The following is a 144179-nucleotide window of genomic DNA, read 5'->3' as shown; positions in this document are numbered from 1 at the left end:
AGGTTTCAGAGGTGTTAACATTGATAGATTGGCAGAGGTTGCACTGGATCATCTTGAAGAACTTGCATGCAAAAATAAGTTGGTCACACTGACATATGATGGTGTGGCTGTCATAAAGGTACATTCAAATGGTGTGCAAACAGTTATTCCACATGTCATATTTGTGCACCGTTATGCCCACAAGTTGAATTTGGTTTTATCAGAGGTAGCATCATGTATTAGTGCACGTAGAATTTTTTGTTTCTTAGCTACAATAGTGAGTGAGAGATTTACAAAACTTCCACCAACAAGATGGACTTATTCAGGTCACTTGTTACAAACTGTGGTGGCTCATTGGGTTAAATTTGAAGATTTGTATGAGTACATTTTGGTAAATCCACAAAATGGGAATACAACTGCTATTGATAAAGCACATGGATTTCTTATGATGTTACAAGATTTTCAGTTTGACTTCCTCTTCTGCCTGTCTGAAGCTGTTTTCACTGAGATCACTATATTTAACATGGTGCAGCCAAAACCCTTAGACATTGCATTTTGCAGTGGAGAAGTGGAAGACATGAAAGAAAAGGTGCATACTAACAGATACAATGGCACTGAGAACACTGCAAGAGAGAAAAGAAAGGAAAACTACAAAGGAACATCTGTAAAGGATGACTGCCCGCCCGATTAGCTGTGCAGTCTAACACAATAACCCTAGGTTCGGTGTGGGGCAGTGGTTGAGAGAGTGGACTGCTGTAGCCTGTTGTGGGGTTGTGTACCACTGAGGGTTATGACGGGGATGAAGCCTCTCTGTCATTTCTAGGTCCCCAGTTACATACAATACAATACAAAGGATGACTATAGGAGAATGGATGTACCTTGAGACATTATGTACTGTAATTATGCACTTAAAAATCAAATTTGATTTGATGCCTCATTTAAAGAGTATTGCAATGGTTAGATCAGGGAAGTTCTCAACCTTTGCACATTTTTCCAGAAGAAGTGTTTGAAAAATTAAGGATAGTATATTGGAAGTTTTTTGATATTATTAGCTTAAAATATGAAAAAATGTGTGCTATGGTTAAGTCATATCATCTTGAAGCCAACTCTGTGAAGGAAATACAAAGTTTCCTGTATCAAAATGAACTTTAATTTACCCATGTTATACAGAACGTTCTAAGGACTGTGACTGTGTTGTACATTTATGAAATAATTTCTACTGCTTCAGTTAATTTTTAGTGATGTTTAAGTAGCACTTGCTTATTAAATATTAGTAAAAAGTGACTGAAACAGTAGAAACTGTGTCATAAAAATGAACTCCACACTGGACTTCCAGAACTCTATAAACTCCGAGAACTGATATTAACCATGTTGACTACATCAGTGGTAGTCAGCCTGAGCCCTATCACCCACTAGTGGCTGTTCCAGCTTTCATGATTGGTGGCTCGTGGTAGTGACTTTAAAAAAAATCATAAGGTTTGCAAAAAATTTTGACATAAAGTATTTGGTAATTAATTATTATTGTATACTTTAACTTGTAACACAGCTTTATAAATTTTATACAGTAAAGTTAATTCCCTACTTTATAAATCATCATTACTATAGAACCAGTGAGCAGCTAGAAAATTTTGTTACAAACAGAGATACAAAGATGAGCAGCAGATAAAAAAGGTTGACTACCTCTGGGCTGTGTTGTCATCAGTAGAAGGATTGTTTTGCACACTGAAATCAATAAAGACCTTCATTATGGATACACAAGCACAACTTTGTCCGTACACACTCTCCATCTTGCCCATAAAAAATGATTTGATGGCAAAGGTGAAATTCAAAACCCATTTTTCGACCCTGTTTATGAGAAGTTCTGCAAGCAGAACCACTACAGATAGAACCATGTTGAGTAAGCAACATCACCAGTAGCTATCACTGGTGACATGCCTCACCAACATTTTCAGGATATGCTATAGCTCAAGGTAGTAATCTAAACACCTTAGAGTATAAACTGAAACATTTATTAATAGAGAAAAGGTGCTTTCAATAGAAGATTTCAATTGGTAATGTCACTTTATAAAATGGTGAAGCAGTCATAAGCTTGTTTTTGAAACAAAAAACTGAAAATTTTTGATCTTCACTCTTTACATCAATATATGCCTATATATTTCAAATTATAATATCTCTTTGTAAAACAGTGTATATAGCTGTAAGTTCTTTTCTGCAACATTCTGATCTTCACTCATTATATCAATGTATGCATTTATAAATACTAAAGCATTGTATATGTTAACTAAATCTATGGCAGTGTCTGAAAAAAAAAAAAAAAAATTATGTGGTGGTCAATGATCTGAAAGCATGACCGTTTCTGCTGGAACTATTTTCTGGGAACTCAATATCACTTGTATATCTAGTTATGTTTGTTTCATGTTGAATAATATTTCAAACAGTTTTCCTCATTTTTCCTGGACTATTTTGCTTTCTTAATGGCAGAATGGAGGATCTGACAGTACTGGTGGCAGTGGAGTTACAAATTTTGACTACTGCTCCCTTGCAGAAGGTACTTTATTCCTAGGAGCTATGTACCCCTTATCATTGCTTCTGGACTATTTTGTCATTATTTGTTTTACAGCAAAACAAAACTCAAAGTGCTGCGGAATATGTTTAAGAAAGAGATAAATTTTCTGTCAATGCCATCTGGTCTATAAATCTCTCCCCAGTGTTCTTCCTGTAATATCCCTCAAAAAACTGTGGTTATGTTGTTATTTATTATTTATTTAGTTAATGAGTTACTAGTCTCATAGATCAAATTCACAATAAACTTTATGATGTGGAACATGTCAAGAGAAGAAACAGAACACTTGTATAAAACTAAAAAAAGTAATATTTATGTGGCTATATGCTGAGCATTAAAAGGTTCTTTTTTCTTTAAAAGTAACTAATTAGTAAGCATGTGACAGTGGGCACACCTGATACATTCCAAAACACTGTGCATAAAAACCAGGTTTTCTGGTGCTCATAACTTGGGTTCTGTTGGTGATAAAAAGGTGGGGTCAAGTGTCTCGAATAGCCCTTGCCCTAGGGGTCATTAGTATACCTAAAAGAAGGATTGTCTTAGTGTCACTATCCTAGGGTCAGGGGGCCAAATTATGAATATTACACTCTTCCCCTAATACACAATTCCTTCTGCTTAGCAGGAGTAAATTGGTTGGTTCTTTTTGCATCTGATGTGGTGTATCATGAGCTTGATGGGACTTATGGAGGCACAATTAGTTCATGGGCAGTTTCTCAGAAAATCCCACAAAAAGGATTTTTTTTTACTATATTTTCACTGTCACTGGCAGACCAAAACAAAGCTGAGGATTACAAGATGGCTATAAACAGCAAATGGCTGAAATTTTTGCATTATGTTCCTAAGATCCTGATCTGGAACAATCTTGAAAATTTTCTTGATGTCTTTATCTATTTCCAAGATGGAGATTCAAAGTTACCATTCTTTTACACCTAAAATTTGGTATGAGGTAAAATGTAAACAATAAATAGCTGCAGCAAATTGCTCAGATTTTAAAGGTATTTTCCTTAGTCTCTTAGTTAGAAGAGACATTTCTGTATTTTTGGGCACCAAATCTCAGCTTCGGATTCTGAAACGCTATGCACAGCAAATGGCTGTAATTTTTGCCCTATATTCTTAAGGTCTTGATCTTGAATCTTGAGAATTTCTTTCATATCTTTATTCATTTCCAAGATACAAAGATTCAAAATTACTCTACTTGTATATGTATATTATGCACATAAAATCTGGTGTGAGTCAAAAACATAGTTTATAAAGTGACAGCATGAGAAATTTGTTGTAAAGTGTCTCCATTATCATCTGGGAACACCATGTTGTAGTACTGAAGAACATACAAAATTTTTCGTATGTAAAATCTGGTATCAGGAGTAACATTAATCTTGTGTTATTTCAATTTCATATATACAAACAACCTAAATTTTACTGAATAATACTTTTCTTTTCATGTAAGTTACATGCCCTGTTGCAGCAGGAAAATACTCCTATCAAAGCACAAAAAATGTGAATATGTTCCAGTTTATTTAAAAGACTCTGACTGAAAAGTGGGGTACCAGCTGCCTCATCTACATTCCTTAGCACCATTAAAAATTTTGGTAGGTGAACATATTCACACTTTTTTATGCTGAGAGAGAACACAGTGGCAGTGGCAAAGACACAGAAAAGTAATAAATGCTGGAAAGACAGTAGACAGTGGCTGTATTCTAGAAACAGGGAAGGAGACAATGGCAGTGTGAGAGAAAGAGAAGGGCACAGTGGCAGTGGAGCATAGTTGACAGAGACAGAACAGTGCTAGGAGAAGAGTGAAGGAGACGGTGCCAAGGGGGAGAGGGGGAAATAAAGATGAGAATAAAGTGAAAGTGGACGTGGGTGAGAGCCACTGATAATGAGAGACAGAATATGTGACAGTGACAATGATGACAATGAGGAAGATAGAGAGATAGTGACAGTGAGAAGAGACAGCAGCAGTAGGAAGAAAGGAATAACATATTAGCAATAAGAGAGAGAGAGAGAGAGAGAGAGAGAGAGAGAGAGAGAGAGAGAGAGGGAGAGGGAGAGGGAGAGAGAGGGAGGAGACAGTAGTCGTAGTACAGAATGAAGGAGATTTTGGCTGCCAACATACAAGACAATGGCAATCAGTTGTGCTAAATGAGTGAGTGAGAAAGGGCAACTGGGAGATGATGGCTATGAGTGACTTACAACAATGCACAAGTGGGTGTGAGTGACTTACAGTTAGAAGAGCTTGTGGGAGTCTGAGGTGAGTTGCATGTTAAAAAAAGCTCAAATATGTTCCCATGCTAAACTTTTTGGAAAGTTTTAAAGGTTCTCAGGAAGGCAGAATGAGGCAGCTGATTTGTCACTTTTCAGTAACAAAGGAATAAACACCATCCAAACAGGCGTTGAACACCCACAGTACTGACTGGCTGCTGTGTCATCCTCAGCCCTTTGGTGTCACTGGATGTGGATAAAGGGGGGCATGTGGTCAGCACACTGCTCGCCCAGCTGTTGTCAGTTTTCGTGACCGGTGTTGCTACTTCTCAATCACGTAGCTCCTCAAGCTGAGTGCACCCTGCTGCCACGCGGGATAGCCGCGTGGTCTAAGACGCCTAGCCATGATTCGCACGGCTCGCCCCGTTGGAGGTTCGAGTCCTCCCTCGGACATGGGTGTGTGTCTGTTGTCCTTAGTGTAAGTTGGTTTAAGTTAGATTAAGTAGTGTGCAAGCCTAGGGACTGATGACCTCATCAAATTGGTCCCATAGGGACTCACCACAAATTTCCAGATTTCAAAAAATTTGCACCCCACTTGCCAGCAGCACTCAGCAGGCTTGGACGGTGACCCATCCAAGTGCTATCCAAGCCCAACAGTACTTAACTTTCGTGATCTTGCAGGAACCATTGTTAACACTGTAGCAAGGTTGTTGGCCCACTTTTCAGTCAGTCTTTTAAATAAACAGGAACATGATTCATTTTTTGTACTCTGGTAGCAGCTTTTTTCTTTGCTCAAGAGTTCCTCTGTGGTCTAGAAGAAGTTGTTAGGGAGAAACATCTTTAAACCACATTTGTCACATACTTTAATTCCATGGGTACATTCTCAAAGACATTTGTAGTTGTATATTTCACTCCTTTCTGTGCCAGAGGTACACTTATTAAATGGTACTGAAGATCATTTTTCATTCTAGTGTTGTAAATGTGAATATCTCTGCTACTCTAAAACTTGGATGGATTATTGATGGCAAATTTTGTAAGAGGATAAATGTACTGTGAGGCTGTAGTTAATATTTCCAGCTGCCTAAAGAGATACATGCAAGATGTACATGTGAACACAAATAATTCTAATTTCTTTATTTTGTGCAATGAATACTTTTGCCTAAGCAAGGTGTTACTTTAGAATATTATCCTGTGAGGCACCAATCAATGGACATATGATAACTGACTGACTTCTGTATCTCCAAAGTTGGCACTTATTCTTAAGGCGAAAGTAGCCGAACCAAAACATTTTAGCAAGTCATTTATATGGCTTAGCCAGTTTAAGTTTTCAACAATACGGTAATATAAGTACTTATAACTTTCTACCCTGCTTATTATTTCTTGTAAGTATACTAGATTAATGTTAGGTGGAGTATTTGTGAAAGCACAAAACTGAGCAAACTGCATTTTTCCCCAAAGTTTAAATCTAGTTCATTTATGCAAAACCACTCAGTTATTTTCACAAAAAAACATAATTTACTGTTTTCTATGTTGATATGTCTTTGCTTTACTTCACGACAATACTTGTATCATCTGCAAACAGGACTTATTCTACCTCCTGATTAAAATAAAATGGCAGATCATTAACACAAAGGTGGCAGTGGGCCAGTGATCAAACCATAGACCCTAGGGCACCTTTCTGCATTATGTTTCTTCAATAAGACCTAAGCCAGCTGTTTGCTGAACTACATACTCTATAAAAACTTAACTTTCATAATAAAATATTATGATTGACACAGTCAATTGCTTTTAGTAAGTGACAGAAGATTCCAGTTCATGACATTTTATCATTTAAAGAGTTAATTGTGTGATCAGGAAATGTATAAATAGCTGACAAAATAGATTGGCTTTTTTAAAATCCAAACTGTGATTGTCTAAGTATCCCATTACTACAATGGTGATTGACAACCTGGAGTACATTAACTTCTCAAAAACTTTAGAAAATGATAGAAGCAGTGACACTAGGTTGTAGTTATTGATATCTGTGGACTAACCCCTTTTATAGAGGTCTAACAATGGCATATTCATTCTCTCTGGAAAAATGCCTTGAGTTAATGATGCATTGCCTAAGTGACTAAGAGCATTACATATTGTAAGGCCAAAAATTTTTTGTAGCTTACTGAAAATAATATGCACAACAAATGAACTTTTAGTTTTTAGAGTCAAAATGATCTTCCTTAGTTGAGAGGGTTGTGTGAGGTTAATTTTTAACTCACTTAATGTTCTCTGTATTACTTCTTCAGTTTTGATTTATTTCCTGAATTATTGGCACCAGTTTTCTCACCTATTTTTAAAACATAATTTTTAAAATTTTCCCATTCTATTCAACATAAATAATATCATCCTCTATGACTCCTTTCCCTGACTCTCTTTTAACAATATTCCATAGTTGTGGTATGTGTGTGCAAAATCCTTGGCACTCAGTTGCCGATAGTATCCACCCTGTGTATGTCTCTGTCCTGTTGCTGGGAAACTGGAGGATTTCAGCTCGCAAGAGGATGTGTGAACAGTGGCAGGTGGGGATGTGGGGATATAGGGGTATACACTGCAAGCAGAAGGAAAGGGACCTATGGCAGCAGTGTGGAGAGTTGGAGGTCCAGTTTTACCTAGGAAGGGTGAGCACTCTGTTGGTTCAAACATAGTTGGAAGGCAGCAGCCTAGTTTGTGGAGTGTTACTGGTAACATCACATCAGTTGGAGCTTCAGCTACTTGACTGTTGGGGGAAGCAAGCCTGCTTGGGGAACCATTGCATGCCTATATTGTGGACTTCATGGTGAGCCCTTTTCTGTAACAGGCAGTAATTTTGTTATTAACTGACATGTGATGCACTACGTCATCATTCCCTTTGGATCTAGCTGGTATTTGTGGTTATTCCTCTGATAGTCTGTTGTGAGCAAAGGCACAGTAATTCACCAAAACTGTTTATGAAAATTTCCCACTCACCCATTGGAAATCTATATGCTGTAACAATCACAAATATTACATTTTCCAATAGCAACTCACAAGCACATGCAGCTATATCCTGATCTATACAAAATTTACTTACTTCTACATTTTTGTTTTTATTTTTATTTATTTATTTTTATCTTAATTTTGTATAAATATCCCCCCTTTTTTGTTAATGTTACAACTCCTACCTTACCCATATTGGATCTACATGAATATGGAGCTAACTTATAACCACTTACATTAAGTTTTGCTAGCCCTGTGGTTATAAGATGTTCAGACAGACAACTGAGATCAGTGCCTTGCAAACAAATTTGCAACTTGTTTACTATATTTTTGACCTTCTAATATTCTGATGAAGCAATCTGATTTCCCCTTTTACCTCTATTATTATAAGACAAACTGGAAATCTGTCAGTTTAATTTCTTTTAATGCTGTCTGTATGAATTCTGAATTTGACCTAATGTCAGTGTCTCACCTGATCTCAATAACCACTGAGATTTGCCTCTGTGTGCTGGTGGCCCACTTATGTTGTCTGCTAATAGAGCTGCTAACTTATCCTTACATCCCCCCTTTCCTCCCCCCTCCCCAAACAGGTATAGCCCACAATAATTATATTGCCATCTTTGTATAGCAATTGCATCATGTTCTTCAATCCATGTAAGGAATTGTACCTTGGAAAATAATCAAAAGCTGGACATCAACAACTCGGTCAGTACTATATGACAGAAAATTGGTGTTCAAGTCTTCACAGACAATGATTTTCCAGTTAAGTCTTCATAACTGAATTAAAACTATTTCTAGATGCTTCATGCTTCCTGCCAATTGTCTGTAAACTGTCAGTACTATAAGATTGTGTGTTTCCTGATTCACTACTGTAGTGCAGCCTTCAAAAAGATTTCAACACAATGTGACCTCTCAGGTTTGCTCTGCATGGTTGGATAAGCTCCGACAGACTCCTCAGCACACCGACCTCTTTAGGAAAAAAGGAGGGAGGGAAGGAAGGAAGGAAGGATTATTAGGTTTAATGTCCTGTTGACAGTGAGGTCTTTAGAGACAAAGCACGAGCTCGGACTGTGTCAAGGATGCTGAAGGAAATTGGCTGTGCCCTTTCAAAGGAACCATCCCAGCATTTGCCTGGAGTGATTTAGGGAAATTACAGAAAACCTAAATCTGGATAGCTGGATGCAGCTTTGAACCATCATCTTCCTGAATGTGAGTCCAGTGTGCTAACCATCGAGCCACCTCACTCGGGCTGATATTCCTAAATAGTTCACACTCTGGTTGGAGTCCAGGCAGTGTAAACACATCACAGCAACAGTTGCAGTACCTAAAGAAGACAGCTGGGATGGCTGTGGAAATAATGTGCATAAAATGGAAACAACAACTTCACAGAACACCCAGAAGCACACCTTAATTCATTATAATATTTGTTAACCTGAAGAGCCTGGGATTTAATTCCATGTTTTGCATATATAACCACCCCTTTTATTCTTATTAGTTCTGCAGTAACATAATATTAGCTTGTATCCATCAAGACGGATTGTTGCATTTCAGTTAATTCCTTGTGATGTGATAGACACAAGTTTGCTGAAATTCCATCTACCTTTTCATTTTCCTGAATTCAGTGATTTGTTAGCTCTACTCCTGATTTATGTATAATCAGTATACCATATTAGCTTTAAATTATCACTATATTCTTTAATGTATCTGTGCTTATACAGGCTAAATTTAATAAAGTGAATCAAAAAGAAAGCTGCTGTCTCATTAGATAAGTAAAAGAAAGTTGTATGGCATGAATGGCTGGGATATGCCGAAGGGCAGATTTACTCTACTCTATTGCTAGTTCAACTATTAACTTGATTGCAATGGTATTATTAAAAGAAAATAGTTACTTGTTTATGTAAATACTGAGTATAATTTAGAGTACATTGCTACTTGCACGCAGATTTACAATTAATACTGATATTTGCCATGCTGTTAACAGACCTTTCCAACCCCATAAATCTAGAGATTTAGATAATTTGTAGAAGGTGTGCCTAATGAGTTATGTCCTTAATTCTTCTTTAAACTGGTAGAGATTCCTAATTTATTGCATTATGTTTGAGGAGAGCCTGTTGAGTATCCTTGCACCAGAATACACAACTTCGCTCTGGATCCCAGACAAGAAGGCAAAGCTAAATGGAAACTGTTTTTGTATCTTCTATTGCAATTGTGCATATAGTAGTTCAGCTGAAATTTTACCATCAGCAACAATAACCTTTAAGTTGTAAATGTAAGATTTCCAAGAATCATTCAAAGATTGATGTTAGCCGCATTTGGCCATTGAAATGTATAAATGGTAACAGGCGAAAATTTGTGCCAGACTGGGACTTGAAATCAGATTTCCTGCTTTACATGAGCATTCAGCTTAACTGCCTCAGCCAACACAGTGTGCTTCCTTTCTGACGCAAATTCCCAGCCCGTTACTCACTAGTGATGTAGTGACACCTACCCATGAACCACTTACTTGCAGTTTCATTAGCTGTGAATCAACTGCAAGCACATTCAGCTATCATCCAAGCTTTGCTTGCTAAGGCTGACATTGAGTCATTGCTTAGTATGATTATGTCATCAGCAAACATTATAGTTTTTGAACTGTGTTTTAGTCATTGGGAAATAATTAGTACATGTTCGGCGTGTCGGAGTGTCATACTTAATGGCCTGGGTCCGATTACCAGCTGGTTCAGAGATTTTCTCCACAGAGACTGGGTGTTGTGTTATCCTTATCATCTTTGTTTCATCCCCATTGACATGCAAGTTGCCGAAGTGGCGTCAACTTGAAAGACTTGCGGCAGGTGAATGGTCTACCTGACAGGAGGCCCTAGCCACAACACATTTCCATTTCCATTAACATAGGTTAAGACTGAAAGTGGGCTGAGTACTGATCCTTGCAGAACTCCATTTTTTTTATATTACCTGCATTCTGAAGCTATATTTTAAAAATGGACACAAACAATCTCGACGGCAAAAACATTTATTTTTATAGTAACCAGGTTTGGTCAGCTTCGGCCATCCTCAGAGCCTCATATTGAAATAAGAACACAGAATGGATTTAGAGGGAATTCCAATAATATAATAACATATAAAATACATCAGGTATAACAAATATTAGAAAAAGAAATTATGCCCATCTTGTTAGGCAGGGGCAGCGAATGGAGCAGGTATTGTAACTCTATGAAAGCCAACTGCTAAGGAGAACAATGCTGCTGTTGCTTAAATATGTGATGCTCCACCCACTGCATACTGAATTATATCAGCAATAGCCAATCGGGCACACAGGATGTAAAACAGTTGTTACAATAAGCTATATACAGAATAATTACACAAAAGCTCCCACAGGAACCATTGGAAGCACTTAACCACTATTTTGGTGGCATACAATGTGCGAGTTTGTTATAAATCCCCATAGATGGCCATCAGTGTCCTCGCAACAAATTATGATTGGTTATGTATTTTATACATATTTTATCATCTATTGATGAAATGCTGTTTATAGCAGTTATTTTGTATAATGTAACATACCTATTTCTTCATTTGTTGTTAGCTTTCGTGTAACTATTCTGTATATAGCTTATTGTAACAACTGTTTTAAGTCCTGTATGCCTGACTGCCTATCGCTGACATAATTTGGTATGTAGTAGGTGGAGCACTGTGTATTTAAGCAACAACTGCATTGCTCTCCTTAGCAGTTGATGTTCATGGAGTTACAACACCTGCTTCATTCACTGCCACCAGCTACTATCATTGTTGTATATGATGTACTTTATATGTTACTACTATTATTAGACAACCTCTAAATCCATTCTGTGTTCATGTTTCAATACAAGGGTCTGAGGATGGTCAAAAACTGACTGAAACCAGTTACCGTCAAAATAAATGTTTTTGGAGTCAAGACTCTTTGTGTCCATTTTTAAAGTTCTTTCTACCTGACAACTGTTTCTCCATGAGAAATGCTCTAAAAAATTACACATTCTGAGTCTAGTTTCGTGTCTGTAACATGGTCTGTCAGTGGGACTCTTGCTTTCTATTAAGGATGTGAGACCCCCAACCATATAAGAGGGATGCCATTACTGTTGCAGCACTTAACTTTACCAAGCAGAATTTTATGATTCACACAATTGAAGGCTTTGTCAGTGTTACAGAACACGCAAAAACAATAATTTTTGTGCTTCATATCAGCCAGCACTTCATTTGTGAAGCTTGGTATACCATTCCCAATTGCTAATTGTTTATGAAAGCCAAATTGACAGGCAGTTAACAAGTCTTGCTCTGTTAAATGAGCCAGTGTGCTACCATAGGCTACTGTCTCAGTTACTTTTTAAAGAACTGGTTGGAGTGAAATAGGTCTATAATTAGAGGTGGTTTGTGTATCTCCAGTCTTGTGGATAAGTACAGCACATTCAAGTCTGTCAGGGGATATGCCCTGACTTTTTGGCTTATTATGAAGATAGCCTAAAGGTAATTTAAGTCAGTTCAAGGTGATAATATTCTGCTAGAAACACCATCATAGCAAGCAGAATTACTACTTCTTAATGACATGGTGAAGTTTTTGATCTTCTTAGAGATTGTAGTTTCGAAAATAATGTCTTTTGGTGATATTTACTAGTAGGTTCATCATTTTCTGTCACTGAATTTGATGCCACAGCTATTTTCTGAGGGCCCAATTTCATATGGGTTTCTATTTTTATTTGTTTCTTCTTTAATAATATTTCAAATGGTTTGTGGTTTATTATTAGAGTGTTTTATTTCTTTTGGCATAGTGAATTGCTCAAATCATCATATGATATCCAGTAAATACATATTTTCATTTCCTTGAGAGAATGAATCTGCAGTACAGATAGTTTCCTCATGATGAGATTAAACACAATACCAGTTGCAAAAACATTAAATAAAGTGCAAACATTGTGGAATAAAAATATCTCTTATTTCAGTAAATACTGCAAAACCAATGTACAGAAATCATTCTGAACAGTGACAGATTGGACTGAATTTATGATTTTTTGGGCAATAAATAGTGAAGCCATCAGTGGCTATGCTTAATATAGTGGGGCATGGCCTATTAAAATTCATAAAATTTTGTATGTGGATTTAAATAATAATGGAAGTTCATGGATGGAACAAAATATTAAGTAAATGGAAAGACATCACCTTTAGCAGATTGATGTGTGACATATAGAAGTGGACAGCAGAACACAATGTTGACTAGCTTTCAACACCTGGCTCTTCTTCTGGCAGAAAGCACACACATTCAGGCACACTGACACCCAAATGCATACTACCATGGCTTATGTAGGAGTAACTGAGCAACAATGATTTTCCTTCAATGTGTCATACAATTTCTTCCACATCTGAAACATTCTGATGCATTTTTTTACGTATTCTGTAATAAGGGTTCACATGTGGTATGTACGGATATATAAACATTTATGATGATTTTTAAGTAAAGCTGACAGTCAAAATAGAGAATGTTGTCATTGAAAAATATTACTTGACTCTGGACCCAGCACAAGAAGAAATAGTATTTCACTGGCTATTAGAGGAGGAAATATGAAAAGGCAGCAAATGAAGCAGGAAAAATGGAATACTGACCTCTAAAAATTGAGCATGACAGAAAGGCAAAATGGCTAAGAAGGTACAGCTGGATGAAAAATGTAAGGTTGTAGAAGCATGTATGATTAGGGGAAAGATAGATGTAACCTATGGGAAAAGCAGAGAGATATTTGGAGAAAAGAGAAGTAGCACTTCGAAAATCTAGAGTTCAGATGGCGAGTCAGTACTAAGCAAAGAAGGGAAAATTGAATGGAGGATGGAATATATAGAAGGGCTATAATTTATAACGGAAATGAACTTGAAGAAAATAGTATAAAAACAGAAGAGAAAGTAAATATAGGCGACACAGAAGATGTGATTCTGTGAGAAGAATTCAACAAAGCTCTGAAAGACCTAAGTCAAAATGAGGCCCCTGGAGTAGATGACATACCCTCAGATTTATTGAGATCCATGGGGGAACCAGCTATGACAAAACTCTTCCACCTCATGTGCATTCTGTGAGACAGGTGAAACGCTCTCCAACATCATGAAGAATGTAATAGTTCTAATTCCAAAGAACCCAGATGCTGTCAGGTGTGAATATTACTGAATTATAAGTTTAATAGGTCATGCTCACAAAATACTGACACAAATTATTTACAAAAGAATGAAAACACTGGTAGAGGTTGATCTCATAGATAATCAGTTTGGATTCTGTCAAAATGTAAGAACAAGTGGGGCATACTGATACTTTGACTTATATTAGAAGAATCTTCTGAAACTGCTGACCTTGAAATTCAGAAGATAGCTGGAATAAAACACCAGGAGGAAAAGGTTAGTCACAACTTCTACAGAAAGCAAATTGCATTTATTAGAGTAGAAGGACATGACAGGGAATTAGTGATTGACAAGAGGGTGGGAAAGGATTATAACCTGTCACCAATGTCATTCAAATTGTACACAGAGGAAGCTGTGAAACAAACTAAGGAGAAATCTGGAAACGAAATTGAAGTTTGAAGAGAAGAAATAAAAATTTTTGAGGATTGATGATTACATTGCAATTTTATGAGATGACAAGGGACTTGAAGGAGCAGTTTAACAGAATGGTTATAAGACGAACACCAATAAATGAGCCACTTCAGACAGATGACATTGTTCATTGTGGCTCTAGGACTTTGTTATTTTGAATGGGATGAACTGATGCTTGTGTTAATCCTTGGAAAACTATTATAGAATACGTCACAAATCTAGCTAAATAAAACAAACAGCCATGCATTTTGAAATCTGTGTACATATATAAGCTGACTTCCAGCATTTCCTTTGTGTGAGACTTCATGTAAAGAAAGGTCCCACTCTAAATACTATATGCTAATATTTTACTGTTTGTGTCCTTTTCTGCAATTTTTCACTGATTGTGTGTGGTGCATGACAATATATTGTTTATTTCTGAATATGTGTGAATGCTGTACAAAATTCATACTGTATTGTCAATTGTAAGCCACATTTGCACTTCTTAGACATTTTGGAAGTAGTATCCTTAATGTACCCATCATTTAGGGGTAGCATCTTTGATTAGTAATGAAAACATCCTTAGTCCCAGGTTCAAACACTGCCACTGCTTAAATTTTGAATAAATACATCAGCAATGGTGGCCAAAGACTTCGATCATAAGAAGTTACCCTCATTCTGCCAACAGCCTTGTCAAAGAGGGCAGAAGAGCAGACAGATGTTCAGAGCACTTTCTTGTCCTTGGGGTGGGAAAATGCCCCTAAAAGGCAGAAGAATCAGTAATGATCAATTGCCTGAAGATGAAGAAGGCAATGTAAGCCACTGCACTAAAAACATACAACAAGTATCCACAGGACATGTGGCCAATAATTGAAAAAGCGTCATGATCTCTCCACTGGCAAAAGACCCCGAATTAGTAGCCCATTCAGATCTCTGGGAGGGAACTGCTAAGGAGGAGGTGACCATGAGAAAAAGATTGAATAAGTGATGAAAGGATAATGTTCTATGAGTCAGAGTGTGGAATGTCGGAAGTTTGAAAGTGGCAGGGGAGTTACAACATTTGAATAGGGAAAAGCTAAGTTTCATTCTATATTTAGCGGATGTCAGTGAAGTGTAATGGAAAGAAGACAAGTATTTCTGGTCAGATGAGTACAGGATACTATCCACAACAGCAGAAAATGTTATAATGAGAGCAGGATTCATTATGAATAGGTAAGTAGGACAGAGAGTAAGTTACTGTGAACAGTTCAGAGGAAGGGTTATTCTCATCAGAACTGACAGCAAGCCAACATTGACAATAATAGTTCAGGTATACAAGCTGATGTCACAAGCAGAAAATCAAGAGATAGAGGAAGTATGTGAGGATATTGAACGTGAAACTCATTACACAAAGGGAGATGAAAATCTAAGTCATAGGGGATTTGAATGTGGTTATAGGGGAAGAAGTAGAAGAAAGAGTTATCGGAGAGTATTGATTATGTGAGAGTATTGAATTGGTATTAGTAATGAGAGAGGAGAAAGACTATTTCAGATGGTGAGAGTGAATACTTTGTTCACGAATCACAAGAGGAGGAGATACACTCGGGAAAGGCCAGAGATGCAGGAAGATTTCAGTTAGAAATGTTATAACCAGGCAGAGATTCTGAAATCAAATATTGGATTGTAAGGCATACACAGGGGCAGATATTGACTCAAACCACAGTTTGGCAATACTGAAGAGTAGGTTAAAGTTTAAGAGACTAGTCAGTAAGAATAAATGCACAAAGAAGTGGGATACGGAAGTACTAAGGAATGAAAAAATGTGCTTGAAGTTCTCTAAGGTTATAGATACTGATATAAAGAATAGCTCAGCAGGCAGTTCAGCTGAAGAGAAATGGTCATCTCTAAAAAGAGCAATTATAGAAGTTGGAGAGAAAAAAATAGGTACAAGGAAGGTGACTGCAAAGAAACCATGTCTGACAGAAGAAATACTTCAACTGATTGATGAAAGAAGGAAGCACCAAAATGTGAATAGCGAATAGTGAATTTCTAATCATATGATTAGTGTACAGGAGACACATCAAAAAATGGATAACACAACATAGGTCCAATTGGTACAATGAATTTTAACATTAATATAAACTTTTATTTTTCTTTCCTCCCTTTTGTGAAGGACAGCTACATTTACACACACGACTATATGTAAATTTATCCTGCTCAAATGTTCAGTTCATCCTTCATGAACTCCTCAACACTGTAGTGGCAGCGTTTGACAAGTATATCATACAACTTTGTTTTCAGTGTCTCTAGGTTCATACTCAAAACGTTCTTTCCTTTTAGCTTGTTATGAATTTTCATTGCCATATACTGAGGAGACTGCGCATATAGGTATAAGCGATGAGTGGGAAGCATAAAATTGTCTTTGTTTCTTGTGTTATAAGTGTGATTGAAACAGTTTTTCTCGAATAACTCTAAATTGCTATGTAGAAAGATGATAATATCATAGATGTATAAGGAGGGAACTGTTCAGAGAAGTTCAGGAATACAGAAACACAAGTCATTTAGGAATTAAATAAATAGAAAGTGCAATGAAGCTTAGGTGAAATTGCTACATAAAAAATGAAGAAACTGAAAAAGAAATGATTGTCAGAAGGACATTATGAATGCAGTCGGAATTCCACTGTCAATTGCAGAGGAGAGAGAGGACATGTGGAAAGAGTACATTGAGGGCCTCTATGAGGGGGAGGACTTATCTCATGACATGACAGAAAAAGAAACAGGAGTTAATAGGGAAGAGTGAGGAGATCTTGCATTAGACTTTAGAAGAGCTTTGGAAGACTTAAAAACAAGTAAGGCAGATGGGACAGAGAAAATTTCATAAGAATTTTCAAAATGATTGGGAGATATGGCAAAAAACGATTATTTATAATGGTGTGCAGAATGTATGAGTCTGGTGATATACCATCAGACTTTTCGAAAAACATCAACCAAGCAATTCCCAAGATAGCGAGAGCTGAGATGTGCAAGAATTATTACACAATCAGCTAAACAATTCATACACCGAAGTTGCTGACAAGAAAAATATACAGAAGAATAGAAAAGAAAATCAAGGTTTTGTTAGATGACAATCAGTTTGACTATAGGAAAGGTAAAAGTACCAGAGAGGCAGTCCTGACATTACGATCGATAATGGAAGCAAGATTTGAGAAAATCGAGACATGTTCATAGGATTTGTTGACTTTGGAAAAGGGCTTAATTATGCAAAATGGTACAAGATGAATGACATACTGAGAAAAACAGGGGTAAGCTATAGGGAAAGATGGGTAATATGCAATATGTACAAGAACCAAGAGGAAACAATAAGAATGGAAGACCAAGAACAAAGCGCATGGTTTAAAAAGGATGTAAGGCTGGGATGTAGTCTTTCATCCCTGCTGTTCAATCTATATGTCAAAGAAACAAGGGCAGAAATAAAAGAAAGATTTAAGAGTGGGATTAAAATTCATGTTGAAATGAGATCAGTGTTAAGATTCATTGATGACATTGCTATCCTCAGTGAAAGTGAAGAAGAATAAAAGGACCTGTTGAATAGAATGACCAATCTAATGAGTACAACATATGGTTTGAGAGTAAACTGAAGATATGTGAAAGTAATGAGAAGTAGCAGAAATGAGAACAGCGAGAAACTTAATATCACAGTTGGTGATCATGAAGTAGATGAAGTTTAGGAATTGTGCTACCTAGGTAGCAATAGCATCCATGACAGATGGAGCAAGCAGGACATGAAAAGCAGACTAGCACTGACAAAAAGGGCATTCCTAGCCAAGAGAAGTCTACTGATACCAAATATGGTTTTAATTTGAGGAAGAAATTTCTGAAAATGCATGTTTGCAGCACAGTATTGTATGACAATGAGACATGGACTGTAGGAAAATCTGAATAGAAGAGAAGAGAAGCCAAAGTACACATCATCACTGCATTTCATTGTATATCAACGAAAATAAAACTGCATTTTTGAGAATTTTCGGAAGCTACCATTGTCCTTTGTACAATCTACAAGCAATTTGTAACAAATCAGTGTTTGTTATTTAGCTACTGTAGCAAGTTTTTCTAACTAACTTTTGTGTTACATCTAGTTTTCCCTTAAGAGGAGTAGTCTTATATATTATCTGCATTTATCACAAATTACCTTGGCTTTCGAGTATGCTAACAACTATAATCAACATAGGAAACTAGTAATTTTTACCACAGGTTTTTGTGTTGCCTTAACAGAAATCTTGTTCTGTGTATCTGCTTCAATTCTTATAGAGAATTAGCAACTTTTTAGCTCTACTGATTAAAAGATAAGCAGCAGGTTTAATTTAAAGTCCTTTGTTCACTGACTTGTAATACATTGCACCAGCCAAAATGCAGACCCACTGAGAATGCTGTTCTCAAAAACAGGATCAGTTGGTTGATGTTTGCAAGCAGCTGGAAATTGTCCAGACTACTGTCAAACAGCTGACCACTGCTGCAAACTGGTGTGTTGGTAGAGCTGCCTAGAGTAATGTGCCTGTGATATGTGTACCAGAGGTACCTCAAGTACTATGCTCTCCTGTGGATCCTGTCTCCTCTGCAGAAAGTACAGGATCTTTCATTACTCGTCCACTTGACTGTGAGTGGCGTGTGAATGGTAGATCTAGATGTCCTGTACATGGTGGATGGGGACCAGGGAATGTGTCACCAATCCACCTAACCAACAAGTTTGACATGCTGTGTTTCACTGAAAGTGACCCAGTGGGACTCACTTCACCTTTTGTGGGAAAACCTGTTTTGTCTAGTGTCAGGAGGCAAATGCAAAAGGGAAGGGGTATATTAATCTTCGACAGTTCAAACATAAGGTGAATGATGGTACGCCTTAGGGAAATGGCAGCAAGGGACAACAAAGGACACCAGGTGCACTCACTGAGTATGCCTGGGGGCCTCATTTGACATGTTGAAGAGGCTATTCCAGCAACCACTGAGGTAACAGGGTGTAGCTAACTGCAGATTGTGGCGCATGTTGGAACGAATGATGCCTGTCATCTGGGCTTGGAAATTATTCTTGGGTCATTCCAGCAACTGGTAGAGAAGGTTGAGAAGACCAGCCTTGTGTGTGAAGTTTCAACAAATTTGCTGCATTGTCCCCAGAAATGATTGTGGCCCTTTGGTTCTGAGTTGATGGAAGGACTGAACCAGAGACTCTGAAAGTTCTGTGACAAACTAGGCTGTGACTTCCTGGACTTGTGAGAGCTGTAGGGTCCCCCTACATAGGTCACATGTGCTCTACACCTCAGAGGCTGCTACTCCAGTAGCTGACTGACTCTGGGATGCACACAAGAGTTTTTAGATTAGGCAACTCCCCATCCAATCCAGATAATAGCTGTAGGAAACCTGGAAGTACCAGTGTAAGATCAAAAGAAATGCCTCCCATAGGTGAGAGCATTAAAATCCTACTGGTAAACTGCCAAAGACTTCGCAATAAAGTGCCAGAATTTGAAGCACTCGTGGAAAACAGTGAGGTCCACTTAATATTAGGCACAGAAAACTGGTTGAAACCTGAAATTGATAGCAGTGAGATTTTTGAGGAAAATTTAAGTGTATATCAAAAGGATAGGTAAATGGGAAATGGAGGAGATGTATTTGTTGCAATAGACAAAAAGCTCAAACGCACTGAGATAGAAATTGAAGCCGCATGTGAGATGTTTGGGCAAGACTCGGTATCAGGGGTGTGCATAAAGTGTAAAGTGGATCCTTCTATTGTGCACCAGACTCATCTCCCGGTATAACTGAAAACTTCAGAGAAAACCTCAGTTCACATGTGCATAAGTTCCCTAATCATACTGTAATAATTGGTGAAGACTTTAGTCATCCAACAATTAACTGAGAAAATTACAGTTTTGGTAATGGTGGGCTGATAACACATCATGTGAAACTCTACTAAATGCCTTCTCTGAAAACTACCTGGAACAGATAGTTAAGAACCGTACTCATGATTGGAATAAATTGGATCTAATGACAACAAACAGACCTGACCTCTTTGAGGATGTCCACATCCTCACTGGTATCAGTGAACATGATGTTGTTGTGGCAACAATGATTACCAAAGTACAAAGGGCAACTAAGAGAAGCAGAAAGATATATATGTTCAGTAAACTTGATAAAAAATGAGTAATGTCATATCTCAGTAAGGAACTTGAAGCTTTCAGCACACGGCAGGAGCAGATACAGGAACTATGGCTCATGTTTAAAATAATGATCGACCATGCAGTGGATAGACGTGTCACCAGTAGAACAGTTCATAATGGGAGGGAACCTCCATGGTGTCACTGTAAAGAAACTTCTAGAGAAGCAGAGATTACTGCATAATAGATGTAAAACAAATCATAGTGCTATATATATGGATTCCGGAAACAGCGATCGTGTGAGACCCAACTGACTTTATTTGTTCATGAGACCCAAAAAATATTAGATACAGGCTCCCAGGTAGATGCTATTTTTCTTAACTTCCGGAAGGCGTTCGATACAGTTCCGCACTGTCGCCTGATAAACAAAGTAAGAGCCTACGGAATATCAGACCAGCTGTGTGGCTGGATTGAAGAGTTTTTAGCAAACAGAACACAGCATGTTGTTATCAATGGAGAGACGTCTACAGACATTAAAGTAACCTCTGGCGTGCCACAGGGGAGTGTTATGGGACCATTGCTTTTCACAATATATATAAATGACCTAGTAGATAGTGTCGGAAGTCCCATGCGGCTTTTCGCGGATGATGCTGTAGTATACAGAGAAGTTGCAGCATTAGAAAATTGTAGCAAAATGCAGGAAGATCTGCAGCGGATAGGCACTTGGTGCAGGGAGTGGCAACTGACCCTCAACATAGGCATATGTAATGTATTGCGAATACATAGAAAGAAGGATCCTTTATTGTATGATTATATGATAGCAGAACAAACACTGGTAGCAGTTACTTCTGTAAAATATCTGGGAGTATGCGTGCGGAACGATTTGAAGTGGAACAATCATATAAAATTAATTGTTGGTAAGGCAGGTACAAGGTTGAGATTCATTGGGAGAGTCCTTAGAAAATGTAGTCCATCAACAAAGGAGGTGGCTTACAAAACACTCATTCGACCTATACTTGAGTATTGCTCATCAGTGTGGGATCCGTACCAGATCGGGTTGACGGAGGAGATAAAGAAGATCCAAAGAAGAGCGGCGCATTTCGTCACAGGGTTATTTGGTAAGTGTGATAGCATTACGGAGATGTTTAACAAACTCAAGTGGCAGACTCTGCAAGAGAGGCGCTCTGCATCGCGGTGTAGCTGTTCGCCAGGTTTCGAGAGGGTGCGTTTCTGGATGAGGTATCGAATATATTGCTTCCCCCTACTTATACCTCCCGAGGAGATCACGAATGTAAAATTAGAGAGATTAGAGCGCGCACGGAGGCTTTCAGACAGTCGTTCTTCCCGTGAACCATACGCGACTGGAACAGGAAAGGGAGGTAATGACAGTGGCACGTAAAGTGCCCTCCGCCACACACCGTTGGGTGGCTTGCAGAGTATAAATGTAGATGTAGATGTAGATATAGAGAAATGCCGAATGAAACACATTTGGCTGTCAAGAGAGCGATGCGTGATCCCTTCAATGAGTACCGTAGCAGAATATTGTCAAGTGATCTTTCACAGAACACAAAGAAATTCTGGTCATATGTAAAGGCTGTTAATGGCACCAAAGTTAGTGTCCAGTCCCCAGCAAATGAGGCAGGAACTGTAACTGAGGGTAGCAAAGCAAAAGCTGAAATTCTTAACTCCATTTTCAAATGTTCCTTTACAAAGGAAAACCCAGGGGAACTGCGCCAATTTAATCCTTATATCACTGAAAAAAATCAATGAAGTAAGTATTAGTGTCATTGGTGTTGAGAAACAGATAAAATTGTTAAAATTGAACAAATCTCCAGGGCCCAATACAGAATTTGTGGCTGAGTTAGCCTCAGTTACCTCTATAATCTATCATATATCCCTCAAACAAAAAATTGTGTCTAGTTATTGGGCAAAGGCACAGGTCACACCCATCTACAAGAAGGGTAGTAGAAGTGATCCACAAAACTACAGTCCAATATCTTTCATTTAAATTTTTTTTTAAATTTGTAGTAAGGTCTTATAGGACCAAACTGCTGAGGTCATCGGTCCCTAAGCCTACACACCACTTAATCTAACTTAAACTAACTTACGCTATGGACAACACACACACCCATGCCCGAGGGAGGACTCAGACCTATGCTTATTGTCAAAAGTACAATCATATGGGGTATCAAGTGAAATTTGTGACTGGATTGAGGATTGTTTGGTAGGGAGGACAGAGCATGTTATCTTGGATGGAGAGTCATTGTTGGATGTAGAAGTACTTCAGGTGTGGCCCAGGGAAGTGTGTTGGGACCCTTGCTGTTCAAATTGTATATTCATGACCTTGATGACAATATTAATAGTAAAATCAGGCTTTCTGCAGATGATGCAGTTACCTATAATGAAGTAATATCTGAGAGAAGCTGCATAAATATTCAGTCAGATCTTGATAAGATTTCAACATGGTGCAGAGAATGGCAACTTGCTCTAAATGTTCAGAATGTAAAAGTTTGCACTTCACAAAATGAAAACAAAAAATAAGTAGTATCCTACGACTATTATATCAATGAGTCACTGTCAGAATTTGCCATTTCATACAAATACCTGGGAGTAACACCCTGTAGGGATATGAAATGAAATGATGACATAGATTCAATCGTGGGTAAAGCAGGTGGTAAACTTTGGTTTATTGGTAGAATACTGGGGAAGTGCAATCAGTCTACAAAAGAGATGCTAACAAATCACTCGTGCAACCCATATTGCTCAAGTGGGTGGGACCCACAGCAGATATGACTAACAATGGATACTGAATGTATACAGAGAAGAGCAGCACAATGGACACAGGTCTGTTTAATCCACAGAAGAATGTCACAGAGATACTGAAAGAGCTGAAATGGCACACTCTTGAAGAAAATCGTAAACTATCCTGGGAAAGAAGATTACAAGAATTACAGCACACACAGATGCATTCAAACACTCATTCTTCCCGTGCTCCATACATGAATGAAATGGTACAATGGGACATGCTATGCATGTTACAGTGCTTCGCATAGTATAGATGCAGATATAGATTTGAGATGTGGTGCTACAGAAGAATGTTGAAAATTAGGTGGACTGATAAGATAAGGCATGAGGAGGTTCTTTGCAGAATCAGTGAGGAAAGGAATATAAGGAAAACACTGACAAGAAGAAGGGACAGGCTGATAGGACATCTGTTAAGGCATCAGGGAATAACTTTCACGGTACCAGAGGGAGCTTCAGGGGGTAAAAACTGTAGGGGAAGGCAGATATTGGAATACATAGAGCATACAATTGAGGACGTAGGTTGTAAGTGGTACTCTGAGATGAAAAGGTTGGCACAGGAGAGTCATGTGTGGCAGGAGAGCTTCTGTAAAGTTTGGAAGGTAGGAGACGAGATACTGGCAGAAGTAAAGCTGTGAGACTGGGCGTGAGTCTTGCTTCGGTAGCTCAGATGGTAGAGCACTTGCCCGCGAAAGGCAAAGGTCCCGAGTTCGAGTCTCAGTCGGGCACACAGCTTTAGTCTGCCAGGAAGTTTCAAGCAAGGCATTGTCATTTTCAAGTTCCGTGATGAACTGGATGTTATTGCTAATGATATTGAAATGTTTCAGGAACTCGTAAAGTTTTTGATGTCTGTGGGGCCAGATTCAAATGTGTTGTCAAATATCAAAAGAGACATTTAGGCTTCAATTGGACTGTGTCCAAGGCAGGCCCAGCCGTCAGCTGATACACCTCTCCTTAGTGACACGTTACATGTTTAACTTTTCTTGCATTTTACTAGCAGCATATTTCCTAAATTTTGTGCATGTTTTTCTTTTCAAGAGGTCAGTCTCATGTTTTGTAAGTTCAAATTCAGGCAGTCCGTCGCACAGTTTTCGTTTACTCTGAACAGCCAGCTACAAAGCTCATTAAGGCATCAGTGTCCATTGGTGATGCATCAGGAGGGTAGCATGTTGTGTACCTAGGTTTTTGTCTGCTTTTATAGTTTACTTCTTCAGTCAGTCTTACTTGCATGGGTAGGATGCATGCATGCTGTGTGGAGACACAGGAGAAGCTGGCTGTAGTTTGAGAATGGCTGAATGCCCTTCGTGCTAAGTTCAGCAACATTCAGGCTACTGCCTTGGAGTGTAGTGGTGGCAGAGAATCTGGGGTGTAAATGGGATGTGGAGGCTGCCTGTCTGGCATCACTATTTGACCTGTGAGTGAACAGGTGGTCGTTCGTTCAACAAGGTCCAAGCAGGCACACATGGTGGGGGGAAGGGGACTTTCTAGTTATCGAGAGCTCCAATATTATGTGCAATATGGAGTCCCATAAGAAGATAGCAGCATTCAGGGCTGGAAACAAAGCCAATAGGTGCTTGGTATGTCTGCTGAGGGGCCTCTTCTGAGATGGGGAGATGGTCTTGCTTGCTGCAGTTGTGTGGAAGTTGTGGCTCACTTCAGCACAAATGATGCCTGTGACATGCATTCTGAGACTGTCCTCAATTCGTACAGGCAACTGGCTAAGATGGTGAAAAATGCTGGCTTTGTACGTGAGATGCAAGCAGAGCTCGAAATTTGCAGTATTGTTCCCAGAATTGATTGGGGTCCTTTTGTTTGTAGCCAAGTGAAACTCTCAACCAAATGCTTTGCTGGCTCTGTGATTGTCTGGGATGCATATTTCTACACCTGCAGCATTGGCGGCAATTTGTAGGACTCTCGTTGATAGGTCAAGAGTGCACTACACAAAGAAAGCAGCTACTCAGGTAGCAGAGTACTTGGGGAGGGCACATTGTGGTTTCTTAGGCAAGATGGTAGTTTGATGTACTCTGACATACACTCACCAGATGTTATGCAGAAAGGGAAGTCAGACTGTGTTCAAAGTAACGAAACTTGGACTGCCGGCCGTGGTGGTCTAGCGGTTCTAGGCGCTCAGTCCGGAACTGCGCGACCGCTATGGTCGTAGGTTTGAATCCTGCTTCGGGCATGGATGTGTGTGATGTCCTTAGGTTAGTTAGGTTTAAGTAGTTCTAAGTTCTAGGGGACTGATGAGCACAGATGTTAAGTCCCATAGTACTCAGAGCCATTTGAACCATTTTTTTGAAACTTGGACTGTCAGAATTACATCAGTAAATTGGCAAAGTATTTGTAACAAATTTCCCTAATGTACTGCCCTCAAGGAAAGTTCTTCAGCTCCAGTTGTTCTCGAGACTGGGAGCTGGCTGAAATCCAAAGTAGAAAGATCGAAGATATTTAACAAGTCATGAATGTTTATTGCAGTTGACAAAAATATTGTCCCTGTTGAGGTGAAGTTGAGTGTGATAGTTGAAGTTATTTGATTGTATGTAACAAGTCAAAGTGAAACGAAATTAATTTCTGGCTATTTTTACCAGCCACTCGATTCCTCTGTAACAGTTCTAGAGTCATTTCAAAAAAGTCAACAGTCAGTAGAGTATAAATACCCTGATCTACCAGCACTGGTTGGGGGCGACTATAACCTACCGAGTTTAGACTGGGATGTCTATGGATTCACTGCAGGTGGTATGGACAGACAGTTTTGTGATGTACTTCTGAACAGTTTTCCAAAAACTGCTTTGAAAAACTAGTTAGACAACCCACACACATTGGAAATATTTGAGACTTTGTAGGCACAGACAGCTCAGACCTCATAGTAACAGTATAGAGAATTGTATTGGTGATCTTGGTGTCACTATAGTGACAATGGTTACTAAAGTTAACATATCCATCAAGAAGGGCAGGAGAGCGTTTATGCTAGAAAAAGCAGATAAGCAGTTGTTAGCATCCCACTTAGACAATAAATGGACAGCATTTAGGTGCAGGATGACTTGTAAAAGGATTATGGGCAGAGCTTGAACGGATTGTAAATTACTTACTGAAGATCTATGCGCCCAGTAAGTGCATTAAGGATGGAAATAAACTTCTCTGGTTTAATAATCGAATTTGAAAAATACTGAGGTAACAGAGATTGTTGCACTATCAGTTCAAAGAAGAGCACACAAATTTCTTACAGGTGAAAGTTAGTAGAAATGCGTGCGTACATAAGAAGGGCAGTGCACGAACCGTACAACAACTTCCAACATCATACCAGAGCAAAAGACCTTGCCAAGAATCTGAGAAAATTCTGGTCCTATGTAAAATTGATAAGAGAGTCTAAGGCTTCCATCCACTCACAGATATGTGAGTGACTCAAAAACTTCTTAAGTAAAAGAACCCAGTATGTTGCCCTTGATGGTGAGTGTTCATCAGAGACAAGGATATCGGCAAGAGCGCGCCCTGGACAGTGTGACAGGACAGCTATTATTTTCTGTATGCATAAATGATCTGGTGGACAGGGTGGGCAGCAATCTGTGGTTATTTGCTAATGATGTTGTACTGTGTGGGTGCATATCAAAGTTGAGTGACTGTTGGAGGGCACAACACTTCTAATTGGTGTGATGAATGGCAGGTAGCCTAAATGAGAAAAATGTAAGTTAATGCTGATGAGTAGTTAAAACAACCCATAATGTTTGGGTGCAGCATTAGTAGTGTCCTGATTCACAGTCACACTGTTTAAATATCTGGGCATAACGTTGCAAAGCGATATGAAAGAAATAGAGTCAGCATGTAAGTATTGTAGTAGGGAAGTCAAACAGTCAACTTTGGTTTATTGGAAGAGCTTTAGGAAAGTGTGGTTCATTTGTGAAGAAGTCCAAATATAGGACACTAGTGCATCGTATATTTAAGTATTGCTCGAGTGTTTGGGATTCATACCAAGTGTCTTGTTCCATATGTTTCAACCACTCTGCCATTCAGTTTGGTAGGCGAGAGCAGTGACTTGCCTGATTATTGAAGGAGAGGCCTCACGTTATTCTGTAAGCATTTTGGAAACAATGCCACACGGCTCTAGAGAACTGAGGTGCTGTGGTTGGTTCTCCTCGTGCCAGTCAATCGAAAGCGAGCGGCTGCAGATTCGTGCATACGCAATGCAGTGTACAGAGTGCCATGAACCCAAAGCACCTAGCAACCAACACAGGCACACTATTCTTCAGAGTACCAAAAAATGTGTTTTAGAATACATACTATTGCTCAAATACCAGCGGAAATGTTGGAAGGTTCACATCCCAATGACACTGAAATGACGTTGAGGATTGATATTGTGTTTGTTGTTTATGGCTGCTTTATTTGAAGGAAAAAACCAGCAACTCAGGATGTGGTAAGTCACTTTATTCTTGATCAGTTTCAACCAGTATTTGTAGCCTTTGCTAAAAATTGTAGCCATTATGTCACAGCTGAGAGCTATAATTCGAGAATGGAATAGTAGAGAAATGATCAGAAAGTGATTTGGTTTCTTCCTTCGTTCAGTCTTTTATTTTAGTTTGATTAGCCTGAAGCTATGACATCAGTTAAACTCGTTCCTGATAAAGCATGCTATTAGATGCAAATGTAAGCCAGATATACTGTTAAAATCCTGACAATAATAAAATGACTTACTGCATAGTTGCTGGTGTTGTTTCAAATGTACCACACGCAAAGAACAGAACTGTTAAGACAACATGAATAAAGTTTATATGTGTATGTGTGGTTTTGTAGGTAAGGTCCAAAAAATATCATAGTATGTGTATCTCCACGGAGCAGCGGACAGTGATGCTAGATTTCATGATGAAACATGCAGCACTAGCGACTGGGAGATACACAGAACCAGATGGAGTCAGACACAAGCAGAAACTTTTGGACCAACTAGCAACAGAGCTCAACAGCCTGCCAAATGGAACATCAAAACCAGCAGATAAATGGATGAAGGTATCATATGAATACTGTTATGCATTACTGATTACAGACTGTTTTCACTAACCTATGTTGCAGCCCATTTATTTATCTCTATTTTTGTCTCTTTTTGTATCAGTCCTGGCAAGACTAGAGAAGTGATGTAAAGGCCAAAGCTTCTCTAGTATAGAAGGAACTGCAGAAAACAGGAGGAGAACTAAGTACAAAAGCTAAGCCCCTGACCCCTGCTGAGGAGCGGCTTCTTAACTTCTTGGGTCCATGCACTGTTTATGGACATGAAGAAGTACCAGATTCCCTAAACATAGCACATCAGGTATCAGTGTACTGTCTTTTCCTCATGCAAGATATGTGTATGTCATTGTCTCTGAGTCTTACTTCATAACTGTACAGTTACTACCTTCACTCATGTAAAGATCAGCGAGCCTAGAAAAGATTTCCTAAATTCAACTGATGCAACTCTGTATTGCAGGATTCAGGTCAAGTCACCCAGAATGACTCAGATAACAAAGATACAATGGAAATGGATGAATATGTTGTCCTTCCTGTGGAAGCACTGACCATAATGTCTGCATCGGATATTTCATCAGACAATGTATTGCCTGCTCTGACTACAGCCCCATTGGCTTCACCCGAAGAAAGTACCCCGTCCTCTACATCAGGGTTCATACCTGCTTCACACTTAATTGAATCTTCATGTGGTACAACAACTGCGAAGAAGGGCAAATGCAGTTTTGGTAAGTATCATTACCATCTGAGGTTAACCTGCATCGGATATTCCATCAGACAATATATCACCTGCTCTGACTACAGCATTGTTGGCTTCACCAGAAGAAAGTGTACCCTCTACATCAGGATTGGTTGGTTGGTTGTTTTGGGGAAGGAGACCAGACAGCGTGGTCATCGGTCTTATCGGATTAGGGAAGGATGGGGAAGGAAGTCGGCCGTGCCCTTTCAGAGGAACCATCCCGGCATTTGCCTGGAGTGATTTAGGGAAATCACGGAAAACCTAAATCAGGATGGCCGGACGCGGGATTGAACCGTCGTCCTACATCAGGATTCATACCTGCTTCACACATAACTAAATCTTCACGTGCTACAACAACTGCGAGGAAGCGCAAACGTAATTCTGGTAAGTATCATTACTGCCTGAAGTTAACCTGCAGAAGTTAATAACATCTTAATATTTTGATCCTGAAATTTACATTGTTTTGGTACATCTCGGTGGTACATTAACAAAAGATGATGATCCTCTGGTGGATATCACTGATATGGATGATATGGATGTACTCAATGGGACGAAAATGTTCCAACCACACACAATTGACCTGCTGTGAGGAAAAAACGAGTTAGTACATTTCAAACATGAAAAGGGTCATTTTAAAATTAACATGAAAAACCAAGATTCCAAAAGTATAAAACACAAAAAATGATTACCAAAGAAAGAAAATGTATCGAGCTCCGCAACCTCCTCCCGCCATGTGGTGCAACAGATGTCCCTTTCTCCAAAAATGTACTCAATGGGAGCGTAATATTGCAACCACACACAAGTTGCCTGCTGTGAGGAAAAAAGGAGTTATTACATTTCAAACATGAAAAAGGTCTTTTTAAAATCAACACGAATAACAAAAATTCCAAAAGTATACAACACAAAAAATGCTTACGAAAGAAAGAAAATGTATCGAGCTCTGCAACCTCCTCCCGCCATGTGGTGCAACAGATGTCCCTTTCTCCAAAAATGTAATCAATGGCATCGTAATGTTGCAACCACACCCAAGTTGACCTGCTGAGAGGAAAAAACGAGTTAGTACGTTTCAAACATGAAAAACGTCATTTTAAAATCAACATGAAATACTAAAATTCCATAAGTATAAAACAACAAAGAAATGCTTACCAAAGAAAGAAAATGTATCGTGCTCCGCACCTTCCTCCAGCCCTGTGGTGCAACAGATGTCCCTTTCTCCAAAAATGTACTTAATGGGATCGTAATGTTGCAACCACCCACAAGTTGACCTGCTGTGAGGAAAAAACGACTTAGTACATTTCAAACATGAAAAAGGTCATTTTAAAATCAACATGAAAAACCAAAATTCCAAAAGTATAAAACACAAAAAAATGCTTACCAAAGAAAGAAAATGTATCGAGCTCCGCACCCTCCTCCCTGCCCTGTGTGACACAGATGTCCCACTCTCCAAAAGTGTACTCAATGGGAGCGTAATATTGCAAAAACACACAAGTTGACCTGCTCTGAGGAAAAAAGGAGTTAATACATTTCAAACATGAAAAAGGACATTTTAAAATCAACACGAATAACTAAAATTCCAAAAGTGTACAAACAAAAAATGCTTACGAAAGAAAGAAAGTGTATCATGCACCGCACCCTCCTCCCTGCCCTGTGGTGCAACAGATGTCCCTTTCTCCAAAAATGTACTCAATGGGATCGTAATGTTGCAACCGCACACAAGTTGACCTGCTGTGAGGAAGAAACGAGTTAGTACACTTCAAACATGAAAAAGGTAATTTTAAAATCAACATGAAATACCAAAATTCCAAAAGTATAAGACACAAAAAAAATGCTTACCAACGAAAGAAAATGTATCGTGCTCCGCACCCTCCTCCCGCCCTGTGGTGCAACAGATGTCCCTTTCTAAAAAAATGTACTCAATGTAATCATAATGTTGCAGCCACACATAAGATGACCTGCTGTGGGGTAAAAACGAGTTAGTATATTTCAAACATGAAGAAGCCATTTTAAAATCAACATGAAAAACCATAATTCCAAAAGTATACAACATTAAAAAATGCTTACCAAAGGAAGAAAGTATTTCGTACTCCGCTGTCTCTTCCCGCCCTGTGGTGCAACAGATGTCCCTTTCTCCAAAAATGTACATAACGGGATCGTAATGTTGCAACCACCCACAAGTTGACCTGCTGTGAGGAAAAAACGAGTAAGTACATTTCAAACATGAAAAAGGCCATTTTAAAATCAACATGAAAAACGAAAATTCCAAAAGTATACAACACAAAAAAATTATTACCAAAGAAAGAAAGTGTATTGTTCTCCGCACCCTCCTCCCGCCATGAGGTGCAACAGATGTCCCTTTCTCCAAAAACGTACTCAATGGGATCGTAATGTTGCAACCACACACTAGTTGACCGGCTGTGAGGAAAAAACGAGATAGTACATTTCAAACATGAAAAAGGCCAGTTTAAAATCAACATGAAAAACCACAAATTACAAAAGTATTAAAAAAAAAAAAAATGCTTACCAAAGAAAGAAAATGTGTCGTGCTCCACACCCTCCTCCAGCCCTGTGGTGCAACAGATGTCCCTTTCTCCAAAAATGTACTCAATGGGATCTTAATGTTGCAACCACACACAAGTTGACCTGCTGAGAGGAAAAAACGAGTTAGTACAATTCAAACATAAAGAAGGACATTTTACAATCGTCATGAAAAACCAAAATTCCAAAAGTATAAAACACAAAAAAATGCTTACTAAAGAAAGAAAATGTATCGTGCTCCGCACCTCCCTCCCGCCCTGTGGTGCAACTGATGTCCCTTCCTCCAATAATGTACTCAATGGGATTGTAGTGTTGCACCCACACCCAAGTTGACCGGCTGAGAGGAAAAAAAGAGTTAGTACAGTTCAAATATGAAAAACGGCAGTTTAAAATCAACATGAAATACCAAAATTCCATAAGTATAAAACACAAAGAAATGCTTACCAAAGAAAGAAAGTGTATCGTATTCCGCACCCACCTCCCACCCTGTGGTGCAACAGATGTCCCTTTCTCCAAAAACGTACTCAATGGGATCGTAATATTGCAACCACACACAAGTTGACCTGCTGAGAGGAAAAAACGAGTTAGTACATTTCAAACATGAAAAAGGCAATTTTAAAATCAACATGAAAAACCAAAATTCCAAAAGTATACAACACAAAAAAATGCGTACCAAAGAAAGAAAATGTATCGTGCTCCGCACTCTCGTCCCGCCCTGTGGTGCAACAGATGCCCCTTTCTCCAAACATGTACTCAATGGGATCGTAATGTTGCAACCACACACAAGTTGACCTGCTGTGAGGAAGAAACGAGTTAGTACATTTCAAACATGAAAAAGGCAATTTTAAAATCAACATGAAAAACCAAAATTCCAAAAGAATACAACACAAAAAAATGAATACTAAAGAAAGAAAATGTATCGTGCTCCGTACCCTCCTCCCGCCCTGTGGTGCAACAGATGTCCCTTTCTCAAAAAATGTACTCAATGGGATTGTACTGTTGCAACCACACACAAGTTGACCTGCTGTGAGGGAAAAACGAGTTACTAAATTTCAATCAAGAAAAAATTCATTTTAAAATCAACATGAAAAACCAAAATTCCGAAATTATGAAAAAACAAAAAAATGCTTACCAAAGAAAGAAAATGTATCGTGCTCCGCACCCCCCTTCCTCCCTGTGGTGCAACTGATGTCCCTTTCTCCAAAAATGAACTCAATGGGATTGTAGTGTTGCAACCACACCCTAGTTGACCCGCTGAGAGGAAAAACGAGTTAGTACATTTCAAATAAGAAAAACGTCATTTTAAAATCAACATGAAACACCAAAATTCCATAAGTACAAAACACAAAGAAATGCTTACCAAAGAAAGAAAATGTATCGTGCCCCGCACCCTCCCCCGCCCTGTGGTGCAACAGATGTCCATTTCTCCAAAAAACGTACTCAATGGGATCGGATTGTTGCAACCACACACAAGTTGACCTGCTGTGAGGAAAAAACGAGTTAGTACATTTCAAACATTAAAATGGCCATTTTAAAATCAACATTAAAAACGAAAAATCCAAAAGTATACAACACAAAAAAATTCTTACCAAAGACAGATAGTGTATTGTTCTCTGCACCCTCCTCCAGACCTGAGGTGCAACAGATGTCCCTTTCTCCAAAAATGAACTCAATGGTATCGTAATGTTGCAACCACACACAAGTTGACCTATTGAGAGGAAAAAACGAGTTAGTACATTTCAAACATGAAGAAATCCATTTCAAAATCAACATGTAAAACCAAAATCCCAAAGGTATAAAACACAAAAAAATGCTTACTAAAGACAGAAAATGTAATGTGCTCTGCACCCTCCTCCCGCCCTGTGGTGCAACTGATGTCCCTTTCTCCAAAAATGTACTCAATGGGATTGGAGTGTTGCAACCACAAGCAAGTTGACCTGCTGAGAGGAAAAAAAAGGTTAGTACATTCCAAATAAGAAAAGCGTCATTTTAAAATCATCATGAAATACCAAAATTCCATAAGTATAAAACACAAAGAAATGCTTACCAAAGAAACAAAATGTATCGTGCTCCACACCCCCCTCCCGCCCTGTGGTGCAACAGATGTCCCTTTCTCCAAAAATATACTCAATGGGATCGGATTGTTGCAACCACACCTGCTGTGGGAAAAAACGAGTTAGTACATTTCAAACATGAAAAAGGCCATTTTAAAATCAACATGAAACATCAAAATTCCATAAGTATAAAACACAAAGAAATGCTTACCAAAGACAGAAAATGTATCGTGCTCCGCACCCTCATCCCGCCCTGTGGTGCAACAGATGTCCCTTTCTCCAAAAATGTACTCAGTGGGATCGTAATGTTGCAACCACACATAAGTTGTCCTGCTGTGAGGAAAAAACGAGTAAGTACATTTCAAACATGACAAAAGGCCATTTTAAAATCAACGTGAAAAACAAAATTCCAAAAGTATACAACACAAAAAAAGTCTTACCAAAGAAAGATAGTGTATTGTTCTCCGCACCCTACTCCAGCCCTATGGGGCAACAGATGTCCCTTTCTCCAAAAATGAACTCAATGGTATCGTAATGTTGCAACCACACACAAGTTGACCTGCTGAGAGGAAAAAACGAGTTAGTACATTTCAAACATGAAGAAATCCATTTTAAAATCAACATGTAAAACCAAAATCCCAAAAGCATAAAACACAAAAAAATGCTTACTAAAGAAACAAAATGTATTGTGCTCTGGACCCTCCTCCCGCCCTGTGGTGCAACAGATGTCCATTTCTCCAAAAATGTACTCAATGGGATTGGATTGTTGCAACCACACACAAGTTGACCTGCTGTGAGGAAAAACGAGTAAGTACATTTCAAACAAGAAAAAGGCCATTTTAAATTCAACATGAAAAACAACAATTACAAAAAGTATACAACACAAAAAAACGCTTACCAAAGAAAGAAAATGGGTTGTGCTCCACACCCTCCTCCAGCCCTGTGGTGCAACAGATGTCCATTTCTCCAAAAATGTACTCAATGGGATCGGATTGTTGCAACCACACCTGCTGTGGGAAAAAATGAGTTAGTGCATTTCAAACATGAAAATGGCCATTTTAAAATCAAAATAAAAAACCAACATTCCAAGAGTACACAACACAAGAAAATGCTTACCAAAGAAAGATAATCTATCATGCTCCACACCCTACTCCAGCCCTGTTGTGCAACAGATGTTCCTTTCTAAAAAATGTACTCAATGGGATCGAAATGTTGCAACCGCACACAAGTTGACCTGCTGTGAGGAAGAAACGAGTTAGTACACTTCAAACATGAAAAAGGTAATTTTAAAATCAACATGAAATACCAAAATTCCAAAAGTATAAGACACAAAAAAAATGCTTACCAACGAAAGAAAATGTATCGTGCTCCGCACCCTCCTCCCTGCCCTGTGTGCAACAGATGTCCCACTCTCCAAAAATGTACTCAATGGGAGCGTAATATTGCAAAAACACACAAGTTGACCAGCTCTGCGGAAAAAAGGAGTTATTACATTTCAAACATGAAAAAGGACATTTTAAAATCAACACGAATAACTAAAATTCCAAAAGTGTACAACACAAAAAATGCTTACGAAAGAAAGAAAGTGTATCATGCTCCGCACCCTCCTCCCTGCCCTGTGGTGCAACAGATGTCCCTTTCTCCAAAAACGTACTCAATGGGATCGAAATGTTGCAACCGCACACAAGTTGACCTGCTGTGAGGAAGAAACGAGTTAGTACACTTCAAACATGAAAAAGGTAATTTTAAAATCAACATGAAATACCAAAAGTCCAAAAGTATAAGACACAAAAAAAATGCTTACCAACGAAAGAAAATGTATCGTGCTCCGCACCCTCCTCCCGCCCTGTGGTGCAACAGATGTCCCTTTCTCCAAAAATGTACTCAATGGGATCGTAATGTTGCAACCACACACAAGTTGACCTGCTGTGAGGAAGAAACGATTTAGTAGACGTCAAACATGAAAATGGTTATTTTAAAGTCAACATGAAAAACCATAATTCCAAAAGTATAAAACGCAAAAAAATCCTTACCAATGAAAGAAAATGTATCGTGCCACGTTCCCTCCACCTGCCCTGTGGTGCAACAGATGTCCCTTTCTCCAAAAATGTACTCAATGGGATCAAAATGTTGCAACCACACACAAGTTGACCTGCTGTGAGGAAGAAACGAGTTAGTAGACGTCAAACATGAAAATGGTCATTTTAAAGTCAACATGAAAAACCATAATTCCAAAAGTATAAAACACAAAAAAATCCTTACCAATGAAAGAAAATGTATCGTGCCACGTTCCCTCCACCCGCCCTGTGGTGCAACAAATGTCCCTTTCTCCAAAAATGTACTCAATGGGATTGTAATGATGCAACCACACACAAGTTGACCTGCTGTGAGGAAGAAACGAGTTAGTAGACGTCAAACATGAAAATGGTCATTTTAAAGTCAACATGAAAAACCATAATTCCAAAAGTATAAAACACAAAAAAATCCTTACAAATGAAAGAAAATTTATCGTGAAAAGTTCCCTCCACCCGCCCTGTGGTGCAACAGATGTCCCTTTCTCCAAAAATGTACTCAATGGGATTGTAATGATGCAACCACACACAAGTTGACCTGCTGTGAGGAAAAAACGAGTTAGTAGACGTCAAACATGAAAATGGTCATTTAAAAGTCAACATGAAAAACCATAATTCCAAAAGTATAAAACACAAAAAAATCCTTACCAATGAAAGAAAATGTATCGTGCCACGTTCCCTCCACCCGCCCTGTGGTGCAACAGATGTCCCTTTCTCCAAAAATGTACTCAATGGGATTGTAATGATGCAACCACACACAAGTTGACCTGCTGTGAGGAAGAAACGAGTTAGTAGACGTCAAACATGAAAATGGTCATTTTAAAGTCAACATGAAAAACCATAATTCCAAAAGTATAAAACACAAAAAAATCCTTACCAATGAAAGAAAATGTATCGTGCCACGTTCCCTCCACCCGCCCTGTGGTGCAACAGATGTCCCTTTCTCCAAAAATGTACTCAATGGGATTGTAATGATGCAACCACACACAAGTTGACCTGCTGTGAGGAAGAAACGAGTTAGTAGACGTCAAACATGAAAATGGTCATTTTAAGGTCAACATGAAAAACCATAATTCCAAAAGTATAAAACACAAAAAAATCCTTACCAATGAAAGAAAATGTATCGTGCCACGTTCCCTCCACCCGCCCTGTGATGCAACAGATGTCCCTTTCTCCAAAAATATACTCAATGGGATTGTAATGATGCAACCACACACAAGTTGACCTGCTGTGAGGAAGAAACGAGTTAGTAGACGTCAAACATGAAAATGGTCATTTTAAAGTCAACATGAAAAACCATAATTCCAATAGTATAAAACACAAAAAAATCCTTACCAATGAAAGAAAATGTATCGTGCCACGTTCCCTCCTCCCGCCCTGTGGTGCAACAGATGTCCCTTTCTCCAAAAATGTACTCAATGGGATCGTAATGTTCCAACCACACACAAGTTGACCTGCTGTGAGGAAGAAACGAGTTAGTAGACGTCAAACATGAAAATGGTCATTTAAAAGTCAACATGAAAAAGCATAATTCCAAAAGTATAAAACACAAAAAAATCCTTACCAATGAAAGAAAATGTATCGTGCCACGTTCCCTCCACCCGCCCTGTGGTGCAACAGATGTCCCTTTCTCCAAAAATGTACTCAATGGGATCGTAATGTTGCAACCACTCACAAGTTGACCTGCTGTGAGGAAGAAACGAGTTAGTAGACGTCAAACATAAAAATGGTCATTTTAAAGTCAACATGAAAAACCATAATTCCAAAAGCATAAAACACAAAAAAATCTTTACCAATGAAAGAAAATGTATCGTGCCACGTTCCCTCCACCCGCCCTGTGGTGCAACAGATGTCCCTTTCTCCAAAAATGTACTCAATGGGATCGTAATGTTGCAACCACACACAAGTTGACCTGCTGTGAGGAAGAAACGAGTTAGTAGACGTCAAACATGAAAATGGTCATTTTAAAGTCAACATGAAAAACGATAATTCCAAAAGTATAAAACACAAAAAAATCCTTACCAATGAAAGAAAATGTATCGTGCCACGTTCCCTCCACCCGCCCTGTGGTGCAACAGATGTCCCTTTCTCCAAAAATGTACTCAATGGGATCGTAATGTTGCAACCACACACAAGTTGACCTGCTGTGAGGAAGAAACGAGTTAGTAGACGTCAAACATGAAAATGGTCATTTTAAAGTCAACATGAAAAACCATAATTCCAAAAGTATAAAACACAAAAAAATCCTTACCAATGAAAGAAAATGTATCGTGCCACGTTCCCTCCACCCGCCCTGTGGTGCAACAGATGTCCCTTTCTCCAAAAATGTACTCAATGGGATCGTAATGTTGCAACCACACACAAGTTGACCTGCTGTGAGGAAGAAACGAGTTAGTAGACGTCAAACATGAAAATGGTCATTTTAAAGTCAACATGAAAAACCATAATTCCAAAAGTATAAAACACAAAAAAATCCTTACCAATGAAAGAAAATGTATCGTGCCACGTTCCCACCACCCGCCCTGTGGTGCAGCAGATGTCCCTTTCTCCAAAAATGTACTCAATGGGATTGCAATGTTGCAAGCACACACAAGTTGACCTGCTGAGAGGAAGAATCGAGTTAGTAGACGTCAAACATAAAAATGGTCATTCTAAAGACAACATGGAAAACCATAATTCCAAAAGTATAAAACACAAAAAAATACTTACCAATGTAAGATAATGTATCGTGCCACGTTCCCTCCACCCGCCCTGTGGTGCAACAGATGTCCCTTTCTCCAAAAATGTACTCAATGGGATCGTAATGTTGCAATCACACACAAGTTGACCTGCTGTGAGGAAGAAACGAGTTAGTAGACGTCAAACATGAAAATGGTCATTTTAAAGTCAACATGAAAAACGATAATTCCAAAAGTATAAAACACAAAAAAATCCTTACCAATGAAAGAAAATGTATCGTGCCACGTTCCCTCCACCCGCCCTGTGGTGCAACAGATGTCCCTTTCTCCAAAAATGTACTCAATGGGATCGTAATGTTGCAACCACACACAAGTTGACCTGCTGTGAGGAAGAAACGAGTTAGTAGACGTCAAACATGAAAATGGTCATTTTAAAGTCAACATGAAAAACCATAATTCCAAAAGTATAAAAAACAAAAAAACCCTTACCAATGAAAGAAATTGTATCGTGCCACGTTCCCTCCACCCGCCCTGTGGTGCAACAGATGTCCCTTTCTCCAAAAATGTACTCAATGGGATCGTAATGTAGCAACCACACACAAGTTGACCTGCTGTGAGGAAGAAACGAGTTAGTAGACGTCAAACATGAAAATGGTCATTTTAAAGTCAACATGAAAAACCATAATTCCAAAAGTATAAAACACAAAAAAATCCTTACCAATGAAAGAAAATGTATCGTGCCACGTTCACTCCACCCGCCCTGTGGTGCAACAGATGTCCCTTTCTCCAAAAATGTACTCAATGGGATCGTAATGTTGCAACCACACACAAGTTGACCTGCTGTGAGGAAGAAACGAGTTAGTAGACGTCAAACATGAAAATGGTCATTTTAAAGTCAACATGAATAACCATAATTCCAAAAGTATAAAACACAAAAAAATCCTTACCAATGAAAGAAAATGTATCGTGCCACGTTCCCTCCTCCCACCCTGTGGTGCAACAGATGTCCTTTTCTCCAAAAATGTACTCAATGGGATCGTAATGTTGCAACCATACACAAGTTGACCTGCTGTGAGGAAGAAACGAGTTAGTAGACGTCAAACATGAAAATGGTCATTTTAAAGTCAACATGAAAAACCATAATTCCAAAAGTATAAAACACAAAAAAATCCTTACCAATGAAAGAAAATGTATCGGGCCACGTTCCCTCCACCCGCCCTGTGGTGCAACAGATGTCCCTTTCTCCAAAAATGTACTCAATGGGATCGTAATGTTGCAACCACACACAAGTTGACCTGCTGTGAGGAAGAAACGAATTAGTAGACGTCAAACATGAAAATGGTCATTTTAAAGTCAACATAAAAACCATAATTCCAAAAGTATAAAACACAAAAAAATCCTTACCAATGAAAGAAAATGTATCGTGCCACGATCCCTCCACCCAGCCTGTGGTGCAACAGATGTCTCTTTCTCCAAAAATGTACTCAATGGGATCGTAATGTTGCAACCACACACAAGTTGACCTGCTGTGAGGAAGAAACGAGTTAGTAGACGTCAAACATGAAAATGGTCATTTTAAAGTCAACATGAAAAACCATAATTCCAAAAGTATAAAACACAAAAAAATCCTTACCAATGAAAGAAAATGTATCGTGCCACGTTCCCTCCACCCGCCCTGTGGTGCACCAGATGTCCCTTTCTCCAAAAATGTACTCAATGGGATCGTAATGTTGCAACCACACACAAGTTGACCTGCTGTGAGGAAGAAACGAGTTAGTAGACGTCAAACATGAAAATGGTCATTTTAAAGTCAACATGAAAAACCATAATTCCAAAAGTATAAAACACAAAAAAATCCTTACCAATGAAAGAAAATGTATCGTGCCACGTTTCCTCCACCCGCCCTGTGGTGCAACAGATGTCCCTTTCTCCAAAAATGTACTCAATGGGATCGTAATGTTGCAACCACACACAAGTTGACCTGCTGTGAGGAAGAAACGAGTTAGTAGACGTCAAACATGAAAATGGTCATTTTAAAGACAACATGAAGAACCATAATTCCAAAAGTATAAAACACAAAAAAATCCTTACCAATGAAAGAAAATGTATCGTGCCACGTTCCCTCCACCCGCCCTGTGGTGCAACAGATGTCCCTTTCTCCAAAAATGTACTCAATGGGATCGTAATGTTGCAACCACACACAAGTTGACCTGCTGTGAGGAAGAAACGAGTTAGTAGACGTCAAACATGAAAATGGTCATTTTAAAGTCAACATGAAAAGCCATAATTCCAAAAGTATAAAACAAAAAAAAATCCTTACCAATGAAAGAAAATGTATCGTGCCACGTTCCCTCCACCCGCCCTGTGGTGCAACAGATGTCCCTTTCTCCAAAAATGTACTCAATGGGATCGTAATGTTGCAACTACACACAAGTTGACCAGCTGTGAGGAAGAAACGAGTTAGTAGACGTCAAACATGAAAATGGTCATTTTAAAGTCATTATGAAAAACCATAATTCCAAAAGTATAAAACACAAAAAAATCCTTACCAATGAAAGAAAATGTATCGTGCCACGTTCCCTCCACCCGCCCTGTGGTGCAACAGATGTCCCTTTCTCCAAAAATGTACTCAATGGGATCGTAATGTTGCAACTACACACAAGTTGACCAGCTGTGAGGAAGAAACGAGTTAGTATACGTCAAACATGAAAATGGCCATTTTAAAGTCATTATGAAAAACCATAATTCCAAAAGTATAAAACACTAAAAAATCCTTACCAATGAAAGAAAATGTATCGCGCCACGTTCCCTCCAGCCGCCCTGTGGTGCAACAGATGTCCCTTTCTCCAAAAATGTACTCAATGGGATCGTAATGTTGCAACCACACACAAGTTGACCAGCTGTGAGGAAGAAACGAGTTAGTAGACGTCAAACATGAAAATGGTCATTTTAAAGTCATTATGAAAAACCATAATTCCAAAAGTCTAAAACACAAGAAAATCCTTACCAATGAAAGAAAATGTATCGTGCCACGTTCCCTCCACCCGCCCTGTGGTGCAACAGATGTCCATTTCTCCAAAAATGTACTCAATGGGATCGTAATGTTGAACCATACACAAGTTGACCTGCTGTGAGGAAGAAACGAGTTAGTAGACGTCAAACATGAAAATGGTCATTTTAAAGTCAACATGAAAAACCATAATTCCAAAAGTATAAAACACAAAAAAATCCTTACCAATGAAAGAAAATGTATCGGGCCACGTTCCCTCCACCCGCCCTGTGGTGCAACAGATGTCCCTTTCTCCAAAAATGTACTCAATGGGATCGTAATGTTGCAACCACACACAAGTTGACCTGCTGTGAGGAAGAAACGAGTTAGTAGACGTCAAACATGAAAATGTTCATTTTAAAGTCAACATGAAAAACGATAATTCCAAAAGTACAAAACACAAAAAAATCCTTACCAATGAAAGAAAATGTATCGTGCCACGTTCCCTCCTCCCACCCTGTGGTGCAACAGATGTCCTTTTCTCCAAAAATGTACTCAATGGGATCGTAATGTTGAACCATACACAAGTTGACCTGCTGTGAGGAAGAAACGAGTTAGTAGACGTCAAACATGAAAATGGTCATTTTAAAGTCAACATGAAAAACCATAATTCCAAAAGTATAAAACACAAAAAAATCCTTACCAATGAAAGAAAATGTATCGGGCCACGTTCCCTCCACCCGCCCTGTGGTGCAACAGATGTCCCTTTCTCCAAAAATGTACTCAATGGGATCGTAATGTTGCAACCACACACAAGTTGACCTGCTGTGAGGAAGAAACGAGTTAGTAGACGTCAAACATGAAAATGGTCATTTTAAAGTCAACATGAAAAACCATAATTCCAAAAGTATAAAACACAAAAAAATCCTTACCAATGAAAGAAAATGTATCGTGCCACGATCCCTCCACCCAGCCTGTGGTGCAACAGATGTCTCTTTCTCCAAAAATGTACTCAATGGGATCGTAATGTTGCAACCACACACAAGTTGACCTGCTGTGAGGAAGAAACGAGTTAGTAGACGTCAAACATGAAAATGGTCATTTTAAAGTCAACATGAAAAACCATAATTCCAAAAGTATAAAACACAAAAAAATCCTTACCAATGAAAGAAAATGTATCGTGCCACGTTCCCTCCACCCGCCCTGTGGTGCACCTGATGTCCCTTTCTCCAAAAATGTACTCAATGGGATCGTAATGTTGCAACCACACACAAGTTGACCTGCTGTGAGGAAGAAACGAGTTAGTAGACGTCAAACATGAAAATGGTCATTTTAAAGTCAACATGAAAAACCATAATTCCAAAAGTATAAAACACAAAAAAATCCTTACCAATGAAAGAAAATGTATCGTGCCACGTTTCCTCCACCCGCCCTGTGGTGCAACAGATGTCCCTTTCTCCAAAAATGTACTCAATGGGATCGTAATGTTGCAACTACACACAAGTTGACCTGCTGTGAGGAAGAAACGAGTTAGTAGACGTCAAACATGAAAATGGTCATTTTAAAGACAACATGAAGAACCATAATTCCAAAAGTATAAAACACAAAAAAATCCTTACCAATGAAAGAAAATGTATCGTGCCACGTTCCCTCCACCCGCCCTGTGGTGCAACAGATGTCCCTTTCTCCAAAAATGTACTCAATGGGATCGTAATGTTGCAACCACACACAAGTTGACCTGCTGTGAGGAAGAAACGAGTTAGTAGACGTCAAACATGAAAATGGTCATTTTAAAGTCAACATGAAAAGCCATAATTCCAAAAGTATAAAACACAAAAAAATCCTTACCAATGAAAGAAAATGTATCGTGCCACGTTCCCTCCACCCGCCCTGTGGTGCAACAGATGTCCCTTTCTCCAAAAATGTACTCAATGGGATTGTAATGTTGCAACCACACACAAGTTGACCTGCTGTGAGGAAGAAACGAGTTAGTAGACGTCAAACATGAAAATGGTCATTTTAAAGTCAACATGAAAAACCATAATTCCAAAAGTATAAGACACAAAAAAATCCTTACAAATCAAAGAAAATGTATCGTGCCACGTTCCCTCCACCCGCCCTGTGGTGCAACAGATGTCCCTTTCTCCAAAAATGTACTCAATGGGATCGTAATGTTGCAACTACACACAAGTTGACCAGCTGTGAGGAAGAAACGAGTTAGTAGACGTCAAACATGAAAATGGTCATTTTAAAGTCATTATGAAAAACCATAATTCCAAAAGTATAAAACACAAAAAAATCCTTACCAATGAAAGAAAATGTATCGTGCCACGTTCCCTCCACCCGCCCTGTGGTGCAACAGATGTCCCTTTCTCCAAAAATGTACTCAATGGGATCGTAATGTTGCAACTACACACAAGTTGACCAGCTGTGAGGAAGAAACGAGTTAGTATACGTCAAACATGAAAATGGCCATTTTAAAGTCATTATGAAAAACCATAATTCCAAAAGTATAAAACACTAAAAAATCCTTACCAATGAAAGAAAATGTATCGCGCCACGTTCCCTCCAGCCGCCCTGTGGTGCAACAGATGTCCCTTTCTCCAAAAATGTACTCAATGGGATCGTAATGTTGCAACCACACACAAGTTGACCAGCTGTGAGGAAGAAACGAGTTAGTAGACGTCAAACATGAAAATGGTCATTTTAAAGTCATTATGAAAAACCATAATTCCAAAAGTCTAAAACACAAGAAAATCCTTACCAATGAAAGAAAATGTATCGTGCCACGTTCCCTCCACCCGCCCTGTGGTGCAACAGATGTCCATTTCTCCAAAAATGTACTCAATGGGATCGTAATGTTGAACCATACACAAGTTGACCTGCTGTGAGGAAGAAACGAGTTAGTAGACGTCAAACATGAAAATGGTCATTTTAAAGTCAACATGAAAAACCATAATTCCAAAAGTATAAAACACAAAAAAATCCTTACCAATGAAAGAAAATGTATCGGGCCACGTTCCCTCCACCCGCCCTGTGGTGCAACAGATGTCCCTTTCTCCAAAAATGTACTCAATGGGATCGTAATGTTGCAACCACACACAAGTTGACCTGCTGTGAGGAAGAAACGAGTTAGTAGACGTCAAACATGAAAATGTTCATTTTAAAGTCAACATGAAAAACGATAATTCCAAAAGTACAAAACACAAAAAAATCCTTACCAATGAAAGAAAATGTATCGTGCCACGTTCCCTCCTCCCACCCTGTGGTGCAACAGATGTCCTTTTCTCCAAAAATGTACTCAATGGGATCGTAATGTTGAACCATACACAAGTTGACCTGCTGTGAGGAAGAAACGAGTTAGTAGACGTCAAACATGAAAATGGTCATTTTAAAGTCAACATGAAAAACCATAATTCCAAAAGTATAAAACACAAAAAAATCCTTACCAATGAAAGAAAATGTATCGGGCCACGTTCCCTCCACCCGCCCTGTGGTGCAACAGATGTCCCTTTCTCCAAAAATGTACTCAATGGGATCGTAATGTTGCAACCACACACAAGTTGACCTGCTGTGAGGAAGAAACGAGTTAGTAGACGTCAAACATGAAAATGGTCATTTTAAAGTCAACATGAAAAACCATAATTCCAAAAGTATAAAACACAAAAAAATCCTTACCAATGAAAGAAAATGTATCGTGCCACGATCCCTCCACCCAGCCTGTGGTGCAACAGATGTCTCTTTCTCCAAAAATGTACTCAATGGGATCGTAATGTTGCAACCACACACAAGTTGACCTGCTGTGAGGAAGAAACGAGTTAGTAGACGTCAAACATGAAAATGGTCATTTTAAAGTCAACATGAAAAACCATAATTCCAAAAGTATAAAACACAAAAAAATCCTTACCAATGAAAGAAAATGTATCGTGCCACGTTCCCTCCACCCGCCCTGTGGTGCACCTGATGTCCCTTTCTCCAAAAATGTACTCAATGGGATCGTAATGTTGCAACCACACACAAGTTGACCTGCTGTGAGGAAGAAACGAGTTAGTAGACGTCAAACATGAAAATGGTCATTTTAAAGTCAACATGAAAAACCATAATTCCAAAAGTATAAAACACAAAAAAATCCTTACCAATGAAAGAAAATGTATCGTGCCACGTTTCCTCCACCCGCCCTGTGGTGCAACAGATGTCCCTTTCTCCAAAAATGTACTCAATGGGATCGTAATGTTGCAACTACACACAAGTTGACCTGCTGTGAGGAAGAAACGAGTTAGTAGACGTCAAACATGAAAATGGTCATTTTAAAGACAACATGAAGAACCATAATTCCAAAAGTATAAAACACAAAAAAATCCTTACCAATGAAAGAAAATGTATCGTGCCACGTTCCCTCCACCCGCCCTGTGGTGCAACAGATGTCCCTTTCTCCAAAAATGTACTCAATGGGATCGTAATGTTGCAACCACACACAAGTTGACCTGCTGTGAGGAAGAAACGAGTTAGTAGACGTCAAACATGAAAATGGTCATTTTAAAGTCAACATGAAAAGCCATAATTCCAAAAGTATAAAACACAAAAAAATCCTTACCAATGAAAGAAAATGTATCGTGCCACGTTCCCTCCACCCGCCCTGTGGTGCAACAGATGTCCCTTTCTCCAAAAATGTACTCAATGGGATTGTAATGTTGCAACCACACACAAGTTGACCTGCTGTGAGGAAGAAACGAGTTAGTAGACGTCAAACATGAAAATGGTCATTTTAAAGTCAACATGAAAAACCATAATTCCAAAAGTATAAGACACAAAAAAATCCTTACAAATCAAAGAAAATGTATCGTGCCACGTTCCCTCCACCCGCCCTGTGGTGCAACAGATGTCCCTTTCTCCAAAAATGTACTCAATGGGATCGTAATGTTGCAACTACACACAAGTTGACCAGCTGTGAGGAAGAAACGAGTTAGTAGACGTCAAACATGAAAATGGTCATTTTAAAGTCATTATGAAAAACCATAATTCCAAAAGTATAAAACACAAAAAAATCCTTACCAATGAAAGAAAATGTATCGTGCCACGTTCCCTCCACCCGCCCTGTGGTGCAACAGATGTCCCTTTCTCCAAAAATGTACTCAATGGGATCGTAATGTTGCAACTACACACAAGTTGACCAGCTGTGAGGAAGAAACGAGTTAGTATACGTCAAACATGAAAATGGCCATTTTAAAGTCATTATGAAAAACCATAATTCCAAAAGTATAAAACACTAAAAAATCCTTACCAATGAAAGAAAATGTATCGCGCCACGTTCCCTCCAGCCGCCCTGTGGTGCAACAGATGTCCCTTTCTCCAAAAATGTACTCAATGGGATCGTAATGTTGCAACCACACACAAGTTGACCAGCTGTGAGGAAGAAACGAGTTAGTAGACGTCAAACATGAAAATGGTCATTTTAAAGTCATTATGAAAAACCATAATTCCAAAAGTCTAAAACACAAGAAAATCCTTACCAATGAAAGAAAATGTATCGTGCCACGTTCCCTCCACCCGCCCTGTGGTGCAACAGATGTCCATTTCTCCAAAAATGTACTCAATGGGATCGTAATGTTGCAACCACACACAAGTTGACCAGCTGTGAGGAAGAAACGAGTTAGTATACGTCAAACATGAAAATGGTCATTTTAAAGTCATTATGAAAAACCATAATTCCAAAAGTATAAAACACAAAAAAATCCTTACCAATGAAAGAAAATGTATCGCGCCACGTTCCCTCCACCCGCCCTGTGGTGCAACTGATGTCCCTTTCTCCAAAAATGTACTCAATGGGATCGTAATGTTGCAACCACACACAAGTTGACCTGCTGTGAGGAAGAAACGAGTTAGTAGACGTCAAACATGAAAGTGTTCATTTTAAAGTCAACATGAAAAACGATAATTCCAAAAGTACAAAACACAAAAAAATCCTTACCAATGAAAGAAAATGTATCGTGCCACGTTCCCTCCTCCCACCCTGTGGTGCAACAGATGTCCTTTTCTCCAAAAATGTACTCAATGGGATCGTAATGTTGAACCATACACAAGTTGACCTGCTGTGAGGAAGAAACGAGTTAGTAGACGTCAAACATGAAAATGGTCATTTTAAAGTCAACATGAAAAACCATAATTCCAAAAGTATAAAACACAAAAAAATCCTTACCAATGAAAGAAAATGTATCGGGCCACGTTCCCTCCACCCGCCCTGTGGTGCAACAGATGTCCCTTTCTCCAAAAATGTACTCAATGGGATCGTAATGTTGCAACCACACACAAGTTGACCTGCTGTGAGGAAGAAACGAGTTAGTAGACGTCAAACATGAAAATGGTCATTTTAAAGTCAACATGAAAAACCATAATTCCAAAAGTATAAAACACAAAAAAATCCTTACCAATGAAAGAAAATGTATCGTGCCACGATCCCTCCACCCAGCCTGTGGTGCAACAGATGTCTCTTTCTCCAAAAATGTACTCAATGGGATCGTAATGTTGCAACCACACACAAGTTGACCTGCTGTGAGGAAGAAACGAGTTAGTAGACGTCAAACATGAAAATGGTCATTTTAAAGTCAACATGAAAAACCATAATTCCAAAAGTATAAAACACAAAAAAATCCTTACCAATGAAAGAAAATGTATCGTGCCACGTTCCCTCCACCCGCCCTGTGGTGCACCTGATGTCCCTTTCTCCAAAAATGTACTCAATGGGATCGTAATGTTGCAACCACACACAAGTTGACCTGCTGTGAGGAAGAAACGAGTTAGTAGTCGTCAAACATGAAAATGGTCATTTTAAAGTCAACATGAAAAACCATAATTCCAAAAGTATAAAACACAAAAAAATCCTTACCAATGAAAGAAAATGTATCGTGCCACGTTTCCTCCACCCGCCCTGTGGTGCAACAGATGTCCCTTTCTCCAAAAATGTACTCAATGGGATCGTAATGTTGCAACTACACACAAGTTGACCTGCTGTGAGGAAGAAACGAGTTAGTAGACGTCAAACATGAAAATGGTCATTTTAAAGACAACATGAAGAACCATAATTCCAAAAGTATAAAACACAAAAAAATCCTTACCAATGAAAGAAAATGTATCGTGCCACGTTCCCTCCACCCGCCCTGTGGTGCAACAGATGTCCCTTTCTCCAAAAATGTACTCAATGGGATCGTAATGTTGCAACCACACACAAGTTGACCTGCTGTGAGGAAGAAACGAGTTAGTAGACGTCAAACATGAAAATGGTCATTTTAAAGTCAACATGAAAAGCCATAATTCCAAAAGTATAAAACACAAAAAAATCCTTACCAATGAAAGAAAATGTATCGTGCCACGTTCCCTCCACCCGCCCTGTGGTGCAACAGATGTCCCTTTCTCCAAAAATGTACTCAATGGGATTGTAATGTTGCAACCACACACAAGTTGACCTGCTGTGAGGAAGAAACGAGTTAGTAGACGTCAAACATGAAAATGGTCATTTTAAAGTCAACATGAAAAACCATAATTCCAAAAGTATAAAACACAAAAAAATCCTTACCAATGAAAGAAAATGTATCGTGCCACGTTCCCTCCACCCGCCCTGTGGTGCAACAGATGTCCCTTTCTCCAAAAATGTACTCAATGGGATCGTAATGTTGCAACTACACACAAGTTGACCAGCTGTGAGGAAGAAACGAGTTAGTAGACGTCAAACATGAAAATGGTCATTTTAAAGTCATTATGAAAAACCATAATTCCAAAAGTATAAAACACAAAAAAATCCTTACCAATGAAAGAAAATGTATCGTGCCACGTTCCCTCCACCCGCCCTGTGGTGCAACAGATGTCCCTTTCTCCAAAAATGTACTCAATGGGATCGTAATGTTGCAACTACACACAAGTTGACCAGCTGTGAGGAAGAAACGAGTTAGTATACGTCAAACATGAAAATGGTCATTTTAAAGTCATTATGAAAAACCATAATTCCAAAAGTATAAAACACAAAAAAATCCTTACCAATGAAAGAAAATGTATCGCGCCACGTTCCCTCCACCCGCCCTGTGGTGCAACAGATGTCCCTTTCTCCAAAAATGTACTCAATGGGATCGTAATGTTGCAACCACACACAAGTTGACCAGCTGTGAGGAAGAAACGAGTTAGTAGACGTCAAACATGAAAATGGTCATTTTAAAGTCATTATGAAAAACCATAATTCCAAAAGTCTAAAACACAAGAAAATCCTTACCAATGAAAGAAAATGTATCGTGCCACGTTCCCTCCACCCGCCCTGTGGTGCAACAGATGTCCATTTCTCCAAAAATGTACTCAATGGGATCGTAATGTTGCAACCACACACAAGTTGACCAGCTGTGAGGAAGAAACGAGTTAGTATACGTCAAACATGAAAATGGTCATTTTAAAGTCATTATGAAAAACCATAATTCCAAAAGTATAAAACACAAAAAAATCCTTACCAATGAAAGAAAATGTATCGCGCCACGTTCCCTCCACCCGCCATGTGGTGCAACTGATGTCCCTTTCTCCAAAAATGTACTCAATGGGATCGTAATGTTGCAACCACACACAAGTTGACCTGCTGTGAGGAAGAAACGAGTTAGTAGACGTCAAACATGAAAATGTTCATTTTAAAGTCAACATGATAAACGATAATTCCAAAAGTATAAAACACAAAAAAATCCTTACCAATGAAAGAAAATGTATCGTGCCACGTTCCCTCCACCCGCCCTGTGGTGCACCTGATGTCCCTTTCTCCAAAAATGTACTCAATGGGATCGTAATGTTGCAACCACACACAAGTTGACCTGCTGTGAGGAAGAAACGAGTTAGTAGACGTCAAACATGAAAATGGTCATTTTAAAGTCAACATGAAAAACCATAATTCCAAAAGTATAAAACACAAAAAAATCCTTACCAATGAAAGAAAATGTATCGTGCCACGTTTCCTCCACCCGCCCTGTGGTGCAACAGATGTCCCTTTCTCCAAAAATGTACTCAATGGGATCGTAATGTTGCAACTACACACAAGTTGACCTGCTGTGAGGAAGAAACGAGTTAGTAGACGTCAAACATGAAAATGGTCATTTTAAAGACAACATGAAGAACCATAATTCCAAAAGTATAAAACACAAAAAAATCCTTACCAATGAAAGAAAATGTATCGTGCCACGTTCCCTCCACCCGCCCTGTGGTGCAACAGATGTCCCTTTCTCCAAAAATGTACTCAATGGGATCGTAATGTTGCAACCACACACAAGTTGACCTGCTGTGAGGAAGAAACGAGTTAGTAGACGTCAAACATGAAAATGGTCATTTTAAAGTCAACATGAAAAGCCATAATTCCAAAAGTATAAAACACAAAAAAATCCTTACCAATGAAAGAAAATGTATCGTGCCACGTTCCCTCCACCCGCCCTGTGGTGCAACAGATGTCCCTTTCTCCAAAAATGTACTCAATGGGATTGTAATGTTGCAACCACACACAAGTTGACCTGCTGTGAGGAAGAAACGAGTTAGTAGACGTCAAACATGAAAATGGTCATTTTAAAGTCAACATGAAAAACCATAATTCCAAAAGTATAAAACACAAAAAAATCCTTACCAATGAAAGAAAATGTATCGTGCCACGTTCCCTCCACCCGCCCTGTGGTGCAACAGATGTCCCTTTCTCCAAAAATGTACTCAATGGGATCGTAATGTTGCAACTACACACAAGTTGACCAGCTGTGAGGAAGAAACGAGTTAGTAGACGTCAAACATGAAAATGGTCATTTTAAAGTCATTATGAAAAACCATAATTCCAAAAGTATAAAACACAAAAAAATCCTTACCAATGAAAGAAAATGTATCGTGCCACGTTCCCTCCACCCGCCCTGTGGTGCAACAGATGTCCCTTTCTCCAAAAATGTACTCAATGGGATCGTAATGTTGCAACTACACACAAGTTGACCAGCTGTGAGGAAGAAACGAGTTAGTATACGTCAAACATGAAAATGGTCATTTTAAAGTCATTATGAAAAACCATAATTCCAAAAGTATAAAACACAAAAAAATCCTTACCAATGAAAGAAAATGTATCGCGCCACGTTCCCTCCACCCGCCCTGTGGTGCAACAGATGTCCCTTTCTCCAAAAATGTACTCAATGGGATCGTAATGTTGCAACCACACACAAGTTGACCTGCTGTGATGAAGAAACGAGTTAGTAGACGTCAAACATGAAAATGGTCATTTTAAAGTCAACATGAAAAACCATAATTCCAAAAGTATAAAACACAAAAAAATCCTTACCAATGAAAGAAAATGTATCGTGCCACGTTCCCTCCTCCCATCCTGTGGTGCAACAGATGTCCTTTTCTCCAAAAATGTACTCAATGGGATCGTAATGTTGCAACCACACACAAGTTGACCTGCTGTGAGGAAGAAACGTGTTAGTAGACGTCAAACATGAAAATGGTCATTTTAAAGTCAACATGAAAAACCATAATTCCAAAAGCATAAAACACAAAAAAATCCTTACCAATGAAAGAAAATGTATCGTGCCACGTTCCCTCCTCCCACCCTGTGGTGCAACAGATGTCCCTTTCTCCAAAAATGTACTCAATGGGATCGTAATGTTGCAACCACACACAAGTTGACCAGCTGTGAGGAAGAAACGAGTTAGTATACGTCAAACATGAAAATGGTCATTTTAAAGTCATTATGAAAAACCATAATTCCAAAAGTATAAAACACAAAAAAATCCTTACCAATGAAAGAAAATGTATCGCGCCACGTTCCCTCCACCCGCCCTGTGGTGCAACAGATGTCCCTTTCTCCAAAAATGTACTCAATGGGATTGTAATGTTGCAACCACACACAAGTTGACCAGCTGTGAGGAAGAAACGAGTTAGTAGACGTCAAACATGAAAATGGTCATTTTAAAGTCATTATGAAAAACCATAATTCCAAAAGTCTAAAACACAAGAAAATCCTTACCAATGAAAGAAAATGTATCGTGCCACGTTCCCTCCACCCGCCCTGTGGTGCAACAGATGTCCATTTCTCCAAAAATGTACTCAATGGGATCGTAATGTTGCAACCACACACAAGTTGACCAGCTGTGAGGAAGAAACGAGTTAGTATACGTCAAACATGAAAATGGTCATTTTAAAGTCATTATGAAAAACCATAATTCCAAAAGTATAAAACACAAAAAAATCCTTACCAATGAAAGAAAATGTATCGCGCCACGTTCCCTCCACCCGCCCTGTGGTGCAACTGATGTCCCTTTCTCCAAAAATGTACTCAATGGGATCGTAATGTTGCAACCACACACAAGTTGACCTGCTGTGAGGAAGAAACGAGTTAGTAGACGTCAAACATGAAAATGTTCATTTTAAAGTCAACATGATAAACGATAATTCCAAAAGTATAAAACACAAAAAAATCCTTACCAATGAAAGAAAATGTATCGTGCCACGTTCCCTCCACACGCCCTGTGGTGCAACAGATGTCCCTTTCTCCAAAAATGTACTCAATGGGATCGTAATGTTGCAACCACACACAAGTTGACCTGCTGTGAGGAAGAAACGAGGTAGTAGACGTCAAACATGAAAATGGTCATTTTAAAGTCAACATGAAAAATAATAATTCCAAAAGTATAAAACACAAAAAAATCCTTACCAATGAAAGAAAATGTATCGTGCCACGTTCCCTCCTCCCACCCTGTGGTGCAACAGATGTCCTCTTCTCCAAAAATGTACTCAATGGGATCGTAATGTTGCAACCACACACAAGTTGACCTGCTGTGAGGAAGAAACGAGTTAGTAGACGTCAAACATGAAAATGGTCATTTTAAAGTCAACATGAAAACCATAATTCCAAAAGTATAAAACACAAAAAAATCCTTACCAATGAAAGAAAATGCATCGGGCCACGTTCCCTCCACCCGCCCTGTGGTGCAACAGATGTCCCTTTCTCCAAAAATGTACTCAATGGGATCGTAATGTTGCAACCACACACAAGTTGACCTGCTGTGAGGAAGAAACGAGTTAGTAGACGTCAAACATGAAAATGGTCATTTTAAAGTCAACATGAAAAACCATAATTCCAAAAGTATAAAACACAAAAAAATCCTTACCAATGAAAGAAAATGTATCGTGCCACGTTCCCTCCACCCGCCCTGTGGTGCAACTGATGACCCTTTCTCCAAAAATGTACTCAATGGGATCGTAATGTTGCAACCACACACAAGTTGACCTGCTGTGAGGAAGAAACGAGTTAGTAGACGTCAAACATGAAAATGGTCATTTTAAAGTCAACATGAAAAACGATAACTCCAAAAGTATAAAACACAAAAAAATCCTTACCAATGAAAGAAAATGTATCGTGCCACGTTCCCTCCACCCGCCCTGTTGTGCAACAGATGTCCCTTTCTCCAAAAATGTACTCAATGGGATCGTAATGTTGCAACCACACACAAGTTGACCTGCTGTGAGAAAGAAACGAGTTAGTAGACGTCAAACATGAAAATGGTCATTTTAAAGTCAACATGAAAAACCATAATTCCAAAAGTATAAAACACAAAAAAATCCTTACCAATGAAAGAAAATGTATCGTGCCAAGTTCCCTCCTCCCGCCCTGTGGTGCAACAGATGTCCCTTTCTCCAAAAATGTACTCAATGGGATCGTAATGTTGCAACCACACACAAGTTGACCTGCTGTGAGGAAGAAACGAGTTAGTAGACGTCAAACATGAAAATGGTCATTTTAAAGTCAACATGAAAAACCATAATTCCAAAAGTATAAAACACAAAAAAATCCTTACCAATGAAAGAAAATGTATCGTGCCACGTTCCCTCCACCCGCCCTGTTGTGAAACAGATGTCCCTTTCTCCAAAAATGTACTCAATGGGATCGTAATGTTGCAACCACACACAAGTTGACCTGCTGTGAGGAAGAAACGAGTTAGTAGACGTCAAACATGAAAATGGTCATTTTAAAGTCAACATGAAAAACCATAATTCCAAAAGTATAAAACACAAAAAAATCCTTACCAATGAAAGAAAATGTATCGTGCCAAGTTCCCTCCTCCCGCCCTGTGGTGCAACAGATGTCCCTTTCTCCAAAAATGTACTCAATGGGATCGTAATGTTGCAACCACACACAAGTTGACCTGCTGTGAGGAAGAAACGAGTTAGTAGACGTCAAACATGAAAATGGTCATTTTAAAGTCAACATGAAAAACCATAATTCCAAAAGTATAAAACACAAAAAAATCCTTACCAATGAAAGAAAATGTATCGTGCCACGTTCCCTCCACCCGCCCTGTTGTGCAACAGATGTCCCTTTCTCCAAAAATGTACTCAATGGGATCGTAATGTTGCAACCACACACAAGTTGACCTGCTGTGAGGAAGAAACGAGTTAGTAGACGTCAAACATGAAAATGGTCATTTTAAAGTCAACATGAAAAACCATAATTCCAAAAGTATAAAACACAAAAAAATCCTTACCAATGAAAGAAAATGTATCGTGCCACGTTCCCTCCACCCGCCCTGTGGTGCAACAGATGTCCCTTTCTCCAAAAATGTACTCAATGGGATCGTAATGTTGCAACCACACACAAGTTGACCTGCTGTGAGGAAGAAACGAGTTAGTAGACGTCAAACATGAAAATGGTCATTTTAAAGTCAACATGAAAAACCATAATTCCAAAAGTATAAAACACAAAAAAATCCTTACCAATGAAAGAAAATGTATCGTGCCACGTTCCCTCCACCCGCCATGTGGTGCAACAGATGTCCCTTTCTCCAAAAATGTACTCAATGGGATCGTAATGTTGCAACCACACACAAGTTGACCTGCTGTGAGGAAGAAACGAGGTAGTAGACGTCAAACATGAAAATGGTCATTTTAAAGTCAACATGAAAAACCATAATTCCAAAAGTATAAAACACAAAAAAATCCTTACCCATGAAAGAAAATGTATCGTGCCACGTTCCCTCCACCCGCCCTGTGGTGCAACAGATGTCCCTTTCTCCAAAAATGTACTCAATGGGATCGTAATGTTGCAACCACACACAAGTTGACCTGCTGTGAGGAAGAGACGAGTTAGTAGACGTCAAACATGAAAATGGTCATTTTAAAGTCAACATGAAAAACCATAATTCCAAAAGTATAAAACACAAAAAAATCCTTACCAATGAAAGAAAATGTATCGTGCCACGTTCCCTCCACCCGCCCTGTGGTGCAACAGATGTCCCTTTCTCCAAAAAATGTACTCAATGGGATCGTAATGTTGCAACCACTCACAAGTTGACCTGCTGTGAGGAAGAAACGAGTTAGTAGACGTCAAACATGAAAATGGTCATTTTAAAGTCAACATGAAAAACCATAATTCCAAAAGCATAAAACACAAAAAAATCCTTACCAATGAAAGAAAATGTAGCGTGCCATGTTCCCTCCACCCGCCCTGTGGTGCAACAGATGTCCCTTTCTCCAAAAATGTACTCAATGGGATCGTAATGTTGCAACCACACACAAGTTGACCTGCTGTGAGGAAGAAATGAGTTAGTAGACGTCAAACATGAAAATGGTCATTTTAAAGTCAACATGAAAAACCATAATTCCAAAAGTATAAAACACAAAAAAATCCTTACCAATGAAAGAAAATGTATCGTGCCACGTTCCCTCCACCCGCCCTGTGGTGCAACAGATGTCCCTTTCTCCAAAAATGTACTCAATGGGATCGTAATGTTGCAACCACACACAAGTTGACCTGCTGTGAGGAAGAAACGAGTTAGTAGACGTCAAACATGAATATGGTCATTTTAAAGTCAACATGAAAAACCATAATTCCAAAAGTATAAAACACAAAAAAATCCTTACCAATGAAAGAAAATGTATCGTGCCACGTTCCCTCCACCCGCCCTGTGGTGCAACAGATGTCCCTTTCTCCAAAAATGTACTCAATGGGATCGTAATGTTGCAACCACACACAAGTTGACCTGCTGTGAGGAAGAAACGAGTTAGTAGACGTCAAACATGAAAATGGTCATTTTAAAGTCAACATGAAAAACCATAATTCCAAATGTATAAAACACAAAAAAATCCTTACCAATGAAAGAAAATGTATCGTGCCACGTTCCCTCCACCCGCCCTGTGGTGCAACAGATGTCCCTTTCTCCAAAAATGTACTCAATGGGATCGTAATGTTGCAACCACTCACAAGTTGACCTGCTGTGAGGAAGAAACGAGTTAGTAGACGTCAAACATGAAAATGGTCATTTTAAAGTCAACATGAAAAACCATAATTCCAAAAGCATAAAACACAAAAAAATCCTTAGCAATGAAAGAAAATGTATCGTGCCACGTTCCCTCCACCCGCTCTGTGGTGCAACAGATGTCCCTTTCTCCAAAAATGTACTCAATGGGATCGTAATGTTGCAACCACACACAAGTTGACCTGCTGTGAGGAAGAAACGAGTTAGTAGACGTCAAACATGAAAATGGTCATTTTAAAGTCAACATGAAAAATCATAATTTCAAAAGTATAAAACACAAAAAAATCCTTACCAATGAAAGAAAATGTATCGTGCCACGTTCCCTCCTCCCACCCTGTGGTGCAACAGATGTCCCTTTCTCCAAAAATGTACTCAATGGGATCGTAATGTTGGAACCACTCACAAGTTGACCTGCTGTGAGGAAGAAACGAGGTAGTAGACGTCAAACATGAAAATGGTCATTTTAAAGTCAACATGAAAAACCATAATTCCAAAAGTATAAAACACAAAAAAATCCTTACCAATGAAAGAAAATGTATCGTGCCACGTTCCCTCCACCCGCCCTGTGGTGCAACAGATGTCCCTTTCTCCAAAAATGTACTCAATGGGATCGTAATGTTGCAACCACTCACAAGTTGACCTGCTGTGAGGAAGAAACGAGTTAGTAGACGTCAAACATGAAAATGGTCATTTTAAAGTCAACATGAAAAACCATAATTCCAAAAGCATAAAACACAAAAAAATCCTTACCAATGAAAGAAAATGTATCGTGCCACGTTCCCTCCACCCGCCCTGTGGTGCAACAGATGTCCCTTTCTCCAAAAATGTACTCAATGGGATCGTAATGTTGCAACCACACACAAGTTGACCTGCTGTGAGGAAGAAACGAGGTAGTAGACGTCAAACATGAAAATGGTCATTTTAAAGTCAACATGAAAAACCATAATTCCAAAAGTATAAAACACAAAAAAATCCTTACCAATGAAAGAAAATGTATCTTGCTACGTTCCCTCCACCCGCCCTGTGGTGCAACAGATGTCCCTTTCTCCAAAAATGTACTCAATGGGATCGTAATGTTGCAACCACACACAAGTTGACCTGCAGTGAGGAAGAAACGAGTTAGTAGACGTCAAACATGAAAATGGTCATTTTAAAGTCAACATGAAAAACCATAATTCCAAAAGTATAAAACACAAAAAAATCCTTACCAATGAAAGAAAATGTATCGTGCCACGTTCCCTCCACCCGCCCTGTGGTGCAACAGATGTCCCTTTCTCCAAAAATGTACTCAATGGGATCGTAATGTTGCAACCACTCACAAGTTGACCTGCTGTGAGGAAGAAACGAGTTAGTAGACGTCAAACATGAAAATGGTCATTTTAAAGTCAACATGAAAAACCATAATTCCAAAAGCATAAAACACAAAAAAATCCTTACCAATGAAAGAAAATGTATCGTGCCACGTTCCCTCCACCCGCTCTGTGGTGCAACAGATGTCCCTTTCTCCAAAAATGTACTCAATGGGATCGTAATGTTGCAACCACACACAAGTTGACCTGCTGTGAGGAAGAAACGAGTTAGTAGACGTCAAACATGAAAATGGTAATTTTAAAGTCAACATTAAAAATCATAATTTCAAAAGTATAAAACACAAAAAAATCCTTACCAATGAAAGAAAATGTATCGTGCCACGTTCCCTCCTTCCACCCTGTGGTGCAACAGATGTCCCTTTCTCCAAAAATGTACTCAATGGGATCGTAATGTTGGAACCACTCACAAGTTGACCTGCTGTGAGGAAGAAACGAGGTAGTAGACGTCAAACATGAAAATGGTCATTTTAAAGTCAACATGAAAAACCATATTTCCAAAAGTATAAAACACAAAAAAATCCTTACCAATGAAAGAAAATGTATCGTGCCACGTTCCCTCCACCCGCCCTGTGGTGCAACAGATGTCCCTTTCTCCAAAAATGTACTCAATGGGATCGTAATGTTGCAACCACTCACAAGTTGACCTGCTGTGAGGAAGAAACGAGTTAGTAGACGTCAAACATGAAAATGGTCATTTTAAAGTCAACATGAAAAACCATAATTCCAAAAGCATAAAACACAAAAAAATCCTTACCAATGAAAGAAAATGTATCGTGCCACGTTCCCTCCACCCGCCCTGTGGTGCAACAGATGTCCCTTTCTCCAAAATCGTACTCAATGGGATCGTAATGTTGCAACCACACACAAGTTGACCTGCTGTGAGGAAGAAACGAGTTAGTAGACGTCAAACATGAAAATGGTCATTTTAAAGTCAACATGAAAAACCATAATTCCAAAAGCATAAAACACAAAAAAATCCTTACCAATGAAAGAAAATGTATCGTGCCACGTTCCCTCCTCCCACCCTGTGGTGCAACAGATGTCCTTTTCTCCAAAAATGTACTCAATGGGATCGTAATGTTGCAACCACACACAAGTTGACCTGCTGTGATGAAGAAACGAGTTAGTAGACGTCAAACATGAAAATGGTCATTTTAAAGTCAACATGAAAAACCATAATTCCAAAAGCATAAAACACAAAAAAATCCTTACCAATGAAAGAAAATGTATCGTGCCACGTTCCCTCCTCCCACCCTGTGGTGCAATAGATGTCCTTTTCTCCAAAAATGTACTCAATGGGATCGTAATGTTGCAACCACACACAAGTTGACCTGCTGTGAGGAAGAAACGAGTTAGTAGACGTCAAACATGAAAATGGTCATTTTAAAGTCAACATGGAAAATCATAATTCCAAAAGTATAAAACACAAAAAAATCCTTACCAATGAAAGAAAATGTATCGTGCCACGTTCCCTCCTCCCACCCTGTGGTGCAACAGATGTCCTTTTCTCCAAAAATGTACTCAATGGGATCGTAATGTTGCAACCACACACAAGTTGACCTGCTGTGAGGAAGAAACGTGTTAGTAGACGTCAAACATGAAATTGGTCATTTTAAAGTCAACATGAAAAACCATAATTCCAAAAGTATAAAACACAAAAAAATCCTTACCAATGAAAGAAAATGTATCGTGCCACGTTCCCTCCTCCCACCCTGTGGTGCAACAGATGTCCTTTTCTCCAAAAATGTACTCAATGGGATCGTAATGTTGCAACCACACACAAGTTGACCTGCTGTGAGGAAGAAACGAGTTAGTAGACGTCAAACATGAAATTGGTCATTTTAAAGTCAACATGAAAAACCATAATTCCAAAAGTATAAAACACAAAAAAATCCTTACCAATGAAAGAAAATGTATCGTGCCACGTTCCCTCCTCCCACCCTGTGGTGCAACAGATGTCCTTTTCTCCAAAAATGTACTCAATGGGATCGTAATGTTGCAACCACACACAAGTTCACCTGCTGTGAGGAAGAAACGAGTTAGTAGACGTCAAACATGAAAATGGTCATTTTAAAGTCAACATGAAAAACCATAATTCCAAAAGTATAAAACACAAAAAAATCCTTACCAATGAAAGAAAATGTATCGTGCCACGTTCCCTCCTCCCACCCTGTGGTGCAACAGATGTCCTTTTCTCCAAAAATGTACTCAATGGGATCGTAAAGTTGCAACCACACACAAGTTGACCTGCTGTGATGAAGAAACGAGTTAGTAGACGTCAAACATGAAAATGGTCATTTTAAAGTCAACATGAAAAACCATAATTCCAAAAGCATAAAACACAAAAAAATCCTTAGCAATGAAAGAAAATGTATCGTGCCACGTTCCCTCCACCCGCCCTGTGGTGCAACAGATGTCCCTTTCTCCAAAAATGTACTCAATGGGATCGTAATGTTGCAACCACACACAAGTTGACCTGCTGTGATGAAGAAACGAGTTAGTAGACGTCAAACATGAAAATGGTCATTTTAAAGTCAACATGAAAAACCATAATTCCAAAAGCATAAAACACAAAAAAATCCTTACCAATGAAAGAAAATGTATCGTGCCACGTTCCCTCCTCCCACCCTGTGGTGCAACAGATGTCCTATTCTCCAAAAATGTACTCAATGGGATCGTAATGTTGCAACCACACACAAGTTGACCTGCTGTGAGGAAGAAACGAGTTAGTAGACGTCAAACATAAAATTGGTCATTTTAAAGTCAACATGAAAAACCATAATTCCAAAAGTATAAAACACAAAAAAATCCTTACCAATGAAAGAAAATGTATCGTGCCACGTTCCCTCCTCCCACCCTGTGGTGCAACAGATGTCCTTTTCTCCAAAAATGTACTCAATGGGATCGTAATGTTGCAACCACACACAAGTTGACCTGCTGTGATGAAGAAACGAGTTAGTAGACGTCAAACATGAAAATGGTCATTTTAAAGTCAACATGAAAAACCATAATTCCAAAAGCATAAAACACAAAAAAATCCTTACCAATGAAAGAAAATGTATCGTGCCACGTTCCCTCCTCCCACCCTGTGGTGCAACAGATGTCCTTTTCTCCAAAAATGTACTCAATGGGATCGTAATGTTGCAACCACACACAAGTTGACCTGCTGTGAGGAAGAAACGAGTTAGTAGACGTCAAAGATGAAAATGGTCATTTTAAAGTCAACATGAAAAACCATAATTCCAAAAGTATAAAACACAAAAAAATCCTTACCAATGAAAGAAAATGTATCGTGCCACGTTCCCTCCTCCCACCCTGTGGTGCAACAGATGTCCTTTTCTCCAAAAATGTACTCAATGGGATGGTAATGTTGCAACCACACACAAGTTGACCTGCTGTGATGAAGAAACGAGTTAGTAGACGTCAAACATGAAAATGGTCATTTTAAAGTCAACATGAAAAACCATAATTCCAAAAGTATAAAACACAAAAAAATCCTTACCAATGAAAGAAAATGTATCGTGCCACGTTCCCTCCTCCCACCCTGTGGTGCAACAGATGTCCCTTTCTCCAAAAATGTACTCAATGGGATCGTAATGTTGCAACCACACACAAGTTGACCTGCTGTGAGGAAGAAACGAGTTAGTAGACGTCAAACATGAAAATGGTCATTCTAAAGTCAACATGAAAAACCATAATTCCAAAAGTATAAAACACAAAAAAATCCTTACCAATGAAAGAAAATGTATCGTGCCACGTTCCCTCCTCCCACCCTGTGGTGCAACAGATGTCCCTTTCTCCAAAAATGTACTCAATGGGATCGTAATGTTGCAACCACACACAAGTTGACCTGCTGTGAGGAAGAAACGAGTTAGTAGACGTCAAACATGAAAATGGTCATTTTAAAGTCAACATGAAAAACCATAATTCCAAAAGTATAAAACACAAAAAAATCCTTACCAATGAAAGAAAATGTATCGTGCCACGTTCCCTCCTCCCACCCTGTGGTGCAACAGATGTCCCTTTCTCCAAAAATGTAATCAATGGGATCGTAATGTTGCAACCACACACAAGTTGACCTGCTGTGATGAAGAAACGAGTTAGTAGACGTCAAACATGAAAATGGTCATTTTAAAGTCAACATGAAAAACCATAATTCCAAAAGTATAAAACACAAAAAAATCCTTACCAATGAAAGAAAATGTATCGTGCCACGTTCCCTCCTCCCATCCTGTGGTGCAACAGATGTCCTTTTCTCCAAAAATGTACTCAATGGGATCGTAATGTTGCAACCACACACAAGTTGACCTGCTGTGAGGAAGAAACGTGTTAGTAGACGTCAAACATGAAAATGGTCATTTTAAAGTCAACATGAAAAACCATAATTCCAAAAGCATAAAACACAAAAAAATCCTTACCAATGAAAGAAAATGTATCGTGCCACGTTCCCTCCTCCCACCCTGTGGTGCAACAGATGTCCCTTTCTCCAAAAATGTACTCAATGGGATCGTAATGTTGCAACCACACACAAGTTGACCTGCTGTGAGGAAGAAACGAGTTAGTAGACGTCAAACATGAAAATGGTCATTTTAAAGTCAACATGAAAAACCATAATTCCAAAAGTATAAAACACAAAAAAATCCTTACCAATGAAAGAAAATGTATCGTGCCACGTTCCCTCCTCCCACGCTGTGGTGCAACAGATGTCCTTTTCTCCAAAAATGTACTCAATGGGATCGTAATGTTGCAACCACACACAAGTTGACCTGCTGTGAGGAAGAAACGAGTTAGTAGACGTCAAACATGAAAATGGTCATTTTAAAGTCAACATGAAAAACCATAATTCCAAAAGTATAAAACACAAAAAAATCCTTACCAATGAAAGAAAATGTATCGTGCCACGTTCCCTCCTCCCACCCTGTGGTGCAACAGATGTCCTTTTCTCCAAAAATGTACTCAATGGGATCGTAATGTTGCAACCACACACAAGTTGACCTGCTGTGATGAAGAAACGAGTTAGTAGACGTCAAACATGAAAATGGTCATTTTAAAGTCAACATGAAAAACCATAATTCCAAAAGCATAAAACACAAAAAAATCCTTACCAATGAAAGAAAATGTATCGTGCCACGTTCCCTCCTCCCACCCTGTGGTGCAACAGATGTCCTTTTCTCCAAAAATGTACTCAATGGGATCGTAATGTTGCAACCACACACAAGTTGACCTGCTGTGAGGAAGAAACGAGTTAGTAGACGTCAAACATGAAAATGGTCATTTTAAAGTCAACATGAAAAACCATAATTCCAAAAGCATAAAACACAAAAAAATCCTTACCAATGAAAGAAAATGTATCGTGCCACGTTCCCTCCTCCCACCCTGTGGTGCAACAGATGTCCTTTTCTCCAAAAATGTACTCAATGGGATCGTAATGTTGCTACCACACACAAGTTGACCTGCTGTGAGGAAGAAACGAGTTAGTAGACGTCAAACATGAAAATGGTCATTTTAAAGTCAACATGAAAAACCATAATTCCAAAAGCATAAAACACAAAAAAAACGTTACCAATGAAAGAAAATGTATCGTGCCACGTTCCCACCTCCCACCCTGTGGTGCAACAGATGTCCTTTTCTCCAAAAATGTACTCAATGGGATCGTAATGTTGCAACCACACACAAGTTGACCTGCTGTGATGAAGAAACGAGTTAGTAGACGTCAAACATGAAAATGGTCATTTTAAAGTCAACATGAAAAACCATAATTCCAAAAGTATAAAACACAAAAAAATCCTTACCAATGAAAGAAAATGTATCGTGCCACGTTCCCTCCTCCCACCCTGTGGTGCAACAGATGTCCCTTTCTCCAAAAATGTACTCAATGGGATCGTAATGTTGCAACCACACACAAGTTGACCTGCTGTGATGAAGAAACGAGTTAGTAGACGTCAAACATGAAAATGGTCATTTTAAAGTCAACATGAAAAACCATAATTCCAAAAGTATAAAACACAAAAAAATCATTACCAATGAAAGAAAATGTATCGTGCCACGTTCCCTCCTCCCTCCCTGTGGTGCAACAGATGTCCCTTTCTCCAAAAATGTACTCAATGGGATCGTAATGTTGCAACCACACACAAGTTGACCTGCTGTGAGGAAGAAACGAGTTAGTAGATGTCAAACATGAAAATGGTCATTTTAAAGTCAACATGAAAAACCATAATTCCAAAAGCATAAAACACAAAAAAATCCTTACCAATGAAAGAAAATGTATCGTGCCACGTTCCCTCCTCCCACCCTGTGGTGCAACAGATGTCCTTTTCTCCAAAAATGTACTCAATGGGATCGTAATGTTGCAACCACACACAAGTTGACCTGCTGTGATGAAGAAACGAGTTAGTAGACGTCAAACATGAAAATGGTCATTTTAAAGTCAACATGAAAAACCATAATTTCAAAAGCATAAAACACAAAAAAATCCTTACCAATGAAAGAAAATGTATCGTGCCACGTTCCCTCCTGCCACCCTGTGGTGCAACAGATGTCCCTTTCTCCAAAAATGTACTCAATGGGATCGTAATGTTGCAACCACACACAAGTTGACCTGCTGTGATGAAGAAACGAGTTAGTAGACGTCAAACATGAAAATGGTCATTTTAAAGTCAACATGAAAAACCATAATTCCAAAAGTATAAAACACAAAAAAATCCTTACCAATGAAAGAAAATGTATCGTGCCACGTTCCCTCCTCCCACCCTGTGGTGCAACAGATGTCCTTTTCTCCAAAAATGTACTCAATGGGATCGTAATGTTGCAACCACACACAAGTTGACCTGCTGTGAGGAAGAAACGAGTTAGTAGACGTCAAACATGAAAATGGTCATTTTAAAGTCAACATGAAAAACCATAATTCCAAAAGTATAAAACACAAAAAAATCCTTACCAATGAAAGAAAATGCATCGTGCCACGTTCCTTCCTCCCACGCTGTGGTGCAACAGATGTCCTTTTCTCCAAAAATGTACTCAATGGGACCGTAATGTTGCAACCACACACAAGTTGACCTGCTGTGAGGAAGAAACGAGTTAGTAGACGTCAAACATGAAAATGGTCATTCTAAAGTCAACATGAAAAACCATAATTCCAAAAGTACAAAACAGAAAAAAATCCTTACCAATGAAAGAAAATGTAGCGTGCCACGTTCCCTCCTCCCACCCTGTGGTGCAACAGATGTCCCTTTCTCCAAAAATGTACTCAATGGGATCGTAATGTTGCAACCACACACAAGTTGACCTGCTGTGAGGAAGAAACGAGTTAGTAGACGTCAAACATGAAAATGGTCATTCTAAAGTCAACATGAAAGACCATAATTCCAAAAGTATAAAACACAAAAAAATCCTTACCAATGAAAGAAAATGTATCGTGCCACGTTCCCTCCTCCCACCCTGTGGTGCAACAGATGTCCCTTTCTCCAAAAATGTACTCAATGGGATCGTAATGTTGCAACCACACGCAAGTTGACCTGCTGTGAGGAAGAAACGAGTTAGTAGACGTCAAACATGAAAATGGTCATTTTAAAGTCAACATGAAAAACCATAATTCCAAACGTATAAAACACAACAAAATCCTTACCAATGAAAGAAAATGTATCGTGCCACGTTCCCTCCACCCGCCCTGTGGTGCAACAGATGTCCCTTTCTCCAAAAATGTACTCAATGGGATCGTAATGTTGCAACCACACACAAGTTGACCTGCTGTGAGGAAGAAACGAGTTAGTAGACGTCAAACATGAAAATGGTCATTTTAAAGTCAACATGAAAAACCATAATTCCAAAAGTATAAAACACAAAAAAATCCTTACCAATGAAAGAAAATGTATCGTGCCACGTTCCCTCCTCCCACCCTGTGGTGCAACAGATGTCGTTTTCTCCAAAAATGTACTCAATGGGATCGTAATGTTGCAACCACACACTAGTTGACCTGCTGTGAGGAAGAAACGAGTTAGTAGACGTCAAACATGAAAATGGTCATTTTAAAGTCAACATGAAAAACCATAATTCCAAAAGTATAAAACACAAAAAAATCCTTACCAATGAAAGAAAATGTATCGTGCCACGTTCCCTCCTCCCACCCTGTGGTGCAACAGATGTCGTTTTCTCCAAAAATGTACTCAATGGGATCGTAATGTTGCAACCACACACTAGTTGACCTGCTGTGAGGAAGAAACGAGTTAGTAGACGTCAAACATGAAAATGGTCATTTTAAAGTCAACATGAAAAACCATAATTCCAAAAGTATAAAACACAAAAAAATCCTTACCAATGAAAGAAAATGTATCGTGCCACGTTCCCTCCTCCCACCCTGTGGTGCAACAGATGTCGTTTTCTCCAAAAATGTACTCAATGGGATCGTAATGTTGCAACCACACACAAGTTGACCTGCTGTGAGGAAGAAACGAGTTAGTAGACGTCAAACATGAAAATGGTCATTTTAAAGTCAACATGAAAAACCATAATTCCAAAAGTATAAAACACAAAAAAATCCTTACCAATGAAAGAAAATGTATCGTGCCATGTTCCCTCCTCCCACCCTGTGGTGCAACAGATGTCCTTTTCTCCAAAAATGTACTCAATGGGATCGTAATGTTGCAACCACACACAAGTTGACCTGCTGTGAGGAAGAAACGAGTTAGTAGACGTCAAACATGAAAATGGTCATTTTAAAGTCAACATGAAAAACCATAATTCCAAAAGTATAAAACACAAAAAAATCCTTACCAATGAAAGAAAATGTATCGTGCCACGTTCCCTCCTCCCACCCTGTGGTGCAACAGATGTCGTTTTCTCCAAAAATGTACTCAATGGGATCGTAATGTTGCAACCACACACAAGTTGACCTGCTGTGAGGAAGAAACGAGTTAAAAGACGTCAAACATGAAAATGGTCATTTTAAAGTCAACATGAAAAACCATATTTCCAAAAGTATAAAACACAAAAAAATCCTTACCAATGAAAGAAAATGTATCGTGCCACGTTCCCTCCTCCCACCCTGTGGTGCAACAGATGTCCCTTTCTCCAAAAATGTACTCAATGGGATCGTAATGTTGCAACCACACACAAGTTGACCTGCTGTGAGGAAGAAACGAGTTAGTAGACGTCAAACATGAAAATGGTCATTTTAAAGTCAACATGAAAAACCATAATTCCAAAAGTATAAAACACAAAAAAATCCTTACCAATGAAAGAAAATGTATCGTGCCACGTTCCCTCCACCCGCCCTGTGGTGCAACAGATGTCCCTTTCTCCAAAAATGTACTCAATGGGATCGTAATGTTGCAACCACACACAAGTTGACCTGCTGTGATGAAGAAACGAGTTAGTAGACGTCAAACATGAAAATGGTCATTTTAAAGTCAACATGAAAAACCATAATTCCAAAAGTATAAAACACAAAAAAATCCTTACCAATGAAAGAAAATGTATCGTGCCACGTTCCCTCCTCCCACCCTGTGGTGCAACAGATGTCCTTTTCTCCAAAAATGTACTCAATGGGATCGTAATGTTGCAACCACACACAAGTTGACCTGCTGTGAGGAAGAAACGAGTTAGTAGACGTCAAACATGAAAATGGTCATTTTAAAGTCAACATGAAAAACGATAATTCCAAAAGTATAAAACACAAAAAAATCCTTACCAATGAAAGAAAATGTATCGTGCCACGTTCCTTCCTCCCACCCTGTGGTGCAACAGATGTCCTTTTCTCCAAAAATGTACTCAATGGGATCGTAATGTTGCAACCACACACAAGTTGACCTGCTGTGAGGAAGAAACGAGTTAGTAGACGTCAAACATGAAAATGGTCATTTTAAAGTCAACATGAAAAACCATAATTCCAAAAGTACAAAACACAAAAAAATCCTTACCAATGAAAGAAAATGTATCGTGCCACGTTCCCTCCTCCCACCCTGTGGTGCAACAGATGTCCCTTTCTCCAAAAATGTACTCAATGGGATCGTAATGTTGCAACCACACACAAGTTGACCTGCTGTGAGGAAGAAACGAGTTAGTAGACGTCAAACATGAAAATGGTCATTTTAAAGTCAACATGAAAAACCATAATTCCAAAAGTATAAATCACAAAAAAATCCTTACCAATGAAAGAAAATGTATCGTGCCATGTTCCCTCCTCCCACCCTGTGGTGCAACAGATGTCCTTTTCTCCAAAAATGTACTCAATGGGATCGTAATGTTGCAACCACACACAAGTTGACCTGCTGTGAGGAAGAAACGAGTTAGTAGACGTCAAACATGAAAATGGTCATTTTAAAGTCAACATGAAAAACCATAATTCCAAACGTATAAAACACAACAAAATCCTTACCAATGAAAGAAAATGTATCGTGCCACGTTCCCTCCACCCGCCCTGTGGTGCAACAGATGTCCCTTTCTCCAAAAATGTACTCAATGGGATCGTAATGTTGCAACCACACACAAGTTGACCTGCTGTGAGGAAGAAACGAGTTAGTAGACGTCAAACATGAAAATGGTCATTTTAAAGTCAACATGAAAAACCATAATTCCAAAAGTATAAAACACAAAAAAATCCTTACCAACGAAAGAAAATGTATCGTGCCACGTTCCCTCCTCCCACCCTGTGGTGCAACAGATGTCGTTTTCTCCAAAAATGTACTCAATGGGATCGTAATGTTGCAACCACACACAAGTTGACCTGCTGTGATGAAGAAACGAGTTAGTAGACGTCAAACATGAAAATGGTCATTTTAAAGTCAACATGAAAAACCATAATTCCAAAAGTATAAAACACAAAAAAATCCTTACCAATGAAAGAAAATGTATCGTGCCACGTTCCCTCCTCCCACCCTGTGGTGCAACAGATGTCCTTTTCTCCAAAAATGTACTCAATGGGATCGTAATGTTGCAACCACACACAAGTTGACCTGCTGTGAGGAAGAAACGAGTTAGTAGACGTCAAACATGAAAATGGTCATTTTAAAGTCAACATGAAAAACCATAATTCCAAAAGTATAAAACACAAAAAAATCCTTACCAATGAAAGAAAATGTATCGTGCCACGTTCCCTCCTCCCACCCTGTGGTGCAACAGATGTCCTTTTCTCCAAAAATGTACTCAATGGGATCGTAATGTTGCAACCAAACACAAGTTGACCTGCTGTGAGGAAGAAACGAGTTAGTAGACGTCAAACATGAAAATGGTCATTTTAAAGTCAACATGAAAAACCATACTTCCAAAAGTATAAAACACAAAAAAATCCTTACCAATGAAAGAAAATGTATCGTGCCACGTTCCCTCCTCCCACCCTGTGGTGCAACAGATGTCCTTTTCTCCAAAAATGTACTCAATGGGATCGTAATGTTGCAACCACACACAAGTTGACCTGCTGTGAGGAAGAAACGAGTTAGTAGACGTCAAACATGAAAATGGTCATTTTAAAGTCAACATGAAAAACCATAATTCCAAAAGTATAAAACACAAAAAAATCCTTACCAATGAAAGAAAATGTATCGTGCCACGTTCCCTCCACCCGCCCTGTGGTGCAACAGATGTCCCTTTCTCCAAAAATGTACTCAATGGGATCGTAATGTTGCAACCACACACAAGTTGACCTGCTGTGAGGAAGAAACGAGTTAGTAGACGTCAAACATGAAAATGGCCATTTTAAAGTCAACATGAAAAACCATAATTCCAAAAGTATAAAATACAAAAAAATCCTTACCAATGAAAGAAAATGTATCGTGCCACGTTCCCTCCTCCCACCCTGTGGTGCAACAGATGTCCTTTTCTCCAAAAATGTACTCAATGGGATCGTAATGTTGCAACCACACACAAGTTGGCCTGCTGTGAGGAAGAAACGAGTTAGTAGACGTCAAACATGAAAATGGTCATTTTAAAGTCAACATGAAAAACCATAATTCCAAAAGTATAAAACACAAAAAAATCCTTACCAATGAAAGAAAATGTATCGTGCCACGTTCCCTCCTCCCACCCTGTGGTGCAACAGATGTCGTTGTCTCCAAAAATGTACTCAATGGGATCGTAATGTTGCAACCACACACAAGTTGACCTGCTGTGAGGAAGAAACGAGTTAGTAGACGTCAAACATGAAAATGGTCATTTTAAAGTCAACATGAAAAACGATAATTCCAAAAGTATAAAACACAAAAAAATCCTTACCAATGAAAGAAAATTTATCGTGCCACGTTCCCTCCTCCCACCCTGTGGTGCAACAGATGTCCTTTTCTCCAAAAATGTACTCAATGGGATCGTAATGTTGCAACCACACACAAGTTGACCTGCTGTGGGGAAGAAACAAGTTAGTAGACGTCAAACATGAAAATGGTCATTTTAAAGTCAACATGAAAAACCATAATTCCAAAAGTATAAAACACAAAAAAATCCTTACCAATGAAAGAAAATGTATCGTGCCACGTTCCCTCCACCCGCCCTGTGGTGCAACAGATGTTCCTTTCTCCAAAAATGTACTCAATGGGATCGTAATGTTGCAACCACACACAAGTTGACCTGCTGTGAGGAAGAAACGAGTTAGTAGACGTCAATTATGAAAATGGTCATTTTAAAGTCAACATGAAAAACCATAATTCCAAAAGTATAAAACACAAAAAAATCCTTACCAATGAAAGAAAATGTATCGTGCCACGTTCCCTCCTCCCACCCTGTGGAGCAACAGATGTCCTTTTCTCCAAAAATGTACTCAATGGGATCGTAATGTTGCAACCACACACAAGTTGACCTGCTGTGAGGAAGAAACGAGTTAGTAGACGTCAAACATGAAAATGGTCATTTTAAAGTCAACATGAAAAACCATAATTCCAAAAGTATAAAACACAAAAAAATCCTTACCAATGAAAGAAAATGTATCGTGCCATGTTCCCTCCTCCCACCCTGTGGTGCAACAGATGTCCTTTTCTCCAAAAATGTACTCAATGGGATCGTAATGTTGCAACCAGACACAAGTTGACCTGCTGTGAGGAAGAAACGAGTTAGTAGACGTCAAACATGAAAATGGTCATTTTAAAGTCAACATGAAAAACCATAATTCCAAAAGTATAAAACACAAAAAAATCCTTACCAATGAAAGAAAATGTATCGTGCCACGTTCCCTCCTCCCACCCTGTGGTGCAACAGATGTCCTTTTCTCCAAAAATGTACTCAATGGGATCGTAATGTTGCAACCACACACAAGTTGACCTGCTGTGAGGAAGAAACGAGTTAGTAGACGTCAAACATGAAAATGGTCATTTTAAAGTCAACATGAAAAACCATAATTCCAAAAGTATAAAACACAAAAAAATCCTTACCAATGAAAGAAAATGTATCGTGCCACGTTCCCTCCTCCCACCCTGTGGTGCAACAGATGTCCTTTTCTCCAAAAATGTACTCAATGGGATCGTAATGTTGCAACCACACACAAGTTGACCTGCTGTGATGAAGAAACGAGTTAGTAGACGTCAAACATGAAAATGGTCATTTTAAAGTCAACATGAAAAACCATAATTCCAAAAGTATAAAACACAAAAAAATCCTTACCAATGAAAGAAAATGTATCGTGCCACGTTCCCTCCTCCCACCCTGTGGTGCAACAGATGTCCTTTTCTCCAAAAATGTACTCAATGGGATCGTAATGTTGCAACCACACACAAGTTCACCTGCTGTGAGGAAGAAACGAGTTAGTAGACGTCAAACATGAAAATGGTCATTTTAAAGTCAACATGAAAAACCATAATTCCAAAAGTATAAAACACAAAAAAATCCTTACCAATGAAAGAAAATGTATCGTGCCACGTTCCCTCCTCCCACCCTGTGGTGCAACAGATGTCCTTTTCTCCAAAAATGTACTCAATGGGATCGTAATGTTGCAACCACACACAAGTTGACCTGCTGTGAGGAAGAAACGAGTTAGTAGACGTCAAACATGAAAATGGTCATTTTAAAGTCAACATGAAAAACCATAATTCCAAAAGTATAAAACACAAAAAAATCCTTACCAATGAAAGAAAATGTATCGTGCCACGTTCCCTCCTCCCACCCTGTGGTGCAACAGATGTCCTTTTCTCCAAAAATGTACTCAATGGGATCGTAATGTTGCAACCACACACAAGTTGACCTGCTGTGAGGAAGAAACGAGTTAGTAGACGTCAAACATGAAAATGGTCATTTTAAAGTCAACATGAAAAACCATAATTCCAAAAGTATAAAACACAAAAAAATCCTTACCAATGAAAGAAAATGTATCGTGCCACGTTCCCTCCTCCCACCCTGTGGTGCAACAGATGTCCTTTTCTCCAAAAATGTACTCAATGGGATCGTAATGTTGCAACCACACACAAGTTGACCTGCTGTGAGGAAGAAACGAGTTAGTAGACGTCAAACATGAAAATGGTCATTTTAAAGTCAACATGAAAAACCATAATTCCAAAAGTATAAAACACAAAAAAATCCTTACCAATGAAAGAAAATGTATCGTGCCACGTTCCCTCCTCCCACCCTGTGGTGCAACAGATGTCCTTTTCTCCAAAAATGTACTCAATGGGATCGTAATGTTGCAACCACACACAAGTTGACCTGCTGTGAGGAAGAAACGAGTTAGTAGACGTCAAACATGAAAATGGTCATTTTAAAGTCAACATGAAAAACCATAATTCCAAAAGTATAAAACACAAAAAAATCCTTACCAATGAAAGAAAATGTATCGTGCCACGTTCCCTCAACCCGCCCTGTGGTGCAACAGATGTCCCTTTCTCCAAAAATGTACTCAATGGGATCGTAATGTTGCAACCACACACAAGTTGACCTGCTGTGAGGAAGAAACGAGTTAGTAGACGTCAAACATGAAAATGGTCATTTTAAAGTCAACATGAAAAACCATAATTCCAAAAGTATAAAACACAAAAAAATCCTTACCAATGAAAGAAAATGTATCGTGCCACGTTCCCTCCTCCCACCCTGTGGTGCAACAGATGTCCTTTTCTCCAAAAATGTACTCAATGGGATCGTAATGTTGCAACCACACACAAGTTCACCTGCTGTGAGGAAGAAACGAGTTAGTAGACGTCAAACATGAAAATGGTCATTTTAAAGTCATCATGAAAAACCATAATTCCAAAAGTATAAAACACATAAAAATCCTTACCAATGAAAGAAAATGTATCGTGCCACGTTCCCTCCTCCCACCCTGTGGTGCAACAGATGTCCTTTTCTCCAAAAATGTACTCAATGGGATCGTAATGTTGCAACCACACACAAGTTCACCTGCTGTGAGGAAGAAACGAGTTAGTAGACGTCAAACATGAAAATGGTCATTTTAAAGTCAACATGAAAAACCATAATTCCAAAAGTATAAAACACAAAAAAATCCTTACCAATGAAAGAAAATGTATCGTGCCACGTTCCCTCCTCCCACCCTGTGGTGCAACAGATGTCCTTTTCTCCAAAAATGTACTCAATGGGATCGTAATGTTGCAACCACACACAAGTTGACCTGCTGTGAGGAAGAAACGAGTTAGTAGACGTCAAACATGAAAATGGTCATTTTAAAGTCAACATGAAAAACCATAATTCCAAAAGTATAAAACACAAAAAAATCCTTACCAATGAAAGAAAATGTATCGTGCCACGTTCCCTCCTCCCACCCTGTGGTGCAACAGATGTCCCTTTCTCCAAAAATGTACTCAATGGGATCGTAATGTTGCAACCACACACAAGTTGACCTGCTGTGAGGAAGAAACGAGTTAGTAGACGTCAAACATGAAAATGGTCATTTTAAAGTCAACATGAAAAACCATAATTCCAAAAGTATAAAACACAAAAAAATCCTTACCAATGAAAGAAAATGTATCGTGCCCTGTTCCCTCCTCCCACCCTGTGGTGCAACAGATGTCCTTTTCTCCAAAAATGTACTCAATGGGATCGTAATGTTGCAACCACACACAAGTTGACCTGCTGTGAGGAAGAAACGAGTTAGTAGACGTCAAACATGAAAATGGTCATTTTAAAGTCAACATGAAAAACCATAATTCCAAAAGTATAAAACACAAAAAAATCCTTACCAATGAAAGAAAATGTATCGTGCCACGTTCCCTCCTCCCACCCTGTGGTGCAACAGATGTCCCTTTCTCCAAAAATGTACTCAATGGGATCGTAATGTTGCAACCACACACAAGTTGACCTGCTGTGAGGAAGAAACGAGTTAGTAGACGTCAAACATGAAAATGGTCATTTTAAAGTCAACATGAAAAACCATAATTCCAAAAGTATAAAACACAAAAAAATCTTTACCAATGAAAGAAAATGTATCGTGCCACGTTCCCTCCTCCCACCCTGTGGTGCAACAGATGTCCTTTTCTCCAAAAATGTACTCAGTGGGATCGTAATGTTGCAACCACACACAAGTTGACCTGCTGTGAGGAAGAAACGAGTTAGTAGACGTCAAACATGAAAAAGGTCATTTTAAAGTCAACATGAAAAACCATAATTCCAAAAGTATAAAACACAAAAAAATCCTTACCAATGAAAGAAAATGTATCGTGCCACGTTCCCTCCTCCCACCCTGTGGTGCAACAGATATCCTTTTCTCCAAAAATGTACTCAATGGGATCGTAATGTTGCAACCACACACAAGTTGACCTGCTGTGAGGAAGAAACGAGTTAGTAGACGTCAAACATGAAAATGGTCATTTTAAAGTCAACATGAAAAACCATAAATCCAAAAGTATAAAACACAAAAAAATCCTTACCAATGAAAGAAAATGTATCGTGCCACGTTCCCTCCTCCCACCCTGTGGTGCAACAGATGTCCCTTTCTCCAAAAATGTACTCAATGGGATCGTAATGTTGCAACCACACACAAGTTGACCTGCTGTGAGGAAGAAACGAGTTAGTAGACGTCAAACATGAAAATGGTCATTTTAAAGTCAACATGAAAAACCATAATTCCAAAAGTATAAAACACAAAAAAATCCTTACCAATGAAAGAAAATGTATCGTGCCACGTTCCCTCCTCCCACCCTGTGGTGCAACAGATGTCCTTTTCTCCAAAAATGTACTCAATGGGATCGTAATGTTGCAACCACACACAAGTTGACCTGCTGTGAGGAAGAAACGAGTTAGTAGACGTCAAACATGAAAATGGTCATTTTAAAGTCAACATGAAAAACCATAATTCCAAAAGTATAAAACACAAAAAAATCCTTACCAATGAAAGAAAATGTATCGTGCCACGTTCCCTCCTCCCACCCTGTGGTGCAACAGATGTCCTTTTCTCCAAAAATGTACTCAATGGGATCGTAATGTTGCAACCACACACAAGTTGACCTGCTGTGAGGAAGAAACGAGTTAGTAGACGTCAAACATGAAAATGGTCATTTTAAAGTCAACATGAAAAACCATAATTCCAAAAGTATAAAACACAAAAAAATCCTTACCAATGAAAGAAAATGTATCGTGCCACGTTCCCTTCTCCCACCCTGTGGTGCAACAGATGTCGTTTTCTCCAAAAATGTACTCAATGGGATCGTAATGTTGCAACCAAACACAAGTTGACCTGCTGTGAGGAAGAAACGAGTTAGTAGACGTCAAACATGAAAATGGTCATTTTAAAGTCAACATGAAAAACCATAATTCCAAAAGTATAAAACACAAAAAAATCCTTACCAATGAAAGAAAATGTGTCGTGCCACGTTCCCTCCTCCCACCCTGTGGTGCAACAGATGTCCTTTTCTCCAAAAATGTACTCAATGGGATCGTAATGTTGCAACCACACACAAGTTGACCTGCTGTGAGGAAGAAACGAGTTAGTAGACGTCAAACATGAAAATGGTCATTTTAAAGTCAACATGAAGAACCATAATTCCAAAAGTATAAAACACAAAAAAATCCTTACCAATGAAAGAAAATGTATCGTGCCACGTTCCCTCTACCCGCCCTGTGGTGCAACAGATGTCCCTTTCTCCAAAAATGTACTCAATGGGATCGTAATGTTGCAACCACACACAAGTTGACCTGCTGTGAGGAAGAAACGAGTTAGTAGACGTCAAACATGAAAATGGTCATTTTAAAGTCAACATGAAAAACCATAATTATAAAAGTATAAAACACAAAAAAATCCTTACCAATGAAAGAAAATGTATCGTGCCACGTTCCCTCCTCCCACCCTGTGGTGCAACAGATGTCCTTTTCTCCAAAAATGTACTCAATGGGATCGTAATGTTGCAACCACACACAAGTTGACCTGCTGTGATGAAGAAACGAGTTAGTAGACGTCAAACATGAAAATGGTCATTTTAAAGTCAACATGAAAAACCATAATTTCAAAAGTATAAAACACAAAAAAATCCTTACCAATGAAAGAAAATGTATCGTGCCACGTTCCCTCCTCCCACCCTGTGGTGCAACAGATGTCCTTTTCTCCAAAAATGTACTCAATGGGATCGTAATGTTGCAACCACACACAAGTTCACCTGCTGTGAGGAAGAAACGAGTTAGTAGACGTCAAACATGAAAATGGTCATTTTAAAGTCAACATGAAAAACCATAATTCCAAAAGTATAAAACACAAAAAAATCCTTACCAATGAAAGAAAATGTATCGTGCCACACTCCCTCCTCCCACCCTGTGGTGCAACAGATGTCCTTTTCTCCAAAAATGTACTCAATGGGATCGTAATGTTGCAACCACACACAAGTTGACCTGCTGTGAGGAAGAAACGAGTTAGTAGACGTCAAACATGAAAATGGTCATTTTAAAGTCAACATGAAAAACCATAATTCCAAAAGTATAAAACACAAAAAAATCCTTACCAATGAAAGAAAATGTATCGTGCCACGTTCCCTCCTCCCACCCTGTGGTGCAACAGATGTCCTTTTCTCCAAAAATGTACTCAATGGGATCGTAATGTTGCAACCACACACAAGTTGACCTGCTGTGAGGAAGAAACGAGTTAGTAGACGTCAAACATGAAAATGGTCATTTTAAAGTCAACATGAAAAACCATAATTCCAAAAGTATAAAATACAAAAAAATCCTTACCAATGAAAGAAAATGTATCGTGCCACGTTCCCTCCTCCCACCCTGTGGTGCAACAGATGTCCTTTTCTCCAAAAATGTACTCAATGGGATCGTAATGTTGCAACCACACACAAGTTGACCTGCTGTGATGAAGAATCGAGTTAGTAGACGTCAAACATGAAAATGGTCATTTTAAAGTCAACATGAAAAACCATAATTCCAAAAGTATAAAACACAAAAAAATCCTTACCAATGAAAGAAAATGTATCGTGCCACGTTCCCTCCTCCCACCCTGTGGTGCAACAGATGTCCTTTTCTCCAAAAATGTACTCAATGGGATCGTAATGTTGCAACCACACACAAGTTGACCTGCTGTGAGGAAGAAACGAGTTAGTAGACGTCAAACATGAAAATGGTCATTTTAAAGTCAACATGAAAAACCATAATTCCAAAAGTATAAAACACAAAAAAATCCTTACCAATGAAAGAAAATGTATCGTGCCACGTTCCCTCCTCCCACCCTGTGGTGCAACAGATGTCCTTTTCTCCAAAAATGTACTCAATGGGATCGTAATGTTGCAACCACACACAAGTTGACCTGCTGTGATGAAGAAACGAGTTAGTAGACGTCAAACATGAAAATGGTCATTTTAAAGTCAACATGAAAAACCATAATTCCAAAAGTATAAAACACAAAAAAATCCTTACCAATGAAAGAAAATGTATCGTGCCACGTTCCCTCCTCCCACCCTGTGGTGCAACAGATGTCCTTTTCTCCAAAAATGTACTCAATGGGATCGTAATGTTGCAACCACACACAAGTTGACCTGCTGTGAGGAAGAAACGAGTTAGTAGACGTCAAACATGAAAATGGTCATTTTAAAGTCAACATGAAAAACCATAATTCCAAAAGTATAAAACACAAAAAAATCCTTACCAATGAAAGAAAATGTATCGTGCCACGTTCCCTCCTCCCACCCTGTGGTGCAACAGATGTCCTTTTCTCCAAAAATGTACTCAATGGGATCGTAATGTTGCAACCACACACAAGTTGACCTGCTGTGAGGAAGAAACGAGTTAGTAGACGTCAAACATGAAAATGGTCATTTTAAAGTCAACATGAAAAACCATAATTCCAAAAGTATAAAACACAAAAAAATCCTTACCAATGAAAGAAAATGTATCGTGCCACGTTCCCTCCTCCCACCCTGTGGTGCAACAGATGTCCTTTTCTCCGAAAATGTACTCAATGGGATCGTAATGTTGCAACCACACACAAGTTGACCTGCTGTGAGGAAGAAACGAGTTAGTAGACGTCAAACATGAAAATGGTCATTTTAAAGTCAACATGAAAAACCATAATTCCAAAAGTATAAAACACAAAAAAATCCTAACCAATGAAAGAAAATGTATCGTGCCACGTTCCCTCCTCCCACCCTGTGGTGCAACAGATGTCCTTTTCTCCAAAAATGTACTCAATGGGATCGTAATGTTGCAACCACACACAAGTTGACCTGCTGTGATGAAGAATCGAGTTAGTAGACGTCAAACATGAAAATGGTCATTTTAAAGTCAACATGAAAAACCATAATTCCAAAAGTATAAAACACAAAAAAATCCTTACCAATGAAAGAAAATGTATCGTGCCACGTTCCCTCCTCCCACCCTGTGGTGCAACAGATGTCCTTTTCTCCAAAAATGTACTCAATGGGATCGTAATGTTGCAACCACACACAAGTTGACCTGCTGTGAGGAAGAAACGAGTTAGTAGACGTCAAACATGAAAATGGTCATTTTAAAGTCAACATGAAAAACCATAATTCCAAAAGTATAAAACACAAAAAAATCCTTACCAATGAAAGAAAATGTATCGTGCCACGTTCCCTCCTCCCACCCTGTGGTGCAACAGATGTCCTTTTCTCCAAAAATGTACTCAATGGGATCGTAATGTTGCAACCACACACAAGTTGACCTGCTGTGATGAAGAAACGAGTTAGTAGACGTCAAACATGAAAATGGTCATTTTAAAGTCAACATGAAAAACCATAATTCCAAAAGTATAAAACACAAAAAAATCCTTACCAATGAAAGAAAATGTATCGTGCCACGTTCCCTCCTCCCACCCTGTGGTGCAACAGATGTCCTTTTCTCCAAAAATGTACTCAATGGGATCGTAATGTTGCAACCACACACAAGTTGACCTGCTGTGAGGAAGAAACGAGTTAGTAGACGTCAAACATGAAAATGGTCATTTTAAAGTCAACATGAAAAACCATAATTCCAAAAGTATAAAACACAAAAAAATCCTTACCAATGAAAGAAAATGTATCGTGCCACGTTCCCTCCTCCCACCCTGTGGTGCAACAGATGTCCCTTTCTCCAAAAATGTACTCAATGGGATCGTAATGTTGCAACCACACACAAGTTGACCTGCTGTGATGAAGAAACGAGTTAGTAGACGTCAAACACGAAAATGGTCATTTTAAAGTCAACATGAAAAACCATAATTCCAAAAGTATAAAACACAAAAAAATCCTTACCAATGAAAGAAAATGTATCGTGCCATGTTCCCTCCTCCCACCCTGTGGTGCAACAGATGTCCTTTTCTCCAAAAATGTACTCAATGGGATCGCAATGTTGCAACCACACACAAGTTGACCTGCTGTGATGAAGAAACGAGTTAGTAGACGTCAAACATGAAAATGGTCATTTTAAAGTCAACATGAAAAACCATAATTCCAAAAGTATAAAACACAAAAAAATCCTTACCAATGAAAGAAAATGTATCGTGCCACGTTCCCTCCTCCCACCCTGTGGTGCAACAGATGTCCTTTTCTCCAAAAATGTACTCAATGGGATCGTAATGTTGCAACCACACACAAGTTGACCTGCTGTGAGGAAGAAACGAGTTAGTAGACGTCAAACATGAAAATGGTCATTTTAAAGTCAACATGAAAAACCATAATTCCAAAAGTATAAAACACAAAAAAATCCTTACCAATGAAAGAAAATGTATCGTGTCACGTTCCCTTCTCCCACCCTGTGGTGCAACAGATGTCCTTTTCTCCAAAAATGTACTCAATGGGATCGTAATGTTGCAACCACACACAAGTTGACCTGCTGTGATGAAGAAACGAGTTAGTAGACGTCATACAAGAAAATGGTCATTTTAAAGTCAATATGAAAAACCATAATTCCAAAAGTATAAAACACAAAAAAATCCTTACCAATGAAAGAAAATGTATCGTGCCACGTTCCCTCCACCCGCCCTGTGGTGCAACAGATGTCCCTTTCTCCAAAAATGTACTCAATGGGATCGTAATGTTGCAACCACACACAAGTTGACCTGCTGTGATGAAGAAACGAGTTAGTAGACGTCAAACATGAAAATGGTCATTTTAAAGTCAACATGAGAAACCATAATTCCAAAAGTATAAAACACAAAAAAATCCCTACCAATGAAAGAAAATGTATCGAGCCACGTTCCCTCCACCCGCCCTGTGGTGCAACAGATGTCCCTTTCTCAAAAAATGTGCTCAATGGGATCGTAATGTTGCAACCACACACAAGTTGACCTGCTGTGTGGAAGAAACGAGTTAGTTGACATCATACAAGAAAATGGTCATTTTAAAGTCAACATGAAAAACGATAATTCCAAAAGTATAAAACACAAAAAAATCCTTACCAATGAAAGAAAATGTATCGAGCCACGTTCCCTCCACCCGCCCTGTTGTGCAACAGATGTCCCTTTCTCCAAAAATGTACTCAATGGGATCGTAATGTTGCAACCACACACAAGTTGACCTGCTGTGAGGAAGAAACGAGTTAGTAGACGTCAAACATGAAAATGGTCATTTTAAAGTCAACATGAAAAACCATAATTCCAAAAGTATAAAACACAAAAAAATCCTTACCAATGAAAGAAAACGTATCGTGCCACGTTCCCTCCACCCACCCTGTGGTGCAACAGATGTCCCTTTCTCCAAAAATGTACTCAATGGGATCGTAATGTTGCAACCACACACAAGTTGACCTGCTGTGAGGAAGAAACGAGTTAGTAGACGTCAAACATGAAAATGGTCATTTTAAAGTCAACATGAAAAACCATAATTCCAAAAGTATAAAACACAAAAAAATCCTTACCAATGAAAGAAAATGTATCGTGCCACGTTCCCTCCACCCGCCCTGTGGTGCAACAGATGTCCCTTTCTCCAAAAATGTACTCAATGGGATCGTAATGTTGCAACCACACACAAGTTGACCTGCTGTGAGGAAGAAACGAGGTAGTAGACGTCAAACATGAAAATGGTCATTTTAAAGACAACATGAAAAACCATAATTCCAAAAGTATAAAACACAAAAAAATCCTTACCAATGAAAGAAAATGTATCGTGCCACGTTCCCTCCACCCGCCCTGTGGTGCAACAGATGTCCCTTTCTCCAAAAATGTACTCAATGGGATCGTAATGTTGCAACCACACACAAGTTGACCTGCTGTGAGGAAGAAATGAGTTAGTAGACATCAAACATGAAAATGGTCATTTTAAAGTCAACATGAAAAACCATAATTCCAAAAGTATAAAACACAAAAAAATCCTTACCAATGAAAGAAAATGTATCGTGCCACGTTCCCTCCACCCGCCCTGTGGTGCAACAGATGTCCCTTTCTCCAAAAATGTACTCAATGGGATCGTAATGTTGCAACCACTCACAAGTTGACCTGCTGTGAGGAAGAAACGAGTTAGTAGACGTCAAACATGAAAATGGTCATTTTAAAGTCAACATGAAAAACCATAATTCCAAAAGCATAAAAGACAAAAAAATCCTTACCAATGAAAGAAAATGTATCGTGCCACGTTCCCTCCACCCGCCCTGTGGTGCAACAGATGTCCCTTTCTCCAAAAATGTACTCAATGGGATCGTAATGTTGCAACCACACACAAGTTGACCTGCTGTGAGGAAGAAACGAGTTAGTAGACGTCAAACATGAAAATGGTCATTTTAAAGTCAACATGAAAAACGATAATTCCAAAAGTATAAAACACAGAAAAATCCTTATCAATGAAAGAAAATGTATCGTGCCACGTTCCCTCCACCCGCCCTGTGGTGCAACAGATGTCCCTTTCTCCAAAAATGTACTCAATGGGATCGTAATGTTGCAACCACACACAAGTTGACCTGCTGTGAGGAAGAAACGAGTTAGTAGACGTCAAACATGAAAATGGTCATTTTAAAGTCAACATGAAAAACCATAATTCCAAAAGTATAAAACACAAAAAAATCCTTATCAATGAAAGAAAATGTATCGTGCCACGTTCCCTCCACCCGCCCTGTGGTGCAACAGATGTCTCTTTCTCCAAAAATGTACTCAATGGGATCGTAATGTTGCAACCATACACAAGTTGACCTGCTGTGAGGAAGAAACGAGTTAGTAGACGTCAAACATGAAAATGGTCATTTTAAAGTCAACATGAAAAACCATAATTCCAAAAGTATAAAACACAAAAAAATCCTTACCAATGAAAGAAAATGTATCGTGCCACGTTCCCTCCACCCGCCCTGTGGTGCAACAGATGTCCCTTTCTCCAAAAATGTACTCAATGGGATCGTAATGTTGCAACCATACACAAGTTGACCTGCTGTGAGGAAGAAACGAGTTAGTAGACGTCAAACATGAAAATGGTCATTTTAAAGTCAACATGAAAAACCATAATTCCAAAAGTATAAAACACAAAAAAATCCTTACCAATGAAAGAAAATGTATCGTGCCACGTTCCCTCCTCCCACCCTGTGGTGCAACAGATGTCCTTTTCTCCAAAAATGTACTCAATGGGATCGTAATGTTGCAACCACACACAAGTTGACCTGCTGTGAGGAAGAAACGAGTTAGTAGACGTCAAACATGAAAATGGTCATTTTAAAGTCAACATGAAAAACCATAATTCCAAAAGTATAAAACACAAAAAAATCCTTACCAATGAAAGAAAATGTATCGTGCCACGTTCCCTCCACCCGCCCTGTGGTGCAACAGATGTCCCTTTCTCCAAAAATGTACACAATGGGATCGTAATGTTGCAACCACACACAAGTTGACCTGGTGTGAGGAAGAAACGAGTTAGTAGACGTCAAACATGAAAATGGTCATTTTAAAGTCAACATGAATAACCATAATTCCAAAAGTATAAAACACAAAAAAATCCTTATCAATGAAAGAAAATGTATCGTGCCACGTTCCCTCCACCCGCCCTGTGGTGCAACAGATGTCCCTTTCTCCAAAAATGCACTCAATGGGATCGTAATGTTGCAACCACACACAAGTTGACCTGCTGTGAGGAAGAAACGAGTTAGTAGACGTCATACAAGAAAATGGTCATTTTAAAGTCAACATGAAAAACGATAATTCCAAAAGTATAAAACACAAAAAAATCCTTACCAATGAAAGAAAATGTATCGAGCCACGTTCCCTCCACCCGCCCTGTTGTGCAACAGATGTCCCTTTCTCCAAAAATGTACTCAATGGGATCGTAATGTTGCAACCACACACAAGTTGACCTGCTGTGAGGAAGAAACGAGTTAGTAGACGTCAAACATGAAAATGGTCATTTTAAAGTCAACATGAAAAACCATAATTCCAAAAGTATAAAACACAAAAAAATCCTTACCAATGCAAGAAAACGTATCGTGCCACGTTCCCTCCACCCACCCTGTGGTGCAACAGATGTCCCTTTCTCCAAAAATGTACTCAATGGGATCGTAATGTTGCAACCACACACAAGTTGACCTGCTGTGAGGAAGAAACGAGTTAGTAGACGTCAAACATGAAAATAGTCATTTTAAAGTCAACATGAAAAACCATAATTCCAAAAGTATAAAACACAAAAAAATCCTTACCAATGAAAGAAAATGTATCGTGCCACGTTCCCTCCACCCGCCCTGTGGTGCAACAGATGTCCCTTTCTCCAAAAATGTACTCAATGGGATCGTAATGTTGCAACCACACACAAGTTGACCTGCTGTGAGGAAGAAACGAGGTAGTAGACGTCAAACATGAAAATGGTCATTTTAAAGACAACATGAAAAACCATAATTCCAAAAGTATAAAACACAAAAAAATCCTTACCAATGAAAGAAAATGTATCGTGCCACGTTCCCTCCACCCGCCCTGTGGTGCAACAGATGTCCCTTTCTCCAAAAATGTACTCAATGGGATCGTAATGTTGCAACCACACACAAGTTGACCTGCTGTGAGGAAGAAATGAGTTAGTAGACGTCAAACATGAAAATGGTCATTTTAAAGTCAACATGAAAAACCATAATTCCAAAAGTATAAAACACAAAAAAATCCTTACCAATGAAGGAAAATGTATCGTGCCACGTTCCCTCCACCCGCCCTGTGGTGCAACAGATGTCCCTTTCTCCAAAAATGTACTCAATGGGATCGTAATGTTGCAACCACTCACAAGTTGACCTGCTGTGAGGAAGAAACGAGTTAGTAGACGTCAAACATGAAAATGGTCATTTTAAAGTCAACATGAAAAACCATAATTCCAAAAGCATAAAACACAAAAAAATCCTTACCAATGAAAGAAAATGTATCGTGCCACGTTCCCTCCACCCGCCCTGTGGTGCAACAGATGTCCCTTTCTCCAAAAATGTACTCAATGGGATCGTAATGTTGCAACCACACACAAGTTGACCTGCTGTGAGGAAGAAACGAGTTAGTAGACGTCAAACATGAAAATGGTCATTTTAAAGTCAACATGAAAAACGATAATTCCAAAAGTATAAAACACAAAAAAATCCTTATCAATGAAAGAAAATGTATCGTGCCACGTTCCCTCCACCCGCCCTGTGGTGCAACAGATGTCCCTTTCTCCAAAAATGTACTCAATGGGATCGTAATGTTGCAACCACACACAAGTTGACCTGCTGTGAGGAAGAAACGAGTTAGTAGACGTCAAACATGAAAATGGTCATTTTAAAGTCAACATGAAAAACCATAATTCCAAAAGTATAAAACACAAAAAAATCCTTATCAATGAAAGAAAATGTATCGTGCCACGTTCCCTCCACCCGCCCTGTGGTGCAACAGATGTCTCTTTCTCCAAAAATGTACTCAATGGGATCGTAATGTTGCAACCATACACAAGTTGACCTGCTGTGAGGAAGAAACGAGTTAGTAGACGTCAAACATGAAAATGGTCATTTTAAAGTCAACATGAAAAACCATAATTCCAAAAGTATAAAACACAGAAAAATCCTTACTTATGAAAGAAAATGTATCGTGCCACGTTCCCTCCACCCGCCCTGTGGTGCAACAGATGTCCCTTTCTCCAAAAATGTACTCAATGGGATCGTAATGTTGCAACCATACACAAGTTGACCTGCTGTGAGGAAGAAACGAGTTAGTAGACGTCAAACATGAAAATGGTCATTTTAAAGTCAACATGAAAAACCATAATTCCAAAAGTATAAAACACAAAAAAATCCTTACCAATGAAAGAAAATGTATCGTGCCACGTTCCCTCCTCCCACCCTGTGGTGCAACAGATGTCCTTTTCTCCAAAAATGTACTCAATGGGATCGTAATGTTGCAACCACACACAAGTTGACCTGCTGTGAGGAAGAAACGAGTTAGTAGACGTCAAACATGAAAATGGTCATTTTAAAGTCAACATGAAAAACCATAATTCCAAAAGTATAAAACACAAAAAAATCCTTACCAATGAAAGAAAATGTATCGTGCCATGTTCCCTCCACCCGCCCTGTGGTGCAACAGATGTCCCTTTCTCCAAAAATGTACTCAATGGGATCGTAATGTTGCAACCACACACAAGTTGACCTGCTGTGAGGAAGAAACGAGTTAGTAGACGTCAAACATGAAAATGGTCATTTTAAAGTCAACATGAATAACCATAATTCCAAAAGTATAAAACACAAAAAAATCCTTATCAATGAAAGAAAATGTATCGTGCCACGTTCCCTCCACCCGCCCTGTGGTGCAACAGATGTCCCTTTCTCCAAAAATGCACTCAATGGGATCGTAATGTTGCAACCACACACAAGTTGACCTGCTGTGAGGAAGAAACGAGTTAGTAGACGTCATACAAGAAAATGGTCATTTTAAAGTCAACATGAAAAACCATAATTCCAAAAGTATAAAACACAAAAAAATCCTTACCAATGAAAGAAAATGTATCGAGCTACGTTCCCTCCACCCGCCCTGTTGTGCAACAGATGTCCCTTTCTCCAAAAATGTACTCAATGGGATCGTAATGTTGCAACCACACACAAGTTGACCTGCTGTGAGGAAGAAACGAGTTAGTAGACGTCAAACATGAAAATGGTCATTTTAAAGTCAACATGAAAAACCATAATTCCAAAAGTATAAAACACAAAAAAATCCTTACCAATGAAAGAAAACGTATCGTGCCACGTTCCCTCCACCCACCCTGTGGTGCAACAGATGTCCCTTTCTCCAAAAATGTACTCAATGGGATCGTAATGTTGCAACCACACACAAGTTGACCTGCTGTGAGGAAGAAATGAGTTAGTAGACGTCAAACATGAAAATGGTCATTTTAAAGTCAACATGAAAAACCATAATTCCAAAAGTATAAAACACAAAAAAATCCTTACCAATGAAAGAAAATGTATCGTGCCACGTTCCCTCCACCCGCCCTGTGGTGCAACAGATCTCCCTTTCTCCAAAAATGTACTCAATGGGATCGTAATGTTGCAACCACTCACAAGTTGACCTGCTGTGAGGAAGAAACGAGTTAGTAGACGTCAAACATGAAAATGGTCATTTTAAAGTCAACATGAAAAACCATAATTCCAAAAGCATAAAACACAAAAAATCCTTACCAATGAAAGAAAATGTATCGTGCCACGTTCCCTCCACCCGCCCTGTGGTGCAACAGATGTCCCTTTCTCCAAAAATGTACTCAATGGGATCGTAATGTTGCAACCACACACAAGTTGACCTGCTGTGAGGAAGAAACGAGTTAGTAGACGTCAAACATGAAAATGGTCATTTTAAAGTCAACATGAAAAACGATAATTCCAAAAGTATAAAACACAAAAAAATCCTTATCAATGAAAGAAAATGTATCGTGCCACGTTCCCTCCACCCGCCCTGTGGTGCAACAGATGTCCCTTTCTCCAAAAATGTACTCAATCGGATAGTAATGTTGCAACCACACACAAGTTGACCTGCTGTGAGGAAGAAACGAGTTAGTAGACGTCAAACATGAAAATGGTCATTTTAAAGTCAACATGAAAAACCATAATTCCAAAAGTATAAAACACAAAAAAATCCTTATCAATGAAAGAAAATGTATCGTGCCACGTTCCCTCCACCCGCCCTGTGGTGCAACAGATGTCTCTTTCTCCAAAAATGTACTCAATGGGATCGTAATGTTGCAACCATACACAAGTTGACCTGCTGTGAGGAAGAAACGAGTTAGTAGACGTCAAACATGAAAATGGTCATTTTAAAGTCAACATGAAAAACCATAATTCCAAAAGTATAAAACACAAAAAAATCCTTACCAATGAAAGAAAATGTATCGTGCCACGTTCCCTCCACCCGCCCTGCGGTGCAACAGATGTCCCTTTCTCCAAAAATGTACTCAATGGGATCGTAATGTTGCAACCATACACAAGTTGACCTGCTGTGAGGAAGAAACGAGTTAGTAGACGTCAAACATGAAAATGGTCATTTTAAAGTCAACATGAAAAACCATAATTCCAAAAGTATAAAACACAAAAAAATCCTTACCAATGAAAGAAAATGTATCGTGCCACGTTCCCTCCTCCCACCCTGTGGTGCAACAGATGTCCTTTTCTCCAAAAATGTACTCAATGGGATCGTAATGTTGCAACCACACACAAGTTGACCTGCTGTGAGGAAGAAACGAGTTAGTAGACGTCAAACATGAAAATGGTCATTTTAAAGTCAACATGAAAAACCATAATTCCAAAAGTATAAAACACAAAAAAATCCTTACCAATGAAAGAAAATGTATCGTGCCACGTTCCCTCCACCCGCCCTGTGGTGCAACAGATGTCCCTTTCTCCAAAAATGTACTCAATGGGATCGTAATGTTGCAACCACACACAAGTTGACCTGCTGTGAGGAAGAAACGAGTTAGTAGACGTCAAACATGAAAATGGTCATTTTAAAGTCAACATGAATAACCATAATTCCAAAAGTATAAAACACAAAAAAATCCTTATCAATGAAAGAAAATGTATCGTGCCACGTTCCCTCCACCCGCCCTGTGGTGCAACAGATGTCCCTTTCTCCAAAAATGCACTCAATGGGATCGTAATGTTGCAACCACACACAAGTTGACCTGCTGTGAGGAAGAAACGAGTTAGTAGACGTCAAACATGAAAATGGGCATTTTAAAGTCAACATGAAAAACCATAATTCCAAAAGCATAAAACACAAAAAAATCCTTACCAATGAAAGAAAATGTATCGTGCCACGTTCCCTCCACCCGCCCTGTGGTGCAACAGATGTCCCTTTCTCCAAAAATGTACTCAATGGGATCGTAATGTTGCAACCACACACAAGTTGACCTGCTGTGAGGAAGAAACGAGTTAGTAGACGTCAAACATGAAAATGGTCATTTTAAAGTCAACATGAAAAACGATAATTCCAAAATTATAAAACACAAAAAAATCCTTATCAATGAAAGAAAATGTATCGTGCCACGTTCCCTCCACCCGCCCTGTGGTGCAACAGATGTCCCTTTCTCCAAAAATGTACTCAATGGGATCGTAATGTTGCAACCACACACAAGTTGACCTGCTGTGAGGAAGAAACGAGTTAGTAGACGTCAAACATGAAAATGGTCATTTTAAAGTCAACATGAAAAACCATAATTCCAAAAGTATAAAACACAAAAAAATCCTTACCAATGAAAGAAAATGTATCGTGCCACGTTCCCTCCACCCGCCCTGTGGTGCAACAGATGTCCCTTTCTCCAAAAATGTAGTCAATGGGATCGTAATGTTGCAACCACTCACAAGTTGACCTGCTGTGAGGAAGAAACAAGTTAGTAGACGTCCAACATGAAAATGGTCATTTTAAAGTCAACATGAAAAATCATGATTCCAAAAGTATAAAACACAAAAAAATCCTTACCAATGAAGGAAAATGTATCGTGCCACGTTCCCTCATCCCACCCTGTGGTGCAACAGATGTCCCATTCTACAAAAATGTACTCAATGGGATCGTAATGTTGCAACCACACACAAGTTGACCTGCTGTGAGGAAGAAACGAGTTAGTAGACGTCAAACATGAAAATGGTCATTTTAAAGTCAACATGAAAAACCATAATTCCAAAAGTATAAAACACAAAAAAATCCTTATCAATGAAAGAAAATGTATCGTGCCACGTTCCCTCCACCCGCCCTGTGGTGCAACAGATGTCCCTTTCTCCAATAATGTACTCAATGGGATCGTAATGTTGCAACCACACACAAGTTGACCTGCTGTGAGGAAGAAACGAGTTAGTAGACGTCAAACATGAAAATGGTCATTTTAAAGTCAACATGAAAAACCATAATTCCAAAAGTATAAAACACAAAAAAATCCTTACCAATGAAAGAAAATGTATCGTGCCACGTTCCCTCCACCAGCCCTGTGGTGCAACAGATGTCCCATTCTCCAAAAATGTACTCAATGGGATCGTAATGTTGCAACCACTCACAAGTTGACCTGCTGTGAGGAAGAAACGAGTTAGTAGACGTGAAACATGAAAATGGTCATTTTAATGTCAACATGAAAAACCATAAATCCAAAAGCATAAAACACAAAAAAATCCTTACCAATGAAAGAAAATGTATCGTGCCACGTTCCCTCCACCCGCCCTGTGGTGCAACAGATGTCTCTTTCTCCAAAAATGTACTCAATGGGATCGTAATGTTGCAACCACACACAAGTTGACCTGCTGTGAGGAAGAAACGAGTTAGTAGACATCAAACATGAAAATGGTCATTTTAAAGTCAACATGAAAAACCATAATTCCAAAAGTATAAAACACAAAAAAATCCTTACCAATGAAAGAAAATGTATCGTGCCACGTTCCCTCCACCCGCCCTGTGGTGCAACAGATGTCCCTTTCTCCAAAAATGTAGTCAATGGGATCGTAATGTTGCAACCACTCACAAGTTGACCTGCTGTGAGGAAGAAACAAGTTAGTAGACGTCCAACATGAAAATGGTCATTTTAAAGTCAACATGAAAAATCATGATTCCAAAAGTATAAAACACAAAAAAATCCTTACCAATGAAAGAAAATGTATCGTGCCACGTTCCCTCATCCCACCCTGTGGTGCAACAGATGTCCCTTTCTCCAAAAATGTACTCAATGGGATCGTAATGTTGCAACCACACACAAGTTGACCTGCTGTGAGGAAGAAACGAGTTAGTAGACGTCAAACATGAAAATGGTCATTTTAAAGTCAACATGAAAAACCATAATTCCAAAAGTATAAAACACAAAAAAATCCTTATCAATGAAAGAAAATGTATCGTGCCACGTTCCCTCCACCCGCCCTGTGGTGCAACAGATGTCCCTTTCTCCAATAATGTACTCAATGGGATCGTAATGTTGCAACCACACACAAGTTGACCTGCTGTGAGGAAGAAACGAGTTAGTAGACGTCAAACATGAAAATGGTCATTTTAAAGTCAACATGAAAAACCATAATTCCAAAAGTATAAAACACAAAAAAATCCTTACCAATGGAAGAAAATGTATCGTGCCACGTTCCCTCCACCAGCCCTGTGGTGCAACAGATGTCCCATTCTCCAAAAATGTACTCAATGGGATCGTAATGTTGCAACCACTCACAAGTTGACCTGCTGTGAGGAAGAAACGAGTTAGTAGACGTGAAACATGAAAATGGTCATTTTAATGTCAACATGAAAAACCATAAATCCAAAAGCATAAAACACAAAAAAATCCTTACCAATGAAAGAAAATGTATCGTGCCACGTTCCCTCCACCCGCCCTGTGGTGCAACAGATGTCTCTTTCTCCAAAAATGTACTCAATGGGATCGTAATGTTGCAACCACACACAAGTTGACCTGCTGTGAGGAAGAAACGAGTTAGTAGACATCAAACATGAAAATGGTCATTTTAAAGTCAACATGAAAAACCATAATTCCAAAAGTATAAAACACAAAAAAATCCTTACCAATGAAAGAAAATGTATCGTGCCACGTTCCCTCCACCCGCCCTGTGGTGCAACAGATGTCCCTTTCTCCAAAAATGTACTCAATGGGATCGTAATGTTGCAACCACACACAAGTTGACCTGCTGTGAGGAAGAAACGAGTTAGTAGACGTCAAACATGAAAATGGTCATTTTAAAGTCAACATGAAAAACCATAATTCCAAAAGTATAAAACACAAAAAAATCCTCACCAATGAAAGAAAATGTATCGTGCCACGTTCCCTCCACCCGCCCTGTGGTGCAACAGATGTCCCTTTCTCCAAAAATGTACTCAATGGGATCGTAATGTTGCAACCATACACAAGTTGACCTGCTGTGAGGAAGAAACGAGTTAGTAGACGTCAAACATGAAAATGGTCATTTTAAAGTCAATATGAAAAACCATAATTCCAAAAGTATAAAACACAAAAAAATCCTTACCAATGAAAGAAAATGTATCGTGCCACGTTCCCTCCACCAGCCCTGTGGTGCAACAGATGTCCCATTCTCCAAAAATGTACTCAATGGGATCGTAATGTTGCAACCACACACAAGTTGACCTGCTGTGAGGAAGAAACGAGTTAGTAGACGTCAAACATGAAAATGGTCATTTTAAAGTCAACATGAAAAACCATAATTCCAAAAGTATAAAACACAAAAAAATCCTTACCAATGAAAGAAAATGTATCGTGCCACGTTCCCTCCTCCCACCCTGTGGTGCAACAGATGTCCTTTTCTCCAAAAATGTACTCAATGGGATCGTAATGTTGCAACCACACACAAGTTGACCTGCTGTGAGGAAGAAACGAGTTAGTAGACGTCAAACATGAAAATGGTCATTTTAAAGTCAACATGAAAAACCATAATTCCAAAAGTATAAAACACAAAAAAATCCTTACCAATGAAAGAAAATGTATCGTGCCACGTTCCCTCCACCCGCCCTGTGGTGCAACAGATGTCCCTTTCTCCAAAAATGTACTCAATGGGATCGTAATGTTGCAACCACACACAAGTTGACCTGCTGTGAGGAAGAAACGAGTTAGTAGACGTCAAACATGAAAATGGTCATTTTAAAGTCAACATGAAAAACCATAATTCCAAAAGTATAAAACACAAAAAAATCCTTACCAATGAAAGAAAATGTATCGTGCCACGTTCCCTCCACCCGCCCTGTGGTGCAACAGATGTCCCTTTCTCCAAAAATGTACTCAATGGGATCGTAATGTTGCAACCACACACAAGTTGACCTGCTGTGAGGAAGAAACGAGTTAGTAGACTTCAAACATGAAAATGGTCATTTTAAAGTCAACATGAAAAACCATAATTCCAAAAGTATAAAACTCAAAAAAATCCTTACCAATGAAAGAAAATGTATCGTGCCACGTTCCCTCCACCCGCCCTGTGGTGCAACAGATGTCCATTTCTCCAAAAATGTACTCAATGGGATCGTAATGTTGCAACCACACACAAGTTGACCTGCTGTGAGGAAGAAACGAGTTAGTAGACGTCAAACATGAAAATGGTCATTTTAAAGTCAACATGAAAAACCATAATTCCAAAAGTAAAAAACACAAAAAAATCCTTACCAATGAAAGAAAATGTATCGTGCCACGTTCCCTCCACCCGCCCTGTGGTGCAACAGATGTCCCTTTCTCCAAAAATGTACTCAATGGGATCGTAATGTTGCAACCATACACAAGTTGACCTGCTGTGAGGAAGAAACGAGTTAGTAGACGTCAAACATGAAAATGGTCATTTTAAAGTCAACATGAAAAACCATAATTCCAAAAGTATAAAACACAAAAAAATCCTTACCAATGAAAGAAAATGTATCGTGCCACGTTCCCTCCTCCCACCCTGTGGTGCAACAGATGTCCTTTTCTCCAAAAATGTACTCAATGGGATCGTAATGTTGCAACCACACACAAGTTGACCTGCTGTGAGGAAGAAACGAGTTAGTAGACGTCAAACATGAAAATGGTCATTTTAAAGTCAACATGAAAAACCATAATTCCAAAAGTATAAAACACAAAAAAATCCTTACCAATGAAAGAAAATGTATCGTGCCACGTTCCCTCCACCCACCCTGTGGTGCAACAGATGTCCCTTTCTCCAAAAATGTACTCAATGGGATCGTAATGTTGCAACCACACACAAGTTGACCTGCTGTGAGGAAGAAACGAGTTAGTAGACGTCAAACATGAAAATGGTCATTTTAAAGTCAACTTGAAAAACCATAATTCCAAAAGTATAAAACACAAAAAAATCCTTACCAATGAAAGAAAATGTATCGTGCCACGTTTCCTCCACCCGCCCTGTGGTGCAACAGATGTCCCTTTCTCCAAAAATGTAGTCAATGGGATCATAATGTTGCAACCACACACAGGTTGACCTGCTGTGAGGAAGAAACGAGTTAGTAGACGTCAAACATGAAAATGGTCATTTTAAAGTCAACATGAAAAACCATAACTCCAAAAGCACAAAACACAAAAAAATCCTTACCAATGAAAGAAAATGTATCGTGCCACGTTCCCTCCACCCGCCCTGTGGTGCAACAGATGTCTCTTTCTCCAAAAATGTACTCAATGGGATCGTAATGTTGCAACCACACACAAGTTGACCTGCTGTGAGGAAGAAACGAGTTAGTAGACATCAAACATGAAAATGGTCATTTTAAAGTCAACATGAAAAACCATAATTCCAAAAGTATAAAACACAAAAAAATCCTTACCAATGAAAGAAAATGTATCGTGCCACGTTCCCTCCTCCCACCCTGTGGTGCAACAGATGTCCCTTTCTCCAAAAATGTACTCAATGGGATCGTAATGTTGCAACCACACACAAGTTGACCTGCTGTGAGGAAGAAACGAGTTAGTAGACGTCAAACATGAAAATGGTCATTTTAAAGTCAACATGAAAAACCATAATTCCAAAAGTATAAAACACAAAAAAATCCTTACCAATGAAAGAAAATGTATCGTGCCACGTTCCCTCCACCCGCCCTGTGGTGCAACAGATGTCCCTTTCTCAAAAAATGTACTCAATGGGATCGTAATGTTGCAACCACACACAAGTTGACCTGCTGTGAGGAAGAAACGAGTTAGTAGACGTCAAACATGAAAATGGTCATTTTAAAGTCAACATGAAAAACCATAATTCCAAAAGTATAAAACACAAAAAAATCCTTACCAATGAATGAAAATGTATCGTGCCACGTTCCCTCCACCCGCCCTGTGGTGCAACAGATGTCCCTTTCTCCAAAAATGTACTCAATGGGATCGTAATGTTGCTACCACACACAAGTTGACCTGCTGTGAGGAAGAAACGAGTTAGCAGACGTCAAACATGAAAATGGTCATTTTAAATTCAACATGAAAAACCATAATTCCAAAAGTATAAAACACAAAAAAATCCTTACCAATGAAAGAAAATGTATCGTGCCACGTTCCCTCCACCCGCCCTGTGGTGCAACAGATGTCCCTTTCTCCAAAAATGTACTCAATGGGATCGTAATGTTGCAACCACACACAAGTTGACCTGCTGTGAGGAAGAAACGGGTTAGTAGACGTCAAACATGAAAATGGTCATTTTAAAGTCAACATGAAAAACCATAATTCCAAAAGTATAAAACACAAAAAAATCCTTACCAATGAAAGAAAATGTATCGTGCCCCGTTCCCTCCACCCGCCCTGTGGTGCAACAGATGTCCCTTTCTCCAAAAATGTACTCAATGGGATCGTAATGTTGCAACCACACACAAGTTGACCTGCTGTGAGGAAGAAACGAGTTAGTAGACGTCAAACATGAAAATGGTCATTTTAAAGTCAACATGAAAAACCATAATTCCAAAAGTATAAAACACAAAAAAATCCTTACCAATGAAAGAAAATGTATCATGCCACGTTCCCTCCACCCGCCCTGTGGTGCAACAGATGTCCCTTTCTCCAAAAATGTACTCAATGGGATCGTAATGTTGCAACCACACACAAGTTGACCTGCTGTGAGGAAGAAACGAGTTAGTAGACATCAAACATGAAAATGGTCATTTTAAATTCGACATGAAAAACCATAATTCCAAAAGTATAAAACACAAAAAAATCTTTACCAATGAAAGAAAATGTATCGTGCCACGTTCCCTCCTCCCACCCTGTGGTGCAAGAGATGTCCCTTTCTCCAAAAATGTACTCAATGGGATCGTAATGTTGCATTCACACACAAGTTGACCTGCTGTGAGGAAGAAACGAGTTAGTAGACGTCAAACATGAAAATGGTCATTTTAAAGTCAACATGAAAAACCATAATTCCAAAAGTATAAAACACAAAAAAATCCTTACCAGTGAAAGAAAATGTATCGTGCCACGTTCCCTCCACCCGCCCTGTGGTGCAACAGATGTCCCTTTCTCCAAAAATGTACTCAATGGGATCGTAATGTTGCAACCACACACAAGTTGACCTGCTGTGAGGAAGAAACGAGTTAGTAGACGTCAAAAATGAAAATGGTCATTTTAAAGTCAACATGAAAAACCACAAGTCCAAAAGTATAAAACACAAAAAAATCCTTACCAATGAAAGAAAATGTATCGTGCCACGTTCCCTCCACCCGCCCTGTGGTGCAACAGATGTCTCTTTCTCCAAAAATGTACTCAATGGAATCGTAATGTTGCAACCACACACAAGTTGACCTGCTGTGAGGAAGAAACGAGTTACTAGACGTCAAACATGAAAATGGTCATTTTAAAGTCAACATGAAAAACCATAATTCCAAAAGTATAAAACACAAAAAAATCCTTACCAGTGAAAGAAAATGTATCGTGCCACGTTCCCTCCACCCGCCCTGTGGTGCAACAGATGTCCCTTTCTCCAAAAATGTACTCAATGGGATCGTAATGTTGCAACCACACACAAGTTGACCTGCTGTGAGGAAGAAACGAGTTAGTAGACATCAAACATGAAAATGGTCATTTTAAATTCGACATGAAAAACCATAATTCCAAAAGTATAAAACACAAAAAAATCTTTACCAATGAAAGAAAATGTATCGTGCCACGTTCCCTCCTCCCACCCTGTGGTGCAAGAGATGTCCCTTTCTCCAAAAATGTACTCAATGGGATCGTAATGTTGCATTCACACACAAGTTGACCTGCTGTGAGGAAGAAACGAGTTAGTAGACGTCAAACATGAAAATGGTCATTTTAAAGTCAACATGAAAAACCATAATTCCAAAAGTATAAAACACAAAAAAATCCTTACCAGTGAAAGAAAATGTATCGTGCCACGTTCCCTCCACCCGCCCTGTGGTGCAACAGATGTCCCTTTCTCCAAAAATGTACTCAATGGGATCGTAATGTTGCAACCACACACAAGTTGACCTGCTGTGAGGAAGAAACGAGTTAGTAGACGTCAAAAATGAAAATGGTCATTTTAAAGTCAACATGAAAAACCACAAGTCCAAAAGTATAAAACACAAAAAAATCCTTACCAATGAAAGAAAATGTATCGTGCCACGTTCCCTCCACCCGCCCTGTGGTGCAACAGATGTCTCTTTCTCCAAAAATGTACTCAATGGAATCGTAATGTTGCAACCACACACAAGTTGACCTGCTGTGAGGAAGAAACGAGTTAGTAGACGTCAAACATAAAAATGGTCATTTTAAAGTGAACATGAAGAACCACAATTCCAAAAGTATAAAACACAAAAGAATCCTTACCAATGAAAGAAAATGTATCGTGCCACGTTCCCTCCACCCGCCCTGTGGTGCAACAGATGTCCCTTTCTCCAAAAATGTACTCAATGGGATCGTAATGTTGCAACCACACACTAGTTGACCTGCTGTGAGGAAGAAACGAGTTAGTAGTCGTCAAACATGAAAATGGTCATTTTAAAGTCAACATGAAAAACCATAATTCCAAAAGTATAAAACACAAAAAAATCCTTACCAATGAAAGAAAATGTATCGTGCCACGTTCCCTCCACCCGCCCCGTGGTGCAACAAATGTCCCTTTCTCCAAAAATGTACTCAATGGAATCGTAATGTTGCAACCACACACAAGTTGACCTGCTGTGAGGAAGAAACGAGTTACTAGACGTCAAACATGAAAATGGTCATTTTAAAGTCAACATGAAAAACCATATTTCCAAAAGTATAAAACACAAAAAAATCCTTACCAATGAAAGAAAATGTATCGTGCCACGTTCCCTCCACCCGCCCTGTGGTGCAACAGATGTCCCTTTCTCCAAAAATGTACTCAATGGGATCGTAATGTTGCAACCACACACAAGTTGACCTGCTGTGAGGAAGAAACGAGTTAGTAGACGTCAAACATGAAAATGGTCATTTTAAAGTCAACATGAAAAACCATAATTCCAAAAGTATAAAACACAAAAAAATCCTTACCATTGAAAGAAAATGTATCGTGCCACGTTCCCTCCACCCGCCCTGTGGTGCAACAGATGTCCCTTTCACCAAAAATGTACTCAAAGGGATCGTAATGTTGCAACCACACACAAGTTGACCTGCTATGAGGAAGAAACGAGTTAGTAGACGTCAAACATGAAAATGGTCATTTTAAAGTCAACATGAAAAACCATAATTCCAAAAGTATAAACACAAAAAAATCCTTACCAATGAAAGAAAATGTATCGTGCCACGTTCCCTCCACCCGCCCTGTGGTGCAACAGATGTCCCTTTCTCCAAAAATGTACTCAATGGGATCGTAATGTTGCAACCATACACAAGTTGACCTGCTGTGAGGAAGAAACGAGTTAGTAGACGTCAAACATGAAAATGGTCATTTTAAAGTCAACATGAAAAACCATAATTCCAAAAGTATAAAACACAAAAAAATCCTTACCAATGAAAGAAAATGTATCGTGCCACGTTCCCTCCTCCCACCCTGTGGTGCAACAGATGTCCTTTTCTCCAAAAATGTACTCAATGGGATCGTAATGTTGCAACCACACACAAGTTGACCTGCTGTGAGGAAGAAACGAGTTAGTAGACGTCAAACATGAAAATGGTCATTTTAAAGTCAACATGAAAAACCATAATTCCAAAAGTATAAAACACAAAAAAATCCTTACCAATGAAAGAAAATGTATCGTGCCACGTTCCCTCCACCCACCCTGTGGTGCAACAGATGTCCCTTTCTCCAAAAATGTACTCAATGGGATCGTAATGTTGCAACCACACACAAGTTGACCTGCTGTGAGGAAGAAACGAGTTAGTAGACGTCAAACATGAAAATGGTCATTTTAAAGTCAACTTGAAAAACCATAATTCCAAAAGTATAAAACACAAAAAAATCCTTACCAATGAAAGAAAATGTATCGTGCCACGTTTCCTCCACCCGCCCTGTGGTGCAACAGATGTCCCTTTCTCCAAAAATGTAGTCAATGGGATCATAATGTTGCAACCACACACAAGTTGACCTGCTGTGAGGAAGAAACGAGTTAGTAGACGTCAAACATGAAAATGGTCATTTTAAAGTCAACATGAAAAACCATATCTCCAAAAGCACAAAACACAAAAAAATCCTTACCAATGAAAGAAAATGTATCGTGCCACGTTCCCTCCACCCACCCTGTGGTGCAACAGATGTCTCTTTCTCCAAAAATGTACTCAATGGGATCGTAATGTTGCAACCACACACAAGTTGACCTGCTGTGAGGAAGAAACGAGTTAGTAGACATCAAACATGAAAATGGTCATTTTAAAGTCAACATGAAAAACCATAATTCCAAAAGTATAAAACACAAAAAAATCCTTACCAATGAAAGAAAATGTATCGTGCCACGTTCCCTCCTCCCACCCTGTGGTGCAACAGATGTCCCTTTCTCCAAAAATGTACTCAATGGGATCGTAATGTTGCAACCACACACAAGTTGACCTGCTGTGAGGAAGAAACGAGTTAGTAGACGTCAAACATGAAAATGGTCATTTTAAAGTCATTATGAAAAACCATAATTCCAAAAGTATAAAACACAAAAAAATCCTTACCAATGAAAGAAAATGTATCGTGCCACGTTCCCTCCACCCGCCCTGTGGTGCAACAGATGTCCCTTTCTCAAAAAATGTACTCAATGGGATCGTAATGTTGCAACCACACACAAGTTGACCTGCTGTGAGGAAGAAACGAGTTAGTAGACGTCAAACATGAAAATGGTCATTTTAAAGTCAACATGAAAAACCATAATTCCAAAAGTATAAAACACAAAAAAATCCTTACCAATGAATGAAAATGTATCGTGCCACGTTCCCTCCACCTGCCCTGTGGTGCAACAGATGTCCCTTTCTCCAAAAATGTACTCAATGGGATCGTAATGTTGCTACCACACACAAGTTGACCTGCTGTGAGGAAGAAACGAGTTAGCAGACGTCAAACATGAAAATGGTCATTTTAAATTCAACATGAAAAACCATAATTCCAAAAGTATAAAACAGAAAAAAATCCTTACCAATGAAAGAAAATGTATCGTGCCACGTTCCCTCCACCCGCCCTGTGGTGCAACAGATGTCCCTTTCTCCAAAAATGTACTCAATGGGATCGTAATGTTGCAACCACACACAAGTTGACCTGCTGTGAGGAAGAAACGGGTTAGTAGACGTCAAACATGAAAATGGTCATTTTAAAGTCAACATGAAAAACCATAATTCCAAAAGTATAAAACACAAAAAAATCCTTACCAATGAAAGAAAATGTATCGTGCCACGTTCCCTCCACCCGCCCTGTGGTGCAACAGATGTCCCTTTCTCCAAAAATGTACTCAATGGGATCGTAATGTTGCAACCACACACAAGTTGACCTGCTGTGAGGAAGAAACGAGTTAGTAGACGTCAAAAATGAAAATGGTCATTTTAAAGTCAACATGAAAAACCACAAGTCCAAAAGTATAAAACACAAAAAAATCCTTACCAATGAAAGAAAATGTATCATGCCACGTTCCCTCCACCCGCCCTGTGGTGCAACAGATGTCTCTTTCTCCAAAAATGTACTCAATGGAATCGTAATGTTGCAACCACACACAAGTTGACCTGCTGTGAGGAAGAAACGAGTTAGTAGACGTCAAACATAAAAATGGTCATTTTAAAGTGAACATGAAGAACCACAATTCCAAAAGTATAAAACACAAAAGAATCCTTACCAATGAAAGAAAATGTATCGTGCCACGTTCCCTCCACCCGCCCTGTGGTGCAACAGATGTCCCTTTCTCCAAAAATGTACTCAATGGGATCGTAATGTTGCAACCACACACTAGTTGACCTGCTGTGAGGAAGAAACGAGTTAGTAGTCGTCAAACATGAAAATGGTCATTTTAAAGTCAACATGAAAAACCATAATTCCAAAAGTATAAAACACAAAAAAATCCTTACCAATGAAAGAAAATGTATCGTGCCACGTTCCCTCCACCCGCCCCGTGGTGCAACAAATGTCCCTTTCTCCAAAAATGTACTCAATGGAATCGTAATGTTGCAACCACACACAAGTTGACCTGCTGTGAGGAAGAAACGAGTTAGTAGACGTCAAACATGAAAATGGTCATTTTAAAGTCAACATGAAAAACCATAATTCCAAAAGTATAAAACACAAAAAAATCCTTACCAATGAAAGAAAATGTATCGTGCCACGTTCCCTCCACCCGCCCTGTGGTGCAACAGATGTCCCTTTCACCAAAAATGTACTCAAAGGGATCGTAATGTTGCAACCACACACAAGTTGACCTGCTATGAGGAAGAAACGAGTTAGTAGACGTCAAACATGAAAATGGTCATTTTAAAGTCAACATGAAAAACCATAATTCCAAAAGTATAAACACAAAAAAATCCTTACCAATGAAAGAAAATGTATCGTGCCACGTTCCCTCCACCCGCCCTGTGGTGCAACAGATGTCCCTTTCTCCAAAAATGTACTCAATGGGATCGTAATGTTGCAACCACACACAAGTTGACCTGCTGTGAGGAAGAAACGAGTTAGTAGACGTCAAACATGAAAATGGTCATTTTAAAGTCAACATGAAAAACCATAATTCCAAAAGTATAAAACACAAAAAAATCCTTACCAATGAAAGAAAATGTATCGTGCCACGTTCCCTCCTCCCACCCTGTGGTGCAACAGATGTCCGTTTCTCCAAAAATGTACTCAATGGGATCGTGATGTTGCAACCACACACAAGTTGACCTGCTGTGAGGAAGAAACGAGTTAGTAGACGTCAAACATGAAAATGGTCATTTTAAAGTCAACATGAAAAACCATAATTCCAAAAGTATAAAACACAAAAAAATCCTTACCAATGAAAGAAAATGTATCGTGCCACGTTCCCTCCACCCGCCCTGTGGTGCAACAGATGTCCCTTTCTCAAAAAATGTACTCAATGGGATCGTAACGTTGCAACCACACACAAGTTGACCTGCTGTGAGGAAGAAACGAGTTAGTAGACGTCAAACATGAAAATGGTCATTTTAAAGTCAACATGAAAAACCATAATTCCAAAAGTATAAAACACAAAAAAATCATTACCAATGAATGAAAATGTATCGTGCCACGTTCCCTCCACCCGCCCTGTGGTGCAACAGATGTCCCTTTCTCCAAAAATGTACTCAATGGGATCGTAATGTTGCTACCACACACAAGTTGACCTGCTGTGAGGAAGAAACGAGTTAGCAGACGTCAAACATGAAAATGGTCATTTTAAATTCAACATGAAAAACCATAATTCCAAAAGTATAAAACACAAAAAAATCCTTACCAATGAAAGAAAATGTATCGTGCCACTTTCCCTCCACCGGCCCTGTGGTGCAACAGATGTCCCTTTCTCCAAAAATGTACTCAATGGGATCGTAATGTTGCAACCACACACAAGTTGACCTGCTGTGAGGAAGAAACGGGTTAGTAGACGTCAAACATGAAAATGGTCATTTTAAAGTCAACATGAAAAACCATAATTCCAAAAGTATAAAACACAAAAAAATCCTTACCAATGAAAGAAAATGTATCGTGCCCCGTTCCCTCCACCCGCCCTGTGGTGCAACAGATGTCCCTTTCTCCAAAAATGTACTCAATGGGATCGTAATGTTGCAACCACACACAAGTTGACCTGCTGTGAGGAAGAAACGAGTTAGTAGACGTCAAACATGAAAATGGTCATTTTAAAGTCAACATGAAAAACCATAATTCCAAAAGTATAAAACACAAAAAAATCCTTACCAATGAAAGAAAATGTATCATGCCACGTTCCCTCCACCCGCCCTGTGGTGCAACAGATGTCCCTTTCTCCAAAAATGTAGTCAATGGGATCGTAATGTTGCAACCACACACAAGTTGACCTGCTGTGAGGAAGAAACGAGTTAGTAGACATCAAACATGAAAATGGTCATTTTAAATTCGACATGAAAAACCATAATTCCAAAAGTATAAAACACAAAAAAATCTTTACCAATGAAAGAAAATGTATCGTGCCACGTTCCCTCCTCCCACCCTGTGGTGCAAGAGATGTCCCTTTCTCCAAAAATGTACTCAATGGGATCGTAATGTTGCATTCACACACAAGTTGACCTGCTGTGAGGAAGAAACGAGTTAGTAGACGTCAAACATGAAAATGGTCATTTTAAAGTCAACATGAAAAACCATAATTCCAAAAGTATAAAACACAAAAAAATCCTTACCAATGAAAGAAAATGTATCGTGCCACGTTCCCTCCACCCGCCCTGTGGTGCAACAGATGTCCCTTTCTCCAAAAATGTACTCAATGGGATCGTAATGTTGCAACCACACACAAGTTGACCTGCTGTGAGGAAGAAACGAGTTAGTAGACGTCAAAAATGAAAATGGTCATTTTAAAGTCAACATGAAAAACCACAAGTCCAAAAGTATAAAACACAAAAAAATCCTTACCAATGAAAGAAAATGTATCGTGCCACGTTCCCTCCACCCGCCCTGTGGTGCAACAGATGTCTCTTTCTCCAAAAATGTACTCAATGGAATCGTAATGTTGCAACCACACACAGGTTGACCTGCTGTGAGGAAGAAACGAGTTAGTAGACGTCAAACATAAAAATGGTCATTTTAAAGTGAACATGAAGAACCACAATTCCAAAAGTATAAAACACAAAAGAATCCTTACCAATGAAAGAAAATGTATCGTGCCACGTTCCCTCCACCCGCCCTGTGGTGCAACAGATGTCCCTTTCTCCAAAAATGTACTCAATGGGATCGTAATGTTGCAACCACACACTAGTTGACCTGCTGTGAGGAAGAAACGAGTTAGTAGTCGTCAAACATGAAAATGGTCATTTTAAAGTCAACATGAAAAACCATAATTCCAAAAGTATAAAACACAAAAAAATCCTTACCAATGAAAGAAAATGTATCGTGCCACGTTCCCTCCACCCGCCCCGTGGTGCAACAAATGTCCCTTTCTCCAAAAATGTACTCAATGGAATCGTAATGTTGCAACCACACACAAGTTGACCTGCTGTGAGGAAGAAACGAGTTACTAGACGTCAAACATGAAAATGGTCATTTTAAAGTCAACATGAAAAACCATATTTCCAAAAGTATAAAACACAAAAAAATCCTTACCAATGAAAGAAAATGTATCGTGCCACGTTCCCTCCACCCGCCCTGTGGTGCAACAGATGTCCCTTTCTCCAAAAATGTACTCAATGGGATCGTAATGTTGCAACCACACACAAGTTGACCTGCTGTGAGGAAGAAACGAGTTAGTAGACGTCAAACATGAAAATGGTCATTTTAAAGTCAACATGAAAAACCATAATTCCAAAAGTATAAAACACAAAAAAATCCTTACCATTGAAAGAAAATGTATCGTGCCACGTTCCCTCCACCCGCCCTGTGGTGCAACAGATGTCCCTTTCACCAAAAATGTACTCAAAGGGATCGTAATGTTGCAACCACACACAAGTTGACCTGCTATGAGGAAGAAACGAGTTAGTAGACGTCAAACATGAAAATGGTCATTTTAAAGTCAACATGAAAAACCATAATTCCAAAAGTATAAACACAAAAAAATCCTTACCAATGAAAGAAAATGTATCGTGCCACGTTCCCTCCACCCGCCCTGTGGTGCAACAGATGTCCCTTTCTCCAAAAATGTACTCAATGGGATCGTAATGTTGCAACCACACACAAGTTGACCTGCTGTGAGGAAGAAACGAGTTAGTAGACGTCAAACATGAAAATGGTCATTTTAAAGTCAACATGAAAAACCATAATTCCAAAAGTATAAAACACAAAAAAATCCTTACCAATGAAAGAAAATGTATCGTGCCACGTTCCCTCCTCCCACCCTGTGGTGCAACAGATGTCCCTTTCTCCAAAAATGTACTCAATGGGATCGTAATGTTGCAACCACACACAAGTTGACCTGCTGTGAGGAAGAAACGAGTTAGTAGACGTCAAACATGAAAATGGTCATTTTAAAGTCAACATGAAAAACCATAATTCCAAAAGTATAAAACACAAAAAAATCCTTACCAATGAAAGAAAATGTATCGTGCCACGTTCCCTCCACCCGCCCTGTGGTGCAACAGATGTCCCTTTCTCAAAAAATGTACTCAATGGGATCGTAATGTTGCAACCACACACAAGTTGACCTGCTGTGAGGAGGAAACGAGTTAGTAGACGTCAAACATGAAAATGGTCATTTTAAAGTCAACATGAAAAACCATAATTCCAAAAGTATAAAACACAAAAAAATCCTTACCAATGAAAGAAAATGTATCGTGCCACGTTCCCTCCACCCGCCCTGTGGTGCAACAGATGTCCCTTTCTCCAAAAATGTACTCAATGGGATCGTAATGTTGCAACCACACACAAGTTGACCTGCTGTGAGGAAGAAACGAGTTAGTAGACGTCAAACATGAAAATGGTCATTTTAAAGTCAACATGAAAAACCATAATTCCAAAAGTATAAAACACAAAAAAATCCTTACCAATGAAAGAAAATGTATCGTGCCCTGTTCCCTCCACCCGCCCTGTGGTGCAACAGATGTCCCTTTCTCCAAAAATGTACTCAATGGGATCGTAATGTTGCAACCACACACAAGTTGACCTGCTATGAGGAAGAAACGAGTTAGTAGACGTCAAACATGAAAATGGTCATTTTAAAGTCAACATGAAAAACCATAATTCCAAAAGTATAAACACAAAAAAATCCTTACCAATGAAAGAAAATGTATCGTGCCACGTTCCCTCCACCCTCCCTGTGGTGCAACAGATGTCCCTTTCTCCAAAAATGTACTCAATGGGATCGTAATGTTGCAACCACACACAAGTTGACCTGCTGTGAGTAGGAAACGAGTTAGTAGACGTCAAACATAAAAATGGTCATTTTAAAGTCAACATGAAAAACCATAATTCCAAAAGTATAAAACACAAAAAAATCCTTACCAATGAAAGAAAATGTATCGTGCCATGTTCCCTCCACCCGCCCTGTGGTGCAACAGATGTCCCTTTCTCCAAAAATGTACTCAATGGGATCGTAATGTTGCAACCACACACAAGTTGACATGCTGTGAGGAAGAAACGAGTTAGTAGACGTCAAACATGAGAATGGTCATTTTAAAGTCAACATGAAAAACCATAATTCCAAAAGTATAAAACACAAAAAAATCCTTACCAATGAAAGAAAACGTGTCGTGCCCTGTTCCCTCCACCCGCCCTGTGGTGCAACAGATGTCCCTTTCTCCAAAAATGTACTCAATGGGATCGTAATGTTGCAACCACACACAAGTTGACCTGCTATGAGGAAGAAACGAGTTAGTAGACGTCAAACATGAAAATGGTCATTTTAAAGTCAACATGATAAACCATAATTCCAAAGGTATAAACCACAAAAAAATCCTTACCAATGAAAGAAAATGTATCGTGCCACGTTCCCTCCACCCTCCCTGTGGTGCAACAGATGTCCCTTTCTCAAAAAATGTACTCAATGGGATCGTAATGTTGCAACCACACACAAGTTGACCTGCTATGAGGAAGAAACGAGTTAGTAGACGTCAAACATGAAAATGGTCATTTTAAAGTCAACATGATAAACCATAATTCCAAAGGTATAAACCACAAAAAAATCCTTACCAATGAAAGAAAATGTATCGTGCCACGTTCCCTCCACCCTCCCTGTGGTGCAACAGATGTCCCTTTCTCCAAAAATGTACTCAATGGGATCGTAATGTTGCAACCACACTCAAGTTGACCTGCTGTGAGGAAGAAACGAGTTAGTAGACGTCAAACATGAAAATGGTCATTTTAAAGTCAACATGAAAAACCATAATTCCAAAAGTATAAAACACAAAAAAATCCTTACCAATGAAAGAAAATGTATCGTGCCACGTTCCCTCCACCCGCCCTGTGGTGCAACAGATGTCCCTTTCTCAAAAATGTACTCAATGGGATCGTAATGTTGCAACCACACACAAGTTGACCTGCTGTGAGGAAGAAACGAGTTAGTAGACGTCAAACATGAAAATGGTCATTTTAAAGTCAACATGAAAAACCATAATTCCAAAAGTATAAAACACAAAAAAATCCTTACCAATGAAAGAAAATGTATCGTGCCACGTTCCCTCCACCCGCCCTGTGGTGCAACAGATGTCCCTTTCTCCAAAAATGTACTCAATGGGATCGTAATGTTGCAACCACACACAAGTTGACCTGCTGTGAGGTAGAAACGGGTTAGTAGACGTCAAACATGAAAATGGTCATTTTAAAGTCAACATGAAAAACGATAAGTCCAAAAGTATAAAACACAAAAAAATCCTTACCAATGAAAGAAAATGTATCGTGCCACGTTCCCTCCACCCGCCCTGTGGTGCCACAGATGTCCCTTTCTCCAAAAATGAACTCAATGGGATCGTAATGTTGCAACCACACACAAGTTGACCTGCTGTGAGGAAGAAACGAGTTAGTAGACATCAAACATGAAAATGGTCATTTTAAAGTCAACATGAAAAACCATAATTCCAAAAGTATAAAACACAAAAAAATCCTTACCAATGAAAGAAAATGTATCGTGCCACGTTCCCTCCACCCGCCCTGTGGTGCAACAGATGTCCCTTTCTCCAAAAATGTACTCAATGGGATCGTAATGTTGCAACCACCCACAAGTTGACCTGCTGTGAGGAAGAAACGAGTTAGTAGACGTAAACATGAAAATGGTCATTTTAAACTCAACATGAAAAACCATAATTCCAAAAGTATAAAACACAAAAAAATCCTTACCAATGAAAGAAAATGTATCGTGCCACGTTCCCTCCACCCGCCCTGTGGTGCAACAGATGTCCCTTTCTCCAAAAATGTACTCAATGGGATCGTAATGTTGCAACCACAGACAAGTTGACCTGCTGTGAGGAAGAAACGAGTTAGTAGACGTGAAACATGAAAATGGTCATTTTAAAGTCAACATGAAAAACCATAAGTCCAAAAGTATAAAACACAAAAAAATCCTTATCAATGAAAGAAAATGTATCGTGCCACGTTCCCTCCACCCGCCCTGTGGTGCAACAGATGTCCCTTTCTCCAAAAATGTACTCAATGGAATCGTAATGTTGCAACCACACACAAGTTGACCTGCTGTGAGGAAGAAACGAGTTAGTAGATGTCAAACATGAAAATGGTCATTTTAAAGTCAACATGAAAAACCACAATTCCAAAAGTATAAAACACAAAAGAATCCTTACCAATGAAAGAAAATGTATCGTGCCACGTTCCCTCCACCCGCCCTGTGGTGCAACAGATGTCCCTTTCTCCAAAAATGTATTCAATGGGATCGTAATGTTGCAACCACACACAAGTTGACCTGCTGTGAGGAAGAAACGAGTTAGTAGACGTCAAACATGGAAATGGTCATTTTAAAGTCAACATGAAAAACCATAATTCCAAAAGTATAAAACACAAAAAAATCCTTACCAATGAAAGAAAATGTATCGTGCCCCATTCCCTCCACCCGCCCTGTGGTGCAACAGATGTCCCTTTCTCCAAAAATGTACTCAATGGGATCGTAATGTTGCAACCACACACAAGTTGACCTGCTGTGAGGAAGAAACGAGTTAGTAGACGTCAAACATGAAAATGGTCATTTTAAAGTCAACATGAAAAACCATAATTCCAAAAGTATAAAACACAAAAAAATCCTTACCAGTGAAAGAAAATGTATCGTGCCACGTTCCCTCCACCCGCCCTGTGGTGCAACAGATGTCCCTTTCTCCAAAAATGTAGTCAATGGGATTGTAATGTTGCAACCACACACAAGTTGACCTGCTGTGAGGAAGAAACGAGTTAGTAGACGTCAAACATGAAAATGGTCATTTTAAAGTCAACATGAAAAACCATAATTCCAAAAGTAGAAAGCACAAAAAAATCCTTACCAATGAAAGAAAATGTATCGTGCCACGTTCCCTCCACCCGCCCTGTGGTGCAACAGATGTCCCTTTCTCCAAAAATGTACTCAATGGGATCGTAATGTTGCAACCACACACAAGTTGACCTGCTGTGAGGAAGAAACAAGTTAGTAGACGTCAAACATGAAAATGGTCATTTTAAAGTCAACATGAAAAACCATAATTCCAAAAGTATGAAACACAGAAAAATCCTTACTTATGAAAGAAAATGTATCGTGCCACGTTCCCTCCTCCCACCCTGTGGTGCCACAGATGTCCCTTTCTCCAAAAATGTACTCAATGGGATCGTAATGTTGCAACCACACACAAGTTGACCTGCTGTGAGGAAGAAACGAGTTAGTAGACGTCAAACATGAAAATGGTCATTTTAAAATCAACATGAAAAACCATAATTCCAAAAGTATAAAACACAAAAAAATCCTTACCAACGAAAGAAAATGTATCGTGCCACGTTCCCTCCACCCGCCCTGCGGTACAACAGATGTCCCTTTCTCCAAAAATGTACTCAATGTGATCGTAATGTTGCAACCACACACAAGTTGACCTGCTGTGAGGAAGAAACGAGTTAGTAGACGTCAAACATGAAAATGGTCATTTTAAAATGAACATGAAAAACCATAATTCCAAAAGTATAAAACACAAAAAAATCCTTACCAATGAAAGAAAATGTATCGTGCAACGTTCCCTCCACCCGCCCTGAGGTGCAACAGATGTCCCTTTCTCCAAAAATGTACTCAATGGGATCGTAATGTTGCAACCACATACAAGTTGACCTGCTGTGAGGAAGAAATGAGTTAGTAGACGTCAAACATGAAAATGGTCATTTTAAAGCCAACATGAAAAACCATAATTCCAAAAGTATAAAACACAAAAAAATCTTTACCAATGAAAGAAAATGTATCATGCCACATTCCCTCCACCCGCCCTGTGGTGCAACAGATGTCCCTTTCTCCAAAAATGTACTCAATGGGATTGTAATGTTGCAACCACAAACAAGTTGACCTGCTGTGAAGAAGAAACGAGTTAGTAGACGTCAAACATGAAAATGGTCATTTTAAAGTCAACATGAAAAACCATAATTCCAAAAGTATAAAACACAAAAAAAATCCTTACCAATGAAAGAAAATGTATCGTGCCACGTTCCCTCCACCCGCCCTGTGGTGCAACAGATGTCCCTTTCTCCAAAAATGTACTCAATGGGATCGTAATGTTGCAACCACACACAAGTTGACCTGCTGTGAGGAAGAAACGAGTTAGTAGATGTCAAACATGAAAATGGTCATTTTAAAGTCAACATGAAAAACCATAATTCCAAAAGTATAAAACTCAAAAAAATCCTTACCAATGAAAGAAAATGTATCGTGCCACGTTCCCTCCACCCGCCCTGTGGTGCAACATGTGTCAGTTTCTCCAAAAATGTACTCAACGGAATCGTAATGTTGCAACCACACACAAGTTGGCCTGCTGTGAGGAAGAAACGAGTTAGTAGACGTCAAACATGAAAATGGTCATTTTAAAGTCAACATGAAAAACCATAATTCCAAAAGTATAAAACACAAAAAAATCCTCACCAATGAAAGAAAATGTATCGTGCCACGTTCCCTCCACCTGCCCTGTGGTGCAACAGACGTCCCTTTCTCCAAAAATGTACTCAATGGGATCGTAATGTTGCAACCACACACAAGTTGACCTGCTGTGAGGAAGAAACGAGTTAGTAGATGTCAAACATGAAAATGGTCATTTTAAAGTCAACATGAAAAACCATAATTCCAAAAGTATAAAACTCAAAAAAATCCTTACCAATGAAAGAAAATGTATCGTGCCACGTTCCCTCCTCCCACCCTGTGGTGCAACAGATGTCCCTTTCTCCAAAAATGTGTTCAATGGGATCGTAATGTTGCAACCACACACAAGTTGACCTGCTGTGAGGAAGAAACGAGTTAGTAGACGTCAAACATGAAAATGGTCATTTTAAAGTCAACATGAAAAACCATAATTCCAAAAGTATAAAACACAAAAAAATCCTTACCAATGAAAGAAAATGTATCGTGCCACGTTCCCTCCACCCGCCCTGTGGTGCAACAGATGTCCCTTTCTCCAAAAATGTGTTCAATGGGATCGTAATGTTGCAACCACACACAAGTTGACCTGCTGTGAGGTAGAAACGAGTTAGTAGACGTCAAACATGAAAATGGTCATTTTAAAGTCAACATGAAAAACCATAATTCCAAAAGTATAAAACACAAAAAAATCCTTACCAATGAAAGAAAATGTATCGTGCCACGTTTCCTCCAACCTCCCTGTGGTGCAACAGATGTCCCTTTCTCCAAAAATGTACTCAATGGGATCGTAATGTTGCAACCACACACAAGTTGACCTGCTGTGAGGAAGAAACGAGTTAGTAGACGTCAAACATAAAAATGGTCATTTTAAAGTCAACATGAAAAACCATAATTCCAAAAGTATAAAACACAAAAAAATCCTTACCAATGAAAGAAAATGTATCGTGCCACGTTCCCTCCACCCGCCCTGTGGTGCAACAGATGTCCCTTTCTCCAAAAATGTACTCAATGGGATCGTAATGTTGCAACCACACACAAGTTGACCTGCTGTGAGGAAGAAACGAGTTAGTAGATGTCAAACATGAAAATGGTCATTTTAAAGTCAACATGAAAAACCATAATTCCAAAAGTATAAAACTCAAAAAAATCCTTACCAATGAAAGAAAATGTATCGTGCCACGTTCCCTCCTCCCACCCTGTGGTGCAACAGATGTCCCTTTCTCCAAAAATGTGTTCAATGGGATCGTAATGTTGCAACCACACACAAGTTGACCTGCTGTGAGGAAGAAACGAGTTAGTAGACGTCAAACATGAAAATGGTCATTTTAAAGTCAACATGAAAAACCATAATTCCAAAAGTATAAAACACAAAAAAATCCTTACCAATGAAAGAAAATGTATCGTGCCACGTTCCCTCCACCCGCCCTGTGGTGCAACAGATGTCCCTTTCTCCAAAAATGTACTCAATGGGATCGTAATGTTGCAACCACACACAAGTTGACCTGCTGTGAGGAAGAAACGAATTAGTAGACGTCAAACATGAAAATGCTCATTTTAAAGTCAACATGAAAAACGATAAGTCCAAAAGTATAAAACACAAAAAAATCCTTACCAATGAAAGAAAATGTATCGTGCCACGTTCCCTCCACCCGCCCTGTGGTGCAACAGATGTCCCTTTCTCCAAAAATGTACTCAATGGGATCGTAATGTTGCAACCACACACAAGTTGACCTGCTGTGAGGAAGAAACGAGTTAGTAGACGTCAAACATGAAAATGGTCATTTTAAAGTCAACATGAAAAACCATAATTCCAAAAGTATAAAACACAAAAAAATCCTTCCCAATGAAAGAAAATGTATCGTGCCACGTTCCCTCCACCCGCCCTGTGGTGCAACAGATGTCCCTTTCTCCAAAAATGTACTCAATGGGATCGTAATGTTGCAACCACACACAAGTTGACCTGCTGTGAGGAAGAAACGAGTTAGTAGACGTCAAACATGAAAATGGTCATTTTAAAGTCAACATGAAAAACCATAATTCCAAAAGTATAAAACACAAAAAAATCCTTACCAATGAAAGAAAATGTATCGTGCCACGTTCCCTCCACCCGCCCTGTGGTGCAACAGATGTCCCTTTCTCCAAAAATGTACTCAATGGGATCGTAATGTTGCAACCACACACAAGTTGACCTGCTGTGAGGAAGAAACGAGTTAGTAGACGTCAAACATGAAAATGGTCATTTTAAAGTCAACATGAAAAACCATAATTCCAAAAGTATAAAACACAAAAAAATCCTTACCAATGAAAGAAAATGTATCGTGCCACGTTCCCTCCACCCGCCCTGTGGTGCAACAGATGTCCCTTTCTCCAAAAATGTACTCAATGGGATCGTAATGTTGCAACCACACACAAGTTGACCTGCTGTGAGGTAGAAACGAATTAGTAGACGTCAAACATGAAAATGCTCATTTTAAAGTCAACATGAAAAACGATAAGTCCAAAAGTATAAAACACAAAAAAATCCTTACCAATGAAAGAAAATGTATCGTGCCACGTTCCCTCCACCCGCCCTGTGGTGCAACAGATGTCCCTTTCTCCAAAAATGTACTCAATGGGATCGTAATGTTGCAACCACACACAAGTTGACCTGCTGTGACGAAGAAACGAGTTAGTAGACGTCAAACATGAAAATGGTCATTTTAAAGTCAACATGAAAAACCATAATTCCAAAAGTATAAAACACAAAAAAATCCTTACCAATGAAAGAAAATGTATCGTGCCACGTTCCCTCCACCCGCCCTGTGGTGCAACAGATGTCCCTTTCTCCAAAAATGTACTCAATGGGATCGTAATGTTGCAACCACACACAAGTTGACCTGCTGTGAGGAAGAAACGAGTTAGTAGACGTCAAACATGAAAATGGTCATTTTAAAGTCAACATGAAAAACCATAATTCCAAAAGTATAAAACACAAAAAAATCCTTACCAATGAAAGAAAATGTATCGTGCCACGTTCCCTCCACCCGCCCTGTGGTGCAACAGATGTCCCTTTCTCCAAAAATGTACTCAATGGGATCGTAATGTTGCAACCACACACAAGTTGACCTGCTGTGAGGAAGAAACGAGTTAGTAGACGTCAAACATGAAAATGGTCATTTTAAAGTCAACATGAAAAACCATAATTCCAAAAGTATAAAACACAAAAAAATCCTTACCAATGAAAGAAAATGTATCGTGCCACGTTCCCTCCACCCGCCCTGTGGTGCAACAGATGTCCCTTTCTCCAAAAATGTACTCAATGGGATCGTAATGTTGCAACCACACACAAGTTGACCTGCTGTGAGGTAGAAACGAATTAGTAGACGTCAAACATGAAAATGCTCATTTTAAAGTCAACATGAAAAACGATAAGTCCAAAAGTATAAAACACAAAAAAATCCTTACCAATGAAAGAAAATGTATCGTGCCACGTTCCCTCCACCCGCCCTGTGGTGCAACAGATGTCCCTTTCTCCAAAAATGTACTCAATGGGATCGTAATGTTGCAACCACACACAAGTTGACCTGCTGTGACGAAGAAACGAGTTAGTAGACGTCAAACATGAAAATGGTCATTTTAAAGTCAACATGAAAAACCATAATTCCAAAAGTATAAAACACAAAAAAATCCTTCCCAATGAAAGAAAATGTATCGTGCCACGTTCCCTCCACCCGCCCTGTGGTGCAACAGATGTCCCTTTCTCCAAAAATGTACTCAATGGGATCGTAATGTTGCAACCACACACAAGTTGACCTGCTGTTAGGAAGAAACGAGTTAGTAGACATCAAACATGAAAATGGTCATTTTAAAGTCAACATGAAAAACCATAAATCCAAAAGTATAAAACACAAAAAAATCCTTACCAATGAAAGAAAATGTATCGTGCCACGTTCCCTCCACCCGCCCTGTGGTGCAACAGATGTCCCTTTCTCCAAAAATGTACTCAATGGGATCGTAATGTAGCAACCACACACAAGTTGACCTGCTGTGAGGAAGAAACGAGTTAGTAGACGTCAAACATGAAAATGGTCATTTTAAAGTCAACATGAAAAACCATAATTCCAAAAGTATAAAACACAAAAAAATCCTTACCAATGAAAGAAAATGTATCATGCCACGTTCCCTCCACCCGCCCTGTGGTGCAACAGATGTCCCTGTCTCCAAAAATGTACTCAATGGGATCGTAATGTTGCAACCACACACAAGTTGACCTGCTGTGAGGAAGAAACGAGTTAGTAGACGCCAAACTTGAAAATGGTCATTTTAAAGTCAACATGAAAAACCATAATTTTAAAAGTATAAAACACGAAAAAATCCTTACCAATGAAAGAAAATGTATCGTGCCACGTTCCCTCCACCCGCCCTGTGGTGCAACAGATGTCCCTTTCTCCAAAAATGTACTCAATGGGATCGTAATGTTGCAACCACACACAAGTTGACCTGCTGTGAGGAAGAAACGAGTTAGTAGACGTCAAACATGAAAATGGTCATTTTAAAGTCAACATGAAAAACCATAATTCCATAAGTATAAAACACAAAAAAATCCTTACCAATGAAAGAAAATGTATCGTGCCCTGTTCCCTCCACCCGCCCTGTGGTGCAACAGATGTCCCTTTCTCCAAAAATGTACTCAATGGGATCGTAATGTTGCAATCACACACAAGTTGACCTGCCGTGAGGAAGAAACGAGTTAGTAGACGTCAAACATGAAAATGGTCATTTTAAAGTCAACATGAAAAACCATAATTCCAAAAGTATAAAACACAAAAAAATCCTTACCAATGAAAGAAAATGTATCGTGCCACGTTCCCTCCACCCGCCCTGTGGTGCAACAGATGTCCCTTTTTCCAAAAATGTACTCAATGGGATCGTAATGTTGCAACCACACACAAGTTGACCTGCTGTGAGGAAGAAACGAGTTAGTAGACGTCAAACATGAAAATGGTCATTTTAAAGTCAACATGAAAAACCATAATTCCAAAAGTATAAAACACAAAAATATCCTTACCAATGAAAGAAAAAGTATCGTGCCACGTTCCCTCCACCCGCCCTGTGGTGCAACAGATGACCCTTTCTTCAAAAGTGTACTCAATGGGATCGTAATGTTGCAACCACACACAAGTTGACCTGCTGTGCGGAAGAAACGAGTTAGTAGACGTCAAACATGAAAATGGTCATTTTAAAGTCAACATGAAAAACCATAATTCCAAAAGTATAAAACACAAAAAAATCCTTACCAATGAAAGAAAATGTATCGTGCCACGTTCCCTCCTCCCACCCTGTGGTGCCACAGATGTCCCTTTCTCCAAAAATGTACTCAATGGGATCGTAATGTTGCAACCACACACAAGTTGACCTGCTGTGAGGAAGAAACGAGTTAGTAGACGTCAAACATGAAAATGGTCATTTTAAAGTCAACATGAAAAACCATAATTCCAAAAGTATAAAACACAAAAAAATCCTTACCAATGAAAGAAAAAGTATCGTGCCACGTTCCCTCCTCCCACCCTGTGGTGCAACAGATGTCCCTTTCTCCAAAAATGTACTCAATGGGATCGTAATGTTGCAACCAGACACAAGTTGACCTGCTGTGAGGAAGAAACGAGTTAGTAGACGTCAAACATGAAAATGGTCATTTCAAAGTCAACATGAAAAACCATAATTCCAAAAGTATAAAACACAAAAAAATCCTTACCAATGAAAGAAAATGTATCGTGCCACGTTCCCTCCTCCCACCCTGTGGTGCAACAGATGTCCCTTTCTCCAAAAATGTACTCAATGGGATCGTAATGTTGCAACCACACACATGTTGACCTGCTGTGAGGAAGAAACGAGCTAGTAGACGTCAAACATGAAAATGGTCATTTTAAAGTCAACATGAAAAACCATAATTCCAAAAGTATAAAACACAAAAAAATCCTTACCAATGAAAGAAAATGTATCGTGCCACGTTCCCTCCTCCCACCCTGTGGTGCAACAGATGTCCCCTTCTCCAAAAATGTTCTCAATGGGATCGTAATGTTGCAACCACACACAAGTTGACCTGCTGTGAGGAAGAAACGAGTTAGTAGACGTCAAACATGAAAATGGTCATTTTAAAGTCAACATGAAAAACCATAATTCCAAAAGTATAAAACACAAAAAAATCCTTACCAATGAAAGAAAATGTATCGTGCCACGTTCCCTCCTCCCACCCTGTGGTGCAACAGATGTCCCTTTCTCCAAAAATGTACTCAATGGGATCGTAATGTTGCAACCACACACATGTTGACCTGCTGTGAGGAAGAAACGAGCTAGTAGACGTCAAACATGAAAATGGTCATTTTAAAGTCAACATGAAAAACCATAATTCCAAAAGTATAAAACACAAAAAAATCTTTACCAATGAAAGAAAATGTATCGTGCCACGTTCCCTCCTCCCACCCTGTGGTGCAACAGATGTCCCTTTCTCCAAAAATGTACTCAATGGGATCGTAATGTTGCAACCACACACAAGTTGACCTGCTGTGAGGAAGAAACGAGTTAGTAGACGTCAAACATGAAAATGGTCATTTTAAAGTCAACATGAAAAACCATAATTCCAAAAGTATAAAACACAAAAAAATCCTTACCAATGAAAGAAAATGTATCGTGCCACGTTCCCTCCTCCCACCCTGTGGTGCAACAGACGTCCCTTTCTCCAAAAATGTACTCAATGGGATCGTAATGTTGCAACCACACACAAGTTGACCTGCTGTGAGGAAGAAACGAGTTAGTAGACGTCAAACATGAAAATGGTCATTTTAAAGTCAACATGAAAAACCATAATTCCAAAAGTATAAAACACAAAAAAATCCTTACCAATGAAAGAAAATGTATCGTGCCACGTTCCCTCCACCCGCCCTATGGTGCAACAGATGTCCCTTTCTCCAAAAATGTACTCAATGGGATTGTAATGTTGCAACCACACACAAGTTGACCTGCTGTGAGGAAGAAACGAGTTAGTAGACGTCAAACATGAAAATGGTCATTTTAAAGTCAACATGAAAAACCATAATTCCAAAAGTATAAAACACAAAAATATCCTTACCAATGAAAGAAAATGTATCGTGCCACGTTCCCTCCACCCGCCCTGTGGTGCAACAGATGTCCCTTTCTCCAAAAATGTACTCAATGGGATCGTAATGTTGCAACCACACACAAGTTGACCTGCTGTGAGGAAGAAACGAGTTAGTAGACGTCAAACATGAAAATGGTCATTTTAAAGTCAACATGAAAAACCATAATTCCAAAAGTATAAAACACAAAAAAATCCTTACCAATGAAAGAAAATGTATCGTGCCACGTTCCCTCCACCCGCCCTGTGGTGCAACAGATGTCCCTTTCTCCAAAAATGTACTCAATGGGATCGTAATGTTGCAACCACACACAAGTTGACCTGCTGTGAGGAAGAAACAAGTTAGTAGACGTCAAACATGAAAATGGTCATTTTAAAGTCAACATGAAAAATCATAATTCCAAAAGTATAAAACACAAAAAAATCCTTACCAATGAAAGAAAATGTATCGTGCCACGTTCCCTCCACCCGCCCTGTGGTGCAACAGATGTCCCTTTTTCCAAAAATGTACTCAATGGGATCGTAATGTTGCAACCACACACAAGTTGACCTGCTGTGAGGAAGAAACGAGTTAGTAGACGTCAAACATGAAAATGGTCATTTTAAAGTCAACATGAAAAACCATAATTCCAAAAGTATAAAACACAAAAAAATCCTTACCAATGAAAGAAAATGTATCGTGCCCTGTTCCCTCCACCCGCCCTGTGGTGCAACAGATGTCCCTTTCTCCAAAAATGTACTCAATGGGATCGTAATGTTGCAATCACACACAAGTTGACCTGCCGTGAGGAAGAAACGAGTTAGTAGACGTCAAACATGAAAATGGTCATTTTAAAGTCAACATGAAAAACCATAATTCCAAAAGTATATAACACAAAAAAATCCTTACCAGTGAAAGAAAATGTATCATGCCACGTTCCCTCCTCCCACCCTGAGGTGCAACAGATGTCCCTTTCTCCAAAAATGTACTCAATGGGATCGTAATGTTGCAACCACACACAAGTTGACCTGCTGTGAGGAAGAAACGAGTTAGTAGACGTCAAACATGAAAATGGTCATTTTGAAGTCAACATGAAAAACCATAATTCCAAAAGTATAAAACACAAAAAAATCCTTACCAATGAAAGAAAATGTATCGTGCCACGTTCCCTTCACCCGCCCTGTGGTGCAACAGATGTCCCTTTCTTCAAAAATGTACTCAATGGGATCGTAATGTTGCAACCACACACAAGTTGACCTGCTGTGAGGAAGAAACGAGTTAGTAGACGTCAAACATGAAAATGGTCATTTTAAAGTCAACATGAGAAACCATAATTCCAAAAGTATAAAACACAAAAAAATCCTTACCAATGAAAGAAAATGTATCGTGCCACGTTCCCTCCACCCGCTCTGTGGTGCAACAGATGTCCCTTTCTCCAAAAATGTACTCAATGGGATCGTAATGTTGCAACCACACACAAGTTGACCTGCTGTGAGGAAGAAACGAGTTAGTAGACGTCAAACATGAAAATGGTCATTTTAAAGTCAACATGAAAAACCATAATTCCAAAAGTATAAAACACAAAAAAATCCTTACCAATGAAAGAAAATGTATCGTGCCACGTTCCCTCCACCCGCCATGTGGTGCAACAGATGTCCCTTACTCCAAAAATGTACTCAATGGGATCGTAATGTTGCAACCACACACAAGTTGACCTGCTGTGAGGAAGAAACGAGGTAGTAGACGTCAAACATGAAAATGGTCATTTTAAAGTCAACATGAAAAACCATAATTCCAAAAGTATAAAACACAAAAAAATCCTTACCCATGAAAGAAAATGTATCGTGCCACGTTCCCTCCACCCGCCCTGTGGTGCAACAGATGTCCCTTTCTCCAAAAATGTACTCAATGGGATCGTAATGTTGCAACCACACACAAGTTGACCTGATGTGAGGAAGAAACGAGTTAGTAGACGTCAAACATGAAAATGGTCATTTTAAAGTCAACATGAAAAACCATAATTCCAAAAGTATAAAACACAAAAAAATCCTTACCAATGAAAGAAAATGTATCGTGCCACGTTCCCTCCACCCGCCCTGTGGTGCAACAGATGTCCCTTTCTCCAAAAAATGTACTCAATGGGATCGTAATGTTGCAACCACTCACAAGTTGACCTGCTGTGAGGAAGAAACGAGTTAGTAGACGTCTAACATGAAAATGGTCATTTTAAAGTCAACGTGAAAAACCATAATTCCAAAAGCATAAAACACAAAAAAATCCTTACCAATGAAAGAAAATGTATCGTGCCACGTTCCCTCCACCCGCCCTGTGGTGCAACAGATGTCCCTTTCTCCAAAAATGTACTCAATGGGATCGTAATGTTGCAACCACACACAAGTTGACCTGCTGTGAGGAAGAAACGAGTTAGTAGACGTCAAACATGAAAATGGTCATTTTAAAGTCAACATGAAAAACCATAATTCCAAAAGTATAAAACACAAAAAAAACCTTACCAATGAAAGAAAATGTATCGTGCCACGTTCCCTCCTCCCACCCTGTGGTGCAACAGATGTCCCTTTCTCCAAAAATGTACTCAATGGGATCGTAATGTTGCAACCACACACAAGTTGACCTGCTGTGAGGAAGAAACGAGTTAGTAGACGTCAAACATGAAAATGGTCATTTTAAAGTCAACATGAAAAACCATAATTCCAAAAGTATAAAACACAAAAAAATCCTTACCAATGAAAGAAAATTTATCGTGCCACGTTCCCTCCACCCGCCCTGTGGTGCAACAGATGTCCCTTTCTCCAAAAATGTACTCAATGGGATCGTAATGCTGCAACCACACACAAGTTGACCTGCTGTGAGGAAGAAACGAGTTAGTAGACGTCAAACATGAAAATGGTCATTTTAACGTCAACATGAAAAACCATAATACCAAAAGTATAAAACACAAAAAAATCCTTACCAATGAAAGAAAATGTATCGTGCCACGTTCCCTCCTCCCAACCTGTGGTGCAACAGATGTCCCTTTCTCCAAAAATGTACTCAATGGGATCGTAAAGTTGCAACCACACACAAGTTGACCTGCCGTGAGGAAGAAACGAGTTAGTAGACGTCAAACATGAAAATGGTCATTTTAAAGTCAACATGAAAAACCATAATTCCAAAAGTATAAAACACAAAAAAATCCTTACCAATGAAAGAAAATTTATCGTGCCACGTTCCCTCCACCCGCCCTGTGGTGCAACAGATGTCCCTTTCTCCAAAAATGTACTCAATGGGATCGTAATGTTGCAACCACACACAAGTTGACCTGCTGTGAGGAAGAAACGAGTTAGTAGACGTCAAACATGAAAATGGTCATTTTAAAGTCAACATGAAAAACCATAATTCCAAAAGTATAAAACACAAAAAAATCCTTACCAATGAAAGAAAATTTATCGTGCCAGCTTCCCTCCACCCGCCCTGTGGTGCAACAGATGTCCCTTTCTCCAAAAATGTACTCAATGGGATCGTAATGTTGCAACCACACACAAGTTGACCTGCTGTGAGGAAGAAACGAGTTAGTAGACGTCTAACATGAAAATGGTCATTTTAAAGTCAACATGAAAAACCATAATTCCAAAAGTATAAAACACAAAAAAATCCTTACCAATGAAAGAAAATGTATCGTGCCACGTTCCCTCCACCCGCCCTGTGGTGCAACAGATGTCCCTTTTTCCAAAAATGTACTCAATGGGATCGTAATGTTGCAACCACACACAAGTTGACCTGCTGTGAGGAAGAAACGAGTTAGTAGATGTCAAACATGAAAATGGTCATTTTAAAGTCAACATGAAAAACCATAATTCCAAAAGTATAAAACACAAAAAAATCCTTACCAATGAAAGAAAATGTATCGTGCCACGTTCCCTCCTCCCACCCTGTGGTGCAACAGATGTCCCTTTCTCCAAAAATGTACTCAATGGGATCGTAATGTTGCAACCACACACAAGTTGACCTGCTGTGAGGAAGAAACGAGTTAGTAGTCGTCAAACATGAAAATGGTCATTTTAAAGTCAACATGAAAAACCATAATTCCAAAAGTATAAAACACAAAAAAATCCTTACCAATGAAAGAAAATGTATCGTGCCACGTTCCCTCCTCCCACCCTGTGGTGCAACAGATGTCCCTTTCTCCAAAAATGTACTCAATGGGATCGTAATGTTGCAACCACACACAAGTTGACCTGCTGTGAGAAAGAAACGAGTTAGTAGACGTCAAACATGAAAATGGTCATTTTAAAGTCAACATGAAAAACCATAATTCCAAAAGTATAAAACACAAAAAAATCCTTACCAATGAAAGAAAATGTATCGTGCCACGTTCCCTCCACCCGCCCTGTGGTGCAACAGATGTCCCTTTCTCCAAAAATGTATCCAATGGGATCGTAATGTTGCAACCACACACAAGTTAACCTGCTGTGAGGAAGAAACGAGTTAGTAGACGTCAAACATGAAAATGGTCATTTTAAAGTCAACATGAAAAACCATAATTCCAAAAGTATAAAACACAAAAAAATCCTTACCAATGAAAGAAAATGTATCGTGCCACGTTCCCTCCTCCCACCCTGTGGTGCAACAGATGTCCCTTTCTCCAAAAATGTACTCAATGGGATCGTAATGTTGCAACCACACACAAGTTGACCTGCTGTGAGGAAGAAACGAGTTAGTAGACGTCAAACATGAAAATGGTCATTTTAAAGTCAACATGAAAAACCATAATTCCAAAAGTATAAAACACAAAAAAATCCTTACCAATGAAAGAAAATTTATCGTGCCGCGTTCCCTCCATCCGCCCTGTGGTGCAACAGATGTCCCTTTCTCCAAAAATGTACTCAATGGGATCGTAATGTTGCAACCACACACAAGTTGACCTGCTGTGAGGAAGAAACGAGTTAGTAGACGTCAAACATGAAAATGGTCATTTTAAAGTCAACATGAAAAACCATAATTCCAAAAGTATAAAACACAAAAAAATCCTTACCAATGAAAGAAAATTTATCGTGCCACGTTCCCTCCACCCGCCCTGTGGTGCAACAGATGTCCCTTTCTCCAAAAATGTACTCAATGGGATCGTAAAGTTGCAACCACACACAAGTTGACCTGCTGTGAGGAAGAAACGAGTTAGTAGACGTCTAACATGAAAATGGTCATTTTAAAGTCAACATGAAAAACCATAATTCCAAAAGTATAAAAGACAAAAATATCCTTACCAATGAAAGAAAATGTATCGTGCCACGTTCCCTCCACCCGCCCTGTGGTGCAACAGATGTCCCTTTTTCCAAAAATGTACTCAATGGGATCGTAATGTTGCAACCACACACAAGTTGACCTGCTGTGAGGAAGAAACGAGTTAGTAGACGTCAAACATGAAAATGGTCATTTTAAAGTCAACATGAAAAACCATAATTCCAAAAGTATAAAACACAAAAAAATCCTTACCAATGAAAGAAAATGTATCGTGCCACGTTCCCTCCTCCCACCCTGTGGTGCAACAGATGTCCCTTTCTCCAAAAATGTACTCAATGGGATCGTAATGTTGCAACCACACACAAGTTGACCTGCTGTGAGGAAGGAACGAGTTAGTAGACGTCAAACATGAAAATGGTCATTTTAAAGTCAACATGAAAAACCATAATACCAAAAGTATAAAACACAAAAAAATCCTTACCAATGAAAGAAAATGTATCGTGCCACGTTGCTTCCACCCGCCCTGTGGTGCAACAGATGTCCCTTTCTCCAAAAATGTACTCAATGGGATCGTAATGTTGCAACCACACACAAGTTGACCTGCTGTGAGGAAGAAACGAGTTAGTAGACGTCAAACATGAAAATGGTCATTTTAACGTCAACATGAAAAACCATAATACCAAAAGTATAAAACACAAAAAAATCCTTACCAATGAAAGAAAATGTATCGTGCCACGTTCCCTCCACCCGCACTGTGGTGCAACAGATGTCCCTTTCTCCAAAAATGTACTCAATGGGATCGTAATGTTGCAACCACACACAAGTTGACCTGCTGTGAGGAAGAAACGAGTTAGTAGACGTCAAACATGAAAATGGTCATTTTAAAGTCAACATGAAAAACCATAATTCCAAAAGTATAAAACACAAAAAAATCCTTACCAATGAAAGAAAATGTATCGTGCCACGTTCCCTCCTCCCACCCTGTGGTGCAACAGATGTCCCTTTCTCCAAAAATGTACTCAATGGGATCGTAATGTTGCAACCACACACAGGTTGACCTGCTGTGAGGAAGGAACGAGTTAGTAGACGTCAAACATGACAATGGTCATTTTAAAGTCAACATGAAAAACCATAATACCAAAAGTATAAAACACAAAAAAATCCTTACCAATGAAAGAAAATGTATCGTGCCACGTTGCTTCCACCCGCCCTGTGGTGCAACAGATGTCCCTTTCTCCAAAAATGTACTCAATGGGATCGTAATGTTGCAACCACACACAAGTTGACCTGCTGTGAGGAAGAAACGAGTTAGTAGACGTGAAACATGAAAATGGTCATTTTAACGTCAACATGAAAAACCACAATACCAAAAGTATAAAACACAAAAAAATCCTTACCAATGAAAGAAAATGTATCGTGGCACGTTCCCTCCACCCGCTCTGTGGTGCAACAGATGTCCCTTTCTCCAAAAATGTACTCAATGGGATCGTAATGTTGCAACCACACACAAGTTGACCTGCTGTGAGGAAGAAACGAGTTAGTAGACGTCAAACATGAAAATGGTTATTTTAAGGTCAACATGAAAAGCCATAATTCCAAAAGTATAAAACACAAAAAAATCCTTACCAATGAAAGAAAATGTATCGTGCCACGTTCCCTCCACCCGCCCTGTGTTGCAACAGATGTCCCTTTTTCCAAAAATGTACTCAATGGGATCGTAATGTTGCAACCACACACAAGTTGACCTGCTGTGAGGAAGAAACGAGTTAGTAGACGTCAAACATGAAAATGGTCATTTTAAAGTCAACATGAAAAACCATAATTCCAAAAGTATAAAACACAAAAAAATCCTTACCAATGAAAGAAAATGTATCGTGCCACGTTCCCTCCACCCGCCCTGTGGTGCAACAGATGTCCCTTTCTCCAAAAATGTACTCAATGGGATCGTAATGTTGCAACCACACACAAGTTGACCTGCTGTGAGGAAGAAACGAGTTAGTAGACGTCAAACATGAAAATGGTCATTTTAAAGTCAACATGAAAAACCATAATTCCAAAAGTATAAAACACAAAAAAATCCTTACCAATGAAAGAAAATGTATCGTGCCACGTTCCCTCCTCCCACCCTGTGGTGCAACAGATGTCCCTTTCTCCAAAAATGTACTCAATGGGATCGTAATGTTGCAACCACACACAAGTTGACCTGCTGTGAGGAAGAAACGAGTTAGTAGACGTCAAACATGAAAATGGTCATTTTAAAGTCAACATGAAAAACCATAATTCCAAAAGTATAAAACACAAAAAAATCCTTACCAATGAAAGAAAATGTATCGTGCCACGTTCCCTCCACCCGCCCTGTGGTGCAACAGATGTCCCTTTCTCCAAAAATGTACTCAATGGGATCGTAATGTTGCAACCACACACAAGTTGACCTGCTGTGAGGAAGAAACGAGTTAGTAGACGTCAAACATGAAAATGGTCATTTTAAAGTCAACATGAAAAACCATAATTCCAAAAGTATAAAACACAAAAAAATCCTTACCAATGAAAGAAAATGTATCGTGCCACGTTCCCTCCTCCCACCCTGTGGTGCAACAGATGTCCCTTTCTCCAAAAATGTACTTAATGGGATCGTAATGTTGCAACCACACACAAGTTGACCTGCTGTGAGGAAGAAACGAGTTAGTAGACGTCAAACATGAAAATGGTCATTTTAAAGTCAACATGAAAAACCATAATTCCAAAAGTATAAAACACAAAAAAATCCTTACCAATGAAAGAAAATTTATCGTGCCACGTTCCCTCCACCCGCCCTGTGGTGCAACAGATGTCCCTTTCTCCAAAAATGTACTCAATGGGATCGTAATGTTGCAACCACACACAAGTTGACCTGCTGTGAGGAAGAAACGAGTTAGTAGACGTCAAACATGAAAATGGTCATTTTAAAGTCAACATAAAAAACCATAATTCCAAAAGTATAAAACACAAAAAAATCCTTACCAATGAAAGAAAATGTATCGTGCCACGTTCCCTCCACCCGCCCTGTGGTGCAACAGATGTTCTTTCTCCAAAAATGTACTCAATGGGATCGTAATGTTGCAACCACACACAAGTTGACCTGCTGTGAGGAAGAAACGAGTTAGTAGACGTCAAACATGAAAATGGTCATTTTAAAGTCAACATGAAAAACCATAATTCCAAAAGTATAAAACACAAAAAAATCCTTACCAATGAAAGAAAATTTATCGTGCCACGTTCCCTCCACCCGCCCTGTGGTGCAACAGATGTCCCTTTCTCCAAAAATGTACTCAATGGGATCGTAATGTTGCAACCACACACAAGTTGACCTGCTGTGAGGAAGAAACGAGTTAGTAGACGTCAAACATGAAAATGGTCATTTTAAAGTCAACATGAAAAACCATAATTCCAAAAGTATAAAACACAAAAAAATCCTTACCAATGAAAGAAAATGTATCGTGCCACGTTCCCTCCACCCGCCCTGTGGTGCAACAGACGTCCCTTTTTCCAAAAATGTACTCAATGGGATCGTAATGTTGCAACCACACACAAGTTGACCTGCTGTGAGGAAGAAACGAGTTAGTAGACGTCAAACATGAAAATGGTCATTTTAAAGTCAACATGAAAAACCATAATTCCAAAAGTATAAAACACAAAATAATCCTTACCAATGAAAGAAAATGTATCGTGCCACGTTCCCTCCTCGCACCCTGTGGTGCAACAGATGTCCCTTTCTCCAAAAATGTACTCAATGGGATCGTAATGTTGCAACCACACACAAGTTGACCTGCTGTGAGGAAGAAACGAGGTAGTAGACGTCAAACATGAAAATGGTCATTTTAAAGTCAACATGAAAAACCATAATTTCAAAAGTATAAAACACAAAAAAATCCTTACCAATGAAAGAAAATGTATCGTGCCACGTTCCCTCCACCCGCCCTGTGGTGCAACAGATGTCCCTTTCTCCAAAAATGTACTCAATGGGATCGTAATGTTGCAACCACACACAAGTTGACCTGCTGTGAGGAAGAAACGAGTTAGTAGACGTCAAACATGAAAATGGTCATTTTAAAGTCAACATGAAAAACCACAATTCCAAAAGTATAAAACACAAAAAAATCCTTACCAATGAAAGAAAATGTATCGTGCCACGTTCCCTCCACCCGCCCTGTGGTGCAACAGATGTCCCTTTCTCCAAAAAATGTACTCAATGGGATCGTAATGTTGCAACCACTCACAAGTTGACCTGCTGTGAGGAAGAAACGAGTTAGTAGACGTCTAACATGAAAATGGTCATTTTAAAGTCAACGTGAAAAACCATAATTCCAAAAGCATAAAACACAAAAAAATCCTTACCAATGAAAGAAAATGTATCGTGCCACGTTCCCTCCACCCGCCCTGTGGTGCAACAGATGTCCCTTTCTCCAAAAATGTACTCAATGGGATCGTAATGTTGCAACCACACACAAGTTGACCTGCTGTGAGGAAGAAACGAGTTAGTAGACGTCAAACATGAAAATGGTCATTTTAAAGTCAACATGAAAAACCATAATTCCAAAAGTATAAAACACAAAAAAATCCTTACCAATGAAAGAAAATGTATCGTGCCACGTTCCCTCCTCCCACCCTGTGGTGCAACAGATGTCCCTTTCTCCAAAAATGTACTCAATGGGATCGTAATGTTGCAACCACACACAAGTTGACCTGCTGTGAGGAAGAAACGAGTTAGTAGACGTCAAACATGAAAATGGTCATTTTAAAGTCAACATGAAAAACCATAATTCCAAAAGTATAAAACACAAAAAAATCCTTACCAACGAAAGAAAATTTATCGTGCCACGTTCCCTCCACCCGCCCTGTGGTGCAACAGATGTCCCTTTCTCCAAAAATGTACTCAATGGGATCGTAATGTTGCAACCACACACAAGTTGACCTGCTGTGAGGAAGAAACGAGTTAGTAGACGTCAAACATGAAAATGGTCATTTTAACGTCAACATGAAAAACCATAATACCAAAAGTATAAAACACAAAAAAATCCTTACCAATGAAAGAAAATGTATCGTGCCACGTTCCCTCCTCCCAACCTGTGGTGCAACAGATGTCCCTTTCTCCAAAAATGTACTCAATGGGATCGTAAAGTTGCAACCACACACAAGTTGACCTGCCGTGAGGAAGAAACGAGTTAGTAGACGTCAAACATGAAAATGGTCATTTTAAAGTCAACATGAAAAACCATAATTCCAAAAGTATAAAACACAAAAAAATCCTTACCAATGAAAGAAAATTTATCGTGCCACGTTCCCTCCACCCGCCCTGTGGTGCAACAGATGTCCCTTTCTCCAAAAATGTACTCAATGGGATCGTAATGTTGCAACCACACACAGGTTGACCTGCTGTGAGGAAGGAACGAGTTAGTAGACGTCAAACATGAAAATGGTCATTTTAAAGTCAACATGAAAAACCATAATACCAAAAGTATAAAACACAAAAAAATCCTTACCAATGAAAGAAAATGTATCGTGCCACGTTGCTTCCACCCGCCCTGTGGTGCAACAGATGTCCCTTTCTCCAAAAATGTACTCAATGGGATCGTAATGTTGCAACCACACACAAGTTGACCTGCTGTGAGGAAGAAACGAGTTAGTAGACGTCAAACATGAAAATGGTCATTTTAACGTCAACATGAAAAACCACAATACCAAAAGTATAAAACACAAAAAAATCCTTACCAATGAAAGAAAATGTATCGTGGCACGTTCCCTCCACCCGCTCTGTGGTGCAACAGATGTCCCTTTCTCCAAAAATGTACTCAATGGGATCGTATTGTTGCAACCACACACAAGTTGACCTGCTGTGAGGAAGAAACGAGTTAGTAGACGTCAAACATGAAAATGGTTATTTTAACGTCAACATGAAAAGCCATAATTCCAAAAGTATAAAACACAAAAAAATCCTTACCAATGAAAGAAAATGTATCGTGCCACGTTCCCTCCACCCGCCCTGTGGTGCAACAGATGTCCCTTTTTCCAAAAATGTACTCAATGTTATCGTAATGTTGCAACCACACACAAGTTGACCTGCTGTGAGGAAGAAACGAGTTAGTAGACGTCAAACATGAAAATGGTCATTTTAAAGTCAACATGAAAAACCATAATTCCAAAAGTATAAAACACAAAAAAATCCTTACCAATGAAAGAAAATGTATCGTGCCACGTTCCCTCCACCCGCCCTGTGGTGCAACAGATGTCCCTTTCTCCAAAAATGTACTCAATGGGATCGTAATGTTGCAACCACACACAAGTTGACCTGCTGTGAGGAAGAAACGAGTTAGTAGACGTCAAACATGAAAATGGTCATTTTAAAGTCAACATGAAAAACCATAATTCCAAAAGTATAAAACACAAAAAAATCCTTACCAATGAAAGAAAATGTATCGTGCCACGTTCCCTCCTCCCACCCTGTGGTGCAATAGATGTCCCTTTCTCCAAAAATGTACTCAATGGGATCGTAATGTTGCAACCACACACAAGTTGACCTGCTGTGAGGAAGAAACGAGTTAGTAGACGTCAAACATGAAAATGGTCATTTTAAAGTCAACATGAAAAACCATAATTCCAAAAGTATAAAACACAAAAAAATCCTTACCAATGAAAGAAAATGTATCGTGCCACGTTCCCTCCACCCGCCCTGTGGTGCAACAGATGTCCCTTTCTCCAAAAATGTACTCAATGGGATCGTAATGTTGCAACCACACACAAGTTGACCTGCTGTGAGGAAGAAACGAGTTAGTAGACGTCAAACATGAAAATGGTCATTTTAAAGTCAACATGAAAAACCATAATTCCAAAAGTATAAAACACAAAAAAATCCTTACCAATGAAAGAAAATGTATCGTGCCACGTTCCCTCCTCCCACCCTGTGGTGCAACAGATGTCCCTTTCTCCAAAAATGTACTCAATGGGATCGTAATGTTGCAACCACACACAAGTTGACCTGCTGTGAGGAAGAAACGAGTTAGTAGACGTCAAACATGAAAATGGTCATTTTAAAGTCAACATGAAAAACCATAATTCCAAAAGTATAAAACACAAAAAAATCCTTACCAATGAAAGAAAATTTATCGTGCCACGTTCCCTCCACCCGCCCTGTGGTGCAACAGATGTCCCTTTCTCCAAAAATGTACTCAATGGGATCGTAATGTTGCAACCACACACAAGTTGACCTGCTGTGAGGAAGAAACGAGTTAGTAGACGTCAAACATGAAAATGGTCATTTTAAAGTCAACATAAAAAACCATAATTCCAAAAGTATAAAACACAAAAAAATCCTTACCAATGAAAGAAAATGTATCGTGCCACGTTCCCTCCACCCGCCCTGTGGTGCAACAGATGTTCTTTCTCCAAAAATGTACTCAATGGGATCGTAATGTTGCAACCACACACAAGTTGACCTGCTGTGAGGAAGAAACGAGTTAGTAGACGTCAAACATGAAAATGGTCATTTTAAAGTCAACATGAAAAACCATAATTCCAAAAGTATAAAACACAAAAAAATCCTTACCAATGAAAGAAAATTTATCGTGCCACGTTCCCTCCACCCGCCCTGTGGTGCAACAGATGTCCCTTTCTCCAAAAATGTACTCAATGGGATCGTAATGTTGCAACCACACACAAGTTGACCTGCTGTGAGGAAGAAACGAGTTAGTAGACGTCAAACGTGAAAATGGTCATTTTAAAGTCAACATGAAAAACCATAATTCCAAAAGTATAAAACACAAAATAATCCTTACCAATGAAAGAAAATGTATCGTGCCACGTTCCCTCCTCGCACCCTGTGGTGCAACAGATGTCCCTTTCTCCAAAAATGTACTCAATGGGATCGTAATGTTGCAACCACACACAAGTTGACCTGCTGTGAGGAAGAAACGAGGTAGTAGACGTCAAACATGAAAATGGTCATTTTAAAGTCAACATGAAAAACCATAATTCCAAAAGTATAAAACACAAAAAAATCCTTACCCATGAAAGAAAATGTATCGTGCCACGTTCCCTCCACCCGCCCTGTGGTGCAACAGATGTCCCTTTCTCCAAAAATGTACTCAATGGGATCGTAATGTTGCAACCACACACAAGTTGACCTGCTGTGAGGAAGAAACGAGTTAGTAGACGTCAAACATGAAAATGGTCATTTTAAAGTCAACATGAAAAACCATAATTCCAAAAGTATAAAACACAAAAAAATCCTTACCAATGAAAGAAAATGTATCGTGCCACGTTCCCTCCACCCGCCCTGTGGTGCAACAGATGTCCCTTTCTCCAAAAAATGTACTCAATGGGATCGTAATGTTGCAACCACTCACAAGTTGACCTGCTGTGAGGAAGAAACGAGTTAGTAGACGTCTAACATGAAAATGGTCATTTTAAAGTCAACGTGAAAAACCATAATTCCAAAAGCATAAAACACAAAAAAATCCTTACCAATGAAAGAAAATGTATCGTGCCACGTTCCCTCCACCCGCCCTGTGGTGCAACAGATGTCCCTTTCTCCAAAAATGTACTCAATGGGATCGTAATGTTGCAACCACACACAAGTTGACCTGCTGTGAGGAAGAAACGAGTTAGTAGACGTCAAACATGAAAATGGTCATTTTAAAGTCAACATGAAAAACCATAATTCCAAAAGTATAAAACACAAAAAAATCCTTACCAATGAAAGAAAATGTATCGTGAAACGTTCCCTCCTCCCACCCTGTGGTGCAACAGATGTCCCTTTCTCCAAAAATGTACTCAATGGGATCGTAATGTTGCAACCACACACAAGTTGACCTGCTGTGAGGAAGAAACGAGTTAGTAGACGTCAAACATGAAAATGGTCATTTTAAAGTCAACATGAAAAACCATAATTCCAAAAGTATAAAACAAAAAAAAAATCCTTACCAATGAAAGAAAATTTATCGTGCCACGTTCCCTCCACCTGCCCTGTGGTGCAACAGATGTCCCTTTCTCCAAAAATGTACTCAATGGGATCGTAATGTTGCAACCACACACAAGTTGACCTGCTGTGAGGAAGAAACGAGTTAGTAGACGTCAAACATGAAAATGGTCATTTTAACGTCAACATGAAAAACCATAATACCAAAAGTGTAAAACACAAAAAAATCCTTACCAATGAAAGAAAATGTATCGTGCCACGTTCCCTCCTCCCAACCTGTGGTGCAACAGATGTCCCTTTCTCCAAAAATGTACTCAATGGGATCGTATAGTTGCAACCACACACAAGTTGACCTGCCGTGAGGAAGAAACGAGTTAGTAGACGTCAAACATGAAAATGGTCATTTTAAAGTCAACATGAAAAACCATAATTCCAAAAGTATAAAACACAAAAAAATCCTTACCAATGAAAGAAAATTTATCGTGCCACGTTCCCTCCACCCGCCCTGTGGTGCAACAGATGTCCCTTTCTCCAAAAATGTACTCAATGGGATCGTAATGTTGCAACCACACACAAGTTGACCTGCTGTGAGGAAGAAACGAGTTAGTAGACGTCAAACATGAAAATGGTCATTTTAAAGTCAACATGAAAAACCATAATTCCAAAAGTATAAAACACAAAAAAATCCTTACCAATGAAAGAAAATTTATCGTGCCAGCTTCCCTCCACCCGCCCTGTGGTGCAACAGATGTCCCTTTCTCCAAAAATGTACTCAATGGGATCGTAATGTTGCAACCACACACAAGTTGACCTGCTGTGAGGAAGAAACGAGTTAGTAGACGTCTAACATGAAAATGGTCATTTTAAAGTCAACATGAAAAACCATAATTCCAAAAGTATAAAACACAAAAAAATCCTTACCAATGAAAGAAAATGTATCGTGCCACGTTCCCTCCACCCGCCCTGTGGTGCAACAGATGTCCCTTTTTCCAAAAATGTACTCAATGGGATCGTAATGTTGCAACCACACACAAGTTGACCTGCTGTGAGGAAGAAACGAGTTAGTAGATGTCAAACATGAAAATGGTCATTTTAAAGTCAACATGAAAAACCATAATTCCAAAAGTATAAAACACAAAAAAATCCTTACCAATGAAAGAAAATGTATCGTGCCACGTTCCCTCCTCCCACCCTGTGGTGCAACAGATGTCCCTTTCTCCAAAAATGTACTCAATGGGATCGTAATGTTGCAACCACACACAAGTTGACCTGCTGTGAGGAAGAAACGAGTTAGTAGACGTCAAACATGAAAATGGTCATTTTAAAGTCAACATGAAAAACCATAATTCCAAAAGTATAAAACACAAAAAAATCCTTACCAATGAAAGAAAATGTATCGTGCCACGTTCCCTCCTCCCACCCTGTGGTGCAACAGATGTCCCTTTCTCCAAAAATGTACTCAATGGGATCGTAATGTTGCAACCACACACAAGTTGACCTGCTGTGAGAAAGAAACGAGTTAGTAGACGTCAAACATGAAAATGGTCATTTTAAAGTCAACATGAAAAACCATAATTCCAAAAGTATAAAACACAAAAAAATCCTTACCAATGAAAGAAAATGTATCGTGCCACGTTCCCTCCACCCGCCCTGTGGTGCAACAGATGTCCCTTTCTCCAAAAATGTACTCAATGGGATCGTAATGTTGCAACCACACACAAGTTTACCTGCTGTGAGGAAGAAACGTGTTAGTAGACGTCAAACATGAAAATGGTCATTTTAAAGTCAACATAAAAAACCATAATTCCAAAAGTATAAAACACAAAAAAATCCTTACCAATGAAAGAAAATGTATCGTGCCACGTTCCCTCCTCCCACCCTGTGGTGCAACAGATGTCCCTTTCTCCAAAAATGTACTCAATGGGATCGTAATGTTGCAACCACACACAAGTTGACCTGCTGTGAGGAAGAAACGAGTTAGTAGACGTCAAACATGAAAATGGTCAATTTAAAGTCAACATGAAAAACCATAATTCCAAAAGTATAAAACACAAAAAAATCCTTACCAATGAAAGAAAATTTATCGTGCCACGTTCCCTCCACCCGCCCTGTGGTGCAACAGATGTCCCTTTCTCCAAAAATGTACTCAATGGGATCGTAATGTTGCAACCACACACAAGTTGACCTGCTGTGACGAAGAAACGAGTTAGTAGACGTCAAACATGAAAATGGTCATTTTAAAGTCAACATGAAAAACCATAATTCCAAAAGTATAAAACACAAAAAAATCCTTACCAATGAAAGAAAATTTATCGTGCCACGTTCCCTCCACCCGCCCTGTGGTGCAACAGATGTCCCTTTCTCCAAAAATGTACTCAATGGGATCGTAAAGTTGCAACCACACACAAGTTGACCTGCTGTGAGGAAGAAACGAGTTAGTAGACGTCTAACATGAAAATGGTCATTTTAAAGTCAACATGAAAAACCATAATTCCAAAAGTATAAAACACAAAAATATGCTTACCAATGAAAGAAAATGTATCGTGCCACGTTCCCTCCACCCGCCCTGTGGTGCAACAGATGTCCCTTTTTCCAAAAATGTACTCAATGGGATCGTAATGTTGCAACCACACACAAGTTGACCTGCTGTGAGGAAGAAACGAGTTAGTAGACGTCAAACATGAAAATGGTCATTTTAAAGTCAACATAAAAAACCATAATTCCAAAAGTATAAAACACAAAAAAATCCTTACCAATGAAAGAAAATGTATCGTGCCACGTTGCTTCCACCCGCCCTGTGGTGCAACAGATGTCCCTTTCTCCAAAAATGTACTCAATGGGATCGTAATGTTGCAACCACACACAAGTTGACCTGCTGTGAGGAAGAAATGAGTTAGTAGACGTCAAACATGAAAATGGTCATTTTAACGTCAACATGAAATACCACAATACCAAAAGTATAAAACACAAAAAAATCCTTACCAATGAAAGAAAATGTATCGTGGCACGTTCCCTCCACCCGCACTCTGGTGCAACAGATGTCCCTTTCTCCAAAAATGTACTCAATGGGATCGTAATGTTGCAACCACACACAAGTTGACCTGCTGTGAGGTAGAAACGAGTTAGTAGACGTCAAACATGAAAATGGTCATTTTAAAGTCAACATGAAAAATGATAAGTCCAAAAGTATAAAACACAAAAAAATCCTTACCAATGAAAGAAAATGTATCGTGCCACGTTGCTTCCACCCGCCCTGTGGTGCAACAGATGTCCCTTTCTCCAAAAATGTACTTAATGGGATCGTAATGTTGCAACCACACACAAGTTGACCTGCTGTGAGGAAGAAACGAGTTAGTAGACGTCAAACATGAAAATGGTCATTTTAAAGTCAACATGAAAAACCATAATACCAAAAGTATAAAACACAAAAAATGCCTTACCAATGAAAGAAAATGTATCGTGCCACGTTCCCTCCACCCGCCCTGTGGTGCAACAGATGTCCCTTTCTCCAAAAATGTACTCAATGGGATCGTAATGTTGCAACCACACACAAGTTGACCTGCTGTGAGGAAGAAACGAGTTAGTAGACGTCAAACATGAAAATGGTCATTTTAAAGTCAACATGAAAAACCATAATTCCAAAAGTATAAAACACAAAAAAATCCTTACCAATGAAAGAAAATGTATCGTGCCACGTTCCCTCCACCCGCTCTGTGGTGCAACAGATGTCCCTTTCTCCAAAAATGTACTCAATGGGATCGTAATGTTGCAACCACACACAAGTTGACCTGCTGTGAGGAAGAAACGAGTTAGTAGACGTCAAACATGAAAATGGTTATTTTAAAGTCAACATGAAAAACCATAATTCCAAAAGTATAAAACACAAAAAAATCCTTACCAATGAAAGAAAATGTATCGTGCCACGTTCCCTCCACCCGCCCTGTGGTGCAACAGATGTCCCTTTTTCCAAAAATGTACTCAATGGGATCGTAATGTTGCAACCACACACAAGTTGACCTGCTGTGAGGAAGAAACGAGTTAGTAGACGTCAAACATGAAAATGGTCATTTTAAAGTCAACATGAAAAACCATAATTCCAAAAGTATAAAACACAAAAAAATCCTTACCAATGAAAGAAAATGTATCGTGCCACGTTCCCTCCACCCGCCCTGTGGTGCAACAGATGTCCCTTTCTCCAAAAATGTACTCAATGGGATCGTAATGTTGCAACCACACACAAGTTGACCTGCTGTGAGGAAGAAACGAGTTAGTAGACGTCAAACATGAAAATGGTCATTTTAAAGTCAACATGAAAAACCATAATTCCAAAAGTATAAAACACAAAAAAATCCTTACCAATGAAAGAAAATGTATCGTGCCACGTTCCCTCCTCCCACCCTGTGGTGCAACAGATGTCCCTTTCTCCAAAAATGTACTCAATGGGATTGTAATGTTGCAACCACACACAAGTTGACCTGCTGTGAGGAAGAAACGAGTTAGTAGACGTCAAACATGAAAGTGGTCATTTTAAAGTCAACATGAAAAACCATAATTCCAAAAGTATAAAACACAAAAAAATCCTTACCAATGAAAGAAAATGTATCGTGCCACGTTCCCTCCTCCCACCCTGTGGTGCAACAGATGTCCCTTTCTCCAAAAATGTACTCAATGGGATCGTAATGTTGCAACCACACACAAGTTGACCTGCTGTGAGGAAGAAACGAGTTAGTAGACGTCAAACATGAAAATGGTCATTTTAAAGTCAACATGAAAAACCATAATTCCAAAAGTATAAAACACAAAAAAATCCTTACCAATGAAAGAAAATTTATCGTGCCACGTTCCCTCCACCCGCCCTGTGGTGCAACAGATGTCCCTTTCTCCAAAAATGTACTCAATGGGATCGTAATGTTGCAACCACACACAAGTTGACCTGCTGTGAGGAAGAAACGAGTTAGTAGACGTCAAACATGAAAATGGTCATTTTAAAGTCAACATGAAAAACCATAATTCCAAAAGTATAAAACACAAAAAAATCCTTACCAATGAAAGAAAATGTATCGTGCCACGTTCCCTCCACCCGCCCTGTGGTGCAACAGATGTTCTTTCTCCAAAAATGTACTCAATGGGATCGTAATGTTGCAACCACACACAAGTTGACCTGCTGTGAGGAAGAAACGAGTTAGTAGACGTCAAACATGAAAATGGTCATTTTAAAGTCAACATGAAAAACCATAATTCCAAAAGTATAAAACACAAAAAAATCCTTACCAATGAAAGAAAATTTATCGTGCCACGTTCCCTCCACCCGCCCTGTGGTGCAACAGATGTCCCTTTCTCCAAAAATGTACTCAATGGGATCGTAATGTTGCAACCACACACAAGTTGACCTGCTGTGAGGAAGAAACGAGTTAGTAGACGTCAAACATGAAAATGGTCATTTTAAAGTCAACATGAAAAACCATAATTCCAAAAGTATAAAACACAAAAAAATCCTTACCAATGAAAGAAAATGTATCGTGCCACGTTCCCTCCACCCGCCCTGTGGTGCAACAGATGTCCCTTTTTCCAAAAATGTACTCAATGGGATCGTAATGTTGCAACCACACACAAGTTGACCTGCTGTGAGGAAGAAACGAGTTAGTAGACGTCAAACATGAAAATGGTCATTTTAAAGTCAACATGAAAAACCATAATTCCAAAAGTATAAAACACAAAAAAATCCTTACCAATGAAAGAAAATGTATCGTGCCACGTTCCCTCCTCGCACCCTGTGGTGCAACAGATGTCCCTTTCTCCAAAAATGTACTCAATGGGATCGTAATGTTGCAACCACACCCAAGTTGACCTGCTGTGAGGAAGGAACGAGTTAGTAGACGTCAAACATGAAAATGGTCATTTTAAAGTCAACATGAAAAACCATAATACCAAAAGTATAAAACACAAAAAAATCCTTACCAATGAAAGAAAATGTATCGTGCCACGTTGCTTCCACCCGCCCTGTGGTGCAACAGATGTCCCTTTCTCCAAAAATGTACTCAATGGGATCGTAATGTTGCAACCACACACAAGTTGACCTGCTGTGAGGAAGGAACGAGTTAGTAGACGTCAAACATGAAAATGGTCATTTTAACGTCAACATGAAAAGCCATAATACCAAAAGTATAAAACACAAAAAAATCCTTACCAATGAAAGAAAATGTATCGTGCCACGTTCCCTCCACCCGCACTGTGGTGCAACAGATGTCCCTTTCTCCAAAAATGTACTCAATGGGATCGTAATGTTGCAACCACACACAAGTTGACCTGCTGTGAGGAAGAAACGAGTTAGTAGACGTCAAACATGAAAATGGTCATTTTAAAGTCAACATGAAAAACCATAATTCCAAAAGTATAAAACACAAAAAAATCCTTACCAATGAAAGAAAATGTATCGAGCCACGCTCCCTCCTCCCACCCTGTGGTGCAACAGATGTCCCTTTCTCCAAAAATGTACTCAATGGGATCGTAATGTTGCAACCACACACAAGTTGACCTGCTGTGAGGAAGGAACGAGTTAGTAGACGTCAAACATGAAAATGGTCATTTTAAAGTCAACATGAAAAACCATAATACCAAAAGTATAAAACACAAAAAAATCCTTACCAATGAAAGAAAATGTATCGTGCCACGTTGCTTCCACCCGCCCTGTGGTGCAACAGATGTCCCTTTCTCCAAAAATGTACTCAATGGGATCGTAATGTTGCAACCACACACAAGTTGACCTGCTGTGAGGAAGAAACGAGTTAGTAGACGTCAAACATGAAAATGGTCATTTTAACGTCAACATGAAAAAACATAATACCAAAAGTATAAAACACAAAAAAATCCTTACCAATGAAAGAAAATGTATCGTGCCACGTTCCCTCCACCCGCACTGTGGTGCAACAGATGTCCCTTTCTCCAAAAATGTACTCAATGGGATCGTAATGTTGCAACCACACACAAGTTGACCTGCTGTGAGGAAGAAACGAGTTAGTAGACGTCAAACATGAAAATGGTCATTTTAAAGTCAACATGAAAAACCATAATTCCAAAAGTATAAAACACAAAAAAATCCTTACCAATGAAAGAAAATGTATCGTGCCACGTTCCCTCCACCCGCCCTGTGGTGCAACAGATGTCCCTTTCTCCAAAATTGTACTCAATGGGATCGTAATGTTGCAACCACACACAAGTTGACCTGCTGTGAGGAAGAAACGAGTTAGTAGACGTCAAACATGAAAATGGTTATTTTAAAGTCAACATGAAAAACCATAATTCCAAAAGTATGAAACACAAAAAAATCCTTACCAATGAAAGAAAATGTATCGTGCCACGTTCCCTCCACCCGCCCTGTGGTGCAACAGACGTCCCTTTCTCCAAAAATGTACTCAATGAAATCGTAATGTTGCAACCACACACAAGTTGACCTGCTGTGAGGAAGAAACGAGTTAGTAGACGTCAAACATGAAAATGGTCATTTTAAAGTCAACATGAAAAACCATAATTCCAAAAGTATAAAACACAAAAAAATCCTTACCAATGAAAGAAAATGTATCGTGCCACGTTCCCTCCACCCGCCCTGTGGTGCAACAGATGTCCCTTTCTCCAAAAATGTACTCAATGGGATCATAATGTTGCAACCACACACAAGTTGACCTGCTGTGAGGAGGAAACGAGTTAGTAGACGTCAAACATGAAAATGGTCATTTTAAAGTCAACATGAAAAACCATAATTCCAAAAGTATAAAACACAAAAAAATCCTTACCAATGAAAGAAATTGTATCGTGCCACGTTCCCTCCACCCGCCCTGTGGTGCAACAGATGTCCCTTTCTCCAAAAATGTACTCAATGGGATCGTAATGTTGCAACCACACACAAGTTGACCTGCTGTGAGGAAGAAACGAGTTAGTAGACGTCAAACATGAAAATGGTCATTTTAAAGTCAACATGAAGAACCATAATTCCAAAAGTATAAAACACAAAAAAATCCTTACCAATGAAAGAAAATGTATCGTGCCACGTTCCCTCCACCCGCACTGTGGTGCAACAGATGTCCCTTTCTCCAAAAATGTACTCAATGGGATCGTAATGTTGCAACCACACACAAGTTGACCTGCTGTGAGGAAGAAATGAGTTAGTAGATGTCAAACATGACAATGGTCATTTTAAAGTCAACATGAAAAACCATAATTCCAAAAGTATAAAACTCAAAAAAATCCTTACCAATGAAAGAAAATGTATCGTGCCACGTTCCCTCCTCCTGCCCCGTGGTGCAACAGATGTCCCTTTCTCCAAAAATGTACTCAATGGGATCGTAATGTTGCAACCACACACAAGTTGACCTGCTGTGAGGAAGAAACGAGCTAGTAGACGTCAAACATGAAAATGGTCATTTTAAAGTCAACATGAAAAACCATAATTCCAAAAGTATAAAACACAAAAAAATCCTTACCAATGAAAGAAAATGTATCGTGCCACGTTCTCTCCTCCCACCCTGTGGTGCAACAGATGTCCCTTTCTCCAAAAATGTACTCAATGGGATCGTAATGTTGCAACCACACACAAGCTGACCTGCTGTGAGGAAGAAACGAGTTAGTAGACGTCAAACATGAAAATGGTCATTTTAAAGTCAACATGAAAAACCATAATTCCAAAAGTATAAAACACAAAAAAATCCTTACCAATGAAAGAAAATGTATCGTGCCACGTTCCCTCCTCCCACCCTGTGGTGCAACAGATGTCCCTTTCTCCAAAAATGTACTCAATGGGATCGTAATGTTGCAACCACACACATGTTGACCTGCTGTGAGGAAGAAACGAGCTAGTAGACGTCAAACATGAAAATGGTCATTTTAAAGTCAACATGAAAAACCATAATTCCAAAAGTATAAAACACAAAAAAATCTATACCAATGAAAGAAAATGTATCGTGCCACGTTCCCTCCTCCCACCCTGTGGTGCAACAGATGTCCCTTTCTCCAAAAATGTACTCAATGGGATCGTAATGTTGCAACCACACACAAGTTGACCTGCTGTGAGGAAGAAACGAGTTAGTAGACGCCAAACATGAAAATGGTCATTTTAAAGTCAACATGAAAAACCATAATTCCAAAAGTATAAAACACAAAAAAATCCTTACCAATGAAAGAAAATGTATCGTGCCACGGTCCCTCCTCCCACCCTGTGGTGCAACAGACGTCCCTTTCTCCAAAAATGTACTCAATGGGATCGTAATGTTGCAACCACACACAAGTTGACCTGCCGTGAGGAAGAAACGAGTTAGTAGACGTCAAACATGAAAATGGTCATTTTAAAGTCAACATGAAAAACCATAATTCCAAAAGTATAAAACACAAAAAAATCCTTACCAATGAAAGAAAATGTATCGTGCCACGTTCCCTCCACCCGCCCTGTGGTGCAACAGATGTCCCTTTCTCCAAAAATGTACTCAATGGGATCGTAATGTTGCAACCACACACAAGTTGACCTGCTGTGAGGAAGAAACGAGTTAGTAGACGTCAAACATGAAAATGGTCATTTTAAAGTCAACATGAAAAACCATAATTCCAAAAGTATAAAACACAAAAATATCCTTACCAATGAAAGAAAATGTATCGTGCCACGTTCCCTCCACCCGCCCTGTGGTGCAACAGATGTCCCTTTCTCCAAAAATGTACTCAATGGGATCGTAATGTTGCAACCACACACAAGTTGACCTGCTGTGAGGAAGAAACGAGTTAGTAGACGTCAAACATGAAAATGGTCATTTTAAAGTCAACATGAAAAACCATAATTCCAAAAGTATAAAACACAAAAAAATTCTTACCAATGAAAGAAAATGTATCGTGCCACGTTCCCTCCTCCCACCCTGTGGTGCAACAGATGTCCCTTTCTCCAAAAATGTACTCAATGGGATCGTAATGTTGCAACCACACACAAGTTGACCTGCTGTGAGGAAGAAACGAGTTAGTAGACGTCAAACATGAAAATGGTCATTTTAAAGTCAACATGAAAAACCATAATTCCAAAAGTATAAAACACAAAAAAATCCTTACCAATGAAAGAAAATGTATCGTGCCACGTTCCCTCCACCCGCCCTGTGGTGCAACAGATGACCCTTTCTCCAAAAATGTACTCAATGGGATCGTAATGTTGCAACCACACACAAGTTGACCTGCTGTGAGGAAGAAGCGAGTTAGTAGACGTCAAACTTGAAAATGGTCATTTTAAAGTCAACATGAAAAACCATAATTCCAAAAGTATAAAACACGAAAAAATCCTTACCAATGAAAGAAAATGTATCGTGCCACGTTCCCTCCACCCGCCCTGTGGTGCAACAGATGTCCCTTTCTCAAAAAATGTACTCAATGGGATCGTAATGTTGCAACCACACACAAGTTGACCTGCTGTGAGGAAGAAACGAGTTAGTAGACGTCAAACATGAAAATGGTCATTTTAAAGTCAACATGAAAAATCATAATTCCAAAAGTATAAAACACAAAAAAATCCTTACCAATGAAAGAAAATGTATCGTGCCACGTTCCCTCCACCCGCCCTGTGGTGCAACAGATGTCCCTTTTTCCAAAAATGTACTCAATGGGATCGTAATGTTGCAACCACACACAAGTTGACCTGCTGTGAGGAAGAAACGAGTTAGTAGACGTCAAACATGAAAATGGTCATTTTAAAGTCAACATGAAAAACCATGATTCCAAAAGTATAAAACACAAAAAAATCCTTACCAATGAAAGAAAATGTATCGTGCCCTGTTCCCTCCACCCGCCCTGTGGTGCAACAGATGTCCCTTTCTCCAAAAATGTACTCAATGGGATCGTAATGTTGCAATCACACACAAGTTGACCTGCCGTGAGGAAGAAACGAGTTAGTAGACGTCAAACATGAAAATGGTCATTTTAAAGTCAACATGAAAAACCATAATTCCAAAAGTATAAAACACAAAAAAATCCTTACCAATGAAAGAAAATGTATCGTGCCACGTTCCCTCCACCCGCCCTGTGGTGCAACAGATGTCCCTTTCTCCAAAAATGTACTCAATGGGATCGTAATGTTGCAACCACACACAAGTTGACCTGCTGTGAGGAAGAAACGAGTTAGTAGACGTCAAACACGAAAATGGTCATTTAAAAGTCAACATGAAAAATCATAATTCCAAAAGTATAAAACACAAAAAAATCTTTACCAATGAAAGAAAATGTATCGTGCCACGTTCCCTCCACCCGCCCTGTGGTGCAACAGATGTCCCTTTTTCCAAAAATGTACTCAATGGGATCGTAATGTTGCAACCTTACACAAGTTGACCTGCTGTGAGGAAGAAACGAGTTAGTAGACGTCAAACATGAAAATGGTCATTTTAAAGTCAACATGAAAAACCATAATTCCAAAAGCATAAAAAACAAAAAAATCCTTACCAATGAAAGAAAATGTATCGTGCCACGTTCCCTCCACCCGCCCTGTGGTGCAACAGATGTCCCTTTCTCCAAAAATGTACTCAATGGGATCGTAATGTTGCAATCACACACAAGTTGACCTGCCGTGAGGAAGAAACGAGTTAGTAGACGTCAAACATGAAAATGGTCATTTTAAAGTCAACATGAAAAACCATAATTCCAAAAGTATAAAACACAAAAAAATCCTTACCAATGAAAGAAAATGTATCGTGCCACGTTCCCTCCACCCGCCCTGTGGTGCAACAGATGTCCCTTTCTCCAAAAATGTACTCAATGGGATCGTAATGTTGCAACCACACACAAGTTGACCTGCTGTGAGGAAGAAACGAGTTAGTAGACGTCAAACATGAAAATGGTCATTTTAAAGTCAACATGAAAAACCATAATTCCAAAAGTATAAAACACAAAAAAATCCTTACCAATGAAAGAAAATGTATCGTGCCACGTTCCCTCCACCCGCCCTGTGGTGCAACAGATGTCCCTTTCTCCAAAAATGTACTCAATGGGATCGTAATGTTGCAACCACACACAAGTTGACCTGCTGTGAGGAAGAAACGAGTTAGTAGACGTCAAACATGAAAATGGTCATTTTAAAGTCAACATGAAAAACCATAATTCCAAAAGTATAAAACACAAAAATATCCTTACCAATGAAAGAAAAAGTAGCGTGCCACGTTCCCTCCACCCGCCCTGTGGTGCAACAGATGTCCCTTCCTTCAAAAGTGTACTCAATGGGATCGTAATGTTGCAACCACACACAAGTTGACCTGCTGTGAGGAAGAAACGAGTTAGTAGACGTCAAACATGAAAATGGTCATTTTAAAGTCAACACGAAAAACCATAATTCCAAAAGTATAAAACACAAAAAAATCCTTACCAATGAAAGAAAATGTATCGTGCCACGTTCCCTCCACCCGCCCTGTGGTGCAACAGATGTCCCTTTCTCCAAAAATGTACTCAATGGGATCGTAATGTTGCAACCACACACAAGTTGACCTGCTGTGAGGAAGAAACGAGTTAGTAGACGTCAAACATGAAAATGGTCATTTTAAAGTCAACATGAAAAACCATAATACCAAAAGTATAAAACACAAAAAAATCCTTACCAATGAAAGAAAATGTATCGTGCCACGTTCCCTCCACCCGCCCTGTGGTGCAACAGATGTCCCTT

This window comes from Schistocerca americana, chromosome 7, assembly GCF_021461395.2.
Source record: "Schistocerca americana isolate TAMUIC-IGC-003095 chromosome 7, iqSchAmer2.1, whole genome shotgun sequence".
In the NCBI taxonomy this organism is placed as follows: domain Eukaryota; kingdom Metazoa; phylum Arthropoda; class Insecta; order Orthoptera; family Acrididae; genus Schistocerca; species Schistocerca americana.
This window is presented reverse-complemented; position numbering follows the sequence as displayed.